At 51.8% G+C, this 141,453-nt stretch overlaps 3 protein-coding genes across 9 annotated transcripts; 1 reads left to right on the top strand and 2 right to left on the bottom strand.

The window, feature by feature from the left end:
* The first annotated feature begins 28,721 nt into the window (after positions 1-28,721).
* GAL (galanin and GMAP prepropeptide) lies at positions 28,722-34,783 on the top strand. The gene is made up of 6 exons (XM_025878281.2): positions 28,722-28,938; positions 29,196-29,276; positions 29,882-29,936; positions 32,742-32,828; positions 33,186-33,263; positions 34,522-34,783. The coding sequence occupies exons 2-6, from the start codon at positions 29,196-29,198 to the stop codon at positions 34,590-34,592; spliced, it is 372 nt and encodes a 123-aa protein (XP_025734066.1). The 5' UTR covers positions 28,722-28,938; the 3' UTR covers positions 34,593-34,783.
* A 6,251-nt stretch (positions 34,784-41,034) lies between these two features.
* On the bottom strand, positions 41,035-82,043 carry TESMIN (testis expressed metallothionein like protein). 4 transcript variants are annotated; one of them, XM_025878966.2, is made up of 11 exons: positions 81,990-82,043; positions 81,073-81,618; positions 78,230-78,385; positions 75,790-75,910; positions 73,447-73,523; positions 69,350-69,441; positions 65,257-65,328; positions 50,239-50,341; positions 46,239-46,376; positions 44,291-44,466; positions 41,037-42,761 (listed from the first exon to the last, which is right to left on the bottom strand). In XM_025878966.2, exons 2-11 carry the CDS (start codon positions 81,544-81,546, stop codon positions 42,569-42,571), a joined length of 1,602 nt encoding a protein of 533 aa, XP_025734751.1. In that variant the 5' UTR covers positions 81,547-81,618; positions 81,990-82,043; the 3' UTR covers positions 41,037-42,568. The 4 variants fall into 4 exon arrangements, with proteins under 4 accessions (XP_025734753.1, XP_073739455.1, XP_025734751.1 ...); XM_025878967.2 differs by lacking the exon at positions 65,257-65,328 and having other exon boundaries at positions 41,039-42,761; XM_025878968.2 differs by lacking the exons at positions 73,447-73,523; positions 75,790-75,910 and having other exon boundaries at positions 41,035-42,761.
* Positions 82,044-84,377: 2,334 nt separating this feature from the next.
* On the bottom strand, positions 84,378-133,900 carry CPT1A (carnitine palmitoyltransferase 1A). 4 transcript variants are annotated; one of them, XM_025879491.2, is made up of 19 exons: positions 133,774-133,900; positions 118,285-118,438; positions 116,191-116,330; positions 111,898-112,069; positions 110,263-110,364; positions 108,199-108,336; positions 107,706-107,783; positions 106,912-107,019; positions 106,092-106,179; positions 103,187-103,382; positions 100,796-100,984; positions 100,067-100,172; positions 96,745-96,861; positions 95,217-95,381; positions 88,491-88,625; positions 87,822-87,974; positions 87,112-87,225; positions 86,766-86,858; positions 84,378-85,812 (listed from the first exon to the last, which is right to left on the bottom strand). In XM_025879491.2, the coding sequence occupies exons 2-19, from the start codon at positions 118,423-118,425 to the stop codon at positions 85,726-85,728; spliced, it is 2,322 nt and encodes a 773-aa protein (XP_025735276.1). In that variant the 5' UTR covers positions 118,426-118,438; positions 133,774-133,900; the 3' UTR covers positions 84,378-85,725. The 4 variants fall into 4 exon arrangements, with proteins under 4 accessions (XP_025735276.1, XP_025735277.1, XP_073739472.1 ...); XM_025879492.2 differs by having other exon boundaries at positions 111,898-112,066; XM_073883371.1 differs by lacking the exon at positions 133,774-133,900 and adding an exon at positions 119,310-119,332.
* Positions 133,901-141,453: the final 7,553 nt, after the last annotated feature.

The following is a 141,453-nucleotide window of genomic DNA, read 5'->3' as shown; positions in this document are numbered from 1 at the left end:
TTCAATTGCATGCTACTTACAAGAGACACCCGGGGGGCACTGGATGCTATGGCGTTTTAGGTAGCTTTTAAAAAAATTATCTGAACACCTAGTCAAATTGACACAGTACATTTGACACAAGAAAAACTCAGTACCTTAGACACAGTTGAGACGTTGAAAACAAGACGCCGAAAAGGCAGTGCTGGACTCAGAAGGAAGGCAAACATCTCTGAGACCAGAAACAGAGCAGATGGGAATTGGAGAGAAGGGCAGTGGCCCCAGGATTTCCAGAGCTGCCATTGGCAGAGCTCCGTGCAGAGGGGAGACTGACGCCAGGGTTGGAGCGGGCTTACTCACTCATGAAACAGCAGAAGAAGGGACACCACCCTCTGCCTGGGGCTCCAGCTTTGACAGAGCAGTTGCCACCGGGGACCAGAAGGCACATGTTGGAGACCTGGAAGGAGACCTAACTGCTCCACACTTGGGGATGACATCCAGAATCTTCTAGGGTCGCCTAGACAGGGCAGGCACTAAGCACCATCACAGGAGACGGTTGGAGCCGGGGAGACAACCATAAAACCATCAGAACAGGGAACACAGAGGGAGGAAAAAAAAAAATCATGCCACTTACAAACCAAAATTTCAAAAGACCTGCAGAATTCTCATGTTAACACAAAGTTATCCAATTCAACATTTAGAACCCATTTCTGATGAAATTGATTTTGTAGAAAGACAGAAGTAAGTATGCTTAGGAGACTCAAGGACAGAAGTGAAGATACTCCTCCCCACCCAAAGAAACTGAATTACAAACAAAATGAGCAGACGAGGAGGCAGATAAGGAGCTAATTATAAATCTTGGAAGTGACAACTATGTTCTTTGACATTTTTATAAAAACCCTTGATAGGATAAACTGCAGACTTTAGGTAGGTGGAGCGCTGATGAATTGGAAGATGGTATCAAGAGATTCCGCCGGCGCCTTGTGTGAAGAGAGAAGTGCTGTGAGAGCTGCCGGGAGGCTCGGAGGATGGCCCCAGAGGCTGTAACGTGGCCTCAGGAGAGTTTTAGAAGGTTGTGGAGAAGTGGTACCTGAAGAAATTTGAGCAAACGTTAGCTGGCAATTTTCCAGGGTTAGAAAAGACATGATTGCTCAGATTGAACTTGTGTTTTGGATGCTACGCAGGATAAAGGACAATTCCACAGCCCTTGCTCAGCTGACTCAAAGGGATGTCTAGAGGATATCATTGAGACAAAATGGTATTTTCCAGAAAGTATACAAAATGTGGTCTCCTTAAAGGGAATATAAATGACCAAAAGAAAACATGTATGGGAAGATTGTATGACTGTGTGACCATGGGGGAAGCACAGAAGAATACACCATGTGATACACCATCTTAACAGAACGAAGGATAAAAGTCATATGATCATAGATGCAGAAAAAGCATTTGACAAAATTCAACATTTTTCATGATTAAAAAACTCTCAATAGGGGTGCCTGGGTGGCTTAGTCGGTTAAGCTCCAATTCTTGATCTTGGCTCAGGTCATGATCTCAGGGTTGTAAGATCGAGCCCTGCATTGGACTCCATGCTGGACGTGAAGCCTGCTTGAGGTTCTCCCTCTCCTTTTCCCTCTGCCCCTCCCCTTCCCCCATCTCTGTCTTTCTCTCTCTCTCAAAAAAACAAAAACAAAAACCCAAAACTCTCAATAAACTGGGTACATAGAAGGAATGTACCCCAACATAATAAGGGCCATATATGACAAGACAGTGTTTTCATTTCCTTTGGATAAATACCCAGAAGTGGGATTACTAGATCATATGGTAGTTTTATTTTTAATTTTTTGAGGCACCGCCATGCTGTTTTTTTTCTTTTTTTAGAGTGGCTGCACCAGTTTGCATTCCCACCAACAATGCAAGAGGGGTCCCCTCCCTCTACATGCTCGCCAACACTTATCTCTTGTCTGTTTGGTAATAGCCATCCTAAGAGGTGCGAGGTGGCATCTCACTGTGGATTTGGTTTGCATTTCCCTGGTGATGAGTGATGTTGAGCACTTTTTCGTGTCCTTTTTGGCCATTTGTACGTCTTTGGAAAAACGTCTATTCGGGTCCTTTGCCCACTATTTAAGTGGATTTTTGATTTTTTTAATTTTATTCTTGCTATTGAATTGTATGAGTTCCTTACACATGCTGGAGAGTAACCCCTTGTCAGATATCTGGTCTGCAGATATTTTCTCCCATTTGCCGGTTGTCTTTTCATTTTGTTGATTGCTTCTTTCTGTGCAGAAGTGTTTTAGTCCGATGTAGCCCCGTTGTTTATGTTTGCTTTTGTTGTTGATGCTTCTGGTGTCCCTTCAAAAAATTCTTGCCAAAACCAACGTCAAGGAGCTTTTTTTCTGTTTTCTTCTAAGAGTTTTACACTCGGGTCTGACATGTAAGTGTATATTTCTAGACGTGGCAGAAGCATTTAAGACCCTCTGAATATTCAGCGCTCTCTCCTGCATTTCTAGCCCTTTGGCAAGAGTTAAGGCCATTTAACTTGCATCTAAGTTTTCGTGTCCATTTCAAGTTAATTTTTGTGAGCAATGTGAGATAGGGATCCAACTCCACTGTTTTACATGTGAATATTCAGGTTTTCCAAAACCGTTTATTGAAGAGATCTTCCCCATTGCATGTTCTTGGCTCCCTTGTCAAGTATTCGTTGACTGTATATGCATGAATTTCCACCATTTATTTCAACCTATTTGTATCTTTGTGTTTCAAATACATCTTTTGTACGTAGAATACTGTTGCTTTTTAAAAAAATCTCATCTGGCAGTATCTGCCTTTCGATTAGAGCGTTTAGTCTGGGAGTTGGCTAATTTCCTGTATTGATTAACGTTTCAGGCTTGTTGGGCCAGTCTCTATCATAACTACTTAACGCTGCCATGTGGCATGAAATCAGCCATAGACAAAAATGAATAAATGTGTGTGGCCGTATTCCAACAACACTTTATTTATAAACATGGGCAGCGGGCATATCCGGCCTGCCAGCCACAGTTGGCTGGTCTTTGGTTTCGTCCATTTATGTCCAACGCAGTTACTGATATGATCAGATTTATTAACGTTATTCATTTTGTTTGTCTCTCCTGGTTTTTTGGGTTTTTTTTTTTAATCATTGTTCCTCTAATCCTCCTTCAAAGATTTGAGCAGAGGCTCACCCCCCTGCCACTCCCCCTTGTTGGGGAGGTCGATGCCTAATTTCCCGGCTGCTCTGCCAGTCCCCTATTCTATCTCCCGGCACCCCAAGCCGGTAAGGCTTCGGCCCTCTGCCACCCAGGCTGTGCATGCGTTGGGAGAATACACAGAGCCACAAGAGTAGAAAACCCACACATGCCCCCCAGTGCGGTTATGTCGTTCAAGCTCCTTCTCCTGTCTGCCTGCTTTTTTACTGAGTGCCCTCAGGCCTCTTGCTGTGCGTCTGCAGTTTGGTAGTCATCCAGGGATTTGGGCAGAGTTCCCACCCAGATTCTGGGCCTCACTCCCTCTGCAGCAATCCTGTTCATTTCCAGCTCCTCTGCGAGCCCTGGACTCTAGACTCTGCCCGCCCTGAGCCGGGAAGATCGCAGCTTTCCAGCACCACAGCTGTGGGGCTGGGGAGCGTCCCAGGTCCGGGGCCAGCCTTTTATGCCTCTATCAGTCTGTTTCCATCCGCTGAGGGCACTTCTCCAGAAAAGGGGCCGCACTGAGAGGTTAACCACCAGCATTCACAGCAGCCGGGGCCACCAGCCTGGGCGAGAGGATCCGGGCCAGGCACTAAGGGTAAGCTCCCACAGAGAGACGGCTTTCCACCTCCGCCTGGGAGGGCGCTTGGGGCCAATCTTCCAGGAATTAGATTCCTCCAAAGAACCCTTGCTATGCACGCCCCATCACCCTCCTTTCTGCTCATCTCCTGACAAATTCTTCTTAAACCCATGATTTCTCTCGGGAGACTCAGGTCCTGAGGCTGCAGGGACCACCCTGGAAAGCTTTTATTTCAGAGGCTCTGGCTTACCAGCCTCATCTGTCCCGGGCACTTTTACCAATGTCCTTTCTCATGAAGGAAATTAAGTACCAAGCTTTTGTTCCGCAGGACCCAGCCAGACCCTAGCCCTGTCCCCAGGCCTTCTCCCTGCGAGCGTGGGGCGAGAAAACAGCCCCGAGCGAGGCTTCCCGGAAGGGGATTTTAAAGACTTCCCTTTCGTAGAATTTCTGGTGGTAGAAAAATATATAATGATTGTCTTGCTTTCTTTAAAACACATATTAGAGAGGCGCCTGGGTGGCTTAGTCGGTTAAGCGTCTGCCTTCAGCTCAGGTCATGACCCCAGGGTCCTGGGATGGAGCCCCACATCGGACTCCTTGCTCAGGGGGGAGCCTGCTTCTCCCTCTGCCTCTGCTGCTCCCCCTGCTTGGGTTCTCTCTGTCAAATAAATAAAACTTTAAAAAAATATGTTAGATTTTAGGATCTTTTTCTATCATGATATTTCTTGGGGAAATCCTGCCTCTGAGCTCTGAGCATCTGGCTCACCCGTGATCTCAGAGTATGTCCATATTCATAACTGCCAAATCCTAGAACATGCTGATAACTTTGCAGCCAACACTCTTTATTTTAAAAACTAGCCACATGAAGTGTTCGGTCCCGACACTCTGTTCTCCACCTTTGAAAAGAGAACCCAGCTATTGACTACCAGGTAAATAGGGGATCCTTTTGAGAGGAAAGGACAGCCCAGAGTCCAAATCCTAAAAGCAGACAGAGACTGAAAAGAGCTGTAAAAACCGCCTTCATGGAGAAGATGATGGGTCCCAGTGACGCTATCAGACACCTGTGACTGATCGCGGCTCAGGTCTGCTGTTGTCAGCCTTATTAGCAGCCGCAGGGGCAGCACAGGGTGGCCTTGCCGTCCTGACCACAAGCCGCTGTGCGTTTGTGGAGGGGGGCGGAGTTTCCAAAAAGGTTACGCCATCCGGAAATGAATCCTAACCTACACTGTGGGAAATTTAGCAAAACGGGGCAAAAAACCATAAGCAAGTAGATAAAAACACAAGGGCGATGAAAGTTCACCATAATTTTTACTGTTATTTTTCTACTATTTTTTTTCCTCCACTAAGTCGGACAAAGACCATTGTATGCTTTTTTCCCCCTGAAATCTGTGAGTGGGAGGCGAGATTACTCACAGTAGAATTCAGCCAAGACATTAAGCCCATTAGGGAGGCAATGCAAAAGAGCCTCCAAAGGCTGAGCTGAATTCAGCTCTGCTCTGGGGCTCAGGAGAGGGGCGGGCCAGCCCGAGCTGCCCCAGGGTCCTGGGCCGGCTCTGGCTCTTCCCCGTGGATCTGCTCCCCGCCTGCACTCTCGGAGGCTCTGGGGCCCGTCCACAAGCCTCCAAGGTGTGGACGGGGGTCCCTGCTGGAGAGCTGGAGGGGAGCAGCATGGGCTCATGCACCCCCTGACCCTCCCCTGGAGCAGAGAGGGCGGAGAGCCGGGTCCCGCCCCCCCCCCCCATGGAGCTCTTAGGGGCCCAGTACCAGCTGCTGAACAGGACCGAAGCCCCGGCTCAGAGTGCCTACGGGACAGGGAAGCAGCACCTGCCCCTCCCTTCTCAGCTTGCTCTGCTGCCGCAAAGCTCAATCCTGAATCCTTCGTGCTCACTTGTGCCCCATTTCCTACCTCCCACCAGGGCCCATTATGGGCCATTTCCGGGCCCAAGACGCCGACCCTGCTCCCTTGCCATGTGTCAGCCCTCCGAGGCGGGTGCCCTACACCTGGATCCTGCATTTTCTGCGGGCACTTCTCTGGGGAGTGGCCTTGTGCATAAACAGGGGTGGGGGCCAGGCCACCTTTAACCTCACACCCAGCCGCGGTCTGGCTGGGCTCTTGCAGCAGGCCAGGCCCTGGGGACCCCGTAATCCCTGAGTCCCTGGAGATGACGCTCTGCAGGGGGTGATGGGTCTGAACACACGGAAGTCAACATCAAAACATGGTGGACTTTGTCATCCGCTTAGAACCACAGACTTAAAAGAAATATTTGCAGCATAAATTAGATATGATGAGGTTGTATTTTGTTAAGAACCCGTCCTACACTCTTGTACACCCACATGGCCACACCCAGAGCACCTCGGTTTCCCTTCCAGCCCACAGCCCTCCCAAGGGTACACTGACGCAGGGTAGATGGGAAGGGGTGCTCCCTTCTCACGGCCTCCTGCTCACTCACCATCCCCACGGTTGCATGTGGTCCTCGTTCATGGGTTTTCGGTGCCCTGCAGTACTCCTTGAACAAAGGACCACAGTTTACATGGCCTGTGATGGATATTTGTGTCGCAGAAACAAAGAATTGCCTGCTTTCATACAGACAGCATATTCAGCTGGCTCTAGGATGCTGTGGTCTGATGTGAGGGTCCCCTGAGGAAAACCCCCCTAATTTGAGAGCCCCCGAGTCACAGCCCACGGCCCCACCCTCACCCCCTGCTCAGCAGGTCTCTATGCCTCCCTCCTGCTCCCTGTTCGGGTCGCACGTCCCAGGCCGGCTGTTTGGGGCTGGGGCGGGGTGGGGGGGCGGCCGGCGCAAGGCTGCAGGGCACACTGACTTTATCCTGCAAGGTGACATTTTAGGCCCAGACACAATTTTTATCGAGCAAGTGTCATTGTGCTAGACGGGAATTTTGGGTCTCCTGCCACGTTGCTGCTGGGGACACCGAGTCCCAGAACAGCTCAGTCTGTTCCTTCTGCTGACGCATGTCGCGGACCATCTTCGGGGAGAGCCTACTCTGAAAACAAAGCTCAGTGGTGAGGCACTGCCTGGGCGACGGGGAGGGGCTTCGGTGGCAGTCGATGCCACTGCAGGCGGGGTGGACTCAGCGGGTCTGGGCGCTGTTAGTGGGGACACTGAACCAGAGCTGCCCAGGACCCCAGGAGCCCCGGTCACGGAGGGGCCTCTGCCCACCGACCTGTGCCCTCTGACCTGGACTGATGTGCGTGTCCCCGAAGGCAGGAGCGACTGACCCTGCCCCCTCTCCGGGGAGGAGGTCCCCAGGCCGGGCCCTGCGGGCAGCTGGTCCCTCATTCCTCCAGGAAGGATGGCGAGACCCCCAGGGCCTATGGTCTCTGTTGAGGGTGGGGAGCCGTGTGGCAGCCCCTCCTGTCTCCAGGGGCTAGCAGCAGGCTCAGTGCCCACCACACGTCCCACATCCCACGTCCCGGCAGGAGACCGGAGAGCCTGCGGTGTGAGCTCCAGTCCCGCTCGCTGGCTTCTGGCTTCACGCCCCCCCCCGCCCTGTTCCCCACGCACCCCCCACGCCTCCGGGGCTGGGGGCCATCACCCCCGACACGCCTCGGCCGGCTGTGGCCCCGGAGCTGCCCCGGCGTGGTGACGGCCATCGGCGCACAGACAGCCCGCCTAAGGACGCCTGGCCGTGTCTTCCACACAGAGAGGCTCAGGCCCCGCGGCCCCACGGAGCTGAGGCCTGCCCGCGGCTTGAGTGAGTGTGCGGCCGTGGCCCTTCACAGCTGAGCCCAGAATTTGATCGGGGTTAGCAAACCGTGGTCAGGGGGCCACAGTTTCATAAGGTTTTATCGGCACACAGCCGCACCCCTACATTTCACGCTGCGGCGTCAGGCTTGCGAGATTGTGACAGAGATCGGATGGCCCGCAAAGCCTAAAATATTCCCTATCCGGCCCTTGACAGACGGTTGGCTGGTGCTCGACTTGGATGTGGTCACCGCGCCTCCGAGTGCGCCCCCTTCCGGCCTCCTGGGGGATGGACGCCTGTGTCCCGTCAGTGCCCTGAGCCCGTCCCTGCATAAAATCCCGTCACAGACCAGCTCTCCTGCCGCTGTCCACCGCGAGCTGGCCCTCGCTCGGAAGGGTCAATTCTCTAGAATGTTCCCAGCTCAAGTTCTTAATTCTGGCAAATAGTCTTGAAATGTGTTTTTAATAGCTTCAGATGAAACTCAAATCTTGTTAGGTGACGTCAAAGCAAATTCAAATATAAATCTCCATTTGCCTTTAATGTTTTCAAATATTAAAGTTATCAACAGAGAGGCAAGTAAAGGAATAAAAATGCAAATGAACGGGGAGAGACTCGCCCCCAGGCGGTGGCCGGGGCCCTTCTCCAGAGTCTGGCCCGGCCTTCTGCCCCCCTCCCAGCAGCCTGTTCACTGGGTTTCTGGGGGGGGGTGGAGGAGGGGGAAGCGTCCAGGCTCTCCGCCCAGAAGGAGCTCATATCTCGGCTGTGAACACATTAAAGGAAGAAAAAACCAAAATATAACCACAGAAACAGCTACTCTAAAGAGCTCATCTTTATTCTGTGTTCAGGAAAAGAAGTCATCCGCCCATGAGCTTCAATGGCCCAAATTGCTGATAATTTCAGTATAAATTAGGCCATTATGTGCTGCCACAACTGTCCTTTTCCTTGATGAAAGTGAGGGCTGAGTCTTTTCTCCTCTCCAGGCATGAGTGGTGTGGGCTGGGGGAGGGGAGTGTCTCTGGCCAGGACCCCCGCTCCTTCTTTACTCACCGGCCACGACCCTGGGCAGCCACCCCCTGCGGGCCTGGAGCAGTGGTTCCAAGAGGGCTTCCAGGGACAACAGATCAGCTGGAGAGAGGCTCTGAGCCCTGACAGGATGTATGGAGCCCATGGCGGGGGCCCTGCCCTGTAAGGGCCTCTGGGGTCCGGGCATCCGACACACAGGTGAGGCATCTGCTTCTGGCTGTGTGGGCTTCTGGAAGCACGACACAGGGGCAGGGAAGGGCCGGGCTTGTAGCGGGGTGCCACGGGCCAAACCTGCGTGTCCCGCAACACATGTTGAAGCCTTAACCACCCCCCTCCAACATGACAGTGTTCGGAGGCGGGCCCCTGGGAGGGGGTCAGGGTCAGACAAGGTCACGGGGTCGAGGCTGGGCTGGGATCAGTGCCCTTGTGGGAAGAGACCCCGGAGAGCTGGCTGGCGTTCTCACCCTGAGCACGAGCCGGTCTCGGGAGCACACAGCGAGAGGAGAAGGCTCTGGATGGACCGGTCCCGCCGGCACCTTTCTCTTGGACTTCCAGCCGCGGGGACATGGAGACATGACTGTCTGTTGTTTAAGCTGCCCGGGCTGACATGGGCACCGAGCCTCATGCCAACCCCTGGAAGGGCATCTCCGAGAAGGAACAGCATGAGCAAAGGCACAGCAGGACCCGGGAAGGCCAGGTGGGAAGGAGCCCCCACCCCAGGGAAGGTGGGGATTGCGGAGACCCTGAAGGCCAGGCTAAGGGGCTCAGCTCTTATTCTGTGGGTGGTGGGCAGCACAGAGCCATTTTCGGAAGAAACGTGCAGGGATTCGAGGTGATTTAAGCAATGGATTCCAGCGCATCATGGATTCGCTCTCGTCACCTGCCTCTCCCCATGGCTGTTTCCCTCCCGCATCTGGCGTGTCAGGGGCAGGCACACCCCCCGAGCCCCACGGGCCTGCCGGGCAGGCTGCTCAGCCGCAGCCCCGTGGACGTGGGGGGCGCTTCTGTTTCCCCTTTGACCGAGATCAGCTCATCCTCTCCGCAAAGCCCTGGGAGGTGGGGATGCCGCTTGTCCCCGTCTGCAGCTGTGTTGGGTGAATGGGGTGAGGGCACCTGTTCGCCACACTGGGGAAGAGCCCAGAGCCTGAGGCCCACCTTGGCCACCAGGAGACAGAGGCTAGAGCGCCGGGTTGCCGAGCGGGCGGCAGCCGCCAACCGAAGACAGTCCTGAGAGCCCACCTGGCCAGGCGAGGGTCCCCAGGTGGCCAGACCAGGCTGGGCCTCCCGTGTGTGCCCTGTTGCCAGAGCCCGTGGCGAGCACCAGCTGTGGGCCGCCGCGAGGGGGCACCCGGCCGCGGGGCTGCCCCGTGATTCCTCATCGGACTTCCCTTCCCCTGCATGGACCCTGTTTGGAAAACTGGGGTTCAGGGTGGGCAGCTGGGAGGGAGCTTGGACCTTAGCTGATGGTGAGAGGTTCTCATTAGTGTCTCCCCTTCCTCGCTGGGGTGACCGTCACCAACCAGTGGCCCAGCCCGCCACCGGGGACAAGAAACGCCCCAGACACATCCGGCCTTGAGTCGGGGGTGAGCGGGGGCCACTCCTGCCAGGAAACCCAGCCCTTCGCAGTGCAGCGTGCCTCTAGCCAGAGAGAGTCCTGCCTGCTCTAAATGACCAAGACTGCGACGAGGCCAGGCCTTGGGGGTGGGAGGCAATCTTCTCTGCTGAGGAAGGGGCTTAGCCAGCAAGGACAGAAGACAGGCAGAAGGATCTCCCCACTTCACAACACTTCTTTGGGATTGGGTTGTTGTTTTAAAGAAAAGTTCATTTACTATATATTATTCAATTAGGAAACCTGCCAGGCGCGTTGATGTTTTTTAAAAGGGCAAAAATAACCTAATAAGTCAAATTCGATTGGCAAACTAGGTCTGTACGATTTCCAGAGTAGCTGAATGCCGACGTGGCTCAGACCAGGAGCGAGGGATGGAAAGGCGGGGAAGGGCGTCGTGATCGAAGGGCTGGAGCATGCGGGGTGAGGATGGGGGCGTGGGGGGGCGAGCAGGACTCCAGGCAAGGCAGGCAGGTGCCCCCAAGCCAGGCCCTCTCCCCTGGGCCGGGCAGGGACCGGAGAGGTGGGCAGTGTGCCACCGGCTGGGGAGAGAAAAGAGCCACTCAAGACACCAGCCCCATCCCTCCCTTGGCAGGTCCCTGCTCCGGGGCTGGAGCTCAGGAGGCAGACAGCCCTGGCCGGGGAGACCTGCTTTCCTTGACATGAGGACAGAAAGGGTCTGTCTCACCCAGGGGAAGCAGAGGGAAGCCCAGGAAGGGGAAGCAACCCTAACCCAGGGGTCAGGTCATCCTCAGAGATGCACACCCAGACAAGGGCACGCGCGCGCACACACACACACAGCGCTGCTCGAGCACTGCAGCGGGGAGGGAGGGCTGGGGCGGGGTGGGGTCACCCTGGCCCCTTCACCGGAGCCCAGCTGTCCTCGTGCTTGATAGCCCACCTCTGGAGCCCCGTGGACCCGGCTTCGATCCTGGCTCTGCCCCTTCTGGCTGGGGGACTTAGCTTCTCTGAGGCTCCGTTTCCCCACTGTTGAAAGAGGTTCATGATTTCCGCTCTCGGTTACTCGGGAGTTTTCGGTTAATGTAACAGAAATCAACTTGAGATAACTTAAGCTAAAAAGGAGAATCTATTCAGCGACAAGAGAGCAGCTGAGCCTCGGGGAGCCCTGGTGCGTGGGCCAGAAGACTCACTGCGCTTGCTTGCTCTGTCCCGGTCTCTGGCCTCCTGCCCTGCGGCTCCATTTCTGCTCTCTCCTCCCAGCCTCCTGAAGGGTAGGAAGTTACGTTCCTAGTAGGAAGCTTTCATTCTTCGGACTTGGGCCCTCAAGAGTACTCTTTCTTAGTCCCAAATTCTAAGGGAGGAGGTCTGACTGACCCAATCTGAATCAGGTGCCCAAGATGCCCCAGACTGGTCCCATAACTCCTGGGTGGGTGGAGACTTCATGGCACAAAAAAGCTGCCAGGCACCGGCCCAGGGAGATAAGCGGGGAGGATACGGGGGTCGCTGTGAGCTGATGGGTGGTTCACACAAATGATAAGATTCAGGACTTGAGCCCAGGTCTCAATAACTCTAAGCCCTTGGTTTTTAACTCCTGCCCTAGGTTGGGCTCCCTCCAGCAGAGTCTGAGACAGGATTGTTATGTAAGTGGATTATTGAGGGAGTGACTTCAGGAGAAGCCTTTAAGGAAGTGAGGGAAGCAGCACAGGGCAGGAGAAGAAGCCAGGCGGGGGCTAGCCTGGTCCTGCGGGAGCTCTGGGGTGCTAGCGGCCTCACAGGGTTGTCCCCTCTTGAGGGAAATCAAATCCTTTCAGTCATTCGTTAGGGGCTGTGCAGAGGGAGGGGAGCCTCCCAGGCATCGCTGAGCTGGGCAGGTCCCAGTGTCAGAGGGCAATCCTGCAGTACGGGTGCAGTGGTGAGCCCTGAGCACTTGGAAGGGCCCTGGGTGCCCGGGGGGCTTTGGGCACCGCGCAACGGCATCCACTCTGCTCCCTCTGCTCCCCAATCTGGGGGCTGCCGACAGTGGCTGATGGACAAGTGCCCGAGGATTGTCAGGGACTCGGTGACAGACGGGTCGGTGCCTGAGCAGAAAGGTGAGAAGGAAGGGGTCCCTCCCGCGCTCATGTCCGCCTGCCCCCCAATTCAACATGCTCCCCAAACCCCCAGGGAGAGCGATCCTGGGGAAATGGCTCGTAATCAAGCCCATGAGGGCGGACCACCCCCGGGAAACAAAGACCCACACCCCATGCTGTGGACTGTCCATATTCAGACGGATTTCTGGTGGATGAGAGGTATGCAAGGAACATTCAAATCTAAACTGCAATCTTCATTTACGAACCCTTCCATCACGATGACCCAGAAATGCGTCTCCCAGAAGTCGGGATAATGCCATCAAAAGGGTCATGCCGCCCTCATGGTTCTCTTGACAGGCACAAATTTATATAATAATGAGAAAGCATTTTCGACATTAAGGGGCCCAGCCGCCCAGCCGAGGACGCCCCGGATGGCCACAGCATTAGTCACTCCCCACCGGCCAGTCGCCTTGTCCGCGTCCAGCTTCCCCGGGAGCACAGCAGGGTCTGGAAGCTAGCTCGTGAACTTTGTAAAGGCGTTTTCCCAAATTACTCCTTCTGGGGGGAATTTGTAAAGAATTACATTACTCTGAGGATAATTATTCCCTCTGGCCATTTTTTTTTTCTCACATTTTAAAGATGGTGGTAAAACATACGTAATGTAACATTTACCATTTTCTACACTAAGTGTGCAAGTCATTGGCATTAAATATATTCTCAGTGTTGTGCAACCGTCACCACTAGTCATTTCTAGAAGTTTTTCCTCTTCCCAAACGGAAACTCCGTCCCCGTTAAACACTGACTCCCTATCTCGTCTCCCAGCCCCTGGTGGCGTCTGTTCTACTTTTTTGTCTCAATGGATCTGACTGTTCTAGGGACCTCATTTGAGTGGAATCACACAGTATGTCTTTTTGTGACTGGCTTCTTTCACTCAGCATCGTGTCCTCAAGGTTCACCCATGTGGGAGCCGGTGTCAGAACGTCCTTCCTTTTTAAGGCTGGAGCGTATTCCATGACATAGATAGGCCACCTTTGCTCATCCGTTCAAGCACTGATGGACACTTAGGTTGCTTCCACGTTTTGGCTGTTGTGAGTATTGCTACTGTGGACACAAGTGCGTACACCCGGTCATTTTGGCAGTAGAATGTACTAGAACAAAGTCAGGGAGGCCCCTGCTCCTACAATGGCTCAGCTCCATAAGCCTATGTCTCCAGGTGGAGCTCCAGGAAGAGGCTGGCTTCAAGGAGCTTTGCATCACGAGCTGAAATGGAGTTAAGAAATGAGTCACAGATTTCAAGAGTCTTAACAATATTCAGATTGTTTGATCAGTAATTCTGTTAGGAACTTATACAGGGGGAATCAGGATACACCCTGAGAGGTGGCTCGGGGCTTTATCACAAGCAGAGGTACTAGGGACATTAGTTAAGAGACAAAATAAAAAGAATTTCTTCTCTGCAAACCAAGCTGGGGGGTGAATTAAATTTGCTCCCCACCGTGTCTGTAATGATATGATTTAGATTTTTTCTAATGTGACCTCTGTAAATCGGGTAAGAGAAAGGCATCAGCTAAAACCGATAAGCCTGAGGGGAAGAGGGGAGCGTGAAAGCCACATGGGGAGGGAGGGAGCCCACCCTGTGCTGTGTCTCCCCCACCGCCCTCTCTCCCCGGGGTTGGGGGGGTGCGCCCCACAGCTGGGGCCACAACCCAACCATCTGCTCTGAACTCTGAGTCAAGACCACCTCCCCAGGGGCATAGCTTCATGCACCCCCACCTCCCAGCACCCCTCTCTCACCTGGAGGAGGCCTGCCCACCCTCCCCCCCCACCTGGAAGCCCTCTGTCCACTGAAAAGAAAAATTTCTCCAAAACACTACAAATGGGCAACACATTTTTGCAGTGGGATGAAACACTTCCTGCATTTCTTGAAGATCCGCATGCACACTTCCCCTGGGACTGGGAAGGCAGCCCTGACCCCGGGAAAGCTCCCAGCAAGGCCAGTAGGCTCGGAGCCTCGGAGTCCTGGGGGTGTGTGTGGGGGGGGTGCCCTGCCCCACTGGGCAGGGCAATCCAGCCCGGCCATGGGGAGGGGGGACTCAGAATCAGAAAGTGAGCCGCAGATGAAAGTCCCTGTAATGGATCCTGTCATGCTCCACGGAGGTGGCGAAAGGGAAATCAAACCAAAAAGTGACCAAAGGAACCAAATTACTGTATTTCAGACACAGAGCCAAGAAGCAGCCTCTAATGGGACTCAGGCAAGCGGCCCCGAGCGGGAAGTGGGTCAGCCCTTCCTACTTCAAGCACGACAGTGGCTTTCATCTGTCTCCTGGCTCAAATGTTCACCCCCGGAAACTGCTGCTTTCCTAAGGCGCTCCCTGCAGCCCCCCCCCCCCCCCCCGCCTGTCCCCACCTCCACAACTCCCCCGCCCCGCCCCCTCCCCCACCGGCCTCCCTGGATGTGACAAGACTCACCGTGGGTTCATTGTCACTCGTTCTGCTTTTAAGAACTTTCCTTTCTGGACATTTTATTCTTGGTGAAAGTACGTCTTTATTTCTCTACACAGTTCCTTGGGAAGGGAAAATTTTAAGACAATTTTGAAATACCTTCTCAGTTAACAGGCTGTAATGCAAACAGCCATTTTCCCGGTGGAACAATTTTCCAAAAGGAGAGGAAGAAGCTGTTTTCTCCCCTGTCACAGCGATGGGACTTTGTGACCATCTTTGTTATAAAAACGAATCACCGTCCTTACGACGTGTCCTCTCATTGATCAAAACTGCAATAGCAAAATGAGCATAAATATCCCCAGTCCCATGACTCTCGCCACATTTGGACCAGACGGGCCTGAAGACACAAGAGAAACCTCTTCTGTGACCGGGTGCGGGTGCTCTGGAGGCTTCCCGGGGCCCCACCCCCCCCAGGGGCCTGTCCTCACGGGCTGGACTGCGTGGTCCCTCCGGTTCCATTGTGTTTGGGGACTCGGGGCCCGGGCGTCAGGGAAGGTGCTCTCGCAGAGGGCAGTGGGCGGACTGCCCTGGAAACACTTGCTTCTCTCGCTCCCCCCCAGAGGCCCCGGCACGGGGTCGGCAGCCCCCACTGAAAGCCCACCTGGGACGCAGTCCCCCCCCCCGGCCAGGAAGACTCTCGCCAGCCCTTTCCAAGGGCTCTCCTTGCCCTCACCTGTGATCCTCAGGGGAAGGCCCCACGTGCCGGGGGCCAAGGGCCAGGGCCAGCCAGGAGGAAGGGCCTGTCTCTGGGTCCCCAGCCCCAGGCAGCCCTTCTGTCCCTTCTAGACACAAGGTGAAGGTGGAGGCTCTCCCTGCAGGTGGGTGGGGGGTGGGGGGAGAACAGGCCTGACCAGCCCAGACAGGCCCTCAAACAGGCCTCAGAGGGGCCTCTGCCCCCAGGCTCTGGGCACTGAGCAGGGAGGGTCTGTCCGCTGGGGAGGCTCTCGGGTGTGAGGAGCACATGGCGGGGGCACGAGCTAAAGGACACCAGGGAGAGAGCAGAAACACAGAGGCCCCTCCGCAAACCGGGCGAGGAAGGGCCGAGGGCACAGAGGAATCACAAGTGACTTCCAGATGGAGCACACCTCAGCACCCCCAGTGTGATTCCGACTCCCTGGAGGAAAGAGGAGCCACCAGGTTGAGACCCCTACCCAGGGCACGTGGGCACTTCATGACGGGCCCCGGAATGCTAGCTGCTCCTTTGAGTCTGGCTGGGGGCTGGCCAGGCCTCAATTTCCCTTCATCTTCAGAGAACCAGCTCATGAGCCCTGCCCTCGGGAAGATCCGCCCTGGAGCCCCAGCTCTTGGAGCCAGTCAGGGTTTCAACCCTCGAGGTCAGAATCAAACCCCTCTCTGAGCACCTCTGGACACCCAGGCTCCAGGGACCCCCCTGCAGACCCATGCCCCCCGTGGCTGCACCATGCTCCAGAGCCCCACATGCTGTACCCCATGGGCTCCCCAGCCTCATCTCTGCCCATCTCCACACCCCTCCACAGGGGCCCTTAGGCTTGACTGAGCACGTGGGATGCCTCTCAGTGGTCGTCTGATATTCTGTCCCCCCTAGAAAGAGCATCCTCATGTGATTTGGTTGGAATCATGGCCTGGACGACCTACAGTACATTTTGAACCTCAAGAGTTAGTGCTCAGTTGCCCTTGGACGGAGTGATAGCATTAAATACCTGGTCGCATGAGTTGGTGGGATCACAACCCCCCTGGAGGTCAGGCTGCCCCTCACACGTGCTGGAGTTCCCTGCGGTCATGGACACGAAACTGACCTAGGTCCGTTCACCTGTTGGCTGCAGCTTCAGAAGCATGGGCAGGTCTCTAACTTAGGCATCGGGTGTGAGTGTCACCTAAAAAGCCATCAAGAGTGGGACAGAGATGCAAGGCAGCCCCAAACTGCTGGCAACAAAGCCTGATGGAGTCCCTTGGTGGCCCTGATCTATGTGACTGCTGATACTGTCAGCTTTCACCCCACAGCAGGTGCTGAGCCTGAAGAGGTCACATGATGTGCTGGGGGGGGTGTCACCTTGCCAGGCATTTGGAGGAGTCCAGCAGCAACAGCCCGATGGGGAGCAGGGTCAAAGGGAGTTAGGAGCAGCCCTGGGCCCCCCTGCCAGTGTGTCTCCACGGCCTCAGCCCTGTGCGTGTGCGTCGGGGAGCTAGGGATGACAGGGGGTTTCACTGAATGTTCCCCATGTGACAGTCCAGATACACTCTCAATCTCTGGATGGTGCACAAGATGACCATGCGAAGAGACCCAGGGAAAAAACCACGGTGTTTCTACAGTTACAGGTAAGGGCATCTCATCTCCAGGCCACATGGCAAAGAATGATTCTGATGAAACAGATGAAAACAAAAGCAATCAACAACATAAAACAGAACAAAACCAAACGCCAAACAGTGAGAATCTTCAGCAAGGGGATGGGGCATTTATTAATGTGTAAAACCATAAATCTTCACGCCTTTAAACAACAACCAGATAGAAAAGTTAATGGGAAAAGACCCCATTTATAATGGGAGCAAATGAGATGAAACAATCAGGATTACATGAAGCAAGAAATGGGTAAAAACCGTGTGAGGAAAATGTGAAACTCCGCATGGAAGTTCCCGCCACGACCCGGTGTGGGAGGGTCCATGTCACGAAGATGTCCGCCATGCCCAAGTCAACTTATGTGTGTGGAAAATCTCTAAAATACCGAAAGGTTTTTTCCTAGAATTGGACAAGATAAGTTGAAAGTTTATATGAACAAATAAGCAATAAGAATAACTGTGAAAACTCTAAAAGGAGAGGAACAATGAGGAGAAATTAGGCCTTCTAGATATTTGGGCAATTTACAGAATACTTAATGTGGTATAATGTCACTGTGGCTATGTTCAAGAAAAGAGTCCTTGCCGGGGTGTCTGGGTGGCTTAGTCGGTTGCGTGTCCAACTCTTAATCTCAGCTCAGGTCTTGATCTCAGGTTCGTGAGTTCAAGCCCCACGTTGGGCTCTGTGCTGGGCATGGAGTCTACTTAAAAAAAAAAAAAAGTCCTTGCCTTATGGAGACTTATAGCATCTACAGAAGTTATAGGTAATATGACATGTCTGAAATTTTCTTCAAAACGTTCTTCAGCATCTCTTGGTGGGGAGGGAGGAGGGGCAGATTAGCCCAGGGTGAACAGTGATGGAAGTTGGGTGAGGGGGACCTAGGGGCTCATTAGACGGTTTTCTCTGTGGTGGCTGGGTAGAGTGGCCTCCAAAGATGCTCACGCCCTAATCTCCCAACCCAGGAATGTTCCATGTCGCCTGGCCAGAGGGACTTTGCAGATATGATGAAGTCATGGACCCTGAGGTGAGAGATGGTCCTGGCATGTCCAGGTGGGCCTGGTGTCAGCACAAGGGTCTTGTAAGACAGAGGCAAGAAGTGTGGCGATGGAGGCAGAGGTGCGAGCGATGGGCAGAAGGCACCGAGAGCCAAGGAGTATGGTGCCTCTAGGGGATGGAAAAGGCAAGCAACGAATCCTCCCCTAGGGTCTCCAGAAGGAACCAGCCCTGTGGACCGCTGGACTCCAGAACCCCGGCCTCCGGAGCCGTGGGACCACCCATCCGTGGTAAGCAGCTCGGTCTGCGGGGCGTGGACGGCAGCCACAGGAAACTCATGCACTGCGTTTTGCAATGTTTGGAAATTTTCCATAATATAAAAATTTTAAAACATATTATCAGCCTCAATAATAAGAGTGCAGTTACTGGTCCATTAGCAGCCAGCCAGCTCACAGCACAGAACTGAGAGTCTAGAAAAAAGCCCAAATACACACAGAGAATTAGTGTATGAGGCAGGTGGCATCTCAAATCATCGGGATAACCTGACCTTCTAAGAAATAGAGAGGCAACTGTTACTACAAACTATAAACTATAAAAAAATGAAATCACAAAATGTTTTTAGAAGAAAACACAGGAAAGTTTCCGTTACAACCTTGGGCTGAGAAAGGCCTTTCTAATGGATTCAGAATCCAAAAGCCATGAAAGATTGATAAATTCTACCACATTGAAGAAAAACAAATCTCTGCATGCAAAACAAACAAGGAAGCTTCCATCAGCAGAGTCAAAAGACAAATGGTAAACAGGAAATATTTGTCACTCACAGTACGGGCCAAAGACTTACCGTCCTCCTACAGAAAGAGTTCCCCAAGGGAGGAAAATACCAACATTAAAATAAGAGGGAAACAGATGGGCAAAGGACAGGAACTGAGGCTCTGCTGAGCAAAGTGCAAATGGCCCGCACACGTGAAAAAGATGCCCTTGCTCACTCATAATAAAGAAACGCACAGGGCGCCAAGCTGGCTCAGTTAGTGGGGTGTGAGACTCTTGATCTGGGATCATGAGTTCGAGCCCCACGTTGGGGGTGGAGATTACTTAAAAATAAAATGTTTAAAGGGGCGCCTGGGTGGCACAGTCGGTTAAGCGTCCGACTCTTGGTTTCGGCTCAGGTCATGATCTCGGGGTGGTGGGATCGAGTCCCTCGTGGGCTCCACGTCCAGTGGGGAGGCTGCTTGAGATTCTCTCCCTCTGGCCCTCCCCCTGCTTTCTCTCTCGCTCTCTCTAAAATAAATAAATAAATCTTTAAGAAAGAAAGAAAAGAAATGCACCCCAAGACTGTCCTGAGTCCCTGCTTCTCACCTGTCATTGGTTTGACCACACTCCCCTCCAGGGAAACCAGGCTGGAGCATGAGCAAAATGGTGCAGCCCTGAGGAGGGTATTTTGGCAAAATCTGTCAAAATGCCAAGTGCACGCACCCCTGGACCCTGCCACTCCACTTCTGAGGATCTTCTACAAATACCGCCGGGGTGTGTGGTGACCATGGTTTAGCCTCACTCTGACCAGAACCGAGACGAAAGCCATCCACTGGGGACCCTGCCTCTGGGAACTCAGCCGCCACACTGTAAGGGAGCCCAGGTAGCCGCGTGGAGGGGCTCCAGGCTCTAGCTGTGGATGCACCAGCCCTGGGGAAGCCGCTAGGCTGCTCACATCAGAAATGAGCTGTCCCTGCCAAATCCTGCCCGTATGGCAAGGCTGTGACCAGATACGTGTTTTAAAACCCAAGGTTTGGAGGCAGTTTGTTACATGGCCACGAATACCTGAAATGCTGGCCACGGGGAGGCTGGGATGGAGGACTTGGCAGGACTCCACGGATAGACACTTGGTGGGACTTGGCTGGGACCAGGGCAGCGGGCAGGAACAGCCTGGGGCAGGTCCTACGGCTCTTCCCAAGACTCGTTTCCTGCGCAGGTCACAGCCACCGCCTCCCCGCCCTCACCCCCAAGCCAACAGTCCGAGGTCTCCCCGGCAATGCTGCCGGCAGGCTGGGGGGCCAGCTGTCAGGCAGGGGCTGCTGTCTGGGCAGCTTGCAGGACAGCCGTGCTCCCCGGAAAAGGATGGCCCTGGCGATGGTAATTGGCAATGTCCTTCCTTCGGTAAGTCAGCCTGACTCTTCAAATATAATAACAGGGTTTGAGAATTTAATTTTTTCCCCTTGTTCACGATCTGTTCCATTTTCAGTGCATTACAGGGGAGGAAAGCTCTTCCCACAAAGGACCTGTCAACCTGATTTCCTCTTAATTACCGTTCATGTCCACTGTCCTACCCGATCTGTGTCTTCTTTTTAAAAAATATAGAACCCACACAGGCCTTTTCGTTTTTCTCAGAGCCGAACTTGACCCCAAAATACTTGTCAGTGGAAACGAGGGAGCCGTGAGTCTTGAGAAGCTCGTCTTGGTGACCGAGAGTCTCCGTTCTGGAGGACTAACCCCAACCACTGAGGGACGCCTGGTTAAGTTTGAACTTCAGACAACAGCAAGTAACTTTTTAGCATAACACGTCCCAAATGTTGCCTGGGACATGCTTACACTCAAAATATATTCGTTGTTCATCTAAACTTCAAATTCAACTGTGGGTCCTGCGTTTGTATTTGTTGGTCACACCTGAGTCAGCAAGGGGGCCAACCACAGAAGCCAGAGGGCTCTGTGTGGCGGGAACCACCCAGGGGGAGGCGTGACAGAAGACACATGGAGTCCTGGCCAGCTACACCAGATTTGCAAAGAGGGAGACGAAGCAGGTAGCAAAGAAATGGCGGGAATCGGGTGATTCCCAGGACTTCCCAGAAGCCCTTCAGGCTCATGCAAACTGGGATGGTTGTTTGCCCTCAGCACGAAGGACATTCTAGACCAAGGAAGCAGGACTTGCAAAATTATGGAGCTGGGTTTGCCTCCCATGAATGGCCTGACTCCGTTCACCCTTCCCCACCCCATCTGCCCCCACCCTGCAGGACCAGCGTGGGGACAAGCCAAGTGAGGCACTTGCCGTGGGTACAAAATGGCAGGGAAACCACTAATACAACGGTCGAGATAAATATTTCAACGCAATACTTAAACATCAAAGTCAGCGTAAAAATACCCATGACAAAACAAAATATCAAACATTCAAATAAAGTTCCTCAAAGAACTTCAGTATTGAATTACTGTATGATCCAACAATCAATTCCCAAGTGCGGGCCCAAAAGAACCGAAAACACGTATTCCAGACAAAAACTCGTGCACCAGCGTTCACAGCAGCATTGTTTGCAACCGCCAAAAAGGTGGGAACGGCCCGGTGTCCATCAACTGGCGAGGGGATAAAAACGTGGTCTAGCCTTAAGATGAGATAATACTCAGCCGTGAAAGGCACGAGACGTTGGCACCTGCTACCCCATGGGGGAAAACTTATAAAACATTCTGCTCAGTGAAAGAAGACAAACCAATAAGGTCATGCATCATGATTGCTTATGTGAAATGTCTAGACCAGGCAAACAGGACCGATCTCCCCCTCTCGGTCCTCAGAAGGAACCAGCCTGACCGACACCTTGACCTCGGACTGCCAGCCTCCAGGACCGAGAAAGTACATTTCTGCTGTGTGAGCCCCCAGCTTGCGGTGCTTTGTCCCAGCAGCCCCAGCAAACTAACGCGCTCCCCCTGGTCAGGCTGGCAAACGTTCTGAAAGTTTGGTAGCACCCAGCCAGGGCCTGGGGCAAAGAGTACTTCGACTCAGTGAAGGGCTGTAAATGGACACAGCCTTTCCAGAAGGCAACGTGGTGTTTCCAACAAACGCTGAGATGTGCCCACCTGCGTACACTGTCCCCCCGCCCCGCCGCCCGGCTGAGCCTCCAGCACGAGGAAGCTCATCGCATCGCAGGACCCTGGGAACCCAGTGAACGTCCATGACCCGGGGAAGGTCATCGGGGTAGGTGCACCCACGCCGTGGGGGTGCCCGACCACAGAAGGCTGGTCCTTAAACCAGAAAGTCCCGCGAGACTGACAAGTTTCCACTGACAAGTATTTTGGGGTCAACACGCGTTGCAGAAAAACAAACATCGCGGACTTCCATTTTGCTTTCTTTTTTTTTAATTGCGTGTATAACCGAAGTGTGGAAAACACACACGCCTCATTGCTGAGGTTCCCTCGAGGAGGGGGGAGGCACGACTTGTGTTTCTTATTTTAAAAACTTTTTAAAAAAGTGATAAGACGATTACGGGTGACTTCCGTGTTTTACATTTTCTGCCCGTTGCAGATATAACATGTTTGACAATAAGCATTTGAAGTAAAGTACCTGCAAACTCGGACGACGATGGAGGACACGCTGTGTCCTCAAGAGCAGGGCCCCGTCCAGCATCGCCCTCGGGGCTGCAGAACTGCCCAGTCTCGAATCCAGATCCTTCTAGATCTTCGGTCCATACCATTCATCAGAGTCCTGTGGCGGCTGACCCGTCTCTGCCACCACCCCACCGCCTTGTTTACTTTTCACAGTGACCCTGTGACGCCGGAAGTTCACAGGGAGCTCTCGTGAATGTTGAGACGGGATTTGAACCCGGCTACCACCGGTTCCTTTCCCTACCCTGACGGGTGATGGAAGTGTCTCCAGCAGCCCAGCCCCAAACCACGTAGGCCAGTGAGCGCCCCCAGCAGGGACTCTCCCTCGGGGAGGGGATCACCCATCCCTGAATGAGTGGATGAAGGCGGTGTGGGAGGTGACTCTTCCCGAAGGCCCTCTCTCCCGGGGACGTACATCGATAGTGACTCTCAGTGCCCAGTGCGTTTTAAGGGACTGATTGGACTCCTAGCCCCCCGTGAGCTGGCCACCGGCTGGACTCGGTCACCCCCTGACTGGCTCAGGGCAGTGGCAGGCTCACGCAGGTGCCCTCGGGGTCAGCAAAGCGCCTGGTTCGGGGTTTGCAGAGACGCGAAGCAACGCAGGGCAAGTTCCCACAGACGGATGGGGGGGCGGGGAGGAGGCAGACCCCAGGGAGTCCATTGTCTTCAAGCTTAATGCAGGCAAAGTGAGTCCCTGCTGCTAGAAATCCAGCGGCGGGGGCGGCGGGGGGGGGGCGCTGGGAGGGGTTGGCAGGTAGGGGCAGGAGGGGTGCGGGGCCCAGGGACCTGGGCTCGTCCCACCTCAGCTGGGGGCTGGTGATACTGTGTGTTTGGGCAAACACTCAGCCAGCTCAACGCTCATTTGTGCATCTTTTTGTAGGTGGATTATTGTTCAACTAACGGTTTTTTAAAATGTTTATCGTTTTGAAGTCCCGTAAAGTATTTTGGGTCCAAGGCTGCTTGTCCGCATAGCTCAGGCTCCTAGGTGGAAATGTCCCCTTGCTTCCGACGCGGTCCCTCCCTTTGCCCCCCCCAGCTGCCTGCCCTCTCCCTCAGCACCCCCATCCTGTGAGCCAGATGGACTCCCACATGGCCCTGGGGGTGCTGCCCATGGGCCGAAGGACCAGGAAACAGGTGCAGCTGCCCGGGGCCTGCAGCTGAGTCACCAGCCTCCAGCCCCCCGAGGGCAGAAAACCAGGTCTCCCCTTCCTCCAGGGAGAGCCACCAGAAAAACACCCAATGGGGTGAGTCACCCCGGGGCACAGGTGGATTCTCGGAGCCAAGCCTCTGACCAGCAGCTACGTCCAGGATGCCAGAAGCTTCTCAGGATGGGCAGGCCACAGGGACCGGGGAGGCATGGATGTGGACGAGGCCGGGCGGGTGCCCCCCCCCGGAGAGCGGGGAGCGGCCAGGGAAGCGGGGGGCCTCGAGCCCAGGGCAGGGGAAGAGCAGGCTGCGGGTGGGGAGGTGGAGGAAAGTTGCTGGGGGGTGGGTTAAGCGGACAGGAAGACCCCGCGTAAGGAGGCAAGGATGGCTCAGGCCAAAAAGCCCAGGACTTCAGCGAAGCGGGACCATCCAGAACAACGGCCCCCACTCCACCCACCCTGGCGTCTCACGGGCGAGTTTGCACGACAGCTGCCTCTGGCGTCAATGAGTGTGGGATGTGGTTGGTGTGTGGTTGTGGACTTAGTGGAGGTCTGATGGCCCCCAAGGCCCCCACGGAGGGTGTGAGCTGATCCTTCAAAGCTGCAGTCTGCATTCTGTCAGCACCCCCAGGCTCGGCTCAACCCCGTGCCCCTGGGGAGAGGGCAGCTTTCAGAGCTGCACCAGCAAGTCCGTAGGGCACGCTCGGCCACCTGGCTCGAAGCCAGTGGAGGGGGCCCTGTGGGCAGGGGTGTTCCTGGAAGCCATGCCTGCACCAGGACCGCCTGCAGCACCCCAAGTGCACACACTGTAATGTCCTCACCATGAACTCGACAGGGCCACCCCACCGAACCCCAAAGAAATGCATCCCCGATCCAGCCTGCCCTGAGAGAATCCGAAACTGCTGTCAGCCTCCCCAGCACCACTTTGTGTCAGCACAACCACAGCACGGGGAAGGTGATGTGGAAAGTTCTGGACTAACTGTGCCCTTAGCTCATTTCAAATTTTACAAATACATTCAATCATGCAAACATCTGTCTTGGACCCGCTCAAGGCAGAGCCTGCTAATCACTAACCCCTGCTCTCCTCCCTGCGGCCACAGAACCCTGCTTTCTGTGGGGCACCAGCACCACCCACGACAAGAGACCACGTCACTGTGTCTGTCACAGCTGGACGGCAGGATGTGCAGGGAAGTGGTGAGGTGGTGGTGGGATCGGTAGGCGGTGTCCCTGTGTCCCTTTGTCATCTTGTTTTCCAAGCCTGTCCTTTCCAGGAGCTCCCCTCACCAGTGTTCGCTCCCTACCAGCACTGGAGGTGGCACATCCCTTCGTTTGTTTGCATTCATTACTTCATTCATCAAACATCTATTGACTGCTTCGTGTAAGACACTGAATTAGTTAGGAGTCATTCTAGCTGCCTATAATAGAAAACCCCCAAATAACAGGAGAGAAGTTCCTTTCTTAATAGGAGAGAAGTTCACTTCTACCTGTTGTGAAATGGGCCTGAAGGGTGGCGTCCCCGGGGCCTGTGCTCCTCCAGTCTCACTGCCATTCAAAGTCATCACCTCGTGGCCCAGAATGGCTGCTCCACTCTAGCCCTCGCATCCACATTCCAGGCAGCAGGAAGGAGCAAGGGAAAAGGACCTGAATGCGGGCCGACCCCTGGGACCTCCTGCACCTGGAATGGGCTGGGCCCCACCTGGCCAATCCTGCTCACCTGTCAGGTCAGGCTCCTTCTTCTCATGATAACAAGGTGGTCATGTGTATGACTATTTTGTGCATGGGTCTCCGCTGGACTGTGATCTCCATGGGGGGCAGGCCGGGCCCCCAGGGCACGCAGCGTCCCTTCCTGGCGGTGCGTGCTGAGCTCCGTTGCGGGCCACGGTCGAGGTTTTCCCGGACCCTTACTCTTTTTGCTTGTCAGACTTGGGTTGGTTTTTGGGGGTGGTGGTGAACAGGGCTTCTGGGGGAAGATGAGCCAGTTCACAATGTGGGGGTAAAATTATGCTTTCTGCTTGATTTCCATTACTCTAATGGCGATCCATTTTGCCTGCCACACACTGGGCCGTCTTCAAGATGACAGGTTGACAATGACTCCCATTGGGTCACTGCTGAGCACACGGAGCCCATTACAATGCTGGCTGTGGGTTCCAGCACGGCCTGTGCCGGCAAGCAGGCGCCTGTCCTCCCAGGGGTGCTGTCTCTGTCTGAGCGCACCTGCCGGCCTCGGGAGGTCACAGCGTCTTCATGCTGCGGCCTTGCTCCGCCGGCAGCCTTCCTGGGCGCACCTAGGTCTCCCGGGCCAGGGTCGCCGGCCCCTTGCCAGGTTGGGGGCAGAATCCCCTCACGCGGGGATAAGGGAGGAGCAGTGACGGGGGTCGGAGGGGGTGTCCTCCCAAGGGCCGTCTGGTGAAAGTCCTGATAAACTTTGAGGAAGCACATTTGTCCTGAGCCCATGTCTCCAAACTAGCCAAAGTTCGTGAAGATTGCTTACGTTCGCTTAGGAGTTTTCCAAGAGATCTGGAAAAAGTGGCCAAAGGACAGATTTTGTTTGTTTTTGAATGTTCATGTTCTCAATCAATTATAGGGTCAATGCCCCCTTGGGTTGGGGCCCAGCATCCCCACCGCCTACACGGGCTGCCCCCGTGGCCATGCAGCCCCAGGCTTCTGCCTCCAGGAAGGTCTGGGGGCTCTTATGTGGATAAACAGTCTGACGCCGCCCCCCCCAGCACATCGCTTCACAAGGGTGACATGACCGTCCCACTTGCCTGCAGGGCTGCCTTCTCCCCACTTTGCGACCTCAGTGCGGGCTCCCTGGCCGGGGCGTTCTGGCCCCCAACCCGCCTGCGGCCACGTTTTCTTTAGGATCTGGGCAGACATATGAGAGTCTCATGCTGCGGAGAGGTGAGTCTCTCTACCTGCTCACTCTATACATTTGATTTGCGAGAATGATGCTTTAAAGGCAAAATGTCTTTTTAATAAAGACCTTCTTATCAGAAAAACTACTGTAAATTTCTCTTAAAGTAAAAAAAAAAAAAAAAGGAACAAAGAATACACCAACCCAATGAGAGCAGTGGGAAGCTGAACCAAACAGGCCTCACTTGCCAGCCATGTGAGGGATGATGAGCTTGGAGTCTCTCTTAATTAGTCCCACGGACTTCGGTTTACGATTTCGGCTTCTTCAGACAGACAAAGCAAATTGAGAGCAGAAGGGTTCTCACGCTCTCGTCGACGGAACACGCGGGAAAGCGGGGACTGGCCACGATGTACCATGCGCTGGGATGCGCTTCTTCTCGGGAGCAAAGCGAGCATTCCAGAATGAAAGCAATCTCTCCAGCAGTTGTCAGGAGGTGGTGGCACTTCTCAGGTAGCCGGGGACACCCGTGGCCCCGTGCCTGCACACCCCCAAAGCCCTCTACATCCGAGCGCACAGGGCGCAAGAGGGTGTCACAGAAAGCCGTTCGGCTGTCCCTCTGCCCCCACTGACCAAAGCGGCCAGGGCGACAGCCCCATCCCCCCTCCCCTCCCCCGGTCAGGCCTCCTGCCCCTTACTCTCCTCCCACCCCGGTCTGCCAAAACAGGAGCGACAGGAAGTCAAGTGTGCCCTTGAGACACCCCCGCCCCCATGACCCCCATCACAGCTAGGCGTCTGTCCAACTCGGGTCTCCCAGATAGCACCCCTCCTCGCCCTCCAGGAAGCCAGGGCAGGCGCTCAGCGCTTCAGGTTAGGGCCCTGCTCCTTCCTTCCCAGCCCACTGGCCTTGAGCCCAGTCCTCCAGCGCCCCTGCATCCTTCCCGGCCCAGCAGAGGCAGACGGCTCTCCCGCTGTGTGTAGGAAGGTTCATAAGACTATATGGAGGACACCCGCCGGGTGGCATCATCGTGACCGTCTGTCCTGTGTCTTGTTCATTCCAGGGTCCCCAGTGACGTCAACCAACCTAATGTCCAGCTTGGTGGGTGGTGCGAGGGTTGTGGCCTCCTGGTAAGTAACTGGGGCCTCCAGGCTCCTACAGGTGGGGGCCGCCTGGGCCGGCCACTGCCGAGGACTTCAGTGGTCAGTGACGTCCAGCCAGGTGGTAGGAGGGGCTCCGGCCAACTTTCAGCCATGTGCTCAGCCTTCCTTGGAAGCCTGGAGATGCCGTTCTCGTATGTATGTCCCTTGATGTCTGTGAGCAGGGGAAAGAACAGTCTGGGCCCGGCCCAAACTAAAGAAGGATTCACGGAGTACGCCAAGGAGGTCCTTGCTCCTGCGCGATCTCTTTGCCACCTGCCACAGGACAGCCTTTTCCTGCTGCTCTGCCCGCCTGCCCACCCCTTGGCTGCCTCTAGGAGCTGGGGCTTGTCTCACTCTGGGTTCCCCAGACCCCCAAGGGCTCCACCACTATCTGACCCTGCTCGAAACAGCTCTGTGTCCCGGACCAGGGAGCCACGGGGAACATCGCCAGGGACCCTTTCTGAGACAGCAGTGCCTGTGGGATGTTGGGGGGGACCCACAGCTCCCAGGCTGGAAGTCATTCAGCCCTCGGGAGATAGTCCAACGGCCCTGGCTGGTTTGCCCCTTTTTAGCAAAATAGGACAGGGGTCTGGGCACCCAAGGGCCACCGGGCACTGGAGGCAGTGAAGCTGGGCCTCCCGCCTTCCCCACCATGAATGGCTTCCCAGGCTGATCCCACACTCCAGCCAGGGCGCAAGTGTAAGGGGAGGGGGACCCTGCTCCATACTCCACCCCACCTCACCCCTGCCCCAGGACCACCCCACTGGACCAGTTTGGACTGAGGGCTCATCCTCCAGGGGGGTGTGGCAGGGGAGGACCCTGTCCCAGCTTTTGCAGCAAGAGAATGCAGTGTGTAGGTGGGGGCGTCTCTCCGCCGCTAGGACCTGGGTTGGGGGTGATGGGCGTGGGGCTCACTGGCGCAGCAATGACGTGGGCCGTAGGATATTGAGAGCTCTCCCCACAGCTTCCGGGGTTTCCCTGTGTGGGCTGATGGGGGCTCCCTATTCAGTGTATGGGGCCTCTCCCATGGCGCGATGGAGGCTATCTGCAGGGTGATAGGCGCTCTCTGCAGGGTGCTGGGGGGCTATCTGCAGGGGTGACGAGAACTCTCTGCAGGGGTGACGGGGGCTCCCCCGCGGAGCTTGGGGTCGCTCCACCGCCCCCGCACCTCCACCGGTGGGCAGGACCTCTGCGCTACGGTCACTCCCGCCCGCCTCGGGGCTCGGGGCTCCGCGGGGGCGCGGGAGGCGGGCCCTGAGCCCGGTGACGCGGCGCACGGCCCCGGGACGCACCGCATAAATGGCGGGCGGCAGCTCGGGGCCGCGGACACGTCGAGGGAGCCCAGCCGCCTCTCTTCCTCCCCGTGGTCCTGAGGGCCCCGTCATGTGCTGAGCGCCCCGGCCCGGCCAGACCCAACGGACCCGCCCGGACGCCCGGACCCGCCGCCACCTCGGGAGCCCCGCCGCCCCGGACGCGCCGCCACTCCGGGACCCCCGCCGCCCCGAGACCCGCCGCCGCTCAAGGTACGGCGCGCCTTGGGGGCCCCAGCGGGAGGCGGACCCCTTCCTCCCCCTGCTCCGCGCCACCCGCCGCTGGACGATCCCGGGGCCCCTCGCTCCCAGCCCCGGCTCGGCCGCGGGAGGCGTCGCACGGCACTCGGTCGGCGTCGCCTGGCCCCTGCAGCCGCCCTAGCCCCCGGCAGCGGCGTCCGAGGCTCCGCCCGACGTGCGCCCGGGGACCCGCCGGCCACCCCACGCCCGCTCCGCACCTTCCCTTGCAGATGCCCGGCGGCTGCGTCCTCCTCGTCGCCTGGCTGCTCCTCGCCACGGCCCTTTCGGCCACCCCGGGGCTCGGGTCACCGGTGAGTGCGGGGCGCGTGTGCCCCACTAAGGGGGGCAGCCGCACAGACGTGGACCGCCGGAGGGTGCGCGCAAACCAGCTCCTGGCTATAAACCAGGAGAATCTGGAGGCTCCTGTACTTAGCTCTCTAGATGAGTTACCCCGGGCGGGAGCCCTGCTACCCACAGGTGCCCTCAACGACGTGTGTCCTCAACATGACTTAGCAGCAAGCAGGTGCCCCATGTGTTTGAGGGTTGTGGCTCTAGAGTGAATTCTTTGGAAAAGCAAGCAGTTCTGTTTTCATGTCGAATATAGCTTATTTGGGGGCAAAGCTGGAATTTCTTGCAGCCCCAGAAGTGTATGCATTATTCAAATGCCCACGTCATGCCTGGAAAGCCTGGCAAGCTTCCTTTCCTGTCCATCTTGCTTTGAGGGTTTGCATCACTTGGCCTGTTATGGGACAGGGTAAAAAAAATAAAGTGCTTTTGTGATGTAAATTATGTGAGTATCTGAAGTGGGCTGCAGCTTCCCAGACCACCTTAGTGGGCTGTGCAAACAGAAGCTGCCTTTGAGGCGTCTTTGAGCCCCCGAGCCTGTACCCGGCATGACCCTTTTCTCCCATTTAAGGTGAAGGAAAAGAGAGGCTGGACCCTGAACAGTGCTGGCTACCTTCTTGGTCCACGTAAGTGACACGTCGGCCCCTCAGGGCAGACCCCGCTCTTGTAAGGCTGACTGGAGCATTTGTGTGAATCCTGCTCTTTCTGGCATTTGTGTGGCCAGTCCCTGTTCCAATACACGGATATTCCAGGTTCGGTCACATCAAGGGCAATGGGGGGCGCTTGAGGCAGGATGGGTTTCCACGGAGGTTAGGGATCAGTGGATTCAAATACTTGCCACATCGGTAGGTGGCGCCCTTTCCCGCGCCCTTTCTCCCTCACTTGCCGCAAATGGGCAAATTCCTGGGTCCCCTGACGCCCACCTGTCCCTCCTCCTCGCCTCGCTCTTCCTTGCTCAGGCACCTGTGCGGCACAGAGCAGGACTTAGATTATTACCGAATGACCCAAATGCCTAGGGTAGGAAGGGCCTGCAGCACGTGGGCTGGTGGGGTCAGGTGACGAACCTGTGACGGTCTCACTGGGCATGACCGAGTCTGGGGCCGGGGCTGCAGGCAGGGACTTGCATCTGACCCCATGGAGCAGCAGGAGGTGCCCACAGCCCTCACCAGGGGCCTTATGCGGACACGGGTCAGTTGATCCGAGTCCTGGGATGTTTCCAGAAGGGGCCTGCGGCCCGCAGTCGGCCTCATTACCACTTTCTCGGCTTCAGAAGTTCAAATCTGGGCGGCGTGGAATGGGAGGACACTTTTGCTGACTTGTAATAGTCCATCAGGGTTCCAGGCCACCCTGGGCCTTAACTCTGTGCCATGAATCTACCAGCTGGAACGTGTAGCCTGGTGGGGCCGGGGGCGTGTGCGCTTGCGTGCAGAACCGGAGTGTGTGGTTTCACCTGTAGCCATCAAGTCCCAGAACTTGCAGCCTGTGGGTGGTCTAATACTTGGTGCCCTGTCCTTGATTTGACACTGTCTGGACACAGTGTGACTTTAGTGCTTTCATGATGCAGAGAACCCAGTGGACCAAGAGATCCCCCGGGGCTGGCAGTGGCAGGCAGACCAGCTGTGGAATTTTTAGTAGGGGCAGGAGGCAGCAGGAAATGGGGAGACGGTGTGCAGACAGGTTATGCCTCCAGGTGACCCAGGCCCTGAAGGGGACAGCCCTGGGACCCCGCAGACTGTGTGCGTGGATGCCTCCCCCTCGCCGCTCCTTGCCCGCACTCTGCTTCCTGCTCGTCCTCTGTCTGTCTTGGCATCTTCAGATTTTAATTATCCTAAAGGAGGGGACAAGGGGAGACCTTTTACTTTCCCCACCAATCGCTTACACACTCATAGCTTTCAAATTTGCAGGCGTGGTTGGTTTGGGGACAGCCATCAACCTTAAAACAAAACAAAACAAAACCTCTCCTATTTATGTACTGCTTTCTGCACCAGGAAAGGAGTCAAACATGTAGGTCATATTCCATTCTCACCAGCGTAATCTGGGGGGAACGGTATTGTTCAGCCCAGGGACTATTCTTAATCCCACATTTGAGTACAGCCTTTTCTCCTGCTGCAGATGGTGGTCTATCTGATCACCTGGAGGGTGCTTTGAGAAACACAGGCAGAGAGAGAGATGACAAAGACAAGCCGGGGCCACAGGCAGGGCCTCTGGGTGCTCTGGTCTCAGGTCAAAGGCAAGGGCAGGCCCCCACACACTTCTGTCTGTCACTGGGAGTAGAGTGGTCTCGCCTGTCCCCAGGAGGGACAGATGGGCTCAAAGGGCACACGTTTTCCCGAGCCCTTTGTAACCCTGAGATCTATCACTCAGAAGGCATCTCATCTCTGTGCTTCTGGCCCAAAAGAAAGAAGGAACCCTTCAGCAAAGATACTTACTCATGTTACTTTGGAATAGTGAAGGTATATTCATCAAGAAGATAGGAATCTTGAGTCAGAAAACAAGCTCTTTTTTACTATCAGATTTCTGTCTCCGTCAAGCTGGATCTGCAGAGGCTGTCCATCTAGACGAGGTCGTCAGTGCGCTTTACCAGGCACCAGTGTTCGTCAGTGCGGGACACTGTCCAGCAGCCGCCGCGGACGGCGGGAGTGTGCCCGCACTCGAGCCGTGGGGCAAGGTTCTCGGGCCTTCTTGTCCTGAGTGCCGGGCCCCGAACTCCGGCTTGGGGAGAGGAGTCGGTGCTCTTTTGCCTAGCCTTGCAGATGCCGGCCCCCCACAGGCGAGCAGCCACAAGCCCCGAGCCACCCTGACCACGCCCTCGTGGCCAACACAGGCGTGAGCACACGCACACGCACACGCAGGTGCACACACAGCCACTTAACGCCCCCCCGCCCCTCCTCCGCCTGCCTCCCTTCCCCTCCCCCTCTCTCCCGCTGTCTCCGTCTGTCTCTGGCTGGCTGGCTCCAGTCCGCCTCCCACAGCTGCCAGAGAGGTCTTTGAAAAATAGGTCTGAACTTCCACTCTTCGGCAGCCCCCTGTTTTCAGGGACATAGGACCCCAAGCTCCTGTGGTCTCCCCGTGAGGCACCCAGCTCAGACGCCAGCGCCTCTGCGACCCCCGTGACGCCCGTACTCCCCGGGGCCTGGCCAGCTCTGCGGAGCGCCGTGCTCCCCTTCGCTCCCCTCCTGACTGCGGGGGGGGGGTTGGGGGTGCTCCTTCCTCTGGCAGAGTCCCAGCACCTGTGGGACTGGCCACTTCTCTGGCCCTGGCACGAGTCGTGGTTCCGCAGAGAATGTTCCCTACTGTGACTTGATTTTTACAGTCAGGTCGTGCGTGCTTTGATTAGCAGCAACCTGTGTGTCCTTCTTTGGGAGTGGGGAGGGTCTAACTATAGTAACAAGGCCGGTCAGGTGCTTTCCTCTCAATTCATTTGCAAACAGAAGCCATTGACAACCACAGATCATTTCAGGAGAAGCCTAGCCTCACGGGCAAGCGGGAACTCCCACCTGAAGACGAAGCAAGGCCAGGTGAGAGCACTAGGTCACTTCGCTGCCCATCGCCTCCTGGGCACACGTGGCGGTGGGGTGTCAGGCTCCTGCCCCGTCCCCCAACCTGAGCCTGGCCTGGGCCCCTCTGCCATCTGCCAGAAGTACAAGCCCAAGACCCAGCGTCGGGGCCCAGGGTGGCCACGGAGGCAGAGTCACTCAAGGCCTCAGAAGAGTTTGGCCTTGACCGGACACTCCCCCACACCCCGCTGTGCTAAGCGAGGCCCTGGGGAGGGGTCACGGCCAGTCCACTGGCTTCCAGATGCCCAGCCCTCCGCAGAGGGAGCTGTGAGATCCAGAGCCGCGCGGCAGGTGGTAGACGCCGATTCTGTTTTCTAGGGGGCTTTGCCAGGCCGCTGTCCGAGAAGGCTGCCCTGCGCATGATAATCGAGTTTCTGACTTTCTTGCATCTCAAAGGTACGTGAAATATTACCAATTTTAAATTCCACCTCTTTGAACTCTGCCCACATGAAAAGCCTGTCAAAAAGGATTCTGTAGAATTCTCCTGGGAAGTAACGAGCCATCCACTCCCATTCCTCAAGTCACCGCTGTTGGGTGGGAGAGCGGCCTAGGGGCCGGGGCTGCTGCTGGCCCCAACACTGGCCCTGGAAAGGGTCATCAGAGCCGCAGGGGAACCAGGGAGAGAGAGGGCCTCCGTCCCACTCCCTCGGCTTGGAGCCACACTTCCTGGCAGGGTAACAAGTGCCAGACATCCCAGGGCTACAGCTGCTCGTAGGCCGTCTTATGCCATGTCTTGTAAGCATGGTCAACTAACCCATATCTCAGATTCCAGTGTCTGCTTATGCAGCCTTCCTGCAGAGCAGGCTGCATGCCCGTCTCAACAGTCTCCATCCTAGAGCTGGTATCTTCCGTGGATACCAGAGAAGGTGAGGCCGCCCTGTGGGCCTGTTTCGGCCCAGCACCTCTGCTTGTCATCCGGGCAACAGAGGGCCATTTGGACAGAGGCCGCAGTGCCCTGGGAGCCAAGCACAGGGAGACCGGGACGGGCTGGGGGTGCTTGGATTCTCCAGGAGACACATCTGTTTGTCAAGTTTTGCACTTTACAATTTTGTTGTGAGTTTGGCGGAGTTGAGACTAATTCTTGGGGTCTGTTTTGATCCATGCACTTTGCTGGCTGGACCCGCTGCCTTGGTTGAAGGGCTCAGGAGGGTGTGGGAGGGACGAGGTCAAAGGCCTGTGGTTCTTCCTTGGAGCCACCCATGGGACGGGAGACTGTGGGGGAGGGCTTAGAAATCTCAAAGCCCATAAGCAAGTTTGCTCTGTTGGAGCCCCGCCGAGTCTGCAGCGAGCTCTCTGCCCGGGGAAATCTTGCTGGCGACTTTTCCTGCAAGGAGCAGATCGACTCTCCCAGGGACTTCTTGGTTTTTAGTTTGCTCTGTTTCGAATTTTGTAAGATGGAACTTCTTTCCCTCGGAGATACCAATTTTTATTACTCAAACAGGAATTCTACTTCTGATAGTTTCAAACACATGGTAAGTGGGAGGCTTGAATCATCAAGAGGTGAGACATAGAAAGTGTTGCACTCGATTTCGGGGCCGATCCTGGGACCCCCACCCCCCGGAGGATGCGCTCCGACGCTCTAACCTGCGTATTGGGCTGTCACTGTCCCTGGTACAGGCGTTAGGGCTCCGCTAAGTGCGCCTCTTCATTGCAGAGGCCGGGGCCCTGGAATACGTGCCTGAGCTGCCGGCCGCGGTCTCCACAGAGGACCAGGAGCAAGCCTGACCACGCTCTTGGGCTTGCTCCTCGGTGCCGTGTCGCCTACGGTCAAACTTGGACCCGATGGAAAATCTTGTGCCAACTTATGTAGAGTGACTAGTCCTGCCCCCTCGGCTCTAATGCTGTGTCATTAGGGTTTTGTTGTTAAGATTTTCCCCCCTTTTGTCATTCTTTTGAGCAGCAAAATAAAAAATAGCAATGGCTTTCGGTTGTCCTTTCCTTTTGTGTGTCTGTCTGTCACCACCCCCCCCCCCCACCGTGCGTGGTAACAGATAAAGACTGATTATAATCGTGTGCAGCAGACGAAAGTTTTAAAGCCACGTCCCACCCTGCAGAGCAGGTCTGAGACGCCGTCTGCGGCCGGTAACTCAGTCGTCAGTGAGTCAAACGCAACCACGCCGGGGAGTCCGTTACCGTTCCTGACACAAGCAAAACGGGATGGCGAGAAGCCCCGTGTGCAGGGGGGCTGGTACTTGAGAGGGATGAAAGCAGAAACCCTCAAGCAGCTCTCAACACAGTAGCCGGGGGAGCTAAGGGAGCTACGAGGTGCTTGTGAAGGTGAGAAGCGAGGGGGGAGGACCCAGCGGGCGGGCAGGCCCAGGGCCACGTGGGGGTTGACAGAGGCAGCCGTACAACCTGTGTGGCCGGGCAGAGAGCCGAGTGTCCCAGAATCTCAGCGATCCTGTAGGCCAGGAGAGGTGTGCTAAGTGGGTGCTGCCCGGGGGGACGGCACCACTGACTCGGCAGAGCAGAAACAAGATCACACCCGAAGATCCAGAGAGCAAACCGGCCAAGAGGCCAAGCCCTCCTGTTGCATCGAATGGAACTCGGGGCTCTTCAGCCTTTGCTGGAGCAGGTCCGAGGTGGAGGAGGGGCACCTTCCGGAGGCTGGCCCGCCAGCAGTGGTTCTGACCCCTGGTCCACATCAGCACCCCTGGGGGGCGGGGGGCGGCCCGGTGGCCCGCGGACCGCGGCACGCAGAGTCTGGAGGCCCACCGTGTCCTTCACGCTGCCCCGGGTGACTGCCCCAGGGTGCCGCCGAGCGGGAGAAGGGCCGCGGAAAGACGTGCTGCCCGGCCAGTTATCCAAGCCCCGATGGCAGGGACCAGAGCCCTGGCGGCCCTCCCCACTCTGTGTGAAGCCGGCCATTCCCCAGACGTGAAGCCATGCCGCCGGGCTCCGAGGCTCCTGCAGCTTCCATTTGGTTCCACGAGTCCATCGGCTCCTCCCTCCCCGCCCACGCCCTTCTCGGACTCAGGTTACCGTCTCCCAGCTCAGGGCGGGAGCGCAGCCACGGGGCCTCGGCCCGCCGCGCCACGCCGGACCCCCGGGCCCTCACCAGCCTCCTTTTCCCTCCTTCACACTGAATCCCCTTTAATTCTCTCCGACTTGGGCGGGCCTCGTCAGAACACGGCTCCCCAGCCCCTCTTCAGGGTGTCTGGTTCGGGAGAGCTGGGTGCCCAGGACTCGCGCTCCCAACAAGGGCCCACTGCGGCAGCTGGTCAGGGACCACACCTCGGCTCTTCCCCAGAGAAGGGACATGAGGGACTGAGAGAGGTCGTGGTGCCCGTGGTTGCCCAACATCCTGCTGGATGGACTGATGGTCCTCAGGGGGCCTCTAGGGAGGACACTTACTCCCTGGGGAGAAGGCGGTTGGAACTGGCTACAGCCATGCTGGGTCAATCAGTTGCCGACAAGGGCAGTATTTTCAAGAGAGAAAGTTGGCCAGCCACAAGGGGAAGTGAAGAACTTACAGACAGTCCTGACAAACACCCAGATGACCAGCTGAGGCGTAGAGGAAGGAGAATGTCGAGGTTATTTCCCTCCTTGAGGAGGCAGCTGTCTCCATGCCATGAATGCGTGGGCACAAAAGCTGACAGACATCAAAACCCTCCTTCTACAATCTCGGGCCGAGGACGGGGAGCCCCCCCCACCCACCGTGTCTGCCCAGAATCTAAGGGGGACAGAGTCTTGCCCTTGAGGCCCCTGGAGGAGGAAGGGGAGAGTTGTGGGGGGGCTAAGGAAGTCCTAGTGCAGGGGCAGTCTCAGAAAGACGCGAACGATCGAAGCTGATTACTCTAACGTGCAGCCTATGAACTTTTGTTTTTAATTCACTGCAAAACAAGTGGTTCTGTGCTCCATTTTTCTGGATTTTACCCTATTTTATCCATGAAACAAACTGGGATGGCTCTAGAAAGCAGAGAGCTTGACCACCTCTGATCCAACTTTTAAAGAAAAGGTTGCTGATTTCTGCTTTCAGGGAGACAGTGGATGTAATTCTCCCTGATCCTCGTGCTAAGTACAACCCTGGACATTTTGTATAAAGCAAGCGTAAGACTCTGAAAGGTCAAGAAGAGGGCAGACCTCGGGACCCAAGGATGATACAGTGGTGAGTTCTGGGTTTTCTTTTTGTCTTCTCAACAGAGTAAGGCGGCTGACTCTCTCCAACTCTGTATACGGATTAATGCAGTTCTTACCAAGGAAGAGGAAGAGGAAGAAAAGACAAGCTAAGCACTGGGAGAAAATTGCAAATCACATGTCCCATCAAGGGATATCCCACCAAGGATATGTTTCTCTGAAGCATATAAAGGACTCTCAAAACTCAACAGTCACTATCACTATCCGTCTCTCTCTCAAATAAATAAGTTAAAAAAAAATTTTAAAGATTTTATTTATTTATGTGACAGAGAGAGACACAGCAAGAGAGGGAACACAAGCAGGGGGAGTGATCATATCAGTAGATATAGAAAAAGCATTTGGCAAAATCTAACACCTATTTATGATAATTTTCAGCAAACTAGGAATAGAGGGGAGCTTCCTCAGCTTGACATAGAACATCTACCAAAAAACCCTACAGCTAACATCATACTTAATAATAAGAAACCAAAAGCTTTCCTGCTAAGACCAGGAACAAAGCAAGGATGTCCCCTCTCATTGTTGGGGACATTTTATTTGAAGTCCTCGCTAATGCAAGAAGACAAGGAACTAAAAAGGCATACAGATTGGGAAGGAAGAAATAAAAATCTTTGTCTGCAGATGACATGACTGTCTATGTAGGAAGCCAGAAAATCAACAATAATAACCCCTGGAACTAAAAAGCAATCATAGCAAGGTTGCAGGATACAAGGTTAATAAACAAAAATTAATTGGTTTTACAGGTGCCTGCGTGGTTCAGTCGGTTGGGTGATCGACTCTTGGTTTCAGTTCAGGTCATGACCTCAAGGTCGTGAGAGCAAGCCCCAAGTCGGGCTCCACACTCAGTGGGGAGTCTGCTTGAGATTCTCTCTCTCCCTTGGCTCCTCCCCCCTGCTCTCTCTCTAATAATAAATCTTAAAAAAAGAATTAATTGCTTCCTGTATAACACCAATGAACTGGTTTGAAATTAAAAATATACCATTTATGGTAGCACCCCAAAAATGAAATACATAGGTACAAATCTAACAAAATCTGTACAAGATCTATATGGGGAAAACTACAAACTCCGATGACAGAAATCAAAGAAGAGCTAAGTAATTGGAGAAATCTTCCATGTTAATGGATAAGAAGACTCAATATTTTCAAGATGTCCATTTTCAAGATGTCCAAACTTGATCTATAGAATCAATTCAATTCCAATTAAAATCTCTTAAAGTTATTTTGTGGGCATCCAAAAACAGATTCCAAAGTTTATATGGAGAGGCAAAAGACCTAGAATATCCAACACAATATTGAAGAAAAAGAACAAAGTTGAAGGACTGACAACTATCTGATTTTAAGACTTACCACAAAGCTATCATCAGGACAGTGTGGTATTGGCAAAAGAACAGACAAATAGGTCAGTGGAATGGAACAGAGAGCCTAGAAATAGACTCACATTAATACTATTATAACTGATCTTTGACAAAGGAGCAAAGACAACACACTGGAGCAAAAATAGTTTTTTCAAGAAATGCTGCTGAACGGCTGGACATACACATGCAAAAAAAAAAAAAAAAAAGAGGAATCCAGACACAGAGCTTACACACTTCACAAAAATCAACTCAAAGTAGACCATCTACACAAATATAAAATGCAACACTATAAAGCTCCTATAAGATAACATAGAAAATCTAGGTGACTTTGAACATGGCAGTGACTTTTTAGATAAAACACCAAAGTCATGATCCATAAAAGAACAACTGAATGAGCTGGACTTCATTAAAATTTAAGACTTCTGCTCTGCAAAAGCCACTATTGAGAGAATGAGAAGACAAGCCACTTGTAGAGAAAGTATTTGCAAAATACATATCTGATAAAGGACTGTTATCCAAAATATACAAAGGACTCTTAAAACTCAGCAGTAGGAAAATGAACAACCCAATTAAAAGATGGGCAAAAGACCTGGACAGACACTTCACCAAAAAAGATACCCAGAAGGCAAGCAAGCACATGAAAAGATGCTCCACATCATGGGTTATCAGGGAAGGGCCAAACTCCAGAACACCAACAGCGCGATGCTGGTGTCCCACTTCACCTCTGCCCACCTGCGCCCAGGGCCTTTGTAGGGAGAGCTCCCTTCCCCTCCGGTGGTTCTTCTTTTCCCCAAAGTGATTCCCTGGGCACCATCTTTATAAGAAACTTCCATCTTCCATTTGCTAAACCAGTGTTCTAGCCTAGCTCATACAGTAACTCGTCTATTGTGGTTTTACGCTGCAGCCCTACTGGAATTCGGTAGAACTTCAGGTAATTAATGTAGGGTTTTGTAAAGGGATGAAGAGCTTCTGAGCCAAGAGAAGGACTACAGACAGGTTCCTGCTGATGTTTTCCAGGCAACAGAATGTTTCATAGGTTCCCATGTTTTCTGTACTGTGTACAAGCTCATGGTTAACTGAGAAAATTTCAGCATGTGTAACCTAGAAATATGTATTTGGTCTGTGCACTTGTTCCTGACAGAGCTCCTAAAACCCTTGTAATTTCTTGGCTGGAGTGTCGTTTGTTCTAATGAGGTGACTCTGGGTGGGCTCCTGGTTGGGGGCTGGTCACCAGAAAGACCCAGCCACATGATCCAGGGAGCGGAGAGGGGCTGGAGATTGAGTTGATACTTGATTATGCCTATGACAGGACACCTCCATACAAATCCCAACAATACAGGGTTCAGAGTCTCTGGGTTGGTGACTGCCCCCTGCCAGGACGGTGGGGGCCCCCAGCTTCCCAGGGACAGAGTGCGCTCCCGAACCTTGCCCTGTGCACTTCTTCATCCGGCTGTTCCTATTATCCTTTAATATCCTTTATAATAAATTGGTAATAGTAAGTTAAATGTTTCCCTGAGTTCTGTGAGCAGTTATAGCAAATGCTCAGACCCGAAGTGGGGGTCCTGGGAACCTCCAGTTGCAGCCAAGTCAGACAGAAGTGTGTGGGTTCACCTGGGGACCCAGTACTTGCAACTGGCCTCTGAGGTTGAGGGCAGTCTGGTGGGGACTGAGCCCTTCACCTGGATAATCCGACACTAACTCCAGGCAGTTAGTGTCAGAATTGAATGGAGTACTAACAGGACACCCAGTTGTTGTCCAGAGAAATGGAGAATTGATTGGTGGAGGGGAAATGCCACACGTGTGGTGTCAAAGTGTTCAGAGGGGAGAAACAGCTTTCTTTCAGCATGTCATTTGCTATGACTTTTTCTCAGATTCTTGAAAAGGCAAGGTTTAAGCTAAGCTGCATTTGGGGAAAAACAAAACCAACCCCGCCACCGAAAACCCAACAGATAGTCTCGCAGTAAAGACATGCCATGTTTATTTTTATATAGTTTTAAAATGGCATTGGTTCTTTACCAGCAACAAAAGAGACAATTCTATATCTTTTTCGTCATCCTATGTAGCTGTCACCTCTGGGCATTACACTGGCTTGATACACAGCTCTACTTTGCTTTCACTTCTCACAATGAATTTTCTAAAAGCCTAAATTTTCTAAAAGTATGGGCTTACTAAATTCTCCCTGGCGAGAAACTCTCCAGGGGTCGTGCCCTTTCCCTAATGTTCAGGTTTCAGCTCAGTATCCCTGGCTGCAGCCCAAGTCTCTTGGCCCCACACCATAGGTCCCTTGCCCCACATGAACCTGGGCTCCAGGCAGCTCCTGGGTCAGGCCGGGTCCCCGACCCCAGGGCGGGTGCTCACCTTCCTCCTTCGCCAGGCCATTCTCCGGGCTCTGCAGGTGGGTCACACTGGTTTCAGGGCCTTTCGGGGCAGCTCCTGGCTCAGAATAGTTCTGGAGAACAGAGTTCCCTTTGCCCCCCTCCACACCTGTGCCCTGTGGCTCCTGAGCCCCTGCAACATGCCTGGTGTGTGTATGTGAGTGTAAAATGCACGCTGGATTCCAAAGATTTGGTACATACAAAAGAATGCGAAATATCTCATTTTTATTTTGATTACGTGTTGAAATCACAGTAGATAAAGGATAATTAAAATAAATTTCACCTACTCCTTTCGCTTTTTTTTTTTTTAAAGATTTTATTTAGTTATTCATGAGAGACAGAGGGAGAGAGAGAGAGAGAGAGAAGCAGAGGGAGAAGCAGGCTCCCCAGGAGCAGGGAGCCCGATGCAGGACTCGATCCCAGGACCCTGGGATCATGACCTGAGCTGAAGGCAGACGCTTAACCATCTGAGCCACCCAGGCGCCCTCCTTTCGCTTTTTTTAAAATGTGGCTCCTAGAAAATTTTAAGTTACCTGTGTGGTCTGCAGACCATTGGCAGCACTCAGGAGAGACGCAGAGGGAAGGCCGCCCCCCAGGAAGGGGTCATGAAGCCCTATTTCAGGACCCTCCCAGCCCCAAGGGTGATGTGGACGGGGCTCCTCCAGCAGATGCACATGGGACTGGAAGCGCCCCGGCAACGGGGCACCCAGCCTGGGCAGAGCCCCACCACCACCCAGTGCTGGTCTCTGCCTCCGGCTTGCCACCCCATATCTCTGTCCGAAGGAGCCAAAGGGGGATTAAAATGGTGAAGAATTCTTTTTCTCCCCCTCCATGGTTCCCCATCAGAACTTGCTGTTCCAAATACAGCTCTTGAGAAATGCCCGCGGCCGCTGGGCTCCATGCTGCTGTGCTCGCAAGTGAGCTTTCTAAACGGTCTCTAAGGGGCCAAGGCTATTCATAAACACAGAAACATGACGAATATGTTTTCAGTTACTAAGTTAATTACAACAATGGAAGACATTTAAAATTTTTAATCCTCTTTGCTTTTCCAATAGAACCAAAAGAGAGTCAACTTAATAACTAATCTTACCTGCTGGTTTCTGCAAACTAGTTATTTTAACCATATTTTAACAAACAATAATAATATTAGAACAATAATTAGGGAGAATTTAATTGGACAATAGAGCTTTTCCACATTCAAATGAAAACACATAAGAAACTAGATCATTTTCAGTCATAACCACGAGCTGGCTGCCTGTGTATCCCAGTGGCCCTAGGGGAGACGGAGAATTTGTGTGACTCTGGGAAAACGTTTACACTTGGGAATTCCTCCAGGTATTTGGTACTTCTCTGGAGATTTTAAGTTGTATGTTAGCAGCCATCTGGAGAATTTCTTTTAAAATCATTTTAGTGAAAAATCATTATGGCTTTTTAGGCAGAGGAGCCTCCAGAGGAAAATTTCCAAGACAGGGTGAAGTCAGTGGGGAGGGACTGTTATTCCTCCAGAGCCCGCTCACACCCTCCATCACTGTGCGTGTGTGCAGACGGTTCTCCCAGGGTCACAGGGCTCAACGCTCTCTCCCCAGGGCCAGACAGCAATGGTTAGTTGTGCCCTGCACTTCCTCAAAAAGGGGGGTTGTGATCGCCAAGACCCTCACCCGCTCTGAGTAAATCCCCCGGCACCCTGATGCAGAGGGAAAGCCCGACCTTAGGGACACAGCCGGTGACGCAGACCCGGCCTTGTGTTCCTCAAACAACCTTTCTAAACTACAGATTTCTTTCCCTCAGAATACTGAAACAAAATCTATGTGCATTCTGACTTCACTACACGGTAACTCTACTCAATTTTCAACCCTTTGGATTTAAACTCAATACGGAGAATCTGTGACAGGCACCTCCCGAATTCCTCCAAGATCACCTGCTCCGCCAAGCACTCCGAGCAGCGCTCCTTCTCGGCCTGTTCGCCCCGAGCCAGCAGGCAGGCGCATGTGGCCTCCACCACCTCCCAGGAGATGCACGAGGAAGAGCGCCTGGCAGAAACAGAGCAGTTACAGGCCACGGTCCTTGGCACCACATTTTAAATACCTTATGGATTTCGGGGGACGTCCTCATCAGGCTATTTTGAAGAATGTCCCCAGTAAAATCTAACTGTTATCTTCCTAATATTGGAAACCCTGACAATATGCAGCATTGCTTTTAGAGGCAACCCATCTGCTTCTTGACCCCCCTCTCATGGCAGATTCTAAAGAGTCTCCGAAGTAGATCCACCGTAACATTCAGAGGCACCGGGGCGACAGCGTCCAGCCCGGGGGCTGGGCAGGGGTAGAGGCAGGGATCTCAGATAAGGCGAGGCCCTAGAGATGCGCCATGTAGCCTGCTCCCAGCTCTGTGCACAATGCGTGCGCTCAGGGAAGCCCCACGTCCCCCAGGGGCACCTGAAGCTCCAGGATGCCAACGGCTCTGAGGACTCGCCCCCTTGGAGGAGCACTATCGGCACGGCCTCCCCTCCGAATGCCCGTTGGAGCCCTGGACGAGGTTTTGAAAGTCAGCAGTACCCTATCGTACAAGACCGGCCATACCCCCCTGAGCTCGAGGGGCAAGCTTTGCTAGACGGCCGCCCACACAGTGCTCAAACTGCAGAAATTTAGGAAAATTTCCTAAAGTACTGACAAGTGCTGGATGATGAAAACAGACATAGGAATTGGGATTGGTTAAAATCTCTCTGTGCAGACAACACACAATGACTTTTGTTGAAGATGAAGAAACAGGGCAGCCCTTAGGTCAGGAAGAGTCCTGACATTTTGAGGCCAGACTCCAACATGCAGAGCCTCCGTCACATACGGTGGGACACACCGTGTCCCGGAGCCGGGAGAGAACATCTTTGCTCAGCCTTTCACGGACCATGAAGCCGTGTTTGGTCAATTTTTACTGATAAAGACCTCGGCAGCTCACAGTGATGAGTACTTCTGATGTCTCTGACCAAATAAGCATGAACTTGGCTTTTCAAAAGTATGTGAATACATGATATCTGGTACTCTATCATGATATCACCCATGACATCGAATTGAAAGGCATTTTTTTTAAATGGATAAATCTAGTCCAATATAGAGTAAAATTATCACTCAACCTTTGAGATTATAACATGGCCTCAACGTAGTTCAATGGGATGATATCCACCTAGTGTGAGATCCACCACCCCTTTAAGAAGGAGCGCGCAGGGTAGGCGGGCTGCCACCTCACATGGTAAGCAGGGGGTCAGGTACCCGCGGTCTAGAGATCATGCCCTCGCTGCCTGTCGGCGGTCCCTGTGGGGCCGTCTGCTTGTACACAACGCGGGTAACTCTGTCCGTGAGGACAGACTGGACAGAGTGGTCTCGGCAGTGGGGGCCCCACGGAAGCACAGGGTGGGATCTCGGGCTGGTCCAGCAGGGGAGCCGTCACCCGCTCCCCATCCCTCACACCCCCTCATAGACGCACCCACTTTCTTTCCAGCGTATAGACTAACTCTCCTCAAATTAACCTGGTTCCCCTCTTCAGAGGGCTGGTTCACAGTACCTACCTATCTTGTCTGAATTTTGGTAGTCCTGAGAATTTAGTTGGTGACAAATGATGGTTGCCTTCAAACCCTCCAATTTCCATATAGTTGGGCATGTTCATTAGGGTTTTCCGTTCTGGGCTTTCTTCATAATTTTTGCAACCAATGCATTTGCAAATAGAAGAACACATAATTTTGGCCTGGTAACATAAAATGCTTCAATAAAATTAGACTGCCCTATAATTCATCAAAAAACAACACATTCTATTTGGACCTTATATAACTCTTTGCACACGTGTGTGTGTGTGTGTGTGTGTGATCTGCAATTTTCACACAAACCCGGGGAGGGGTTTGGGAGACTGGCGTGTGAGTGCGGGCGTGAGTCCCGAGCAGAAAGAGGGGGTCGGAGCGCTGCCCCTGACTAGATCGCAGGTCCTAGAGCCCCAGCCCACAGCTCTCAGCTCACCCTCCCCCCCACTGCGCTTCGCAGATACTGCGTTTTCGCACATGGGGGGTTTGTGGCCACTCTGCGTCCAACAAGCCTGTCGACACAGGTTTTCCAATGGCCTTTGCTCACTTTGTGTCTCTGTGTCTCATTTTGGTAATACTCTCAATATTTCAAACTTTTCAGGATCCTTATGTTTGCTCCGGTGAGCTGTGCCCCGTGATGGCGACTAAGAGCTCAGAGGAAGATCAGCATTTTTAACCAAGGTACGTGCGTTGTGTTTTAGACTTCACGCACTGCACCCCATCGTGCAGTGTAAGCATACCTGCACCGGACCGGCTTGAATGCGGTATTTGCTTTATGGGGGTGCTCTGGAACCGAGCCCGCAGCGCCTCCGAGGCCTGTGCCCTGCTGCCTCCACTGTTGCAGGGGACGTGCGGCTGTGGGGGGGGGTCTGAAACCCGCCGAGGGCCAGCCTTGCGTGGCTGTCCCAGGGGAGGCCCTTGCCGCCTGCTTGTGTGCGGACTTGACCTCTTGGCACAAGGCAGCATGCCTGGCGAGCCGGGGCGCACCCCGTCGCACACGCCGGCCGCGGGGCTGTCTGGAAGCTGGCCCTGCTGACAGCCATGGCTCCCTCTTTGTCTCAACTGCTAGGGGTGCCCCTCCTTTCTCTTCAGCTCAGAGATGCGCATCAAAGGGTATCTATTGTGTTTTACGCCCCACTGGGTGTTTTGAGCAAGAGGCTTTTCAGGATTTCTAGTCTACTCTGGAGACTACAGAACATCTGCACCTCACGTGGGCAGCTGCCTGGCAGAGGCTCAGCCTCTGGAAAGTGGGTGAAGAGCAGGCAGAGATGCTGTGAGAAACCGCTCCACTGGGGGTGGGGGGGGAAGGCACTCGCTGCTTGAATTCTGTCTCTCTGCACTAGTTTTGACCGCATTTTCAAAATCCTAGCTGGGGGATGGCTGGGCCTGCTTACTCAGAGCTTCCAACGTGTGTCCCCGAAATCACAAGGACTCTTCTCAAGCCTGACCATGTGGGGCAACCTTTTACAAATAAAATTCACAGGTACCCCCCAAAGACCGCAAGCAAACCAAAGGAGGGCCTTTCAAGTAAGGGTTTCCCCAGCTGCTTCACTGCTGGGGCCTGCGGGCTCTTTGCTCTCTCCCACCCTTTCCTGCAACACCAAGAGAGGAGCGGGAAGATGAGGGGAGAGAGCCAGAGCCCCTGCACTCGCTCCATGAGTCAGTCCGGGAGAAAGAGGCAGACACCGAGGCCCGGGACCTGCTGCGCCCCGCGGTGTGCTCTGCCCGGCAGCCAAGGCTCGCGGTCCGCTCTGGTCTCTGAGCACCAGCCTGGGGACAAGGCTCTGCACCCCTGGGAGCCCCCGACCTGCTGCCACAGAGAGGGCAGGGCCACGTGGCGGGAGCCTCTGCTGTGCGCTCACCGTGGGCTCACGGAGGACTCCCGAAGCGAAGGAGCCCCGGCTTCTCTCACTGAGCCCAGGGCCCCGGGGGGATGGCTCACCTCATAGCACTCACAGTAATTCTTGAGGCAGCCTGAGCGCCGGCAGTTACAGCCTTTGTTATGTCGAGGCTTCACATCTCCCAACTTTCCTTTCCCGATTTTTGGTTGGAAAGCTTCTGGGTTTCTCTCAAGACATGCCTAAGACAAAAAACACAAAACTCCATCAAAATGTACTTTATTATGTAAAAATAATGTTCTGTGAATGCTATCTCACTTGTGGGCCGTGTTAATCCATCTGTTACTTTAGGAAGAGCCACAGGACACAACGAAATATTACACAACCATCAAAAAGGATGACATCTTACCATCTGCAACGACATGAATGGAACTAAAGGGTCTTATGCTAAGAGAAATAAGTCAGTCGGAGAAAGACAATGATCATATGATCTCACTCATATGTGGATTTTAAGAAACAAAACAGAGGATCATAGAGGAAGGGAGGGAAAGATAAAATGAAATCGGAGAGGGAGACAAGCCATAAGAGACTCTTCACTCTAGGAATCACACTGAGGGCTGCTGGAGGGGGGCAAGTGGGGGGCTGGGGTAACTGGGTGACGGGCATTAAGGAGGGCAGGAGATGTACTGAGCACTGGGTGTTACACGCAAGTGATGAATCACTGAATTGTACCTCTGAAACCAATAATAAATTATATGGTAATTAATTGAATTTAAATAATAAAAAAGAAAGAGCCACACGAGGCAGTGTGTCCTTCCATAGTTAAGAAAGTGAGTCCCCTTCTTGTTTCAGTTTAATTCATTTACACCCTTAAAGGTATTGCTCTTTTTTTTCTGAGTTTCAAAGTCACACATATTTATTGTAAAATAACCGAATGTTAAAGATGCAAAGAAAATGATCGTGTCTGTGGGGCCCTATTTCCTTTCCAGCATTTCCGTGTGCTTTTTCCTGGGACAGCTGAGGTTGTGGTGCTCTGCTAACAGCTGGCCTGGGTTAAACACTGACCGTGCCCCACATGTGATCTAGGTGCACTCTCTCCCTCAAGCCTCACAGCAGCCTTGGGGGGTGAATACCATTGTTGTTTCTGTCTCACAGATGAAGAAACCGAGGCCAAGAGGTGAAGTAATAAATGGCCAGTGACGGATAGGACCCCCGGTCCCCATGCTCACGCCCAGCCCGGAGGCTCAAGCACCAGGTCACGTCTTGCTCACACAACATGCTCAGCTTTTTATCCTGGCTTGTTTAACTCTGTTTGCCTATCTTTCTACTATCTATCTAGAAAGACAGATGCGTATATATTTTTATTAACAAAGTGATTCGATGCAATTTGAGTGACATGAAAGTGACAGGAGCACCTGCGCTCTGCTCTCTCCACACAGGGAAACAGCTAGGGTCTGTGCCCAACGCCACGAGAACTCCCATCGCTGCAGAAGGTCCTTCGGACAGCAGCGGCCTGGAGCGAGCCTGCCCTGTTTGCATGTTCTTATTCTCATGGAGGGTGAGGGACAGGGAGGGCACCACCCACAGCGGGAGCGTGATGAATGGAGCATGTGTGTGCCCTGGGGGGGATTACACCCCCGTCAGGTTGGAGGGTAGTCCAGCCCCCAGAGGCTCCCCAGGACCCCTCCCCACCAACACACCCCAGTGGGAACCACCGTGCTGACTTGACTGCTCCCGCTGTTCTGGGCCCCTGCAGCATGCCCTGTGATGCCCGCTGCCTTCACCAGCACGGCGCCCGCAAGACTCAGCCGTGAGGAGCGCTTGGTGGCCATGCTTTCTTCTTCACCGGTGCGTAGTATTCCACCGTATGACAGACCTCTACCCCTGACAGGCACAGGGTTCTTTCCAGGCTGGGGCCGCTGTGTGCGTCTGCAGTGGACACGTACACTCATTTCTGTTGTTTCTGTTTTTAGGAATGAAACTGCTGGGTCACAGCACCTACAAAGGTTCAGCTTTAGAAACTATTGCCAGGGATGCCTGGCATCCCTGGTGGCTCAGTCAGTTAAGTGTCTGCCTTTGGCTCAGGTCATGATATCAGGGTCCTGGGATGGAGTCCCACATCGGGCTCCCTGCTCAGCGAGGAGCCTGCTTCTCCCTCTGCCTGCCACTCCCCCTGCTTGTGCTTTCTCTCTCTCCCTAATAAATAAATTAAAAAAAAAAAACTATTGCCAAACAATTTTCCCAAGTAGTTATACCAACTTATGTTCCTACCAGCAATGCTTGAAAATTCCAACACTTTTAAATGAAAACTTTATATGCTTGTAATTGTAGAAAATACCCTTTAATCCTAAAGAAAATCCCACACTACTAATGTTTAGAGGCATTAAAATTTTCTTTCGTCCCATGGCTCTGGCTGTATCAAAATGGGTAAGATATTTTCAAGTGATTTATCTATAATTCAAGAGGGGAATTAAATTACTGTAGAAACAAAACAGACCAACCCATGACACAGCCTGACAGTCTCAAGTTTATACATGTGAAGGCCCTTGGTTTCCTTTCGTAACCTGGGGGCACCAAATATGCCCCCAGAGCAGGCTAGCAGCCCCACACCTACCTGTCCTCCCTCCTCTGATGATGTTTCGCGCCTACAGGTAGGGGTGAAAAGTGCAAGCTCCTGCATGTAGCCTTTAGCAGGTACAGGGCTGCCCGAGCTGCCGCTGGCCCCTTGAGGAAAGTCCAGATTCTCCCCTCACCCGGAGGTTAGACACATGTCATGGCTCAGAGCCTCCGCCCCGTCCTCTGACCAGAGGACTTTCTACACCTCTCAGACGACACTCTACGAGCTCAGGATTATCTGCTACACGATGAGACCCAAATCTCTAAACCCCATGTCAAGACAAAGTGGATATTTGTACGTTCTTACATCAGAACCTTCCAACAGAGCTGCACCACTGAAGCCATCCCACGCGGCGGAGAATAAAGATCTTTCTCTGGCTGCCACACTCCTGACAGCTCTGGTCAAGGGTCAACACTCCACCTTCAGAAATAGAGTCCTATTCATCGTATACTCCTCAACACTTTGCGTTTTCCCAATATTGAAATTGGTTGGGAGTCTCTGGAGATAGTTTTGTGAATATCTGAAGTTTTTTTTTATTTTAAAGATTTATTTATTTTTAGAGAGAGAGAGAGAAATGGGAATGCAAGCTGGTGCAGCCATTCTGGAAAACAGTACAGAGTTTCCTCAAAAAGTTGAAAATAGAGCTACCCTACGACCTAGCAATTGCACTACTGGGTATTTACCCCAAAGATACAAATGTAGTGATCTGAAGGGGCATTTGCACCCCAATGTTATCAGCAGCAACGTCCACAATAGCCAAACTGTGGAAAGAGCCCAGATATCCATCAACAGATGACTGGATAAAGAAGATGTGGTCTATACGTACAATGGAATATTACTCAGCCATCAGAAAGGATGAAATCTTGCCATTTACAATGATGTGGATGGAACTAGAGGGTATTACGCTAAGCGAAATAAATCAATCAGAGAAAGACAATTATCATATGATCTCACTGATACGTGGAATTTGAGAAACAAGACAGAGGGTCATGGGGGAAGAGAGGAAAAAATGAAACAAAATGAAACCAGAGAGGGAGACAAACCATAAGAAACTCTTAATCTTAGGAAACAAACTGAGGGTTGCTGGAGTGGAGGCGGGTGGGGAGATGGGGTGGCTGGGTGATGGACACTGGGGAGGCCATGTGTTGTGGTGAGCGCTGGGTGTGGTGTAAGACTGATGAATCTCAGACCTGTACCCCTGAAACAAATAATTCATTATATGTTAATTTAAAAAAACAGAGGGAAAGCAAAAGAGAGAGAGAGAGAAAGCGTGAGCAGGGGGAGGGGCAGAGGGAGAGGGAGAACCTCAAGCAGACTCCCCGCTGAGTGCAGAGCCTGACACGGGGCTCAATCTCACGACCCTGAGGTCGTGAACTGAGCCGAAACCAAGAGTCAGATGCTTACCCGACTGAGCCCCCCAGGCGCCCCGTATCTCAAGCACTTTTAAACACTCTTAGAATGCATGTACTTAGTGAAAAAATTGTTACCTTAATGGCCTTGAACCGTTGGATTTCGTGATGTAGATTGTTACAACAATTATTACAATTGCAATTGTTGCAAAAGTCCCCACTGGCAAAGCAATCGCAGTACCTGTGAAGCATAACACAGCGTGTCAAAGGTGCGGGCGGCACAGTGAGCCGACGACAAGAGCACACGCGCAAGGAAGAGAGCCGGCCAGCATGCTGCAGTTCGGCACAACTTTTATTTAGATGATTCTGACTCCTTTTTTACGAAAACTAGAACACCTGGGATGATGCTCTCCAGTGACTAACAGAGGAGAAAGAGAAACCAGTTAAAATACTGTCCATTGCTCTCCATCACCTCCTGCCCCTCTGTGCCCACTGACACTCCCCCAGGAGCACCCCCAGTTGGCAGGCAGAAGCCATCCGCCATCACCGGTCCCAATCCACCCACACAACTGAAGCGGAGTTCTCTTCCTGGCCAGACCTTGACTACGAGTGAAAACGGATGGGGCCTGGAGGCTGAACTTGGTTTGGGTTTGCTCTTACTTCCACTCCCTGTCGACGTGTGGAGGAAGAGACGAATGGGGGAAGAAACACACGTACGAAATGACTGCTATCATACTCTCTTATAATAAAAGGGTTGTTTGTGAATTCGGATTCTACAGAACAGCTTTTAGCAGAATCTCTCCCCGAACGTGTCCACTGTGCCCTGGGATTCTGGAGGCCATAAAGCTATTACCTGGTGACAGAATGGGTTTTCCTTGAAGAACCGTCAGTGCTTATGGCTGTTAAGACACCTGCTCTTGGGCTGTACAGCAGAGGCATTTAGAGGCCTGTGGCTTACGTGCTTTCAGTATGGGCAGGGATAAGACACTGTCCTCAACTCACGTAAAAATTCAGTCTTGAGGCAAGGACTCCCAACATCTTCCCTATAACCTGCACCCCAGAGAGGTTTTGGGAGTTCATCAGCCACTCCACAGCTCCCATTTGGGACTGGAGAAGATGCTGTTCCCTCCTGAGAGCATGAGTCATTGAAGAGAGCTTCAAATCCAGGTTTGTGACATCAGCTCAGCCACCAGGCCCCCGGGCTACCTGATAGAGGCCATGTGTCAGTCAGCGTCTTGAGCTATAAAAAGGAAGTCGTGGCATCTAACCTACCAGTCACAAGGGGTCGCCCAGCGGAGCTAGGGACATCACATGGATATGTCTCCTACACAGTGCTGCGTGATGCCAGGAGGGCCCATGTCAGGCAACGTGGTAGACTGGATGTCTGCAGAAACCTTACTGCTAGAGAATTCCTAAACATTATTCTTTTTAGTATTTATTGTTTTAATTCTTTTAAATAATATTATAAAATGCACGTCGAGCCAAGAGGAAAGTAGAAGAGATTATCAGAGGTGAAATAAAGAAGAAACTGTGAACCCAGAGGGGAGAGTTCTGTAGCTGCCAAATGTCATCCTGGGGCATCTGCTGGTGCCCAGTGACCCCGAGCCTGCTCATGCAGGAGACAAAGTCTGGGCTACCAAAGGTGGGAGTTGCACCAGAGACATCACCCTTCCGCCTACATAGAGTATGGATCCTTGAAAGGCAACCTCCCCACAAATCTACTTCAGAGAAGAAGTGGAGATACATCCCTCTCTGAAGCCCAGGGGAAATATGAGCGTGTCTCCTAAGGCTTCCTGACCACTGGGGTGGACAGAAGTGGGAAGAGGTGACAGAGGTTCAGAGGCTGGAAAGCAGAGGGGAGAGAGTTCTGGATAGCAGACTGAAGAACCCTGAACCCCGGGCCGCAGAGAGCGAGGAAGCGGCCCTGAAGGCTTGGACTCAGCGGTCCCAGGCTGCTCCGGAGTGGAGGGCAGCAGGGTGGGATGAGAAGAGAGTTGGCTGAAATTCTAATTAGGAGGGAGTGGGCCCCCAGGCTCCTCCCCTTTCCAGCACCTCCTCTCCACCGACCACTGTGGCAAGAGCCTGAAATCACTCTCTGGGGCAAAGCAGTCGAGGGCGGGCTTATCACAATGAACCAAAGAAGGAAAGGTGATTGTTGAGCCCCACAGGTTTCTTCTACTTGGCCCCTAGAATCCTAGCACCACATTGGAAAAGCCTTCTGTGGGGACGCCGACCAGCTCAAGGGAGAATACGGAGATAAAGAGTCCCACAGTGAGGCTTCCCAGGAGATGGTTCGGTCATCACCACCAAGTCCCCAGGCAGCTTATGCCTCATTCTTAAATGTGAGTGGAGAGACAGCCAGAGATCCGCAGACAGTTCAGGAAACCTGACATGAAAGAGGCCTAAAGAAACCGACTGTCCAGGGTAAGGAAACTGGTGGGAGTAGGGGTACCAACAGCCTTGGACAGATTAAGAAACAAGAAAATGATACTTAAAAAAACACAGTATAAAAATGATGTTCTGGAAAATAAAAAAGTAATCACAGAGAGGATTCTCTTAACAGAAGATGTGAAAACTAGGACCCCTTGCCCCCCCCCAAAAAAAGGGAAAGAAAAACAATAGGAGAAAGAAAAACAGGATTCATTTTCTAAGTCCAAAATTTACATAATTAGAGGTTTAGAAAGATAGAATTTTGAGAACGAAGGACAGAAGATAATTTAAGAACATTTCTCAGAACTAATGGGCACTTGTTTGCAGAGTTAAAGGGCTGCCAAGAGGTGAGAGAGTCCCAAAGCAAGACTTCACTGTCCAGTTTCTGAGCCCAGGGAACAAAGAGAGGATCCTGTGAGGCTCCAGAAATAATAAAACAGGTTTCACACACGGAGCAAGAGCAAGAATAACGTCAAAATTTCGATAGCAGCACTGGACACCAGAAGAAAATGCAGAAAACCTTCACAATTCTGAAGAAAAATTCAACATTTGAAGTTGAACTGAGATTGGAAATCCAACTATCTGATCCAAAATAATCGTCTAGGTGTGAGGACAGACTCTGGCAGGTTTAGACCTGGGGGTTCTGGGAAGAAGATCTCCATGCACCCTCTCTCAGGATGCTCCTGGAGGATGTGCTGTACCAAATGATGCAGTGAGTCAGATGAAGGAGACAAACGGGATCCAGGAAGCAGGGAATCAAACTTGAGAAGGAAGCAAAGGAAGCCCTTGGTGTGGTCGCAGAGGGAGAGTCCAAGGTCAGAGAGGTCCATGGGCCTGGAAGCCACACCGTCCAGAGCGGGGCCGGCGAATGGCTGTGAGAAAGCCTTCCTCCAACCACACAGCCGAGTATGTAACAGGTCTGAGCATAATGGGAAGACAGCTATACACCCAGAGGGCAGTTTAGGGTTAAATTATTGTCCTGTACGTAGAAAGCTAAGTACCGACTATTAACTCAAGGGAAAAGATGAAGACGTGCAGGAAAGGAAATTAATCAAGGTCCAGCAGTGAGTAGTGTTTTCCTAGTTGTGAAATATAAACACTACTGATCTAACCACATATATCTGATGTCTGGGTGTGGGAAATATGTGTGTGTGTTATGTGTGTGTGTGTGTGTGTGTGTGTGTGTAAACAAAGCCAAATCCACATCTTCCATGGTACAAAAACAAGAGATTATGCCAAACTGAAAGCCAAGAAGTTCGCAAAACAGACATTTTTACATAGGTGGAGACAAATATTAAAAGTTTCTGTTTAAAGAGCTGAAAATTCCTGGAGATCAGAAAATAAGGGACAATTGTCAGGGAACTACCATTCTTTGTCACAAGTCTTATATAATTCCTTGGCTTTTAAAACTGTGTGTGTCGAGGTGCCTGGCTGGCTCAGTGGGTGGTGCACGTGACTCTTGACCTTGGGACTGTAAATTCGAGCCCCATGTTGGGTGTAGAGATTACTTAAAAATAAAATTAAAAAACTCTGTGTATTATCTGGCTAAGAATAAGTTAAAAGTGAGAAGGGATAAACTGAAAGATAAAGAAATTAGATCAAGGCACATCATAAAAAGACAAAGAGATTAAAAACACAGAAAAGAGGTTAAGAGGAACGGTGGGTAGTTAGAGGGGGTAGCACATGGCAGATCAGCATTACGGGACAGAAGAGAAAAAGCGAAGAGGCTGTGGAATGAGGACACCTGTGAGTGTTCCAGAACTGCTGAAAGTTGTGGATCCTCTGACTTCAGAAATTTAAGCACGCCCCAAAAAGATAAATACAAAGAAAAAAGAAAGAAGGAAATCTTAAAAGCCCCAGAGAGAAAAGACAGGTTATCTAGACTGACAGCTTACTTCTTGTTAGAAATGGTGGGAAATAGTAAAAATTGTATCTTCAAAGCTCTGAGAGGAAAACTGACAATCTAGAATTTTAGACCCAAACTATGCTTATTCACTGAGGTCCAGGCCGGGCACATTTCTTCTCTCGTTCCACATACTTTGCTGATTGGTTTGATTGATTAACTCTTGCCCCTCTGCTTTTTTAAATTTTATGTTGAAGATTTTTAAATCTCTGTCACCAAACCTACTCTGTCTCCTACCCTAAAATGCTCATTTGCTTCTTCCACCAACATCAAGGAAGGAGTATCCACATCTGCTGCTTATCCTTCCTCGTCACCCATTTGCCCTCTATCCTACTGCACTCCAACCTTCCTCTCTGCCCCACTGGCTCTCAAAGGCAGTCAACAACCTCCTTACTGGAGATGCAAGGACCTCTTCACTGCACGTTTGTCTCAGCAGCTGTGACACTCTTATGTTCCAGAACCACATTTCCAACTTCCGGTCGGACATTTCTACCTCCAACTCAGTGTGTCCGGCCTTAACCTGTGATCTTCTCCCACTCCTCTCTGCCTCCGTGGTGCCCCACCACTAACATAATCCCAAGTCCCTTTTGACAGTTACCTTTCTCTCTTTCCCCACGCCCAAGGAGTCTTCAAAGCTACTGATTCTGGCTCGAAATGTCTTTTTTTTTGTAATTTTATCTTTATACAAGTAAATCACATTTGTTGAAGAAAAGTTCTTAGAGGTAAATAAGCAAAAAGGAAAAAATTACAATCACTCAGAATTTCACTCCCTAGAAATGTTCATTTGGTGAACATATTTCAGATTTATTTCTCTAAAACTGTACATACTGAAATAAACATATGTTGTTTGATTACATATTATATACAAACAAAAACAAGATCATATTCTAAACATTGTTTCAGTATGTTTTTATTACTTATCAGCATCAGTAATCACTCTAACAACTTGTTTTTATTATCAATATTATGAGTGTTTCCCACATACATAGATTTATATACCATTTCAGTGACTGCAAGGTGTCCCCTTCTATAGCAGCAACATAATTCAGTTAATAATTCTCTTCACGTTGAACATTTAGATTATTTTATATATTTTGGAATGTAAACAATATTTCACCAGTGGCACTGACCTCCTTTCTGTTCCTAGAACCCTGACCGTCCCTCTCTTGCCACAGGGCCTTTTCATGTGCTGTTTCCTCTGCCTAGAACATTCTTAGCCACCCACTTTCAATCCACCTCCACCTGATTAACTCTCCTCATCCAAACACCCCTCCTTAGGGAAGCCTTCCCTGGCTTTCACACTTGGTCAACCCCCACCCCCCACACACACCCACTACAACTCTTTTGCCACATTTTCCACATTTCCACTCTGACCTTTATGTATACGGTTATTTTATTCATGTCCACCTCCCCCTTGGACCGTGAGCGCCAAGAAGGCAGCGACCATGACTATCTTGTTCATCTCAGTCTTTCTCATTCCTGAAATCACAGAAATTTAAAAATATTTGTGGAATGAATGAGTCAATGTGTATGTCTGAAATACCTCTTAGTCTCTGTTTCGTTCTTAATGGCCACCGTCCCTGCCTTAGTTCAGGTCTTCCTCACCTCTTGTGACAGCCTCCTAACTAATCTCACTTTCAACTTCCTCCACTTTGCCGTCGGTGCTAATTTCCTAAAACATGTATCAGGCAAAAAGAAGCAAAGAAAAAAACGATAATCAGAAAACACAAAATAAAGTGGCATTGTGCATTCCTGGTGAGAATGTAAAACGGTATTGCCACTGTGGAAAACGGTATGGCAGTTCCTCAGAAAGTTAAAACACAGACTTACTACATGATCCAGCAATTCCACTTCTGGGCATATCTACCCAAAAATCGAAAGCAGGGACTCAAAGAGATGCTTGTACACCAGTGTTCGTAGCAACATTATTCACAGGAGCCAAAAGGTGGAAACAACCCGTATGTCCATTGCCAGATGAAGGGCTAAACAAAATGTGGTCCACATGTACAGGGGCATATTACTTGGCCTTAAAAAGGGAGGCAGTTTTGATACATGCTACGGCACAGATAAACCACGGACGCTGGGTGAAAGATGCCGGACACGAAAGGACACATACTGTATGGTTTTACTTATATTAGGTCCCTAGAGTAGGCAAATTCAGAGATAGAAAGTAGGGCAGAGGTTGCCAGGGATTGGGGAGGGGGGCTAATAGTTACTGACGGGCTACGGAGTTTCTATCTGGGATGATGACAGAGTTCTGGAAATGGATGGTGGTGATGGGTGCACAGCCCGGTGGATGCAGTTAATGTCACTGAATTGTACACTTAAAAATGGTTACAATGGGGGGCACCTGGGTGGCTCCGTCATTGAGCATCTACCTCCGGCTCAGGTCATGATCCCAGGGTCCAGGGATCGAGTCCCGAATCAGGTTCCCTGCTCGGCGGGAAGCCTGCTTCTCCCTCTCCCACTCCCTCTGCTTGTGTTCCCTCTCTCGCTGTCTCTCTCTCTCTCTGTCAAATAAATAAATAAAATGTTTTTAAAAATTTGGTTACAATGGTAAGTTTTTTGTTATGCATATTTTACCACAAAAAAAAAAGCAAACAACAAAAACAAGCTCTACAAAGTATGTACGGAATGCTGCCATTTGACTGGAAAAAAAGGAACTTAAATTTTAAAACCTCAAAAAATAAGGTGGTACAAATAAGTCCACATACATCAGTAATGACAAAAAGAATGCAAATGGATGAAAGAAGCCTATTAAAAGATGTGGATTATTAGATTTGCTTTTTTTAAAATCCAATTCTAGTCAGATTACAGAGGACACACCTAAAATAAAACCACCACATAGAACGTGTGTGCAGAAAGGGAAGAGAGGGTGCAGGCCTGCTAACACCAACCAGAGAAACCATGGGGTCAACGTGAACTTAAAAAACATGGGGGCAAGGAAAGAACTTAAGGCAAAAAGCAACAGGATACACAGGTATATTTAACAGTTGATGGAAGCATTCACCAAAAAGATACAACAACTGTGGATTTGAATGCCCTTTACTACAGACCCAATGCATATCAACCAAAATGGAATTATAGGGAGAAAGTAGGCAAATCCACCAAGTGAGAGGTCTTAACATATTTTTATCGAAAACAGATAACTCACACAACATCTAATGAACATTTAGCAGATTTAAGCAACAAAATTAACAAGCCTGACCTAATGCATGGTAAATACATCCAACACATAGAGAATATACGTGTTTAAGTGAATATATTTTAATAAATCAATTGAACATTAAGTCATAAAGGAAGTCTTCATTCATTTCAAAGCATCGATACCAGGTAGACCACATTATCTAACACCACAGTGTAATCAAAGTAAAAAATTAACAATTAAAATGTAGTTTTAAACATATATCTACATACATATCTGGATACCGTCAAGGGTGCACCTGAACAACTCACGAGTGAAGAGAACATTACAATGGCAATTTAAAAATATTTCAAGTGAATGACAACAAAAGCACCTCCTACCAACTCTTGTAGTTGCATTAAAAGCATTGCAGGGGGCTACTCTAAAGTTTTAAAGGCATTTCCTAAAAAATAAAAAAGAAGCACTAGCAGAAAAAGCTAGCAAGACAAGAGAGTAAAACAAAACAGGTGTGCAGGAGAAATAGTAAAGAGCAAAACTTAATGTACCTCTGAAATAGGAGCCAGAAATCTAAGGAAGAAAATCCAGAAAATCAAAAGTCGATGCCCTGAAAAGACTGAGAAAAATAGACAAACTTCCCGCGGGAAAGATCGAGAAAAAGAAAAGGGACAAGCAACAACAGCAGAAACTTAAAAAATGTACAAGGCTGTAACTACAGAGACAGGGACAATTTTTAAAACAACTAAGAATATATAAACAGGAATATACAAGTTGATTTAAAAACTTAGAGAATTCAACGATTTTCAAGAAAAATGCAAAACATCAACATGGAGTCCAGAACAAATAAAAACTCAGAAAAAGCTATAGCAATGAGAGAAAGTGAGCGGGTAGCCCGTCCCCTTCTCCTACCCCAGCCCACAAAGACGCCCGGCCCTGATGGTTGTATGGGCAGAGGGCGATCACTCTTCAAAGAACAAACAAGGGCCGCCCTACACAGACCTTCTCAGAGGCTTCACAGAAGAGGCTGGGGAGAGGGGAGGGAAGCCTGATAGTGCACTGTATTAGGCAATACAAAACACTGGTTTTGATACCACAACCAAATTTTAGACGTGTGAGAAAGGGGAATTGTAGATCTACCCCACTCCAGAAAAGATGCAAAGTCCTAGGCAGAATATCAGAAAACCAGAACCAGATCTTGCAGTGTTTACAACAAGGTAAAATCCTGATCAATTTGGGTTCAATCCCTAGCGTACAAGGGCGGATTAACATTAGAAAATTTATTGTAATAGATCATAGTACAAGATTAAGAGAAGAAAACAGTGATCATTTCCATAAATGCAGGAAACAGACTTTGATAGAATTCACCACCATTTATAATAAGAATAAAACAGAATGCCAGTTTAGGAGTGGAAGGAAATGGAAGCAGAAGCAGCCCTTCGGCAGTAGCCACTTTCCCCCGACTCTACAGCAGGAGCAATTCCAGCTGAGCACGTGGGTGGCTCCACTTAGGACGCCCTTCCCCAGCTTCCCACCTAGCTTGGTCTGAGCACAGGGCGAGGTTCTGGCCGGCGGAGCGTGAGTGGCGGTGATTTGGGCAATTTCTGGTTATGCCTCAAAAGGTGAGAAGAGTGCCCGCACCCTCTGTTCTCTTCCTCGGTGGCTGGAATGAAGATGAGGGTGGGATCGGGGAGGCACCCCACCCCCACCCCCGGGGATGGCAGAGCTGCTGACAGGGAGGCTGACTCACTGAAGCTGAAGCCGAAGCCACCGCACAAGCCCTGGGATGACTGTAGTTCACGGTCTCTGTTCTACAGCATCTAAGCACAGAGTAGCTCTCAAAAACCTACAGCAAATATCTTATTTAGGGCAGGGCAAGGGAATGTTAGAAGTATTGCTAGGAAACCAGGAGCAAAAGAGCTTGTGGCGCACATGGTAGAGGCTGTGGAAGAGACCCTCATAACACGATCAGGCAAGAAAAAGGAAAAGAGAATAAAGATGGGCAAAGATATCAATGGTCCTTATTCGCAGACAGGTTGTTTAAGTACAAAAGTGAAGGAAGTCCACAGACGAATCACTGTAACTGAGAAGTGGAATCCGTGCATGGGGCAGGATCGAGAGCCCAGAACCAGACCCACACACAGACATCAAACTCTGACAGCCGACTGGAAAGGCACTGCACATCAATGGGACTATATTCATGTTTTGCAATAAACGGTGCCAGACAATTAGTTGTACGTATGGGGAAAAAAAATGAAATTAGGGCGCCTGGGTGGCTCAGTTGGTTAAGCGACTGCCTTCGGCTCAGGTCATGATCCTGGAGTCCTGGGATCGAGTCCCGCATCGGGCTCCCTGCTCGGCGGGGAGTCTGCTTCTCCCTCTGACCCTCTTCCCTCTCGTGCTTTCTATCTCTCATTCTCTCTCTCTCAAATAAATAAAATCTTTAAAAAAAAATGAAATTAGATCCCTACCTAATGCTATTCATAAAAATCAATTCCAGGTGCATTAAGGCTGCCAAGGAGAAAAGCAAACTTGAAAACTTTAGAACAAACTCTAACAGCACAACTATTTGGACTTGGGATTTGGCTGGATTTCTTGAACAAAGACAAGTGACAATTTTGACTACATTAAATTTAAAACTTCTGTCCACCAGAAGTCACTGCTCACTGTAAGCCGTGTGTGCTGAGCGCCCAGTAGATACCAGATCTTGTGCACAGTCCTCATCTGCACCAGAATTACAACCGTCCGTGCCCTTTGCTTGGGGTCAGAGTGCTGTCTGGGTTGAAAACGCATGTGTTGGGTCAGGACATACACGCTGGTCCCCCAGCGAACTCCCACTCCCTTTCTTACCACTTATGTGGACTTTCCCCTCTCTGCAAAATTGCTTTCCTCTCCGAAAAGGCCCAAACGGCTCTGTTCAAGGTGGCAGCTGCAAGAGAGCTCGCAAAGCACTGTCCTCTGTGGTCTCGGGCTCCTCCACTCGACAGACTCGGTGGAGACAGACCTCAGGGATCCAAGTCTCGAATGGCAGAAAGTCGACTTGCCGGCTGGCTGATGAATCAATGTGGATGGTGATCACTGAGAACACACTCCAAGTCCATGCTTTGTTACCACCACTGTACACAGTCCGTGTGTTCTTGCTCTAGGCATGTGTACTGTCCCCTTCCATTGGCTACTCCTACTGTTGCCTAGGAAACCACAGCCACCACGTGAGGTCTGGTGGCCTCTCTTTTGTCTGTGAAACACCCGAAGGAGCGTCACTCTGTTAAAGGTGCTGGCCTCGAGGTAGAGATTGCTTCAGTGCTGGCAACATCTCAACACTTTTGGGTAATCCTACTTTGCGACTTGACAAGAAGGTGAACATCCTGTCCAAGAATATACTCTGGACACAGACACACTGTATCCTAGAATTTTTAGAGTCTTAATGTGTTTGAAAAGACCGATGATGACATGTATTCTAAACTTATTAATTCACTGGCCATCCTGACAAATTCTTTAAAACACTTTAAAACACTGGTATTAAATATTTAAAACCTTTTTAGATGCATATTTGGGCCTGTAAAATATTTAAGGAAACCCCTCCAAGGCCAGCCAAAAAATAAAAGAGAAACAAAAATTCAAAGGAGTGAGCTAAAGCTGAAGCCCGCAGCTGTCTTCAGGCATCTGCTGATCCCAACAACCAGGGGCTTTGGTTGTAGCTGTTGCACGGAGGAGGCAGCGGGGCGGGCAGGAGGGCATAGGGATGGCAAACACATCTAAGAACATGTAGAGTAAGCCAGCCATTGCTCTAAGTGCTTACATATATCAACCCAAAGCCTAGGACATGCCCAGGCAGGGGGTCAGCTCCAGGAGCTATGCTTCAGGCTGAACAGTGGAACGTCTACACCCGATGAATGAGCGCTCTTGGAAAACACGTCCTGCAGAAGAAAAGGCAAGAAAATGCATCCACCTGGGCACTGGCTTGGGAGGAGGGGGCTCATTTGGGTTTGAGATATGAACTCATACTGTGTGTCCTAAAAAAATACCTTAGGAAAGCTTTTAAGTTGTCCAAATTGGAAGTGCCACCAAGGCCAAGCAGAAGCAAACACATCCTTTCTCTGTAGGAATGCACCCTCAGGTCAACCTCAGAATTCCCATATATAAAGTCCCAGCGATTATAATAAAAAATACATGAGATAACAAACCATAATGTGTGAAAAATAAAGAGAAGAAAACACCAGAATCAGACAAGCAAAGACTTTAAATATTAGAATTATGAGCTGTTGAATATGAATTAAGTATTTGATATTTTTATTTTTTTTTTTTTAAGATTTTTTTATTTATTTGCGAGAGAGAGAATGAGAGACAGAGAGCATGAGAGGGAGGAGGGTCAGAGGGAGAAGCAGACTCCCTGGTGAGCAGGGAGCCGGATGCGGGACTCAATCCCCGGACGCTGGGATCATGACCTGAGCCGAAGGCAGTCGCCCAACCAACTAAGCCACCCAGGTGCCCAAGTATTTAATATTTTTAAACATATAAGAAGGAATCTAAGGTACAAGTAAGAAACAAGAGACTATACAAAATGATCCGCCAGATTTGATCTTCTAGCCACAGGATTCTGCTTAATTAATTGTAATTAATTAACCTGTCGAATCAGAGACAAAAGGCCATTTGAAAAACCAGTATTAGAGACTGCCCAATCTGTGATTAAAATCTTGATTTAGATTTGATTAGGGTAAAAACAATGTGGATAATATAACTGCTCCCAACAAGTCCCACCCAGTACCTCAGCAAAAACTGAACTGGAATGGATATTTAAAAAACTTTGCTTGGATTTGCTGACAAACATATTTCAGAACTAATTAAAACCATCCCGGAAAACATCCACACTCGTAAAGCTGGTTCTTCCTCTAGGGAGTATGCTCATGACACAGGAAGAGACCTCTTTCCACTCCCTGAGAACACTCCTCCCTCCTCACTCTGTGAAGTTACTGCCCCGAGGTCTGGAATACCACACCTTATGTCACGGCCTATATAAAAAGAAATCCTGTTACAAAAGTGGCTTTCACAATCAATGTTTTTATAAACTAATTTTTTGAAGCAAATCATTGCTCACTGTATAAAAAAATGTTAAGAGAGTCCTACATAGCAGCAGTGGAAAGATAGAAGGGAACTACTTGAAAAATCTTAGAGACTTTTTAAATACTAAATTTTCAATAAAAAAATTACAAAACACTTATCTACCTTTTTATTAATTTACATCAATACCATTTTAATTATACAGACGAATATTATCATTTAAAAATAACTCCCAGCCTTTGCTGGCTAATGAAACCACAAGAAAAGGTTGAAGTCCACTACCTAAAGTTTCAAGGGTAACTGGGACAGGAACGAGCAAGGCTGGGGGAGCTGTGTCTGGAGGAGGGAGGGAGGGACACAGAGGCAGTGTGAGAACTCTCTCTAGCACAGCTACAAGGCGGTGGATGATCCCCCCCACCCCCGAAAGCCTGAAAACCGAAGTCAATACAACAGTTGCTTCTGGGGAGGAATCCAGAGGATGGGAAGAGATGGAGCAAGGTGTTATGGCTTCCCATTGTAATCTGCTATAGTCATTGATTTTTACGCATGTGCATGTATCACTGTGATTTTCAAAAAATACAAGAATGTGTTCCTCTCTTTGTTGATGGCCAATTAATAGTAGTCCCTCTTGACCTTTATCCTATCAATACTCTCAATACAGCAGGACAAATGTGCCCTAAGAAAACTATTACATCGCTTTAAGAGCACGACTTAGCTGTGGGGAGAAAGAGTAAGGACTACTGAAGGCTCTCGCTGGGGGCCACGGCACGTGCTCACGGGAGCAAGCGATGGACAGTCCACGGCACCCGCTCCCGCCGAGGCTCCCCAGCACAAGCCCCTGCGGCCCAGGCAGGGACACCAGCACAGTCTGCCACTGAGAGACCTCGCGGCTGGCTCTGCGTGGGTGGGTGACTTTACCCACCCCTTAGCCTTTCCGAAAACAATCTTCCCAGAGATCACTGGTTTCTCAGTGATTGACTGATGCCAACAAACCACGAGAGACTGATGGGGACGCCGCCTGTGAACTTCCGGCGGAAATCACATTCTCTTCCAGTGCTCACAGTGCTCCAGGGCCCAGCTTCCCAGCGCGGAGCTACCGAGGAAGCTAGATCGCTGGCCAGACGGCAACGTGCGGAGCATGAATCGGAGGTGCGGGGTCCTGAAGCATGACGTGATGGGGGAAGCCTCTTGTACACAGCACACAACACTTCTCTTGAGAAGGCGGTGCCCGTGTCCCTCAGAGACAGTGCCTCCTTTCTCGGGACAGCACGGGACACACTCTGCACCTCCTTTTCCTTTGTTCCAGTGCTGACCGAGCCCACCTGGGCAGCCAATTCTCTCTCTAGTGCGTCAGTCGCCCATTGGTCTGGAAAGCTGTTCTAGGCAGGAAGCTATTTCTTTGGCCTTCCACTGTGGGGTCATCAGTAAGTGAAACCCTTCTTGGCGCCCTACCTTACTTCCACGTCCTCAGGGGTTACCTCCCTCCATCCCCAGAGACTGTCTACCCCTCGTTCTAGGCTTCCCGGGTCATTTGGTCTCCCCAGTCCCCAAACAAGACTGCAGCTTGGCAGCCCCACTGCACAGGACCTGCTCCCCTCCTGGCTCTGTCCACTCTACACACCACCACCTTGCCCTCCACCGCATCGGACGTCTCCATCTGGGCGGGTCACACGGTCCAGGCTTTTCCCTCTGTTCTCCTTCCTCCTCACCCAGAGCCGTGGGTTAGTGGTCTCCTGGTGTGTCCAGCGTCCAGAGAGGTGTATGGCTCGCATTCACAGACTAAACCAGTGACAGCTCAAGTGTTTTCACACAGTCAACCCTAGATTTCAGCATTGCTTTTTTAAAAAAAATGGATTTGTCTTTTCAGTGAACCAAGTTTCTTGGACTTCTGGATTTGGACCCACTCGTGCACCCCCAAGCCCCTGTCCCTTCAGTGGGGCTCTCAGTGATTCAGCAGGAGCTCTGCAATGGAAAAACCATGTGAAGACAGTGTTAGCCATCAGGACGAGATGTGTGCCCCCTCCAGCGTGTCACTTTAAAGCCAGGCAGGCCTTCGGGGCAGACACTGGGCAAAGCTGAGAGCAGGGCAGACGACACGAATAATGTCCATGTGCGGCAGGGTGGGAGGGGACGCCAGGGCCACCTCCTGTGCCAGCCACGCTGTGTACCCCCGCCACCCCCCGACCGAGCCTCCTGTGAGCTGGCATCCCTGGGGGAGAATTTTTCTGAGAAAATTCACTATTGAGTGAACCAGTCCGCCAAACTTGTAAAAACTAGGATGTGGAAATGTCACAGTTAACACTCCGCAAGGGTGCCGCGCTTAGCACCCGTCCGAGGGGTGGAGATGCAAACCCAAACCCAAGAAAGTCACACCACGTGAGGTGCAGGCGGGGGCCTTTACTAAGCTAGTCGGTCAAGAGAATCCCAAGAGACGCGAACCAGGCTTGTGCGGAGGGCACGGCGTCTCACTGCTCTGGCTGGCGGGGAGCCCCGGACGCGGGTGGCAGGTCTCAGCGGCAGCCTGCGCGCGGCTAGCCGCTGACACTTGTCTGGACTGCGCCACTTACTTACTGACTTCTAAACAACCTTATTTCTATTTAATAATGAAGGATTTGTGATTACTTACAATTTCAGACACTGGGATTTGGTACAGTTACATGGCTTTTTAGACTTTGTGTCCCATGAACTAAGAGTTACTCTATAAAGATTAAAAAAGAAAATATTCAGATCGTTACTCTTTAAAAGGAGAATTAGCTAAGCATCTGGTGTTTCTGAACAAATACTGAAAATCTCAGCACCAGGTAGTTATAGGTATTATTTACCCGTGCCTGATCATGAAAGGGAAGTGGCGTGCCTATTACAATATGATGGAACGAGCCTGGGCCAATCCCAGCCTGTGTGCCCGCAGATCCCGCAGGGGGTGCAGAGCAGGACCCGGTGGCTGTCCCCTCCCCAGGAAGCCTTCTGGACGTTCTTCCCTTGATCCGTTTAAACCCCTGTTGTGTGGGGACCCTCACACCAAATAGCTCCTTTATTTCAACTTTTTTGTATTTTCCCAAATCTGAACACTAACGGATAGTATAACTTAAAAAATAGGCAAGTCATCATTTTATATTGTTAGAGCCATCCACACTGCAGAGCTACCAGCAATATAAAGCAAGTTTCCAGTGGAGACCTTCCTCCTAACTGCTCTTGGGGATTAGCCCAGAGCCATTGTGAGGGGCATCAGAGGAAGAGAGGCCAACGAGTCGTGGATGCTAAACATGAAGGGCAGCTATGGATTAAAACTCAGGGAAAGATCCCGAGCACTGCTTTCCAATGCTGCTCACAGAGGGAACCCTGAGCCCTGGTTCTGTGAGACGTTTACTACGCTACTGAAAGGAGGGGCAGGTGCACAAAGACCGCGCCGGTGGCAGGGCTCTGGTGGGTCGCAGGGACACCGCTTGGTCTGGGTCTTCCTACGGAAACCGCAGGGTACTTGGCCCACAGGTAAACTTGGCCAACAGTCTCCTGTCGCCACCCAGAGTGCAGAAGCACTCCGGCCACTCGTCCCATGGTTCTAACAGATACAAATGCCCTGAAGACCCTAGGCGAGCCCCTTGCCTGTACTCTGCGCACTCACACACTCTGCTACCTGGAGTCCGGACTGGGGGCATCGTAAGTCCTAGCTCAGCCCCTCGTTCTCTGTGCCCTGCCGTGGGTTCCTCCTGCGTGGGCAAGCTAGCCTCACCGTCTAGGCTTCTGTTTAGCGACACCCCTCCCTGCGCACACACACTCGGTACCCGACTCACGGACGAGCTGCTAACTCTTAACTTCGGGAGATTCTCCCGTTTTTAAGACAATGTCCTCAAACTATGTCACTGAATGCTGTATTAGTTTATGATTCATCCAGTTTACTTTTCTCCTTTGAACCTAGTGGAGTGACAGCTTTCTGTCCCCGCGGGTGCCCAGAGGTGGCAGATCTGGCCCGTGCACCTTGGAGCAGACGTGGGCTTTCAGAGCAGTGCATGTGGACACCTACTTCACTGCTCCTGTTCTCAGACTCTCAGATCTCCCCCCACAATGGGGCACAGGGTGGCCTGGCACTGACTGTCCAGAGGAACCAAAAACCTTTCCTTTAAAAAATGGGGTGGGGGCGCATGGAGACATTCCAGGGGTGACCTGCCACGATTGTGGGAGGACAGGGTACAGTTCAATGAATGTCCTGTATCAGGAAGATACCAATAGGCATTTCCTGAGAGATCATCAAGTGGTCAGGACCGTGATAAGAGCTTCAGGGGAAAACCAAAAAATATATGTGTAAAAATCTATAGTGCCAGTCCTGGAGGAATCCAGCAAATAATCTGGGACATGAGATATATGTATAGATATGATGGAAAAATTGGAGGATAGAAGATATTGTATAATCACAGCTGTCAAATTATTTGATACTGACTGGCAATGATATAAAATTCGGAAACGGTAGTCGAATATAGATGGAAGAAGTTCAACTACTTTCGAAGGAGCTATAACTCGACACCACCTGTTAGGGCTGCTGAGACTTGCTATCCGCCACAACGGGGTTTCAGCTGAGGTAGCGGCAGGAGCAAAAGTGCCGTAGGGGCAGGACCTAAACCTGCGAAAATCCCACAGCTCTGAGGACACCTGTCCGCCCTCACGCCAGGCTGAAAATTAAGGAGTCAGGAGAGAGCCACACAATTCCGCCTCAGAAAAGCATGAGAAATAAACTGCACCACACGAGGTATGGCCTCGTCTTTATGAAAAAAATTTTCAGAGAAGCAGACTCTTGAATGTTCTTTATTATAACGTTCATTATGTCACCAAAAGTAACAGGATCAACGATATATCAGAATTCACATTAACGCCTGACTGACGACAAGATGACGAAAGCCATGCAGAGTGACAGGACATGAATTTTTACTAAAAGGGCATTTTTATTAATATAATAAGCTAGTTAATAAGTTAGCCGGTTCACCACCCAACTGTGAAGAACGATGATGGGGTGAACGCACCCCTGAAGACTGCTGACCAGGAGGAGGTCCCAGCTGACCTGCTTCTACGTCACACGCTAGGTTAGAAACGTTCCAGCCATAACGGGCCGACATTTTCCTTTCTGATGTCTTCGGACCTAATCTGACCTTGTTATCTTGTGGAAGTCAAAAAGAAACCTAATGAGGCATCTAAAGAGCTGAGGAGGTATAGCAAACTAGTCGCAGTTGGGAGCTCATACAGGATGAAGCAACAGCAAACGGGTTTCTGCATGCTCCCTTACCACGAATCCTAAATTGGTAGAGATTCCCGTCTACCATTAGTACTGTGGATGTTGAGATAAAAATCATCAGGGCTGATTCAGAGGAGTGACATCAAATCAAGCAATTCTTTGCAGCAAAAAATCACAAACACAAAGCTCCCATTGTTCCTGGCACATCATTTATAAGAGAAAAATATTTTATGACCTGCACAGTTACATCAAAATAAAGAAAAATATGTGACTGAGAAAACCAAGTAGAGTCCGGGGACAAGCCGGGAAGCTCCCTCCTGCTGTCCCCCGCCCCGAGAACGTGGATCAGCCATGCCACAAAGAAGCCTCAGGCTGCACCGTGACTAGATCTAGAAGTGGCTTATGTGGCTTCTGTTCTGTCCAGAAGTGGCAAGAGCCATGATGATAGGACTGAGTATAGTACCAGTGACCACACACCCTCCCTGATCCATCCCCAAGAGAGTGAAGCAAGGAGGATGGCTTCACACAACCCGATCCCACTAAATGAACTGAAAGTGCCTGCCGAGGCACCGGGTGACAACCACCGACAGACAAATCACAGCACCAGAGAACCACGCAAGCCACTGACACGCTCCGATGGCAATGCAGAGAGGAAGGCATCGATCTCTGCCAAGGGGTTCGCTTGGCCTTTCTTGCGGCCCCCAGACAGCCCTCTTCCCACTCACCAACGCCACAACCAGCACTGCAGGGGCCCGGAGAGCACCAGAGCTCACAGTGGACAGTTCACAAACTGCCTGACCTGATGGGGATGTCTGACCACATTAGACTGTGTGCCCCACACTTACAGAGGCAGAAACGGACTGATCTCCGTAACCAACTCAAGGGCTCCACGAGCGGAAAGGGCTGCCCCGTCCACTGTTAGCACATGAATGTTAACTCAACGAGGAGTTCCAACCAGCTTGGTTAGTTTAATTAGTTACAATCATAGACATGACTGTCAAATGGCAAGACAAGGCCCCCGCTAAGTGCAGCCCATGTCCACGCGGAGACCGTGAGCCTTGGCACCTGCCTCCAACGACAGGCTGACCCAGCAGGGGTGCTGAGGCAGGCAGAGGCGGCCCAGAGAGGCACACTAAGACCGTCGTCAATGTTAAGTGCCTGCCGCACTGTTACTTATGTTGGTGACGAGAAAGAGATAGAGCATCTCAGTTTATCTCAGTTTAAACTGATGTGAGACCAAGACAGAGCTCTGGATGGCAGTGGGCCCCTGAAACACCGACACGGGACAGCAGACGAGGAAGCCTTTCCAGCAACAAACCAGACATGCACAGTGACACGGTGGCTGCCACTGCTTAATGTAAAATATAGCTTTTAGAGGTCACGAAGGTCTACAGGTCAAGCTGATTTTATAACTTAGCATAAAACCACCAAAGTATCCCCAAAGCCTCTTAAATGCTTCTATTAAAGTAAGTGACAGCTGATTGCTTCCAATCCTTACCCAGCCAAAGTTATTTTTGGTGGTCCTGGAAGAGCGGATCCCGAAGGGAAAGCAGACCCGTTGACTAGGGATGGGAAGGCTCCACTTTCAAGCTGTAGAAAGTCAAAGACAAGCATATTTTGAATTAGAACATGTTTCAAAAGTTCCATCCAGTCAACCCTTAGGTCCAGAAAAAAATGACTGGTTTTCTTCTGGAGGTTTAGGTCACAATGGCTTTACGTCAGGCCCCGCCACCATGACGGTCCTCCTCACCCTGGAGTGGGCTCCGGCCCAGGCTTCTCCGCAGCAGTGGGGGGGCTCAGCCCGTTGTGTCCCAGACCCGCACGGCCACGCGTGCCCGGGGGAGAGAGCCCTGCCTGTGTGGACTGGGGGCAGGAGGGTGAGGACGCAGGGCTCGGCCAGCCACACAGCTGTTGGGCGCTGGTCGCAGACCCTGGAACGGACAGCTTTTCCACTTTTATGACTACAAATTGTGAATTAAATTCATTCACAAACTTCTGTACTCTGAAACTGTTCTTTAATTATGATGACATTCTTGGTATAAGAGCCCTGGACATCTGAAGTCTCGTCAACCATTAGTGTCTCATCTCATCAAAAAAAAAAAAAAAAAAATCTGTAGTCAGTTTCAACAAATCCAAAAGCCATGTCACAATCTCTGCCCCGCCCCGTGTCCTTTGCTTTCCTGGCTCTTATTTATCTTTCTTTCTATTACTCGGTAGCATGGTTCACAGACGATATTCCCAGGAAAAGGAAAGGGTAGCAAAGTCAGCAATGACCTTATTTTCTCCTTATGCGAAACTTGGAGAAATGTAAAGTATTGCATAAATTTAGGTTTTGAGATGATTTGTATATACCACGCTTCAATACCCTATCCTTGCCCCTTCCTCCCCTGAACACTTGAAATTTAAAAGTAAGCTTGATACAGAAAGTACCGTCTTGGGGGATGCCTGGCCTGCTCAGTCGGAAGAGCATGTGACTCTTAATCTCAGGGTTGTGAGTTTGAGCCCCAGGTTGGGTGCAGAGATTTCTTAAATAAGTAAAACTTTTTTTAAAAAAAAGTACAAACATTTTATTCATTCTATTCATTTTCTCTCTTCTGCCTCTTATTAAATTGTGTGTCATCACTGCCTGTGGGGCTTGAAGACCCTAAGAAGCCACCCTGGGTCCACGTCCTTGAGCACAAAGCCCTGTCCCTCCAGGGAGCCTCACCCCAGGAGCCTCGCTCTTCTGTCTGGGGCTCTGCCCTCCTCACTCAATTTACAGGAGGGAAGTGTTCACAAGTTACTGAAACCGTCTCTTTCCTGTCACCCAGACACCTTGTCAGGCCCATGTCCTCAGTGGTGGTCCAAAGTTTGACATTCTTTGGGAGAAAGGATTTCACAGTTCTCAGAATTGAGGCAATCCTTCACATAAACCGGGGTACAATTTCTCCTTTCCCCTTTGCTTATTCAGCCCCAAAGTGAAGAGAGAAAAAGAGATGGCTTCAGTACGGCATAGGTAGTTAATCTAGAGCCACTTTATGCTGGAAGCCATGACGTTCTTCAGCAAAGGCTGACCACATAGGAGCAAAGATGTAAACTCTCAGGCAGTCTTTCTCAGTCACATCACCTGGGATCTTGCTAAAACGCAGACTCTGGATCAGTGAGTCTGGGGCAGGGCCTGAGGTCCTGCATTTCTGTCAAGTTCCCAGATGACGCCCAGGCTCCTAGTCCATGCACCACACTGTGAGTAGAAGAGTACTTAAAAAATATACAGAATTTGGGGGCGCCTGGCCGGCTCAGCCAGTGGAGCATGCGACTCTTGATCTCAAGGTTGTGAGTTCAAGTCCACGTTGGGTGTAGAGAATACTTAAAATCTCCCCTTTAAAAATACTTATACAGAATTGGGAGTTTGGCAAGGAAGCAGCGAGTGCATGGCTGAAGTGATTGCCTCAAGGTCCACACGGGATAAGAAGTCAGGGGCAGGGGCGCCTGGGTGGCTCAGTTGGTTGGGCAACTGCCTTTGGCTCAGGTCATGATCCTGGAGTCCCGGGATCGAGTCCCGCATCGGGCTCCCTGCTCAGCAGGGAGTTTGCTTTACCCTCTGACTCTCCCCCCTCTCGTGCTCTCTCTCTTCCATTCTCTCTCTCTCAAATAAATAAATAAAATCTTAAAAAAAAAAAAAAAGAAGTCAGGGGCAGCCAACTTGGGGATAAGATGAACACAGCCAAGAAAAAATGGGGAGGAGGCAGAGAGAAAGGAGGTGGTGGTCCAAAGGGGCACTTCTAGTGCACAGCCTTAGCAGTAGGAGAGCAAGTCCAACGTGTGCCTTCCCGGCTGGGGCTGACCCAGTGGGGAAAGGCCGGCCGGGGGAGCGGAGGCAGCCAGGAGGCCGGAGGCTTGTGTGCAGGATCCATGAGACCCAGCCCCAGGCGCTCCCAAGACCACCGCTCAGGATCTCCTGCGTGATCAGTAGTCTCTACACCTCCTGGCTAACAGATCATTTGAGAAATACTTATTTACTCACTCGACCAAACGTCTGTTTATACCCGCTGCCTCACCCATCTCCTCTGGTCTCAAGGCCTTAAATGCCGTCTACACCCTGGTGACTTCATCCCTCCAGCCCAGACCTTCCTCACAGCGACCTCTAGGCCCGCATACCCTCGTCACTCGGCTGTCTCAAACGACTAGCGAACTAACTCCTGGTCTCCCTCACAAAACGTGCACCACCCCAGCTCTCTTGAGGGAAACGCCATCTTTCCACTTGTTCTGGCCGAAAACCTTGGGGCATCCCACATGCAGCCTGTCGTAAGCCATGTCGTCAGCCTGCAGGGGATCCGGACAAGCCGTTTCTGCCCCGCCCGCCCCCCACGAGCCCTGCCTGGTCTGAGCCGCCATCTCTCCCCTGGCGCTATGGGTAGGTTCCCCAGCGCCCACCTGGCCCCCTCCTTCCCCAGCCCTGTGCTTCCTCATCTTGCATTTCCTTCTGCTACCTTCCGCTCGCTCACTCCGTCCCCTCCCTGCTGGCCTCCTTGCTGTCTCGATGGCAGGCTGACCCTGTGTTGTGCTGTTCTGCTTGCCTGCAATGTTCTTCCATGTGATAGTCACACAGCTCACCCTCTCAAGATTTGCCTAACTGTCACCTCCTCAATGGAGCCAACTGTGACTGGCATCCTGCCTTCCTCCCCACGGAACCTCTGTACCCTATGCCCATCCTCTGCTCTCCTAGCATACAATATAGTTTATCTACTAGACTTGCCTGTATTGTCTGTCTCCCACACTAAAATGCAAGCTGCAGGAGACAGAGTCACATGTTTCCTTCTGCTTTTGTTCGGGGGCATCACCGATGTGGTCCAAGTGCTCAGACCGGCGCCGGCCCTACTGAATGAAAGTCACTCTGCGTGACTGTCCTATATGTGCCAGGCTTCATTCCCGGTCTCAGTTTACAGAGACCAACTAGACCCACAAGATCTCTACTCCTGTGGACCTGGCATACCTGTGGGTAGACGCAGACAAACGAACAAACCAAAAGACGCAAGACCATGACAGTACTGGGCAGAGAATCAGACAGGTGCCGTGACGGTGACTGTCAACCCCAGGGAGTCACAAAAGGCTCTTCTGGGGCAGTAACATTTTATATCAAGACTTAGGGAAAAGAACACATTTGTCTTATATTTAGTATATGCATATTATGGTGCAATCATAACAGCATTTTAAACTCTAAAAAAGCATTCCCATTCCACCGAGGAAGGTGAGGAATGTTCTACACCAAATGAGTGGTGTGTCCTGGTGGATGGACAGCAGGGCCACAAAGGACAAGTTCAGCAAACGGGGCAGAAGGAGGGTCCGGAGGCTGTAGGAGAGGGCAAGCAAGACAGCCCCACAGGGCTGGCCCAGAACTGTGTCTTGAACCTATGCCATTCCCTCCCAAGCCCCAGGGTCTGACACAGCGGTGGAGGTACTGAATACTTATAAAGGTTTCACTGTTGATTTGAAAAAAAAAAAAAAAAAAAAAAGAGGATAAATTATGTTTCCTGAGTAATCCCAACTTCAACAATTGAAATTTTAAGAGAAAATAGTGCCCAATTGCATTTTTTTTTTATTAAAACAATGACTCACTTGTTGTGTAATGAGATTTAATTTTGCTGGTACTGGCAAAAATCTTCCTACTAAAGTAGTCATTGGTTTAGGGACATCTGTAAGGAAGACAATTAAAATTAATTGATAACATATATTGTTCCTTTTCTACTTGCACGTGGGCAAAGTACAAAAATGATCATGTATCATGGATTTATCATGTGCCAAATCATTTAAACTTATCTTGATCCTATTTGCTTTTTTATTCTGTAAAACCTTTTGAGTCAATGTATTGTTATTATTTTTTAATTATTATGCCCTTTTTCTTGGTCCTAAATCTGCCTAACTTAAGCTTCCAGGGATAGTCTACTATACTGTAAACAAAACAAAATGAGACAAAACTGTTGCTAGTGCCCAGGTTCCCAAGCTGTGGCTATGTGCCAAGGTGCCTTCAGGCGCCACAGCAAACTCACCAGGGAGTCTCTGGATATGTCGCACGTTCGAGGAAAGCACAGCGACATCTGTTGGACACCACATGAACTACTTTCAATTTATGTGTATTCTTTTTTCCAAATAGTTACTAACTTGCTAGGATTCAAATACTTATTAGGCTGTTTGGGCCAAACTATTTAACTACTGGAATTGACCGGTATTTCTTTGGTCTAAGGGTGCTGTGGAAAACATTCCTGAGACACCAGAGGCCCTGCAAACCTCAGTGATCATAAGTAAAGGCAGAGGGAGAAATGTGTCTTAGTGTCTTGAATCTCCGACCAGCTAAACACATTCCCTGCCCCGGGTTTACGCATCCTTTGAGTGATGTTACCTTGAGTCTTTGGTAACAGGATGCATTCTCTTAGGCTGGTATTTCACATGTACATGGTGAGGGGGTTATGAATATATGACAAGGAAGTAGATTTGGAGAACATTATATAAACCCTTTCCTTTCGTGGACCTAAAGGCATTAGGATTTTGTCATGTTCCAGAAGGAAGGGAATTAGGAAAGAAGCCCTCTTTCCTAATTCCTAATGCTGTGCAGAGGATCAGATACCGCTCTGACTTACAGGAAATGGAGCCAGATGATCCGTGGTGGGTATGGACAAAGGGCTTCTGGAAGACAGAACTCCAGCCCCAATTCCGTATCACAGAAAAGCAAATGTCTTAAAGGCATTTTATCTGTTCCTAAATAAAGAAACTATCAGGATGGATACAATATTTACGATATTTCTTTTAGCCCTGAACTCTGAAGTACCACTGAAATGACATCTGTATTTAATACTGATTTAAATTACTGGCAATAATAATATTGTATCAACTTTGTGTAGCAACAGATGGTAACTAGACTTACTATGTTGATCAGTTCCCAATGTATACAAACCTCAAATCACTGTTGTACAAATGAAACTAATATAATGTGGTAGATTAATTATACTTCAACAACAAAAAAATAAAACAAAATAAATCAATCATTGGCAAGTTCAGCAAAACATGATAATTAAAATATTCTGATTAACTCAAGATTCAGAATAACATGATTATGTATATAATCCACATAGAGATGTCTAGTTTTTAAGAATTAGGGTCTAGGGCGCCTGGGTGGCTCAGTTGGTTAAGCGACTGCCTTCGGCTCAGGTCATGATCCTGGAGTTTGAGTCCCGGGATCGAGTCCCGCATCCGGCTCCCTGCTCACCGGGGAGTCTGCTTCTCCCTCTGACCCTCCCCCCTCTCATGCTCTCTCTCTCTCTCTCATTCTCTTTCTCAAATAAATAAATAAATAAAATCTTTAAAGAAAAAAAAGAATTAGGGTCTAACTTTTGTAAACTCAATCCTAAAACTATGTCATTATTCTATCTTTAATCATTTGTAAGTAATTTGAGGATAATTAAGGACTTATAGGTCATTTATTATTATTATGCCAGTCTAAAGATGTTTCTGGGAGAATGGAAGAGAAAAATCAGCATTTGATATATTTCAAAACTCATGCTGAGTAAAGCATAGTCATGGTTCTCACTGATTACATGAAAATGCTTCCGTTAAAATGTATATAGTCTAAACCACACCTGAACCGTCAACCCCCTACCCAATCCGGGAAAGGCTGATGTTTCAACCCAGCCCCCTCTCGGCACACCCACTTGCTGGTTAACAGCAATGGCCTGTTCGGATCACAAGCTCTCTGCAGCTAGCCCAAGTAGAGGATAAATATCCAAAAATACAATGTACGTAAGTTAGTCTATGAAGATTTTTGTTTCTATTCTTAGTTCACTCATAAGGGCTAAGAGGCTTGCCAAATTGCCTATTCAATAACCTAACTCTATATACAAAGCCAAACATATTCACTTACCAACTTACATATATGACATAATTTTTTTTTATTATTGTACTCTGTACCTGACTGTAGATAATTATTTTGGTCTTGATACTGAGGAACCAAATGAAGTGCTTTTAGTTCTCTTGTGCCAGAATTGTCTATACACAGCATTTGTGTACCCCCTTTCAACTGACATATCACCTAAAATGAAAAATAATGATCAGGTTTCATTTTTAAAAGATATCCAGTAATATGAACCTAAATCAACTTAAATCTGAGAAAGTAACTTTAATCCAGATTTTAAGTTTTAATGGAAAATGGCAAGCTAAAGATCTGTTCTTGATTTCTTACGCTACAATAACATGCTCTCTGGAGGTACCACAGGGCAAAAATCCCTCAGTGTTTTGTGAGACATGTTCAGTGTGTGAATGTGAGTTCCTGCTCATGCCTTCCTCTACAGTGTCTGCCCATGGAGGTTTAGGGTAAGGATCAGGTGACTGTGCACCGAGCTTCCTTCCCCACCCTCACACTCCACTGTCTGCATGAATGAAGAGTGCGGTGATCTGCCCAAGCCCAGCCCCATTAGATCCAGGTAACTGTAAGGAAGACTTCATCCCCGACTTCATCTCTGGAGCTGATCACATACTTAGAATCATCTTATATTTTATGAGTTATCCTATCCTGCTACACACACATACTATTATTTTACATGTGGGTTTTTTTTTTAAATGTCCATTTATTTTATTTCCTACAAGTACAGTTCAGAAAGGTTAATCCAAGAACTAGAAGGTTCTAAGAAGCCATGTCAGTCTCCTTGGGCCTGACTGGCAATCTCCGATCACCTTGTTCATTCTGACCATAAATGAGTCCTCAGTGAGCCAGGTGAGTCTGTCGGTCAAAGACACAAGTCAGGCAAGGCACAGATGGACGGAGCCCCTCACTGGCTGCAGTCCCATCCAAGGCAGTGCAGCGTGAATATAAAGGCAAGAAAAATCATGGTTTCTGCCCACACATAGCTTTTAATTCCGATGGTAAAACCACAGATACCCAAAGAAGCTGTGGTTTCTGACTTTAGGTTGCCTTTGGGTTTCCCAGACAGGAAACCCCAAATAAGCACAAAGGATTGATGTTAGCAGAGTAACACCTGTAGAGCCTATGTTAACAAAGTGCTGATCACTGGATCAAACCTTTACATCAGCCCGACATTGGATAAGAGGCCAGTATTCATGTTTGGTTGGAATTTTATTTGTATTCAGAGGACAAAGTTATAGCCACACACACACACACACACAGGTGCACAAAATGGATAAAGAGTGGGTTCTCCTGGGCTCTGCCGTGCCTCCCCCACCCCCCACCAGGACCTCGTGTATGCTACTCAGTAGTCTGGCGTAACTAGAAGAGTTCCTACCCTGCTCACCTGGTCCAGGCATCCTGGACAAGCTCTGCTCTCAGAACCCACAGCCCTGAGCAGAACCACAGACAGACAGGCAGGTACTGATATATGCCATAGCTAAGCCAGAGTTCGTGATGAGCTCATTTTCAAGTTATTTCCTAGTTAAAGTATGTGCCTTAGAGCTTAGGCCACCTTTCTCGGAATAAAGAGCTGCCAGGGAAAAGGCAGTCTCTGGCTCTTTGGACTATTTGCTGGAAGAACAGTTGGGGCCCGATGGTTCTCTGGCTCTTCTCCTTCTCAGTCCTCACCACACTCAGACCTGGAGGCCCAGATGCACAACTTACAAGCAGGCCATGCAACAGCTCTCTTTTCTCATGCATGAAATGTAGATAAAAATATGTCTAGCCTACAGCACTGACAGGAGGATTAAATGAAAGTACGAACATGTCAAATTATCACAAGAACCACACGTTACGGACTATGTCATGCAAGTGTCACTTGGTATTATTAGGAATTTGGAAGTATTAGGTATTTGAATTTGGTATTACTAGGAAAGGGAAAGAGCCAGAGAAGCAGAGCTCCCTGTACCCGCCCCACCTGCCAAACCACACAGCTCTGCAGGCTGCGCCAGCCCTGGGCCCACCTTGGGTCTGCACTGCCCAAGGGGACTTGTGCTCACCCTCCTCAGCAAGGACAGCAATGTCCTGATCTTTGTTTGGTTTGCTAAGCCCCAGGAAATGGTAATCTCAGAGCGTTAGAGAGGTTCTCACTACGTCCCTCTTTTGATAGACGAGGCAACCAAAAATGTGGATTCAACAAGTAAGAAGAGAGGGGTGCCTGGGTGGCTCAGTCGTTGGGCGTCTGCCTTCGGCTCAGGTCATGATCCCAGGGTCCTGGGATCGAGCCCCGCAACGGGCTCCCTGCTCAGTGGGAGGCCTGCTTCTCCCTCTCTCACCCCCCCTGCTTCTGTTCCCTCTCTCGCTGTGTCTCTCTCTCTGTCAAATAAATAAAATCTTTAAAAAAAACAAGAATGAAAAACAGTGACTGAAATCAACGATTCCTATCGAATTAGCAATGATCAGAATCATTTAAGATAATGTCAGACACATTTCCTTTGGCATCATTACCATTGGGTTAGAGTCCTTTTTGTGAGAGTGGTCAGCGTCCTCTGCTTCTTGTGATGAGGGGAACTTGCAACAGGATTCTGGACCAAGAGGGTTCCGAAAAGTTGCTTCCTCCGGATTGTTACTTATAATTGTACCACCTGCCTCCTTTATTTCCACCTAAAAAAAGCAATTGTTATTTTAGAAACCACACTGTGGACACTGGGTTTCACAGTTGCATTCTATAGAAAATTCTCTGTAGAAGTTATGTTTTAAGTAAAGAGCACCCTTACCTTTACTTCTCTCCCACACTATCATTTTCCCTATGGGGGGCAACAAGGAGGGGTGATAAGTCCTCTGATCAGCCTCGCTGGGGAGGAAGGACCCTGAGGACCAAAACCATCTGCCCACAAAGTATGGAGGTATGATTTCAATGTGGTGCTCATGCTGTTTCAAACACACAGCATAAGGAACTAAGAAGATGCTCCACTGGCCCGGTGCCCCTCGAGGGGCTCAACAGCCCCCCCTCCACTCTACAGGGGCTGGCAGCCTTGGGGGGGCCTTCCTTAAAATGGCCTCAGATACTGACCCTTTCTCACCGTTCTTAGAGCATGCTCATTAAGTTGTATGAAATATTCCAGTTGATTTCGATGTTTCTCAAGAAGGCTCCAATCCTTGCTGACGTATCAGATGTAATATTGACCATGTATTTACGACAAAACTCATAATTACATAATAGCACTCTCCTGACTGCGTGGCAGGACGGTAAGCAAGGGCACAGGGAGTGGCCAGTGTCATCTCTAAGCCATCTTCTGCAACATCTGCCATCTCAGGGACACACAGCAAGATCACCAGAGACAGGGCGAAATGCCAACGGTACTACTGAAAACCAACGGAATTTAAAAACTAAAAAGACTCAATGGTTAATAAAAATTACCATCAGATTCAAGAGTTCCAAAATCGTGAGGATCCTTTCTAAAATTTGCTAATGTGAGGAGGGGATTGGGATGGCATCGGCCGCGCCCTCCTGAACTGTCACCTGTCCACAGTGCCCATTGCAGAGTACAGGGGAGCCTCCCCAAAGGCCAGGAGGTAGGTCCTAGAGTCTTTCCAAGAAGACAGTGATTCTAGGGTAACATTCCGAAGACCTCATAGAAAATCGCAGCACAGATAACAATCTTTCTAGGTGTGGCTGTGGATGCAAACTTGGAGATGTCGAATGGTGAAATCAGTGACCCACACAGATAAAAATTACTGGCAGGTTCCTTAGCACGGCAGACTGGCGTAAAGGTATAAATCTTTAAAAAGAGGAAGGTTTAGCTGTATTTCAAGTTATGGCTTTATTTCGATAATTCACATTTTATAGAAAGAGAAAATTTTAAATTTTCTTCTGCTTTCTGCTTTGAGGAACTTGCCAGGCAGGTGCCATCAGAGTTTAGATTTAATTTACCACCTTGTAATTAACAAGTGCTTTATACAGTAAATGTATCAACTCCTCAGCCGCATGCAACTATGATCTGAACTACTTATACTCAGTAAAGTCCCATTTTTACAGAAGAGATATAAACAAAGGTCAATGTGGGAATGAATTTCTAGAAAAGGGAAATTAGCAATTCATCCTCAATATTTACTAAAAAATAATCCCATTCTGTTTAAATGATAAACATGTTCACGCTGTATCTTTTTCATTTTACTAGTTAACTAGGAAATAGGCAATAAATTTTTTTTAAAAAGCAAAGAAATATCATCCAAATAGCCTCTCCTTTATTTTGTCAAACCTACATTTTGTTAAAATTGGATTACATTAAAAGGGAATTTATGATTTTGACATGAGCTAGTTCCATTCCTGTTCTGGTGAATTCTCACTGAGTCCACTTTGTACAGGAAGGTAGCCGGACTAGAGGCCTCATAGGCAAAAGGTGCCAGGAACCCAAGTTTGGTCTGGAAGCAAAATGGAGTGGCTGACATTTCAAGCCATCTGAAAAAGATTCAAGGAAGACCTCTACCGTGGGTGAAGGCTTGTAGGACTTGGGTGAGCTCTAGGGTTCCTCTATGTAAGCTGAGAGGGTGGTGGAGGCCCAGCCTCTCCTCCCCATCTTTCCTTAACACTAAGGAGCAGTGACTGCACTGAAGGAAAACCAGAAAGGCAGAAATCCAAGCCCCTGCAGCTATGGCTCAGAATACATGCAGTCAGGCTACAGCCATCCCAACACCAACTCCCGAGTGCTCCACAGAGGCTTCCCTTGTAACTTACTACAGTGATTTAATGGCTGAGGAATCTAGTTTTTCCAAACTAGATGCTCTTAGGGGGCCAGTATCCATTTCTTCAGGATCCTTTGTTTCCTTTAAAAATTGATTTGTTTCGTTTTGGCAAGAACAAAGCAGAAAATCACCAGTGGTGACAGCAAAAGAGGGTAGTTAGCAGAGAATTAGCAGGAATTAATGTAGACTGATTTATACTTCATATGCTTGAGGAACGATCCCTAACAATTAGCAGAGAGAAGCTCTCACATCTTGATTTCATGATTACACGAAAACAATCACGCTGCATTTTCTCCCCAGAGGCTAGTGCCTCTAACTTAAAGGGGCTTCTTTCCTAAAGCCAGTGAGTGATAGCAGGAGGGGCCGCACCCCTCCCCACTCTTTCCCTCTTCTGCTGTAAGCTCTCTGCAGCCTTAGGCCACTTTGAACCAGCCCCCAGGGGGCTTACAGAGGGAGATGCTCAGTTGGACCCAGTGAATCCAACCGGGGATGCTACTGACCCCGGGAAAATGCTTGTGGGGAAAGCCTTGGCCCGGGCCAGTGGTCCCACTTATTTCCGAGGGGGGTGGCGGAGGTCCCGCGCCCGTTCCCCACATGGATCTTACTGGAATCACCCGGACACCGGGGTGGGCGGCTCCTTCCCTGGCCCAGGCGCCCAGGTGCACGACAGCAGGACTCCTGTGCGGGGCCAGCAGGGAGGACAGGAAGTGCACGTTGTAGGCCTGCGGCTGCGGGACCACGGACAGCGCGGCGTCCTCCAGGGGGCTGAGCTCGGGGAGACTCGGGTACTCCGGGAGCATCTCATCCTCGTTGTCGTCCACCACGAGCTCCACTTTGACTTGACGCTCACAGTCCACGTGAAGCGGGGTGCTGAACGCGTGCAGCAGGGGCTCCTTGGGGTCCGCGGAGCTCAGATACGCGTCTTTAAACACGTGGAACTCGTCCTCCTCGTGCTTCACCACCACCGGGGCTTTCAGGGTAAGGTTTTCAGAAACAAACGGACTCTCTGCACTGAAAAGGTCTGTCACGATCTCCTCCTCGGGACTGGACAACCCGCCAAGCAGAGGGACCTCTTCCATAGCCACTGAGGGGACCTCGGGCCGGGCATCGCCACGCACCCCTCGCTACTCGGATTCCGGCCGGGAGCCCACCTGCAATGACGTGGCCAGGTGAGGCGGGCACGGCCCCGCCCCGCCCGGGCTCCCCAGCCTCCGCGCCCGAGGGGCCGACCGGGGCGGGGGTCCCTCCGCGCCCGAGGGGATGACCGGGGCGGGGGTCCCTCCGCGCCCGAGGGGCCGACCGGGGCGGGGGTCCCTCCGCGCCCGAGGGGATGACCGGGGCGGGGGTCCCTCCGCGCCCGTGGGGATGACCCCGTCTGGGGTCCCGCCGCCCCCGAGGGGCCGACCGGGGGACCCACGGTCCCCCTCCCCGCCTGCAGACCCCTAGGCCGGGCCGAGGGACCGCGGGCAGACCCGACGGCGGCCGGAGGGGCGCGGGGTCAGGCCTCCTCCGGGGGACACACCTGGGGCCGCCGCGGCTGCCGCTGCCGGAGCGCCGAGCGAGGATGTCGGGCTGGGCGACCGGACCCTCACGTGCCGGCGGCCGTTGGCGTTTAGGGGCGGAGCTCACGTGGGCGGGGCACCGATGGGCGGGGCCGAGCTGGGGGAGGGGGCGTGGGCGGGGCTCGCGGAGAGAAAGGTGGCCCGGGAGGGGGCGAGGAGCGGGCTGCTGTGGGGAGGAAGGCCAGGAAGGACGCTCTCAGGGTCCTCAGCTCCAGGCTCACATGGGGAAACTGAGGCCCCCAGACCAGTCTGACTTCTCTGATCAAAACTAGGATAGATTCTTTTTTTCATTGGATAATAAACCCTATACTGAAATACTTAAACATTACAGATAGAGCCGAAGTTCCCTTAAGGACCATGCCATCCCCAGTCGTGCTGCCTGCCAAAGGGGACATTTAAGTCAGCTGCGTGTCCTTCCAGCCCTTTCCAGGGCCTCACATACAGATGCATATGCGTAGATGGGCTTCCTCTGAGTTTATGGCTGAAACATAATCACATCACAGTTGAAGTCGGTTGAGTTCAGGGCAGGGCTGAGAATGCAGTTGATATAAACTGAAGAGCCCTCATTAAAAAAAAATCTGGGGCGCCTGGGTGGCTCAGTTGGTTAAGCGACTGCCTTCGGCTCAGGTCATGATCCTGGAGTCCCAGGATGGAGTCCCGCATCGGGCTCCCTGCTCAGCGGGGAGTCTGCTTCTCCCTCTGACCCTCCCCCCTCTCATGTGCTCTCTCTCTCTCTCATTCTCACTCTCTCAAATCAATAAATAAAAAAAATTAAAAAAAATAAAATCTGACTAGCTTGAGTAGCCTGAGCAAGCACACCAACCCGCAAGACCGTACCACTCACACCTTTTTACAGAGCTGCTCCCATGCATCAGATGCGCACAGCCACCTGAGTGATTCACAGAACTAGCCAGACTCGAAGGCCCAGGACCTCTGCAACACTCCTAGATGCTCTCCCAGCCCTGCTGGATCAGCCAAAGCCAGCTGCCTCTGCCCTGTGACTCAGGCCTCCTCTCAAATCGGCCGCCTTTCTCAGCCAGCTACCTCTGCCCACGCGTGATCCTCTCCTCTGCCTTGGACACTTGAGGACCCTTCAAATGGTTGTCCTGGCTCTGTCCTCCTCCCACTGGATTTGATCTCCACCACCGCCAGAGCCTGATGCTGTCCCCGCTGTACCAAGCAGAGCTTAGCACACAGTAGGCACTCAATAGAGACTATGGAGAAAACTGAATTCATGCATTTGCTTAACAGAGACTTCATTTGTACCTACTCTGTGTCAGACACTGTTCCAGGCACAGGAGCAGGGAGAGAATGCATAAACATAGAGTGGAAACCCATAGCCCAACTCAGCAGCTGCCCTTCTCAGCCAGGTCGGTGAATCTTGTCCATGTCTACTCTGTCCAGGCCGGGCCATCTGTGCAAGCCTCCTGCAGTCTCTCTCCTTTGTCTCCAGAGCCTGGGCTTCATCCCTGACTTCTAACCTCCTTATTCATATAACAAAAGAGTCAAAAACAAAGGCTGGGATTAATGTTTTATTAATAACATTCATACTACAGTTCCCAGATTTACATCCAAAAGAGCATCTTGTATTTACATGCAATGGACAGCCCAAGATAACAAATTCAAACCACAGCTCTTTTAAGACTATGGCTTATTCCAAATTAAATTAAATACATAATACTCTTCCCTCCTCCTTTCAACATGTACAATAAAAACCCACTCTTCCTTCTTTTAGGAAACATAAAATTGCATTGATAACTGCACTGGTTAACAATTAATTACATTTGAAGTATTTAAACCTGAGAGACGAGCCCAAACGTGTTTGAGTGCTACACGAGTGCGACATTGGAATTCACATGGGAACGCTAAGGTCAGTGGTCGAGATAGTGCAGGGTTGGGGTGGCTCTGATAGTGACTGATGCCTGCTCTGACTGGAAGCCACGCCAGCCCGGGACAGAGTGGGCCATTTCCCCCACACCTCCTTGACTATGAACCACGGATGAATGGGGGGCGGGGGTTGTTACTGTACTTGTTGGTTTTCATTTTAGTTTTTTGTTTTTTTTTTTTTGTCTGTTTTCATCTCTTCTTGCTTTTAAGAGAAAAAAAAATCTTTGGCCCGTTTAGGTGGGATTTTTACATTATCACATATACATACATAAAATATGCAGGTGTGCTGCAGCAAGTGCCCATCTCCTCCAACAGCCCGGTCTGGTTATTGCTAGAGTGCACAACTCTTACAGAGGCAAGCCCCACCAGAACAAAGTGGTCAGAAAAATAAATACACAGTTTTTAAAAATGGACAGCTAAGCTGGTCATTATGGCCCGGAGGCAGTGGGTCTTTCTCGATCCGTGATCCTTTATTTTTACATTAAATACTGAAGACGATTCAGTGCATAATTGCTTTTTGGTCGGTCAGACGCTTTCAGATAAAGGCACACCCATCTGAAGGGCAGGCTGTGTTAAACCTAGCACCTGTCACCTGCGACATTTTCGTCCGTCACCAAGATGACGTGGCCTGCCGTTTCCATCTCCCTCCAGCTCCTCTGGAAAGGAAAGTGGTTCTCTCTCGCCAGGCGGGACTCGAAAGCACTCTTGGAGCTGACTGGCGCTGCACTCTCCTGACCATTTTGAGGCTATTCTTCCTGTTTCTCAAGCTTTACTCGTCAGCGGTAAATGTCATGCCCTCCCTTGCTGTCAGCTTGGGTAAGTGGTGCTCCGGAGCCACGGCTTATACTTTCTTCTTCAGTGACTGCTCCAGACACCTCACACTTGACCATGACATCCCTTGCTCCCCATTTCTCTCTCTCACACACACACACACACCCTTTCTTTTGTTGCTTAATGACACAAGGAAAGCAGTCTGATGAGGCGGGAATCCAGCCCAGCTGCCCTCAGGAGGGAACTTTCTAGGGGCAGGGAAACCACAGGAAACACTTATTTAAGGGTTACCCATTCGGTAAATTGAGAAGGGGAGTAAGACACAATTCCACCTGAAGACCTGACACAGGAAATCTTTCCCACGGTCTCCCTTTCGCTTAGGGCCTTCCGCTTTTAAGGCACTGGGTTTCGAAGACTTGCACGGTCAGTAAAACTAAAGATGGGGTGGACTACACGCTTCCAACATGGGGAGGCAAATACAGGCTACCAAACCGGCTGATGACACAGTTTCCCACAGTGACAAAAACTGTTTCCAGAAGCACAGTGTCTCCGTTAGTGTGTTACACATGCATCAGCTACGAACAGTTAACCTCTCCAAAACTCGACCGCTTTCCTCTCTGAACAAAACAAGCTCTGGTAAAAGGAAATGCCCCTAAGTACCAGGTCTTGGGTCACTCCCCGAGGAAACGTGCCACTTGCGTTTCCAACGTGTGAAGTCACAACCCCACTAATCCCTTCAAGAGCTCAACGATATTCTCGTCCCTCAGTCAACACAGGCAGATGCAAAAACTTTCGGGGCGGGGGGAGCGCTTTATCAAAACATTCCCAAAGTCAGGACCTGCCAGGAAGTAGTTACACTTCTCGTGGTGGAGACCTGCTGTTCTATAAAAAGAAAAACACCAAACCCTCGATGGAAGGAAAACTTCTGAGTTTTGTAGAGCAAATTTGCATCCTGAACTACAATCAGGATCGACAGCTAATTTTCATTTGGTTTTTCATTGGAAGAGCTCGTTTTCCTTCATGGCGGCTCTAGTGGAATTACTTTCTGGAGTTGGCGCTGGACCCAAACAAGCTGATGATGTCAGTCATTGCTTGTTTCAGGTACTTCCCAAAGCGATGCGAGTCCTTTCGTGTGAAGACAAAAAACAAAAACACACGTTACGACATGGAAACCCCCACGCCTCAAGTCTTTACACTTGGAACCTGACTCAAAGAACAAAAGTTCCTTTTTTGCCGGTTCTCTGGGCTCTGGCCGAATGGCTTAATCACTAAGTTACCCGTTCTGGAGAAACGCTGTGGGTTCAAAGAAATAACAGTTTCTAAGTTCATGTGGCTGTGGTCTTGATGCAAGGCTTCCCCTAACATCAACGCATTACATAAAGCACAGTAAATAAGTGAATTCCAATCCTCTCTGCTAACGGTGAACTTGGCCATGCTTTCAGGGGACCCACAACGTGGAAAGGCAGAATAGAAACAAGGATTCAGGGTGCCATGCTAGGAAGGAAGTCGTGTTTTCCACTCCCACAGAACACTGCAGGCCCTGCATCATCTTATATGCGTTCTTCTTAGCATGTGCGTGCTGACCTCCATCTACCCTCCAATATCAGAATCTGAGAATTATACAAGCACTCCTATGTGAAGATTTAAGACCATCGCTAAAGGCAAAGACAAACGTTTGCAAACAAATAAGATCATTTCTTTAAAATTAGGTTAAAGAGGGGCGCCTAGGTGGCTCAGTCGGTTAAGCATCTATCTTCGGCTCGGGTCATGATCTTAGGGTCCTGGGATCGAGTCCCACGTCGGGCTCCCTGCTCCGCGGGGAGTCTGCTTCTCCCTCTGCCCCTCTCTGTCCCCCTGTTCATGCTCGCTTTCTCTCTCTCAAATAATAAAATCTTAAAAAAAAAAAATTAGGTGAAAGAATTTAAAAACTCATTTATCTGAAAATGTCCAGACTGAGTAAAAGCATATAGTTGAACTTCTATTTTCTGTCAAATTAAGAAAGAACAAGTCTGTCAAATGAAAAAGAAAACAGTAAAAATACTCTGTCTTTAGGAAAGGGGGCTTCATTTTGTACTTACGGTCTCAGGGCTGGAGAACTTGGAAGATATATGGAAACTGATGAGGTTCTCTCCCACGAGGATGTACGACACGCCATAACCATCGTCGGCGACCTAGAGAACCAGGTAAGATTAAGCTTAACGTCGGGGAATGAGATGATGTGGAAAGGGGACTCTCTCACATTTTACAGACAAGACAGCGTAAACACCTGCATTAATCATCTGCAGAATTCCTCGGAGTAGGTGGGGGTTAACCAACAAGGTAACGAGGGCTGCTCAGAGCCTAGGAAGCCCCGCAGTGGAGGCGGACGGGCACGTCCGGTCCCCAGATATGCAGCTCCGTGTATATCTACACTCAGACACTTACTGGCCCGAAGCCCCCTCCGCTGGACACATATTCCGGATTCCTCTCCAAATCAAACAGCTCCACCTGCTGCTGAGGAGTCTGGCTGGTCGATAATCTCCATGGCTCAGATAAAACCTATTGAGGAGAACAAGGAGATTCTCTGATGACATTTTTCCCACTGCTGTCCTCTTCTGTAAAGGCTCGCTGGGTCTCTGGGCTGTCTCAGACGCCGGAGGTCTGGGTCCCCGAAGGCCTCGCTGGCTCGGGGCCAGTACGTGCACAGAGAGGGTACCTGGACCGGAGGGGCCAACACCAGCAGAAAAAAGGGGGCAGATACACGAACTAAGATTCAGAAAGGGGGCCGTGCTCCGCTGGAGCTAATTTTTAGGAATTTTTCAAGCTGCTTGTTCAACACAGCATTATTTAAAGTTAAATTCCATACCTTAAAATTAAATAAACTGTATTAAAAACAAGAGTGATAAACACTTAAGGGCTCATCACTTCCTAATTACTCGAGTACACCTTACTATGATCCAAGCTTGAGGTCACTTGCGTCGAGGAGGTCAGGAGGGGGAACTGAAGGCACACAGCACTAAAAGCACAGCTCAGATTTGATACCGTGATGACAGCTGAGCCCAAAAACCCACTTCCCACTGGCGAGGCTGCCCTGACTTACTCTCAGCTTAACCAACAAACCTGGGTGAGCTGCTGCTATAGCAGCGGGGACTTACTTCCTTCAGGAAAGGGGAATCCACGGCCAGGTATTTGGACACCACATAAAGACAGAAGAGATGGCGGTCGATCCCAGAGCCAGTCATTGCGAGGCGGTACAGATGCTGATGCTTCTCGGATGCGATCTTGAACAACTTGAGCCTCTGCTCAACCTGAGTAACAAAGGGTGGGAGAGTCATGTCGTGCGGGATGGACCACATAGGCCTTCTCTGCAGTGGCCTGACGGCACCATTGAAGCAGGCGACTGGGGGGGGAGGTCTCCGGGAGAGACATGCCAGAGCGGAAGCCCCACTGAGCAGCTGCCCCCTCCCTAGATCATGCTGCCGACGGGGCAACCCGAGGGAAAACCCGAGCCCCGAGCCTGTGGGGGGAGCTTGGGTGTGGGCAGTGGGCTCTGCTGACCCCGAGTAGAAGGTTCCATGGCATGGTTCCAGGCTCCTCACCCACACACCAACGCTCATGCCTTCCCATGCCATGTGAGATTCGAGTGTAGACTCCTAGGGAGTCCAAGCTGAATCGTAGACATTACAGAACTGACACAAGCGTTAACCTCTCTGTGTGTGTCCCGACCACGTTTAGCTCCCTTGAAAAGAGACGGGGAGAGAAGCTGAATTCGGCGCCCCTGGAGGAGGTGTGCACGGGACATCCTCAGCCTGGCACCACCTTACCGTCTGGGTGGGGTCCACCATGGCGAGCACAAAGTTGCATGACTCAGTGGTACAGGAACGCACGGTCTCCGTTCTCCCCTCTCGGAAGAGCCGGGTCATAGAGGCCTCGTACGTGAGGCAAAATTTGCCCATGTCCTGGGAGAGGAAAAGTATTTTAATACAAGGCAGGGCCCACTGATGGACTCCAACGCACAAGAAGGGATGGGTTACAGTCAGCTTTAGTTTTAGTCCTCATCAGTCTTCACACGGGGTTGTGCAGCAGGCAGACGGAGACGTCATTAGCTTTGGAAAGGCCTGGGGGTGGCGGGGAGGGGTCAGTTTCTGGGTAGCCCAGGTCCTATTTCCAGATGCAGCTGATGCCATGGCACAATTTCCTGAGCTTCACACACCTACCCGAGTGCAGACACACTTATGGAAGGGATACATGACAAGATGGGCATGCAACAGTTGGAAGTTATTCAAAGACACAAGGTGTTGGCAGGAAATAGTCCATCATGTTTGGATGACAATGCGGATGACCCAGGAGAGAAGGGACAGGTGAGGAGCAACGTCCCCCAGCAGGAGGGCAGGTGGCCAGCAGGAGGGGAAACGAAGCAGAGGGGGCGGCCGTGGGGAAGGGTGGGGGCAGCGGTCAGGAGGTCTCTTTGGAACACTCTCGTTTTCTCTGTGAACCAAGAAGAAGGCTTGGCCTGCTGAGGCTGGGGAAGCAGGGAGGGGCCGGGAGTCGGAGCGAAGGCGTGGGGAATCGGCACGGAGGGGCATAGAGGGGGCTGCCCGGGGGCCCGCCAGAGTCAGCACTCAGTAACTGGAAGTGGAAGAGGCAGCCCCTTGGGGTTTGTCTCTAGACATGCCAGCCTCTTGGGTGCAGGGCCGAGAAGCCCGTGCCCAGTGTGGGGGAAAGGAGAGGAGAAGACGGGCGGAGTGCCCGTTCCGGGGACTGGCAGGGGGACAGGCTGATGGAAGAGGCAGCACCTGAGGCTGAGCCCCTGGAGGTGACAGGAGGACAGCTCAGCAGGGGCTCCAGGGAGAAGCAGCAGGTGGTGCGGAGGACAGGGTCCGAGGAGCACACAGCGTCCCGCCACATGTGCTATGGGAGGAAACCACCTGCCAACTGACCCCGGCCGCCGGGCCAGCTCCAAGACGCCCAGGTTCCCAGCCTGGACGGGAAAGTGGCCCACAGCAGTTTGTGGACCCCAATTCTTCCTGACCGGACAACGCCTCTTGCTGTCCGGGCCCTGATGACCCCAAGGGCACAGAGGACACCCTGCCACCAGCCGACACGGTGAAGCCAAACCCAGTGCCAGAGTCAAGGCTGAAGTTCCCGGCGAGCGGGCCATGCCTGGGAGTGGCCTTCGGGGCTCTGTCCCTCCCCCAGTCCTGCCTGTGAAGTGACGAGGCGAGCAGGCCACGGGGTGAGGAACACAGGCCCGGAGGTCTGTGACGAGCCGCCGCTGACTGCCGTCCCCGCGCGGCACCCCCCCGCCCGCCACGGAAACCTTCCACGCTGCCCCGACGCCCGGCACAAGGAGCCACCAACTCACCACACTTCTTCCACACACCAGTCATTACTTTTCCCTTGGGTGGGCTCCAAGAGGGGCTCTAACTCCTCATTCTATTCTATGTAGAGTGAGAATAAGAATAGAACAGGTAAGCAGGGGGGTCCAGGTTATTCGTCAAATATGCCTTTCAGAGAACTTCCTACCAGCTGTCGCCGGCGGGCAGGTTCAAAGGGGTGCATGACAAGGCAGTGGGAGGGAGGGGGGGCGGGAAGAGAAGGAGCTATAAGAGAAAAGTAGAAATCTGGCATTTTAGGCATTCAATAAACGTTAGCTTGGGATATATAATGCACTGATTTATGCGAGGTCCACTTTCCAACACCAAACTTTAATTGTGTCAGTGGTCAGCATAGTCATGCATTGATACCCACAATTTTGCAAATGATCATCTAAAAACCTCTCGGCTAATGCACTGTGTGTTAGTGTGCTCAGCCCCGCCCCGCTCCCCCCCCGAGAGCCAAGCCGGGTTACACCTAGAGCACCACTTCACCTGCCGCAACCAGCCGCCATCGGGAAAACACCTCCGGTTTCTAACGAGCCAGATCAAAAGACATGGTTGATGGAGATACGGACAGGAAAAGGTGTGAGAATATAAACCAGTCACACCCTGGGATTGCGGCCCCGGGGCTCAGGGTTCAAGGGGGTGGCACGTGGGGGAATTTTTCACCTCTAGTTCCTAAATGAAAAGTAAGCATGGCCCCAAAGCTGGAAGCGAATAGCTGTAGACTAAAATTATGACCGCCGCCAAGTGTCTTCATTCAATCAGTCACGACTTATTTACAGATGCCTATTCCTCTGTGGCTAGCATGTTCCTGGCACTGGGGGGCCGATCACGTCCCTGCCCCTTGTTCTAATGGGAGAAATGGGGTTATAGAATATTACACAGTGACAGGTGCACCGAACAGAAACAAGGCAAGGTGACAGAAGAGTGAGGGGGTGGGAGCAATTTTAAATAGGAGACAGGGGCACTTGAGCAGAGACCTGAGCAACCACACCTCAATCTGGGAAACAGCAACCACCAATGGAGAGCAAGTGCAAAGGCCCTGAGGTAGGAATGAGCCTGACATATCTGAGCACAGCAAAAAGGCCAGGGTGGCAAAAGCTGAGTGAATGAGACCGGATGTGTTATGAGAGAAGGTTGGAAGGGCAGACAGGGATCAGACCAATGGTCACTAACCTTTGGAACATGTTAACTTGGAAGGGAAAAATAGACATATTTTAATGTCTACTAACCTCAAGCTCAAATACAGCATTTAGAGGCACAGTCAACAAACCACAGTTACTGCCAACAGTGCAGTGACTCTGAAGAGAAAATCATAGCTATTTGCACAACAAATTATGGTTGTTGCAGATGTCCCAAAATACCATCTACACTTATCATGACTTCACAATTACAGTAGTTATTAGCTCTGCCACCCCAAATTTAGTACATAATTACACTCACTGTGCCACTCATTTACATTTAATATTTTGACGTGCATTTTTACTAACTGATTACCTCTGTAATACCTATGTATTTCCTTTAATGCTTTACAAATGTTATTCTGAGATGGGCTCCCCGAGATTTTCCCAAACTGCCTATAGGGTCCAGGGCACAGAGAAGGGTCAGAAGCCTGGAACAGGCCCCCAGGACATGCAGGACATCTGGATTTATGCAGAGCCAAGGGGAGGTCCTGCAGCTCTGAGCTGAGCAGAGAAGGGTCGAAGCCACAATTCCACAAAGAGCCACGTCCCTAACGCAGCTGGTGCTCAACCGAGCCTGCACGCAAGAACTTCTGACTGGAAAGATCTGCCTCATATTTTTAATAATAGGTCATCTGAAAACACTGACCCTTAATAGGTTGAGTGCTCCGTGAACTGACATGGGTGGGGGGAGGAAGCAGGGTGGAGAATAAAATTCCGATTATTTCCAGCCTGAGGGTAAAAGAACAGCTGTAAGTACTGACATAAATGATCTTTAACTTTGAAAAAGTAACTTAGTTTCTTAAAAAGCAATCGTAATGCACGCTTGTGCAAAAAATGTGAACAAAGAACAGTGTAGGGGCGCCTGGGTGGCTCAGTTGTTAGGCGTCTGCCTTCGGCTCAGGTCGGATCGAGCCCTGCATCGGGCTCCCTGCTCGGTGGGAAGCCTGCTTCTCCCTCTCCCACTCCCCCTGCTTGTGTTCCCTCTCTCGCTGTGTCTCTCTCTGTCAAATAAATGGATAAAACCTTAAAAAAAAAAAAAAGAACAGTGTAAGAAAATAAAGATCAACCTCCACAGCCCCTTGCTGTATTCTTCATCCACTCCTTCTAGATTTTGCACAGGATAAAGCAAGAAGCTAGGATACGTGTTCCATAACGTAACAGGCAGGTAGCAAATATTAGTTTTGCGGGCCAGGTAGGGCGGTCTCCATGGCACCTGCTCAGTCCACTCAAAACACCTGTGGGCAGGCCATCCACACCGAGTGTGACTGAATGCTAACAACACGTCCTCTGTGAATGCTGAACTTACATTTGATATTCACATGTCACAAAATAGCATTCTTCTTTTTTTGTTTTTTTTTTCCAATATTAAAAACGCAATTACCATTCTAAGCTCAAGGGCCACGTGAAAACAGGTGAAGGGCGAGATGTGGCCCGTGGACCAGTTTGTAGATCACCGTAGTAAAGACTCAAAACTTTCACATGGTGTCTGATGGCCAAGTGTTTTCACACTACAGACACATTTAACCGTCACACACAGTCTGTTGTGCGAAAATACACTTTAACACGTTTCATGCTGATAACCTTTTCGACTGATTCAAACTTTTACCGAGAGGTATGTTTCAGCTCATCTTTGTGAACCTGTCCATAAAGGATACAATTCTCAAGGAAGAATCTGCCTGGGAAATGGGTATACTTTCAGGACACACACTTCCCGCTGTATGAGCCCAGCGGCCGCACACACACTTCCCTAAGTTCCCCTGTACAAACACAGAATTGAAAGAAGACCTTTGCAAATCACAGAGGCAAAAATGCAGTCTGTCTTACATTGCATTTATCGGATTCCTAGCAAGATTAAATTTTCCATGTACATTTCCTGACAATTTGTAATTTTCTGCTCTCGTGAATCACTGTCTGCTCTGACTCCGTTTTCTTACTGGGCTGTTTATTTGCTTCCCAAAAGGAACCACTTAGCCAATTTTTCCAACCCCATTCACTAATCGACTCATCCTCTCCCACTAACGTTAAATCCCGCCTTTATCCCAGAGAACGGCCCAGTGCTGCACCGTGCTCATTAGTAGACTCTTCCAATTTCTACATTTTAGGCTTTGGAAGAACAAGTGCCCACGTCGTTACTTTTATTTTTCAGAATGTTACTGGTTATTCTCAAACGCCACCTCTTGCAAATGAACTTGAGCATCAGTTGCTTGAGCTCCCTTCCCAAAATCATCTCCGGACCTCAGACTGTGTCCACACTGGACACGTGCACTGGGCACGTTCACCTCTGTGGGGTCGAGACTTTCTACCCAAAACCAAAGCCTTGTCTCCCTGTTGGAGACCGTCTCTACCTCCCTCCCCAAAAGTCCCACCTGCTTTATAAACGTATGCCTGGATCCCAGGCTCCTGTCTCTGGTTCCCATTCCGCTTGCCCTACCGTACTTTCTACTTGGCCAAGTGCTGGACAAGGGAGATACTGGTCTTTGTAGAATTCTGCTCCGGGCTCCTTCCTGAGCAGCCTCCTTAATCATAAAAGCTTTTCTGCCATCTCCATCTCCTGAGAAGACATACTGACCCTCCTTCTGCCCAGTTATCCCATCAGCTGATACATGATGCTATTTACCACGTCAAGGAAATAGCTCCTGTTACCTAGAGGGGTTATCGGGAATGCATGCCAAGTTTTTTAATGTCTTTCTAGTATCTGTCGAGATGACTCTCCTTTTTCTTCCTGATCTAATAATATAATTTCATCTGTTACCGGATCTACGAATACCAAACCATCCCCTTGTTGCTGGCACCACAAGCTGTTGCTGGTGATTACACGTTTCCTACACCGCCGGATTCTATTTGCTAATATTTTATTTAAGTTTTTTGCATGTACATTCATGAGCAAAACTGGTCTACGGCTCTTTCGCACCATCCCTCCAATTAAGACACGGGTTCTAGAACCAGCCTGCCTAGATCCAAGCTGAGCCATGCCACTGTGAGTTGTGGGTCTCAGGCAAGGGAGCTCACCTCCTTGTGCGTGAGGCAGAGATGAAAAGGCCCCCTCGCTCATCCTCAGAGCTCCTGCAAGGCACTCCGTACCACTGGGGTGGCTCTATGCAGCTCCCGATCACACCCAAAATGAAGCTGGCTCTGGGCGTCAACCGGGCAGCCCCTCACTTTCGGAAGCCTCTGGAACCCTACACTCATCCAAGCAACGAAGCTGCTTCTAAGCAGGTTCATGTTGGCGGGCGCCGCTCTAACTTCTGACTTTCATCATGGGGATTGACCTCCTCCTGGCTTCTTACTCGTCTCGGGTCAGCTTTGCTAACTTCTGTCGCTGCAGAAAATAATCGTTTTGAGATCTGCAAATGTATTACCACGGAACCTGGTGTTCTTTTACGAAAATCTTCTCTGTATCTGAGATGGCACCTCCTTCTGTTGGCCGAACACTGCGTATTTACGTGCCAAGTCTGCTCAGCAATTTTTAATCTCAAGCTTAGTAATTCTAAGACCCAATTCCTCGATCTAGTTACTGTATTTGTCAGTCCCCTATCTCTGTCGGACAAAGAGCTCCTACGATGGCCGCTCTTCTGTCCAATGGCTCCGCGTGTGTGCACTCCAGTGAGTATGTTACATGGGAAAAGAAAGCTTCGTGATTTGATCATCTTTGTTAAGAACTACCGTAGAGGCACCTGGAAGTACGATTTGGGCCTACCCATCTCGGTTTCTCTGACTTTAACATCACCTCTTTTGCTGTCCTGCATCTGTGTCTTTTCTTGACTCGCCCCACCCCCGCCAAGAGGGGTTCTGCTCAGCACATGTCCCACCCCGCCTGTGGCAGAAGGCCTGGACCACGGCAGGACTATGAGCAGGGCTATGAGCAGGCTGTGTCTCAGCCGCTGCCCGCCGGGACAGGCGTCCGGCCTTCCCCACCCCCGGGGCAAGTGGCTCCGGGCACATGCTCAGAACCCCGAGGGCTCGTGACAAAACCCCGGGCTCGTACCTGGTAATGTGCCAGCTGGAGAGCAAGCTGGACGAAGGCATCCGGGCTCGTCCGGCACTTCTTGATCAGCCCTTTACCAAAGGTGTGGAACGGGAAAGAGTGGAAATCCACGTCATTTGCCAGAATGTTGGCACTGTTCAGGGAAGTCTCTATCACCTCTTGACACTGGAGGAAAAAGGGAAAAGAGGTGTCACTGGCCGGTGACATACCCTGAAGAGGCGAGATTTCCGTGCCGCTGACAGAGCTGTTGCTTGGAAACACACACATCCCGTCTTCTTCCCGGTTCTTCCCAGAGCCACAGTCCGGGAGCAACAGGGCCCCCCACTTGCCCAGGAGTGCTGCGGTGACCTGAGCAGGAGGAAGGCTTGGTCTGAGCGTGACCCCACAGGGCATTCCGCACAGTACGCTTTGTTTAGTATTGTGAAATCCACTGTGGCGACCCAGGACCCAATTTTAAAAAACAAGCGGGCTGTGGTACGACCACGCCATGGAGAGGAGTTCCCAGGCCACGAGAGAACGTGGAGGAACCTGAAATGCACGCGACTAAGGGAAACAAGCCGGTCTGAAGAGGCCACGTTCAACAGGATTCCGAGAATGGGACATTCTGGACGAGGTAAACTGTGGTGACCCTGAGAAGATCCCTGGGTGCTGGGGCATGGGGGGCAGGGAGGGACAGGCAGCGCCCAGATCTGGGGCAGTGAAACTGTTCTGTGTGAGGCTGTACATGGATACAGGTCACCGTACGGCCGTCCAAATGCCAAGAACGCGCAATGCTAACTAACGCTGAACCCCACGTCAGCGGTGGGAACGTGTGTGTGCTGGGTGGGGGGAGGCGGGTAGGAGGGGTCTCTCTGGACTTCCTGCCCAATTGTGCTGGGCAACCACAACTGCTCGAAAAGTTAAATCTATAGAAAAATTTGGAATCCATGGTGACCGACTTGGTCAGGTACAGGGACCCTCAGCCCACGTGCCTTGGCAGTGGCAACACCTCTGAGCTGTGCACACTGGTCCCCTGGGGATGCAGGACAGAAGGCCTGGCTGACACGGTAGCCCCAAGCGTGGCATTTTCTACTTCGAGAATCACTCCTCGGGCCTCAGGAGTGACTGCTTGGATCAGATATGCAGGAATGTGGTATTTCCAACCCTAAACTTCCTTCCTCAAAACGCTTCCTTTTACTGAACGGCCTGTGTATGAAAATCGTTAAGAGAGACAGAAATGATAAGTTAGTGATCTCAGAGTATTTCCACTCTAAAGGAAGTGACTTTGTTTTTCCACTTTTTCACTGTGATGTCCAGCCAAATCTGAGCTGGAAATCTCGCCGACAATCTTCGCCAAAACTTGAAGCAGAACCGTTTCCTGGGGCCCCTGAGACAGCAGGAACTGTAGCAAGCAGCTCCGCGGCCCCTGTGCGGACACAGGTCAGTGTCCGTGCCTCCCGCTGAGCCGGTGCACGCGCAGCAAGTACGCGGGGGCAATCGGGCTGTGACCGTTCACGCTCATCCCCCACGCAAGGTTGTTTGGACTCACTTCCTCCGGGATGTCCCATTGCAGCCGTGTGGGGTACGGAATATTCGGGTTGGGGTCGCCCTTGCAGTGCCCATCCTCTGCGTAGCCCAGCTGAAATGAGTCCGTGGCCAGGACATACTGTCGCAAACAAAAAGACACACGCGTCAGGTCAGAGAAGACGATGGTCAACAGTGCTACCTCAAGCATCTTTGACACAACCTCCAGAGGAGACAGATCCTTGCTCCTCGCGGAGGTGTAATGAAGACTTAGCAGGAGCGACTCCCGGGGCCTGCTAGTAGTGTGCTTCTTCGCACCTGACACCCTCTGCATAGTCACCTAACGTGAAAGTTCTTATTTCCATTTTAGAGGGGAGAAAACCGGATGTGGGGAGGCTGCCCGGCTTGTGGGCTGGTGAGCAGCTCAGCCAAGACTCCAGCACATGCGGAGCCTGCTTCCAGGTCCCGGGGGCCCGCTGGGTGTCACCCGCCCCCCAAGTCTGGAAGGCAGGCCCCGTTATTCCCACTGTGTAAATGAGGGGGCCGAGCCGGGGGGGGGGAAGCCGTGCCCCCAGTTCCCACTCCCCGTGAGCCAGGCCCCGGGCACAGCTGTGACATTCTTTTGCACCCCCCCACGAGGACACCCACACCAACGTATTCAGCTGTATTTACTGAGCAGCTACTATGAGCCAGCACCCCTCTGAGCACCGGTGAGAGAACAGTGAACAAAGCAGACCAGAATTTCTGCCTTTCCTCAAGACGTTAAACGTGGCCACCTGACCCACTCAGTCCGCTCCAGGGTACACACTCGCGAGAGATGAAAACATGCACTCACATAAGACCTGTGCACGAGTGCTTCCCAGGGGCAGTGTTTAGGGTCGTCAGAATGTGGAACAACCCATGCACTAGCCAGAACCCAGTCAGAGAGACAGAAAGTAGATGTGTGGTTGCCCCGGGGGTGTGGGGGGTATGAAAATGCCCTAAAATTAGATGCTGGTGATGGTGATATGACCGACCACCTAGTAAATACCCCAAACCCAGCAAATTGTGTACTTTAAAATGAATTTTATGGTATGTCATTTATCAATTATATCTCTGTAAATAATAATAAAAAGCTTTTTTAAAAAAAAGGAATCCCCGCACTCAGGGAGCTTATATCCCAGTGGCGGAGGCCAAAAAAAAAAACCCCACAAAAAAACAAAACCACACCCAAGTCCGGGTGGTGGTCCTGCCGGATGGTAAGGGGTCGGGGGCTCCAGCGTGGGGGCGCGTGGAGGCGGCCACGTGTGCGCGTGTGGTCAGCGTCCATGAGATCTAAGCAAGCGAAGGAGCCAGCCTATTTGTGTCTGAGCCGCTCTGCATCAAAGCCCCCAGAGAGTCCAACACACTGAAGCTTCAGAAATACGTCGGCAGCAAACAGGATCCAGCTCTGACCAGATTTATTCCTGACTGGCTCGCCATGAACAGACCAGCTCCCGTTTTAATTTGGCCCGGGGCTCTGTGACAGAGAGCAGGTCAGTTCCCATCCCTCTGGGGAGCTCCTGGGCCCGCGTCCCTGGAGCCTCAGGCCATTCTGCCAGCTGCCAGGAACAGGAGTGATCACCTTGGGCTCACAACGCAATCCCTTCACCCTTATCTCCTCCAGCGCACTTAAAATAGAAGCCTGGCCTTGTCAATGTGCAGATTTCTCCACCTGGTAAGTCACCCTGTGTCGTCCCGACTGCCTGTGGCTCGGGTTCTGTCTCCTTCACCTAGAAAAGCTGTCACTCAGGACAACCTTGGAACAGGGGCAGCAAGCCTGGACGACTCCGCTGTGTAGACAGACCCCGTGTCTAGCTGCTCTGTCCAGGGGCCGAAGGTGGCTGGATCTTCACCGCATCAGCAGACGGGCGGTGGCGAAGACCCTTCTGAGACTTGACTGCTTTTATCATATGGTCGCATCTTGGGACCATACCGCTATCTTAAAGACTCTTAAGCAATGCTTTGTTTTCCCTGTTTATGCTTTTTCCCCACATTGAAGACCTCACTTGGCTGAAGGAACAGCAGGTTAGCTTTTGCCAAAGCCCCAACCAGGTTTAAGACGGTCAAGAGAAGTCTTGGAGTGGGTATCAGGCGCTCCTAACCCAGGACTGGGAGAAGGCAGAGGAGGGGCCTGGAGGGAGTGTGGTCAAGCTGAGGCCTGACGGGGCCCGTGGCCAGGAAAAGGGTGTTCTGGGCAGAGGAGGGGGTGTGTGCCAAGGCCCTGCAAGAGACAGCAGGACATGCTCTAGGATTTGTGTGACTCTAGGGCAAAAATGGATAGAATATTTTAAAAATAAACATTGAGATTCAAAGCCTTCACAGAAATTTAAAAAGAGAGAGAGAGAGAGAGAGAGAGAGAGAGAGAGAAAAGAAAAAAAACCGAGGTCAGGCGTTAAGATGTCTTTACAAGTTCACTACGATTTCATCATTTCAGGTCCTCGACCGAGCTCCACACCCTGTGAAGGACAGTGGGGTCCTCAGCCTGCGGGCCCAGGGATGTGGCTCCCACAGATGCAACAAATTTAGGTCACGTTATTCACTCCATTTACTAGAGCAGCAGAAGACTGCAAAGTACAGGCTGAGCATTCAGGGTGAAATTTCAAAGGGCCTTGTTGCTTTCACAGAAAGTTACCCTTGAGTTTCATCAAATCAAGATAATACAGAAATTTCTGGATCAGGTCCACTGTTGACAATCCCGGAGTTTAGAAATTTCTTCAAACAAGAACCGTGGCGGATGAGTTCAGAAAGCCCAACCTTCCTTCACTTGTTCGTGCCAAACACAAAGACAGTTCCAACAGCTCAGGGAGAAATGGATTTTTTAAAATTTAAAAAAGTGGCAGGGTCGATCCAACATTGCATTTTAACAAGCTGGGTAGAGGGACCGGATGATAGGGGTTTGGCGGTTTTTAAATAACTTGGTAATTTTGAGAATTAAATGATGTGGTTGCATTTTTATCAACCAGGATTTTAATATGCTTGCTTCTAGTGCCTAACACTTGGCACATGGGAAAAATCTCGAAAACACAGCAAAGAAGAAATGGTTTTGCTTTAGCTCTGCCCTGGAGTCCTCGCACGAGAGCCCACTGCCATTCCATTACTTCGGTTCGACCTGGAGATGGCATTAAATGTGTTTCTATTTATGGAAACTATGTTGTAGGAAATGAAGACACAAAGGCCTTTCGTTCAACTAATTAATGTTACATGAAGTGCCGCCGTGCGGTAAGAAACCTTCTATGATCAGACGGGTATCACACAGTGAAACGTAGTCTGGGGTCTGGATTTGCAACAGCAATTCCCACACTCACGTCAAAGCTGCCACCACTCACCTCCCACAGGTGTGCGACAATGGGCGCATCGGCCCAGGAGTGCTCAGCGTTCATGCCTATCTTCCCGTTTTTGAAGACAATGAACGTGAAAGACTTATCGAACCACCTACATGGAAAAGAAACGTTCACGGGACTTAAGTGTTTAAAAAGACCAAGTCAAACGAAAACCACGTACTTGTCTTACTCAGGATGGGCTCCTCTGTCCCCACTCCCCAAACAGCGGGCCGACACTCATAAATCTCCGCAGAGTGATAATAAGAGCACACAGAGAACTTAGATTAGTCACTTCTCCGTTATCAGACACAAAGATAAGCAGAACAGAGTGTGTTATTCTAACATGAAGGGACCCACAAGGCAAGCGCAGGGAGCCGGGAGGCCATGCGTCCACACACCCCCACCCTGGGCCGAGCCTCACCCCCACCTGCCGGGCAGGCAGGACCGCTCCGCAGACCAGGGAAGGGAGGCTCCGGGTCAGTCACGAGCTCAGGGAGTAAGCCAGAGCCGATACCCAGCTCAGCCCCGTCCACCACCTTCTCCTGCCTGGATTCCAGGCGCCGGCTGCCACTCCTCTGACCAGCGCCTCCGATCGGAGGTGGTCGGGCACGGAGAGGGAAAAATCTCAAGTCTGCTGCTTGAGGGGTGTGTGTGCGCACGCGCGCAGAAAAGAGAACCAAAGTTATGTTTCTCTGTGAGCCTTATTCCTTCAGGGTAGAGACACAGCCGTGTTACCTGTCAAAACACCTGCCGTGTAGGAGAGACTTGGCATAGCTGTCCATGGACGCATCCGGGTCTTCCTTCCTGTACCCTTGCTCTGTTTCATCGAGCGTCACGAAGAACGCTGCCTTTTCCACGGCATCGAGGGACTGCTTGTTTTTCCCACGCCCAAAATAGGCTTGGCGACACTTGGCCCAGGGTACTCTGAAACAAGGTTAGAGTCAAACCTACAGGAATGTGGGGACATCTTATATATGATGTTCAAAATGATGACGTCTTTCACAGTTTTGTAGGAATTTAAGGGAAACTGCGTATTTAGGACTCTGTCTGTCTGCAGCGGGTCAGCACCATCCGTCGGCAGGCGCTCCAGAGCAGAGCACAGGGACGGCGTGTACCTCTGGTCGCTCAACGCTGGATGGGCCACAGGAATGCACACTTTGAGCGCAGCGACCTGGGGGCGGTGGCCCCGAGACGGGGCTCCCCACACCCGTGCCAGGGTCCATCCTGAAGATGTTCTGGCCAGTGCATGTGAGCACATTCCCTCCTGCCCGGCTCTGCTCCAGCCCTTGCCCACGTGCCAGCTCACTGACCAACACTACCACTCCCGTCTTTCAGAGGGAGAAACTGAGGCACAGAAATGTGGTCACGGCTACTTTGTGGCAGGGAGAGCTTCAAACCCAAGCTGTCCCGACCAGGTCCACGCTACTAACGACCACAGGACGTCCGGGGGATAAGGGGAAGCCCTGGGAGTCCAACTAAGCGGATTCTCTTTGCCCCACCTTCCGTGGGATACAAGGAGCTGACGTGACACCCACTTCCTGAGAGCTGTCCCAGCCGTGGCTCCTTTGATTGCGCCGGGACCCTGCACTCGGGCCCTCCTCTGGTCCTTCGCCCCACCCACCCTTCCAGATCAGGGCCATCTCGCCTGTCTCCTGTTCTCTCCCTGAGCACTCTGCCGAGGCAGCCCGTGGTGCCAACGCCCCCGTCAACACCGCGGCCCCCACACACACACCTAGCCGGGACCTCTGTCTTCACTGTCTGCCAGGAGCCACAGGGACAAGGGTGGCTACTACGCAGCTGGTGCTGCGTGAGGGGACAGGAAGGTGACAGGCCAGCACATACACTCGGCGTCTCCGAGAAGTGCTCGGAGCGGGGGGAGACGCCCATGTATACACTCGGCGTCTACGAGAATTGCTCAGGGAGGAGGGAGACGCCCATGTATACACTCGGCGTCTGCGAGAAGTGCTCGGGGGGATGAGACGCCCATGTATACACTTGGCGTCTATGAGAAGGGCTCCAGGCGGTGAGACAGGGGAGCATCAGGGCCAGGTGCCCAGAGCCCTGTCCTGTGGGGCAGGTGGTCCCAGACAAGCTCACTCCTCCCCGGCACTTCGTGCCCACCCACCACTGATGCTCATGAGCACACGGGGAGGGAGCTCGCTCCCCAGGATGCATTGCCCTCCGCGGTTCCTTCCAGCCCCGGTGAAGCCCCAGCGATGGCCCGATATTCCTGGGCTTCTGGGACCGAGCCTCCCCTCCAGCTCACACTGCCCGTTCCAGCCCTCACTGCCTGAGAAGCCCCCGGAGCAGAATAATCTCGTAAATCTGCTCGGGGCCTTCGGGTAGCCCCTTTAATGCCCGAATCAAGCCCCAACGTAGTCGGGCCCACGGGACCCTCTCTGCATTCTGGCGGCCCTGACCCACTCTGCCGTTCCCAGCCTGGAGTGTGCGGTCTGCTCCCCAGACGCCCCTGCCACCCTCTGTGGGCCCGGACCTTCTCCTCTCCTCTGAGAGGGCCCTCACCACCTTGCTCCTAAGCTGCCCTAACAGATGCCACACTGCGGTAACTCGGGTGCCGAACCGGGGACGATACTGCCCCCCCGCGACAGTGGGCAACGTCTGGACAATTCTGTTGGTCACAATGGGGTGGCTGTCAACGGCGGCCAGGGATGCTGCTCAGCATCCTCCCGAGCCCCCGACAACACCCCGCCAGAACAAAGGTTTACGTGGCCCAGTGCACACAGAGCCGAGGCGGAGAAGCCAGCTCTGGCCTTACCAGCTAATTCCTCACGGAAACAAAAGCCTCTGAATGATCTTGAAACGTGGCAAGAAATTCATCCCTGACACAGAGGCCTTGGTTTCAACTTGTTCTGTGCCCTAAAGTAAATGGGCCCAGAGCCCCGTGACAGAGCCTAACTCCCGTCTGTCATGAGCTCTGGTACCCAGCCGACACAGGCCTGCCTCGCACACAGCCAAGGTGGCCCATCAGCGGGGGCGGGGCTTAGACCCCAGGCTCCAGTCCCCCCCCCCCACGCCCATCCTCCAGCTGGGTCCCTGGGTAGGGAAGAGAAGCACAGGCCCCCAGAGCCCCCGGGGCATGACCCATGTCACCGAGGAGCCGCACACCTTTCTCCCGCGGTGAGGGCCGCCAGCTTTGCCTCCCCAGGCTGAGGCTCCGACGGGTCGTCCAGAATCCTCTGCATCTGCTGCTCGATCTCCCGGGGCGTCAACAGCCTGCCATCGTGGTAGAGCCAGACCTTGAAGAAGCGCCCCTTGTGGAACACGGCGATGTGCTTGCTGTCCCGTATGTGCTGGATGGTGTCTGCGGCAGGACAGAGAATCCAGAGGCGGGACGTTAGGGGAGGCTGAGAACGTACCCCCTGGCCCAACTGTCCAGTGGTCCCAACCCCTCCCCCCGCGCCCCTCCACGCAGCTCGTCCGTCCACTTCTCAAGAGTCTGTAGAGGACTCGGTACAGATCAGAGTTGAGAGGTTTGACTTTGTCTCAGCTCCACTCAGCCACTCACTGGACGCATCATCTTGGGCCAATGACTTAAGCCTGCTCAAGGGTTTCTACCAGAAAACTAAGCAAACGCGCCCTTCAAGCCTTCACTTCAAAGTCAGAAATAAGATGCACACTACAACCACTTCCGTTCCACGCCACACCAGGTCCTGGCCAGCTCGGTACACTAAGAAACAAGAATCAACAAGATACTGGGATTGGGAACACGGGCCTCTCACGGAGCCACGATTAACCCCAGAAAATCCAACCGACCCCACCAACCACCAGCTGTTTTACATTACTGAGAACACAGCTGGGTAGACACTCAGGGTCTAAAATCATTTGCGTTCCTCTCCCCTTGAGTTCTGGGCCAAACTGAGCCCCTCCCACTCAGATGCTGAGGACCTACCCTCAGATGTGACTATATTTGGAGGCAGGGCCTTTAAACAGGTAATTAGGTTAACACATGGTGATTAAGATGGACCTCAATCCCACATGACAGGGGTACTTATAGGAAAAGATGAGGGCACAGACTCACACGGAGGGACGGCCCCATGAGGACCCAGGGAGAGCACGGCCGTCCACACATGAGGACAGAGGCTTCACGGGGACCCCGCCCTGCCCGCGCCTGCATCTCGGGCTTTGGCCTCCAGGACTGGGGACAGTGAGTGTCCGTTTCAGCCATGCAGGCTGTGGTGTTTTGTTACAATGGCCCTAGAAACTAATATAGTCAGTAGCCAACAACTCAAAAATACACTTAAAACAACAAAAACAATAAAGGACTTAGGAATAACTCTAACAGATGATGCACAAGACCCCGGCAGAGAAAGTACAGCAGCCCCCGATCCCAGGGGGACGTGTTCCAAAACCCCCACGGATGCCCGAGGCCGTGGAGCGTACCAAACCCCAGACATACTAATGTTTTTTCTAGTCTACGTACGTACGATAGAGTTTAATTTATAAACTACGTATAGAATAACGACAATAAAAAATAAGTAGAACAATTATAATAACGCATGCTAATAAAGGTTACGTGGACGTGGTTTCTCTCAAAATACCTCATCCTGGCCCTTCTTTTCGTGATGATGTGAGATGAGTCATGTAGGTGTGACACAGGGTGAGGCTGATGTTATGGGGGATCATCAGCTTCCACACCGTGGCTGGTTGGTTGTGGGTAACTGAGACCACGGAACGCAAAACCACAGATAAGAGAAACTGTATGACACTTTATTAAAATCACTTTTAAAAGCGCTATCACTGGGGCACCTGGGTGGCTCAATCATTTGAGCATCTGACTCTTGGTTTCGGCTTAGGTCATGATCTCAGGGTTGAGCCCCGTGTCGGGCTCCATGCTCAGCGGGGAGTCTGCTTTAGATTTTCTCAGCCCCTCTGCTCCTCCCACCCTGCTCGCTCGCTCTCTCTCTCTCTCTCTCTCTCTCTCAAATAAATAAATAAATCTTTTACAAAATAAAAACAAAAATTTTAAGAATGCTATTACTGTCCCAACTGTCCCAAAACTGCTTTTTGTCAACTCATCCATTTTCACAAAAATCTGGCCACAGATCACTGGACTCCAGAGTGTAAGAGAGACAAAGGTTGGCTTTCAAGCCAGAAACACTCCACACGGTGGAAGTACTGAGTGCATTGCTGGAGTCTTCAGAAAGCCTCTAGGTCCCAGAACGGAAAAAGGCTTGAATCCGCTTACGGAAGCCCACCCAGAGGCCAGCTTTTGTGTCCGAGGACCCCCATGCCTACCACCACAGGACAAGTTCCTGCCCGGGGCTCATAGTCTAGAGGTACCCAGCTATAACGACACCCCCCAAAAGCCAGATCAGCTTGGGACTCTGTATACAATCAGCTTCGAAAGCAGCAGTGGGTTAAAACAAACAAACAAACAAACCAACCGGCAGTGGGTTCATTTTAACAGCCCACCATGAGGTCTCAGATGGGGTCCAGTTTCTCAGTTGCAAGTGGCCAGTATTTGCTACCTGCACGGCCATCCGGAGGCTCATGGGTGGCCCAGTCTGAGCCCTGGCTGGCCTGGGACAGTCCCAGGTGATGGCATGTCTCTCCCTTTCATTCTCGAGGGTGTCCTGGCTCCGATTACATGGCTGCCCGGCATTCTGCGAGGGTCGGGGCTGGGGATCAGCTGTCCCAGGTCAGGCTGCTCCAAGTGAGCTGCTAGATCACAAGCTCAGCCTCCTGAGCACAAGCCAGCATGCATCACACAGGAACCCTGCATGTGAGCCAGAGCAAAACTCCCTAGAAAGCCAGATGAAGAAAAGGAATATTCCTAACCAGACCTGGGAAAAACACCCTGGGAGACAGCCTTTGACCAAAGAGAAACTGAAGTCTGAAGATAAGTCACATGCCCTAAGAAAGACCAAGGAAACTTAACAGAAGGAATATTCCTGAGCCTAAAATCTCACACTCTCAGGAGGGGTCAGCATAAATACGTGTGCTGCCCGTCCGCCACATCCATCCGCGGCGCGTAAGGAGCAAAAATGCTTCCCAAAGGAGCCCCACTCACCCGTCTCCTCTCCTGGGATCCGCGAAGTATTAAACATTCGCTCCCACTGAGCAGAGCAGAGCGGAACTGTGGATCCCAACAGAAAAATCTGCAACAAAAAAACGTTTCAAACAAAAAATTCCTAGGGGGGGTGGGGAAGGGGTAAGGAGCAAACGAAACACTGGATTTGTTTTCTGTGCACACAGTGCTTGATTTCATCTCTTCCAAACTGTGGAGAGCAGCTCTTCCCTGGGCCGCCGACCTTACGGCAATACTCGCCGAGCCGGACCTGGGCTCAGCGCCCCGCACCCTTCCTGCCCAAGTAACGCCTTCTCATTGATCATTTCTCAATGGACATTTACACCACAGACCGTTTACAAACTGACACTTCAACCAAAGGGATATCTAAGAAAGAAATGTCTTGTTCTTCTTGAATAATTCACCAGCTCAACTGTTTTCCTTCAAAAGTAAACAAGAGCTTCTTCCGGCAGGGATTACGGGATGAAGTACAAGAGATGTATATCCCTTTAGAATACACAGGGAGAATGAAATCTCAAAGTAATTATGCAGAGTGAAAGAAGCTAGACCAGAGAGAGAGAGAGAGAACCTACTGTATGATTTCATTTGCACAAAGCTTTGGAAAGTACAAGTGATCCAGAGGGACAGAAGGCACAAGCAAACTTCTGGGGGTGACAGATGTGTTCACTCCCTGGACTGCAGTGATGGTTTCAGGGGTACGTAAGACAAATATCACAGGACCTATCAAACTGTGCCTCAGCCGCGTCCACTAAGCCAACGAAGCCATTTAAAAAGAACTGTTCACAGAGCAGTGTTTGTATACCGGCTTGATCTCCTCCCGGTCCAGCCTTCGTCTGTAGAGCAGGATGGCGTGGATAGCGTTGCCCGCTCTCGCTGCTTGGATCTGGGTCGGCAGGATGTACAGCAAATCCTGAAAAGGTAAACACGTGTCGGCAGACAGAACGTCCGTGGGAAAAGCCACGCGAACTGAAATACACGGGAGGGCACTGCCGCACGGTTAAAATACTTCCATCTGTGTTAAATCACACCTGCTCTGATAGAAAAGAAATTAAAACTGCATTTCCTACACTTGGGCAGCTTTGTGTCTTATGAGGAAATAAAAGTGAAGAACAGAAAGAAAATGGACAAAGACTGAGACCGGCCATTTATTAAATACCGGTTACCAGAACCCAAACTGTGGCGTTTCTAACAAAACAACGGGAAATGCCCTCCCAGGCCATCGATGCCTCGAAAGACAAGAACCACCTGGCGTCCTAGGGCAGCGGGGAGCCGCGGCCGCCTGTCGCCAAGCTCTGGGGGTGGCAGGGACACGGGCCCGCACGCCACCGCGGCATCACAACACAGTGCCCAGCTGTAATGACAGGGAGAGGGGCCCTGCAGCGAGGGGCCACCGACAGCCTCGAGAGTATTTTGGCGGTCCTAATTTCTCCAAGCGGCTCGCGGCAAACACAAAAGGACGGCCACGCAGCTTTCAGGCCTGGCAAGCAGGTCCTGGGCCCCGGCAGGACGCCTGGGTCAGCGGGAGCAGGGGCAGGAGCTTCCCGGGCGGCCGGCGGACCCATGGTGACGCCCGCTGAGCCCGCCCAGGGCACTCACCATGGCATAGTAGTTGCTGTTCACCATCAGCGGCCCTCGCCCTCGAAGGTAGATGTACTCCTCCCACCAGTCGCTCACCTGCAGGGTGCCGAAAGGACAGAGCGCTGGTGAGCTTAGCGGGAGCCACACGGGCTGGCGGGGCCTCAAGGGGAAGAGTGACTGCTCTGTGGCACGCGTGTGTAAGTGTCACACACGCCACGGCACGTGTGGGAGCCTAAGTGCTAGTGTGAGTTCAACACACCCGTGCAGCCGGCGCCTGATTTAAACACAACGCACCTGCCCGCCCCGCAACCACGCCCACTGCCAGCCCCAGCTTCTGGTTCCGTCTGGTCACGCTGAATACCTCCCTCTTTCACACCCCAGTTCGTTATCACCCGCCAAGTGGCTCCTCTCACCCCCCACACACGGGAAGGCCCGGCTGGCTGGTGGCACAGACTAGTATGTGCACGTGAATGCATTTCCGCCAAGACAGATGGTGAGTATGTATACTTACATAGTTAGTAGCCCACCAGGATTTTAACTTCAGATACCACTGCAATTTGGGTCCAAGGCTGACCGCAAAATCTTCTGCCAGAACCGTCATCCGTTTAAAGTCGGATTCCTTCATTAGAGGCTTCACCGATTCTAGATACTAGGGTCAACACAAAGCACACACGCCAAGTTAAAACACACAGGCCCCTCATCTGCGCCTTAGAAAAGATATAAACCTATTTCAAAGATTTAAAAATCTTCCCCAAGTAGGGATGCCTGGCCGGCTCAGTCTGAGGAGTGTGCAACTCTTGATCTTGGGGTCAAGAGTTCGAGCCCCACGTTGGGCAAGGAGAGTACTTAAAAATAAAAATCTTTTTTTTTAAAGGTTGATTTATTTATTTTAGAGAGAGAGGGCGAACAAGTCGGGGGGGCGGGGTGAGGGGGACAGAGAATCCCAAGCAGGCTCCACACTCAGCAGAGAGCATGATGTGGGGCTTGATCTCACAACTCTGAGCCGGAACCAAGAGTCAGTCGCTTAACTGACTGAGCCACCCAGGCTCCCCTTAAAAATAAAATCTTAAAAAAAAAAAGAACAACTCCCCCAAGCTGGTTTTGCGGGTCCTCACACGAGTTAGCCGCATGGCTTTCCCTCAGCAGCAGTGACACCATCACACTCCTTCGTCCCTCTACTGGCCTTCTAGTTCTCCAGACAAGCGTCACTACGAGCTCACCGGAGCGACTTCCGGAGCGACAGGATCACGGTTCGGCCGACAAGGACATCTCATGTCTTTATCCATCATTCGGCCCTTAATGAAAGCCCTAGTCCCACCCACTCGACAGGGACTCAGGACAGTGCCGGGAACATGCTGGGGACGAGGTCGGGACACTGGGTAGCAGGAAGCAGGAGCCAGAACGATGGGACGGGGAAGGCCAAGCCCGGGGTCAAGGCCAGGTCTCCAGGTACAGGGTTGTAGGGGCCCCCTGACTTTGAGCAGCCCCAACCTGAAGTGAGAGCACCCAGGTGGCCGGTCACAGATGTGATGGGGTTTCGAGACCATCAGCAGCAGCTGTCGCTATATACATGAGCAAACTTCTAGAAAGTAAGGCCCTCGGTTTATTAGGAAGCGTGTCCATCCGCCAAGTTCTGTCTGCCGTGAAAACAGCTTTGGGGCCCCAGGGAGATCTCTAGGACCCCTCCTTGAATGTTTACAGGGAGGGTGCCACTCCTGAAACCGAACAGCTGTTCAAGTTTTCAAGTTTACTCAAAGTGAGACGCGCATGAGTGGAATGTGACCACTCTGAGGCAGCTTGAGTCGGGCACCGGGCACCAGCAGGCGGGCCCCACTCACGGACCCAGAGCCGCAGGTGGCGTGGCCACGCTCCCGCGGGGCGGGGCTCCTGTCTGCCATGCCGCAGGTGAGGGAGGGCTCGAGACAGCAGAGAGGGAACTTGAAAAGGCCAAGGGGGACGAAATAACTAGGCCGGGATTCAAAAGCCAAGGTTCTAAAATGGGTCCACGGGACAGGCAGAAACTGAAGCCCTCGCTGGCTTCGGTGGGAACGCCTGTGCTGTGCGATCCAGCCCAGCTGTTCCTCCACAGGTGAAGCAGAGGCCGGCCCCACCAGCAGACGTGTGTGGGGTTTGGGTGATGGAAAGTTCTGGAACTAGACCGTGGCGGAGGCCGCGCAATAAGACCGTACTCAGTGCCACACAACTGCATGGCTTAAAGGTTAAAGCGGTCATTTTCATGTTATATACATATACACCGCAATTTAAAACGACCAGGCAAGTAACGTAGTAACGTACCAAAGACGGTTGAATTGGACGCTTTGAGGGAACTGTACGGTATGTGAATTATATCACAACAAAGCTCTTTAAAAAGAATTTGCAAAGCTATCAAACGTGATGCCTTTGAAAAAAACACCTCGTACGTACTGATAAGGACCTTACGTACGTAAGGAAGAGATCTCGGACAATAGCCGGACGAGCACACGGCTGAGACCTAATCCAGCCAACCGCCAGCCCTAACCCCCGGACGCCCGGCAGCTCAGAGGGGTTGTCCCAGGGAGCTCGAGGCCACACCTACCCTGTTCACGGTGTCCTTGACAGCCGGGACCGGCAGGCGTGGCAGTGATGTCTGGAAGCTGTACAACATGGGTTTTCGGCCCGAAAAGATCTTGACCACACTCTTAAGGAAAAAAAAAAAAAAAAAAAAGGTGCGGTTTAAAACGGGGGACCATGTTAAAGATGGGAAGCCAGTTCTCGACCTGCCGACTCTTTACTGCTTTTCTGGGCTTCGCATCGTCTCCGGTGTTTTCTGCCCCGATACCTCACAGGCCTTTGCCAACAAACAGGTGACCCCAACCAAAAACCAGCCCAAGTCTGACGGATGCTTCAAGATGCCCCGGCCAAGGTGGGCACCCTGAGGTTGCCGGCTGACTGCGCATCTGCATGGGGGCCAAGATCCACTCGGCTACCTCTGCGAGGCTCTGGGCTTTGGGACGGGCTCCAAGCCCTGGCAAGGGGCAGGGCGGGGGCTGAACTGGGAAGCCTGGACCTGGAGCCAACCCCAGGACGCAGCAACACCGCGGCCCCTCACGCCTAGCAGAGGGCACACATTTGCCTCCTCTCAGCCCTTGCTTTCATCCGGAAGGATCCAAACTTGGTGTTAACAACGGGTCATCTCTTGCTGACCAGACCTCCGAGGAATTCCTCGGGCTCACGTGGGGCAGCTGGGACTCAGCCGGACGGGAGCCAGGAATATGCCATCCTAGGGAACACCGTTTAGCTTATTCCATACAGGGCAGGCGCCCCCTCGGAACTCTCTGCTGGGGGCTAGATTCTGCTTCTCTGGAAATCAGCCATCTTCCAGCCAGGTGAGCGCAGGAAGTCGGTCTGGGAGGAGTGAGGCCTGCGGGCGTCGGGGTGCCTCTCATGAGCAGCCCCCGGGGGACACTGGGGCAAGCCTCCACACACGTGGCAACCAAGGGACACCAGGCTGCAGCCGAGGAGAGCTAGCCGAATGGCCTGAAGCACGGGGCGACCCGGGGAGACCTGGTCGGACCAGTCGGCGAGGAAAACCACCGAGCGCCCGCCTTCGAGCTGGTCACAAAAGCTCCAAAGTGGACGGGCGTCAGTTTTCTTTGAAGGAGAACCTGGATGGCAAACCCAGCAGACTCTAATATACCACATTCAGAACTCTCCAACACCATTAAAGGAAAATACTCTTCCGCCCACACTTGTGAGTCACGGTGAATCAGCCCCTGCAGCTCCCAGGTCAACCAACCACGTGTGGAAGGGGAAAGGTCCCCGAGGAAACCCCTTTCAAGGTAAAAGCCACTCACGTGAGACCCTGTGAACGTAAGACGAGCCAGACGCGGAAGGGACGAATATTGTGGTGAGGGAGGTGGCGGCTGCGCGGGGCATGGGGCCCCTGACAGCGCCACCCCTGCACACCTAAGCCTTTGCTAAGAGGGCAGATCTTACTTACGCGCTCTTACCACGAAGGCAAAGTGGGGTGGAACGTGAGGACGCTCTGGGGGGTGGGGAGCTAAGCTGGTGGCACCGATGATGACCACGGTTTCACAGGTGCATACTTACCTCTACGTGCACACTGCTAAACAGTGAGGAGGCCTGCTGCACGTCAAGCGCACCCCCAAATAAAGCGGTCAGAAAAAAATCCACACCAGTTCGGCACCAAGAGTGAAGTGGGGGTCATTACCATCCAGATCTTGGTGGCGCGGCTCATCTTGCCGTGCTGGGCGAACATCCAGCCGTGGTAGGATAGCAGCACCTTGAGGGAGTAGCGCATGGTGACGATGAGGGCCACCCACAGGCCCGTGCCGAAGAGGATGCCGCTGACCACGTTCTTCGTCTGGCTGGACATGCAGCTGCTAGGGAGAGGACACAAGCCGAGCACACGTTAGCGGGGATGCCACGCACTGCCAGCCGGAGCGGCCATCCCTCGACACAAGCCGTGAGGCGCCCCGAATCCAAGAGGGGACGCCAGGTTCCCTTAGCGCCAGCCCAACTCTCAAAGGTTCAGGCATCACTCTCCCGTCCTCAGGACAAACCAAGCCTCCTGTGTCCTCGGGGAAAACGCGCAACTTCCTCCAGGGTCTAGGAACGGGGACGGGGGAAGTGTGAGGTGGTGGCCTGCCCGCGACGAAACCCACGCCCTGGGTCCACCCACACCTCCTCAGCTGGGTGCTCACAGCAAATCTGGGCTGTTCCCTCCCTGAACCTTCTTCTTCCTCAAACATCACTTTGGATTTCGCCATTACTCATGAGACGCTCAGATCATTTGGGAAAACTATTAAAGCTGTTTATATCAAAGGAGCTTGTTTTTGATCTAGGCAGGAATACTTGTGGAGAAACTGATGTTATAAAATCATTTATTTATTTTTTTTTTAAGATTTTGATTTACTTAGCGTGAGCAGGGGTTGGGGGAGAGGGAGAAAGAGAATCTCAAGCAGACTCCGCACTGAATGCAGAGCCCCCGATGGAGCTCGATCCCAGGACCCTGAGATCATGACCTGAGCCGAAATCAAGAGTTGGACACCCAACCGACTGAGCTACCCGAGTGCCCCATAAAATGGTCATTTAAATGATAAACTTAAAGAGAGAAAATATTTTCATTTGCTAAGAAAAGAGATACATCGTATGGTAAAGATGGGACTGTAAAAAATCTTGGTGGTTTTGTTTTTAGTTCTAGCTGTTTTGGAAACCACAAGCTAGTTATAAAATAAAAAGGACTTAAATAACAAATGTTGGCAAAGACACAGAAAATACGGAACCTTCGGGCACTGTTGGTGCAGCCGCTGTGGAGAACAGGATGGAGCTTCCTCAAAAAAACTAAAAATAGAACTACCCTATGATCCAGCAATTCCACTTCTGAGTATTTATCGGAAGGACGTGAAATCCCTCTCTCGAAGAGATATCCGCACCCCCATGTACATTTCAGCATCATCCACAACAGCCGGGACATGAAAACCACCTACGTGCCCACCGACAGGTGAATGGATGAAGGTGTGCTACATAAATACCACAGGATGTTATTCAGCCATAAAAAGGAAGGAAATCCTGCCATTTGTGACAACCATGGACCTTGGGGGCATTATGCCAAGCAAAATACGTCAGACAGAGAAAGGCAGCTACTACTGTAGGATCTCACTTATACGTGGAATCTGAAACAAAAATCTAAATTCCTAGATACAAAGAGTGGACTGGTGGTTGCCCGAGGCAGGGGATGGGCAAAAGGAGGGACAGTGGTCCAAAGGTACAAACTCCCAGGGGCGCTTGGTGGCCTCAGTTGGTAGGGTGTGTAACTCTTGATCTCAGGGTTGTGAGTTCCAGCCCCAGGTTGGGTGTGGGATTTTACTTAAAAATAAAATCTTAAAAAAAAAATAAAAAAAGGTACAAACTTCCAGTTATAAGATAAAAAAGTCTTAGGGATCATGGTAACTATAGTTAACAATACCATATTGTATATTTAAAAATTGCTAGGAAAGTAGATCTTAAAAGTTCTCATCACAAGAAAAAAAGCTCTGTACCTATATGTGGAGATGAATGTTAGTTAACTAGACTTGTAATCAGTTTGAGCTACATACATCTACCAAATCACTATGTTATACACCTAAAACTAATAAAACGTTATGTCAATTATGTCTCGTTTTTAAAATTATTTCAATGTGCTTCAAATTATTATTATTTTTAAGATTTTATTTATTTATTTGACAGAGAGAGACACAGCGAGAGAGGGAACACAAGCAGGGGGAGTGGGAGGGGGGGAAGCAGGCTTCTCTCCGAGCAGGGAGCCCCATGCGGGGCTCGATCCCAGGACCCGGGGATCATGACCTGAGCCGAAGGCAGACGCCCAACGACTGAGCCACCCAGGCGCCCCAGTGTGCTTCAAATTATTAAAACCACCAATGTACTCATAACCTAAAGATACCTCCAGTATTTAAAACCCACCAAGTTAACGCCTTCTGATATTTAAGTAACACTGAAACAAATTATCTTCAAGGTAAAATACTTTTGCTCCAAAACTTGTGTCCATATAACTTGTCAAATCTTGTGTTGTGATTTTTTTTTCTATAATATACACACGGGCGCTTCAATGAAAAGCATTAGCAAAAAAAAAAAAGCTTTCTTCTAAAGAGCACCGTCCTTCCGAGGTGGCAGGAGCTGGATGGACACAGAGCAAACCCAGCCTAGTACGTCTGCGTTTGTGAAAATAGCCACCTCAGACATTCGGAGGTGCTCTCCGGAAAGATGATTCCAGAACGACCTTCGAGCCTGGGAAGACGTTGACCCTTAACCTGGTCTTTCTAAATGTGGGCCAAGGATGGCCCAGTTCACCGCAATTGGTTTAGAGGGACAAAGAAACAAATCGTATAAAGACCCAGATTATAAAGGGCTTTAAATAGCCAACACTTCTAAATATAATCCAGTGTTAAGAGCCCACAGTGGAGAGTACATTAAAACTCCACGTTAAACCCACAAGAGTCTGAAAAGTACGCAGAAACAGCATGACCCAGTGTGCAGAGGACCAGCTGTCTGCAGGGGTCGCAAGGACAGAGGAGCAAGGTTTCCCCGGAGTGTGGGGAATGTCAGGGTCCCTGCCTCGGCGTCCCTGGGCACCAGGCAGAGCAGGGAATCTGGCAGGGGTCCAGCCCAGGCACGCTTCCCCTGAAATGATGGAATTTTTATTCGAAGTCTTGCAGACGCTTATAAAGGCACGGGCCAGCATTCTTGAGGCAGCTTGGAGGCCATGAGCGACTCGGCTGGACTCTGGGCTTTGAACAAGAAGGAAGAGGGAGGAAGGGGCACCCACTCCAGGAGATACAAGTTCACGCCTTTAAGCGAAAACAGCTGTCTTACTTCTTTAGAGTAATCAGAATTGAATTCACTCATGAGCTGGGGGTTTCCACCTGAAGTCCTACCCTGCCAGTTTAGTCCTTCCTGAAGGGACAATATGAAAGCCATACAACCAGCAAGGCACTATTTTATCAAAAGGCCCGTAGTTCATCTGCTTAGCTTAGGCCAGCTGCCGACACCACAAACACAACCCGGGAAAGTCAGGGGGCCCTAGCCTCCCCATGCAACCCCCGGACCAAAACCAAAGCCCACCTATGGGCTGAGGACTTCGGGACCATGATTTCTGTAGTAAGAGACCAGGGTAAACAAGGAACTGAGAAACAGGATCGAAGGTCTGGCACAGAACCGCCACGGTGGTTTTGGAGGTACTGGGGGATCCTTTCCAATCAGAAAATAAAAACAAGTATTCTAGAGCAAGGGCCAAACACAGAGTAACGGAGACCCTCGTAAGCGAGGTCACCGCCGTGCGGGGTCCGACCACCAGGGGACCCTGCACGGGTGTTAGGGCCATCCCTGGGACTGGAGGGAAGAAAGGACGTCAGAGGGGTTCCATAAATGCGTTCGAGGGCATGCCCACATTCCACGTGGGACCCCAGGCACCACGCCCACCTTTCCAGGAAAATACCAGCCCAGAGGCTCCTCTAGGCCAAAAATCATGGTAGAAAGAGAGCCTATTTTCAAGCTCCTAGAAAAGCCAGAAACTCTCAAGAGTGCTGGGGTTCCCACCGGGGTTCTGAGCCACTCGGACAAGGAGCTAAGGGGCTGACTGCCCAGAGCAGTCAGTTCTCAGGGTCACAGACCCCAGTGCAAAGAGCTGACCGTGCCCAGGACCAGCTCCTGGAGCAGAAATTCCTTTTGAGGACCCTGCAGCCAGGCTAAGCACACTGACCACAACCTTGGGCCCTGACATGAAGTCCCAGCGCAACGCAGGACCAAGGCCGTCTTCAGAGAAAGGGCCATGAGGGACTCCAAACTCCCTGTGGACCTTAATACAGAAGAAAGCCTACAGGAGAATAGCCAAGCTTCAAATGGAATCAGAACAGTGATGGCCATTATATTTGAAAAGACATAAAAATGTCAGCAACAAAAGTCGCTAACTTCCTAGACAATTTGAGATTTGAAAAAGAGTACTTACGTCGTGTCCAGGGTTCGATTGATTTTTGCAATTATCCCCAGCGAGGGGTCGATCTTGGCATACATGGTTGACATCACACCCACCACCACGATGAGCCAACTGGAGGGGCTCGCCGGGTACACACCAGTGATGATGCCATTCTAGAAACAGAACATGCACCATGAGTACTGTCCTGCCCACAAAGTCCACAGCTCCTGGTGATGGGGGCACTGGAATGACAGCAGGGGGGAGGAGGCCTTTGTAGTTCATGGTGGCTAAGTGACCACTATAGAAAATCTTCCCCAGAGCCTCCGGCCCCTTCTCTTCCTCTATTTCTGAGCCAAATCCCTCCCTGAAGCAGATACCCCGAGAGTGACCCCAGGACATTTGAATCACCCGAGGCACGAGTTTAACATTGATTCCCGAGCTCCACCCAGACTGACTCTCGACACCCTCGAGTTAAGGACGTCACTGAGCCAACCATGATGTCCTCTCCCCAGTCTGCTACACCTGGGATGCCCCAAGACCCCCAGCTCCAAAACCACCCCTCCTACCACTCCTGAATCAAGAGGCTGCTCAATCCCCAAGTATTTTCAGGAGACCTGACTGCACGTTGAGAATTTGCTGTACGATCCCTCAGCCAAACCCCTGTACTTCCCCACCCTAAAAACCCCAAAAAAGTAGCAGGAGCAGAAGACAGATATGAAACAAAATTCTGGAACCCAGGCGAGCCTTGTGGCTCCTTATTCTTTTTATTTCTGTGTTTGTTTCAACATTTCTAATTAAAAAATATATATATATATCTTACTAAAGCCATCTTAACAAGAGATTGATTTGAGCAAGACAATGGATTTAAGAAAACTCTCAAAGCTTATCTGAATTCTTTTAGGAGCTCTTTGCATCCCTACATGCCATTCCCACTGGGTTTCCGACTGTCTAGAAGCGTAAGAGAAAGAGATTTTATTTATTTATTTATTTATTTTTGAGAAAAAGATTTTAAACAAAGTGGGGGTTCTCCTGGTGTTCTCAGATAGATACGTACATGTACTACATTACATGACATTACAGCGGAGGCAGGAAGGGCCCAGATTAAAAGGTCTCCCGCTCACCCCAGCCTCCCCCTGCAGCCCGTCCAGCTGCCAGCCACGCGGTCCTGTGTAACCTCTTGAAAACCAGAGAACATTTCCACTGGCTTGCAGTGACTGACGGCCCCAGCTCTGCACCCAAGCCTCTCTGTTCCCGGATCTGAGCGCGCGCGGGGCGGGGGGCTGCTCCCGGCAAGGTCAGGGGACAACGTGCGCTTCCCCCTGTAGGTGGCGCCTCCTCCCCAGAGCCACATTCTGGACAGTGTGGTCAGTGGGCTTAGCCTGTCCTGCCAGGCCTGTTCCCAGGGGCCCGGCCCCCTTCTCTGACTGACCGCTTTCACCCTACTCTGGCTCCTGGGCCTTCTCAACTGCCCTTCTCTGAGCTACACCCTCAGAAAAGGAAATTGGAAAACAAATAGTTAGGAGTTTTTCCTCATTCCCCGGGCAGGTAACCTGATGAAAGGTCATCCCGTTTGAATTCTTTCCAAACACGCATCTTATCCCTTCCGTGATTTTCGAAATAAATTAAATTACGAATAAGTTAAAAGAACAAGACTCGTGCTTGATTAAAACCAGTGAATACATTTCCAGGCTTTCAGGTAAACAGAATTGAGAACATAGGAAGTTAACGCTGCTTGAATTTACACATGTATTTCAACATTGGACTATTTTATCAGGGAGGCATCTGTTAGATAAATTCACTGCCGTGCGCACAGCTGGGAAACAATCCTTTTTCTACAAGGTGTAAAGAGTGCTGGACTCAGAGACATGGGTTCTAGTCTTTCCTCTGCTTCTCTGAGCAGGTCACTCACCCTCTCTGAGCCCCCACGCCCCTGCCTAGAGGGAGCCACCGCCCCCGTCCGCCTCAGAGAAGTCAGTGAGCTGGTGTGTACACGGAAGCGTTTCCTAAGTACCGAGGGAGTATCGGGCATGCCGATCAGCACTCAAACACTCCCGCCGCACCAGTGCCTACACATGTTCTCGGATGCTGAAGTGAACACTGTACAGATTTAAACAAGGATTGGCCAACCTTGAATCTGATGAACTTCTTTTTCCAGGAATGCAGTCCAGACAGATAGATTTGCTTGAGGGCTTCGTGGCTCAGCCGCAGGTCGATCCCGTCCGGGGTGACCGTGAACTGGAAGGCCACGGCTTGGTGAGCTTCTGCCATCTTCGGCAATCTCCTAGGAGGATGTGGAGGAGGGCAGAGTGTGACGCAGCCAGCATGTCACTGGACATTAGGAAACCCCTCACCCATCATGCACAAACAATGAATCATGGAACACTACATTAAAAACTAATGATGTAATGTATGGTGATTAACATAACAATAAACATTTTTAAAAAAACAAAAAAACAAAAAAGAAAACCCCTCACCCAGACCTGGGATTCGTTCTGCATGAAGTCTTTCCCAGCCGTCTCACAAACTTAATATTCCATTCACAGACCCCCCCCCCCGCAGCGCCCGCTCCCCCGCCTGCGCAGCACTGCACAGCCCACTGTCGCCTCTGCTGGGAGGCCCGGGGTGGCCAGTGGAGTCCAGGAGTGGCACCCCCCACCACCACCTCCATCCCCGAGCCTCCAGTGTCCAGACCCACGGAAACCCCTACCCCCGGCCCCCGGCCCTGGCCATCCCACTGAACCATCCCTCCAGGCCAGCAGCCCAGGCCACACCCAGCTGACCCAGGAAGCTGGTGGCCATTTAACCACCTGCCAATCTCATCCCCACCCACCAGCTGCCTGGAGGCTGGCACAGAAGAAACCCAGAGGGTCCACAGATGAGTCCGTGATGGCCCTGAACCCCTTATCTCTGGACTCTGGGATGCAATGTGGCTGTTGGCTTGAGAGACCATCTCAGGCAGCACAAAAGACTCCATGAGAAGGAGGCACACAGAATCCTCAGGAGTGGGTGTTTATGCGTGTCTACGGACGGAGCCAGGTCTCCCTCCTCCTCCTCGGAGGCTGTGACTGACTTGGGTCAACAACCCAAGGGGTGGAACATTAACTAGGGGGGAATTTACCCTCCTGCAAGCAGGCTGGTTCTGGGCTACCTACCCTGCCCCAACGAATGAAAGCGTGTCTCCTTTCAACGGCTTCAGAGCCAGGTCTCTTCTGGTTCCCTTCCCCCTGGCTCCTGTCTTCTTCCTTGGGGACTCTGGAGCACCTCCCGGCCTTCCTCCAGCAGAGCCGGCCCCTCTGCCACCTTCTGGAGCCGTGGGACCAAGCCATCTCTTCCTAAACTCTGCCAGAGCGCCCCACGATCGAAAGGAAACTAACGGGGGGCGGGGGGGAAGCTACCAAGAACCGTAACAAAAATCCAAAATCATGTGTGTGTTTTCTTATCACCAACTATTTCTCCTGTTTTTACCTGCTGAAGCCCACCGAGTGCGGGTGGAGGACCAACCGAAATCAACAGGTATCCTGCTTTCAAAGATGCCCAGTTACAAAAGCCAAACTAGCTTAGTTTTCAGCTAATTGGAACAAACGCCCCACGAGAGGCCCCGAGAGGCACGCAGCCTGCATTCACTGGCTCCTTCGGCAAGCGTGTGTTGATTGCCTCCCACATGCCAGCCACAGGGAGGATCCAGATGTTGGCAGAAAAGTCCTCCTGCCCTCCACCAGCTCAGACAGGGAGGCCAAAAGAAGAGGGGGTGTCAGAGGGGACCTCCCCGGTGACACGGAAGCCCAGAAGGATCGGCGGAGGGCAAACCTTTCAGGCCCAAAGGTAAAACAGGACTGTAGGTAGAGGTCAAGAGCAGGTCAAGGACAGGGTGGCTGGGGTCAACGGCAGGCAGCTAACTTTGGAGAGGAAGGCCCAGAGGCAGTCAGGGGAGGCAGCTGGGTTTTATGCGAAGGGTGAAGGAAAACCATCCAAGGGCCTTAAGTTACCATTTCTGTTCTCAAGAAGACCACTCTGGGGGCACCCAGGTGGTTCAGTCGGTGAAGCGTCCAACTCTTGGTTTCGGCTCAGGTCACGATCTCGGGGTCGTGAGATCAAGCTCCACGTGGGGCTCCACAGTCAGCAGGGAGTCTGCTTGAGATTCTCTCTCTCCCTTTCCCTCTGCCCCTCCTGCTCATGCTCGCTCGCTCTCAAATAAATGAATCTTTTAAAGAAGAAGGAGGAGGAGGAGGGGAGGACCCACCACATGTGACGTCGTTGGGGGCAGAGGGAGAGGCCGGGGTGAGCATCCCCTGGGAAGTGTCCGCACATGAACCTACGACTCCACTTTGATTATGAAGGAAAAGAGCAAGTCGGAAAGACTGCAATCCCCTGGGAATAACCTTAGCTTAAAGTGATCTGCAAAGTGTTCACGATGATCTATGTGTTATTTAGCAGGCATGGAGCCAACCTCCCTAGCCTGGCCAATTTTGAAGGAAAAGATCCCACGTGTGAAAGCAGCAAGATCTCCAAGCAAATGCCTCCTGCAGATAATTCAGGATGTGGAAGAGGGTGTCCCAACAGCTCTGAATCCTTTTCTCAAAAAGCTATCCAAGTGGCTTGAGGATCCTGCCGGCGCCTCAAGGTTAACTCTTAACCCCTCTTCAAGAAGGCTTCAAACCCCCCATTCGGCGGGAGGTGGGTGTCACAGAAATAATTCTGCAGAGCCAGAAGCAGGGCAAACAAAGTTACAGACTGGCCACCCTTTCGATGATTTGTAAGATCTTTCAAGGGCTTTATAAGGACACGAGGGATTATTAATGGCAGTAGATGGAACCTAAACATAGCGTTTGTAGCCGATTCTATCCGAAGGTATGGGTCTGGTGTTCGCTCGGGGATCTAACCTCTGCCGAGGAGAGAGAGGGAGGCGAGACAGAGGACCTGCAGTCTCCCTGCCAGGAGTCAATGGCCTTGTCAGAACCCTGACTTTAAGGATTTGCTCATTTGGATTGGTTCAAACTAAAAACCAAAGATAAGAGTCCTAAATGAGCAATCTTTTTCTAGTTTTGCAGTAGGCAAGGCGCTGCCCTGGGCTGACCTCCCACTTCGAGCCATCGCAGTAATTAGTGAACCGGCAGGCAAAGGTCTGGAACGCTCCCGTGCAAATCCAGTAAAGGGAAAATCCCACCCTCTATCCTGGCATCCACAGCCTCACGTTTAAAAATACTGACAATTACAGGGGCACCCGGGGGGCTCAGTCGGTTAAGCGTCCGACTCTTGATCTCAGCTCAGGTCTCGATCTCAGGGTCGTGAGTTTAAGCCCCACGCCAGGCTCCATGCTGGGCACAGAGCCTCCTTTAAAAAAAAAAAAAGAAGAAGAAACAATTTACACTTATAATGCCACCTCCTGTAGACGTCAGGGAAACGCAAATCAAAACCGAGGCCAAATGCCATGGCCCGCCCACCAGGACGGCTAGAACCTGCAAGATCAAGGGTAACAGGTACCGGCAAGGCCACAGAGAATCCAGAAGCCCCACGCGCTGTGAGTGGGGACGCGCGATGGGGCGGCCACACTGGAGATCAGTCTGGCGGTTTCTCAAAAGGTTAAACATGGCCTGAGCACACGGCCCCCAGCTTCCACTCCCAGCTGCCTGCCCAGGAGGACTGAACACGAGTCCACTCAAAATCCTGCACGCACAGGTTCGTAAAACACCATTAGGCACAATAACCAAAAAACGGAAGCAGCACCAATGTCCTTCCCCTGATGAGCGGGTAGATAAAATGGGGTCTAGCCATCCAACAGAGCGTTCTTTGTTAAAAAGGAACAGAGCACTGTCACACTGATGAACCTCAAGAACCTCCTACTACAGGAAAGCAGCAGACACAAAAGGCCACGCACTGCACACTTCCATGTACGCAAAGTGTCCAGAATAGGGGGGGCTGGGGTACACGGCAAGGGGACGGAGAGGGGTAGACGGCTGAGGGGAGGGATGGTTTCTTTCTGGGGTGAGGAAAACATTCGAAATCTGGACTGTGGTGCTGGGTGCACCTGTCTGCGAAGGGACTCACAACCACAGAAGCGTGCACTTTGGATGGGCGTAGGGGACAGTGCGCTAAGTCATACCTCAATAAAGCGGTTATTTAAAAAAAGCCGCCTCATGAAACTGAAGTGTCGTCTATTCAACATTAATGCACCTAAACCTTCTCTCCTCCAATCTGTAACGCAGGTGGACGGGGCCGCCGGTGTCCCACTCACTCCTCCAAGCAACGGTCAGCTCACTGCATCGAGGAATTAACAGTTAAATATTTTTAGGGGGCGTAGGATACTGTGGTTATTCTTTAAAAGAGCTGCCTTTTGGGGCGCCTGGGTGGCTCACTCGGTTGGGGGTCTGCCTTCGGCTCAGGTCATGATCCTGGAGTCCGGGGACTGGGCTCCCTGCTCGGCGGGGAGTCTGCTTCTCCCTCTCCCTCTGCTTCTCCCCTGCTCATGCTCTCTCTCACTCGCTCACTCACTCTCTCAAATAATAAAATCTTTAAAAATAAAAGAGCTGCTGTCTTTTAGCAATGCATACTGAAATACGTATCAGTGCAATTTCGTCCTCTGTCAAGTGCAGGGTCTGCTTCAAAATCACTGGGGGTGGAGGGGACGGAGGTATGAACTGGCCACGTGTGGGAACTGGTGAAGTCGGGCAGTGGCCGCATGGAGGGGTCTGTTATGCTGGTCTCTTTTCTTCTGTAGTTTTGTGATCCTCTCTTAATCATTTCTTAAAATATGTTTAACGAAATAAAACGCCTGTCCGCTGTAGCTCGGTGCTACATTGGACAATCAGACACTAACTTTCAAAGCTCCCAGCCTCTTCCAGTGCTTGTCAGTGGCCACCTTTCTGGACACATCTCCCCGGCGAGCCCCACGAGCCACAAGCCAGCCTCCGCAGAGCAAGGTGAGGCCCCATACCCTGTGCACCGAGACCAAGTCAAATCAGAAGGAGGGGTCCGTTGCCAGGGCTGCTGCCCTCCCACAGCAAGCCTGCCCTTGCATTCCTGGGCATTCACAACATGGGATTATCTACCCGACCCACCCACACCCAATGACACCTAGAATAACAACAACAAAGGCTCTCTGTCAGATCACAGCACCCCTGACCTACCACACCCTTAGCAGGAACTGCTATCTCGGTTCCGGACGCAGGGCCCACCCTCACCTTTCACCCAGGTGGGTGCGGGTGAACCTGCCTGCCTGCCCCGCCTCCCCCACCTCCGAGTCTCCCCAAAAGGACAGCCAGAGTAACTGATGAAGACACACAGCGACCATCGCCACTGCCCAAAGTCTGACCACACGGGAGGCTGGGGGAGGGGAGAGGCAACCTCCTGCGGGGGCGGGGGCGGGGGCGGGAAGGCCAGCCAGTCATTCATTCATGGACAACCAGGAATGAGGAGGGCCTCGAAAGAGCCCCAGGGAATTTTACTGTGCTACACGGCAGGACTGTTTTCTGTCCTACAAGTTTTAAATCTTAAGACGTCATGCACAGGGGCACCTGGGTGGCTCAGTCGTTAAGCGTCTGCCTTCGGCTCAGGTCATGATCCCAGGGTCCTGGGATGGAGCCCCGCATCGGGGTCCCTGCTCGGCGGGGAGCCTGCTTCTCCCTCTCCCACTCCCCCTGCTTGTGTTCCCTCTCTCGCTGTGTCTCTCTGTGTCAAATAAATAAAATCTTAAAAAAAAAAAAAAAAAAGACGTCATGCACACAGGTAACTACAGAATACCTATGAACCAGCCAGATCGCCCCGACATCGCCTGGTCTCCAACTCTCCGTTCCTGGGTCGGCCTCTGTGGAGGCCCTGGCCAGGCACGGCTGCCCTGTCACTCTGTCAGTGCAGCTGGGAACCCCAACACCCTGAGGAGGAAGAGGAAGGGCCCTGGGCCAGTTGGCAGGCCGGGCCTGCGTCTGGATGCAGGCCACGTGGGGCAGCCTCTTCTCTGTATCCCTACAACCTTCCAGGGCCGCAGCGAAGGCCACGGCACAGCAGGGCCCCGGGGGACCTGGTGAGCAGGCAGCACCCCCTCCCTGCCTCCTGGGGCTGCCAGGGGGCTCTGCCACGGCCCACAGGTGATACACAACTAAATTGTTAGCCTCTGTTAGTCTCTGGGCGCTGGCCTCCTTCAATGTCCTCCTCTTCCTGGAGAAGGCGACCAGGCACGTAGACTCTCGCAGTTTCTCGGCTCCAGCCGCTTGCCCCTCTCAGGGATCCTCAGGATTCTGAGCTGGGGGTCAGTGGTTCTTCTTCCAGCCCCTCTGCACCCCAGGAGTCAGCCTCCCACAGGTTACTGCCTGGGGCTTTAACTTGCACCTGCACACACGACTCTGCGTCTCATGCACACCTCCGCTCGACACTAAAGCGAATCGACCGCAGCAGAATCCCTCATCTTTCACACACCCTCACACGGTTTCTGCTACTGTAACACTGGCTGCCAGGCCCGGACACACACAGGCTGGAGTGTCCTCTCTCCGTGCCTCCACCCTGTGCTGGGTGCAAGCAGCAGAGCCTGATCATCTGGAAAGGTCCCCTGTCCCTGCACTGCTCCCCGCTGAGCACCCATCTACCTGGGTGTAAAGAGGTGGCTTCTCCGGGGACAAAGTATACACGGCATGACCGCTGGGATCCACCTTCTTGGCAGGATGCACACCTGCGCACCGAGTTCTCATGAGGACGTGGGCGAGAGAAGCAGAGAGGACAGGAGCCGGCGGGGGGTGGGGGAGCAGTTTGCAAAGAAAACACGGACACATGAAAAGAGAGCTGAACTCCCCTTTCGGTCACTCATTTGTTCCCTGGAATCATCACCAAGCAACTCTCAGAGGCCTTCAGACCAGAAATCTGAGTGGGAGGGAACAGCGTGATCGCAGAAGCACCTTCCGGGAGCACAAGCTGGCTGCCCCTCCCCCAGGTCTGGCTGGGCCCCCCAGGGAAGGCCCCTTGGGGACTATTCTTGATGTAAGGCCACCTCTCCCTCTGCACCTGCCATACCAGCTCAGGGGTAAACTGGAAGTGACCACGTGAGGCAGCAGCCCCCAGCTGCGTGGAGACGTGAAGAAATTTATCCGATGTGCCGAAGACAGAAAGCCCTCTCCGTCTATATGGTCTGGCAGGCTGCGGGGCTGAGGACCTGTTTGTTTTCCCGGGCACTGCAGACAACCCCTCGGGCAGCGTCAGGTGCAGAGCCCACCTGGGAGCCCCATCCCATGGGAGCTTGCACGAACCTCCTTGCCTGGAACATACCTGGGGGCCCCACCCCCAGGCTGAGCATGGCCACCATGTGATGATGTGACGTTAGAGATCATGAAGGCCACTCCAGGAGAGAGATCCTCCAAGGTCTGTGCCAGAGCGCTTAAGCATCTTACTCTAATCCGCTCTTGGAAAGACACCAAGATCCAGAGTAAGGCGCTCTGGTTGAGAGCAACGACCTATTTACCACAATTTTTATAAATTCACATCGCTGGTCTATTATGTGGCTGTTCCTACGGCTTCCCAAGCCCATTCCCCTGGTCCCCCACCTGGGCCAGGCCCCCCTGACCATGACCTGGGGGCCTGCTAACTCCAACTCACAGCTGGGGTGCCTTCTGCTCTTTTTCCATTCCCATGTCCCGGCTTCACACCTAGCTTCAAACTCCCCTGCTATAGGGCGGCCTTTGAGCCCACATGCCCAGAGAACAGATTTCTACCAGTTTCATTTGGTGATTCTCCTGACACTGGCTGGCAGGTGACTCTTCATTTAATCAATCCCAACGAAGGTGGGGGGGTGTCTCCAGGACACAAGTCCTTGTTCAACCCTGACTCCACTGAGGGCCACAGACAGCTCTCCAACACGGAATGCCAGGTGAACGATCTGGGAGGCGGGATGTTACACCACCTGGTTCAATTTCAGTCAGATTACTTTAATTCTGATAACTCTGACCAATGCCACTCACTAAAGCTTTGGCCAATAAAACTGGTCTGTTTTTCAGATGTGCCTACTTTGTCCTTCCATCCTCCGCCTCCTCAATCAACTCTTTTTCACCATAACTCTTCAACTACAAGGTCAGTGGCCAGCCAATCATAACACCAGCCATCCCTAAGCTGGGTCCCCTTCCCCTCCAGGAGAAGACTGGCCCAGCACCATCCCCACCCCTAGGATTCTGGGACAGGCAGTGGGCTAAGGAAAGGAGGTGAAAGGTCAGCACAATGCAAACTGCTTAACCAGCTTCTACAACAGGCCCGGGGGAAATTCAGATGTGGAAATCACCTCCGTAATAAACAAACAATAAAACCTGCTATGTGACATCCAACCAAAATATGCAATTATGTGCTGTCCGAGGTCTTTGAACCAACAGATAAGGAGAGGAAGGTAACTAGGCAGACAGACTGATAACGGCATACAGATTGGTCTCTGTGCTTTTAACAACGAAGGTACAAAATATTCCTTCTACCAAACTGTTTGGCATAGTCTGGACAAGGTGATACGCATCTCACCCGCGTGACCCATTTCATTCCCACTAGAGATGGGCACTCATTTACCAAGGTGCAGACCAACGTGAGGGTGTCAAGACACCTGTCCAAGGTCACAGCCAGCAACCAGCAGAGCTGGGGATCAGACTCACGTCCAGCTCCAAACCCCACGTGCTCACCTGCCAAGTTAAGTGGTAGGCACTCCATTAAAAGTTCCACGCAAGAGTCCTAAAGCTACACAAATATAAAATTAGGTCACTCCGTTGTAACCGAAACGATGTGACTGCAGTCAGCAATAAAACTACAGTAACTACAAACACGACGGGTGCCAACGCTAAAATTATTCGCAGGCACCAGTCTCTCCACGAGAGTTGCACAATTTACTCACACACAGGAGCAGTGGGCCCTGCCTGCTATTAAAGTCCGGCAAAGAGCGGCCCCCTCCCCTCTAGCGGTCAGCAGCTGCTGCACTGGGACTCCTCAGAGGAAAGGTTACCCACAGGAAGCAACGGCTTAGCGTTGCATGAACACCAGGCAGGGTCTCCAGGAGCACAGCCTGGACCCCTCACCAGAGAGGAAGCTGGGGGCCTGGATGACACTCGGGCCACCCCCCTGGAAAAACTCTCGAGAGGAGACACCGCGGGCAGAGTCTGCAGCCTGGTCTCTCCTGGAGGACAGAGCAGTGGTCTATTCTTCCGAGGTCCAGCGACCAGGGCCTGGGAGGGTTCTGCTCGGCTACACAAAGCTGGTTCCGTCTCCAGGGTGGCTAACGTTCCTGCCAAGTAGGGCTACCAAGGTGGCACCCAGGCCAGCCTCAGTGTTGTTCCCCGCGGCACTTCAAGGAAAATACCCGGAAGGCTCTGGAAAGCTATCATGGAGCCCAGGGGGTTTCCCCAGACCTGCATGTGGAGCAGGGCTCACGACTTTGCTCAGGTTCCTTCTTGCTCCTTCGGTACTTAGTATTCCCGCTATCGTGTTCACAATTAGGGTGAGAAGTTAGGGCAGGCAAAAATTAGCAATAAAGGGAAGATCCACAGAAAGGGCCCCTCTCCACCTGTGTGTAGGCGTATACACTCTCTGAGCCACTTCCAGACAGGATTCTCCATAATTGCATCTTGTGTTTTCTCAGTAAGTGTTACACAAATACAGATCATTTCCCTAACCTGACAGAGGCATCTTAGAAGCAAGAATGGGAGACTCAAAACTCACTTGACGTCTCTGGGAAGGCTTCATGTACAAGAAAGGTGCAAGAACTATCATTAATGAAATGTTGTCTCTTGAATTCATAACAGGGCATTCCACATTTGCACTAATTAACTGGCCATACAATTAATGTATTGCGGTGAAGTATATCATAACACACCATTCACATTTATGGGCTAAATATGCAGAGTCAAGGCAGATTATAGAGGGAATTCTGAATCATTATACTTTGTTTTACGGCTCCAGAAAAACACAGGTTCTGCCCACTGAGCTACTGTTAAAATAAAGCAAGTTCAAATTTATACCTGATATTGCCCCACTTCAGTAAGTAATAAACTAATCAGATAAATATAGAGAAATATGATCTGAGCAAGAGCAAAGAATTCAGGAAATGTCACTGGGGGTCACTTGTTTTAAAAAAGACTTTATTTATTTGAGAGAGAGAGAAAACGCAAGCGGGGGGAGGGGCAGAGGAAGAGGAAGAAGCAGACTCCCCCACTGAGCCTTGAGGTGAGGCTGAACCTAGGACCCTGAGATCAGGATCCGAGATAAAGGCAGATGCTCAACGGACTGAGCCACCCAGGAGCCCCACCAAAGGCACATTTTTATAAAGAAAATACAGAATGTCTAGGCAGGCCCCAATTACCCGCTCTATCCGTTCAGGTATTTTTCTCCAGATGCATACCCATAAGCACCTGCCTCCAGCCACACCAACAGCGGTCCTGCTGCTGGAAGAGACCCCTGAACCTCTCCTCATACCAGGACATTGCTCCCACAAATCTTCCTAAAACCAGGGGCAGGGTGGATTTCCCATGCATGTTCTCCACCTTTACACCCAGAAGCGCAACTGAACTCGTCAAGCCCCAGTCCCAGTCCAGGGACTGGAGAGCTCAGTCGTATCCATAAAAACCTGCCTGCGGCCATGGTATTATCTGCTAGAACCCGTGCCCATTTTGCACCCTTGAAACTATGTTCACATCTGGCCTCTTACTGGATCCCCTCCTATGAGACAGAGCGACAGGTGTCAGAGGCACCATTCGACAGATGAGGAACTGGAAACCCAGAAACACACGCGGCTGATTCAGTGTCACATCCAGCGGGCGGGGGGGGGGGGGGGAACCTCTAACACCCAGGCCCTCGGCCTGCACAGGGGTCTGGGAAGCAGCCTGTTATAAGGACAGAGCACAAGCTTTGGAGAACACAGATCTGGACTTGAATTCCAGCTCTGCCACGTACTCAGCCTGTGTGTGTGTGTGTATGGGAGAGAGAGAAAGAGAGACAGAGACAAAGAGAGACAGAGACCTTGAGCAAATGTCATCGCCTTATCATAAGATTGTTTCCTGGTACATAAAGCATGCAGAATATCCACTCCTCACATCAAGTGATGGACCCAACACCACATTACGCCTTTAATGCAGGAACACAGTGTACCTTCCCAACCGCAGTCCCACGCTCCAGGAACGTGGGTTTCCATGTGGATCTGCCTCCTCCTTCTTAACACTAGACCCCTTCCCACTCACTCTCCCCTCGCGCTCCCACACGCTGCCACATCTGATACCTCCCAGACCATCTAACTTCGGCATTCAGCTTGTAGCAGGGCTCCTGGTTCATTTCTAGGATACCTTATTGTACCTCCCGCTGTGCAACAGGGCGTGTTTGAAAAAACAGAAAGAACCCAAAACTCTTCACGTTGTCTTTTTAAGGGCAGCAGAGGAGCTGACATTTAGGAAAATTAGTGACAGATGCATTATCTCATAAATGAGGAAGGCTTTCATAAGAAATAAAGTCTGAGTTCTAGCCTAAGACAATTTCTTAAAGGCAAGGTTATTTTGTGTTTGCTTTTAATATAAACATGTATTACTTTTTAGTGGGGCAGTGGGAGGAGATGGGAGGGGCTTCTAAATTGAAGGAATTAACCCCTAGCTTGACTCCTCAGAAACCTGACATCCCCGGTCCTCATGAGGCCGATTTCCCACCAAGGCATCATCAACAACAGAGGTGCGTGCAATGGGAATCAAGAGCCCCAAGGCCCCGGCGGAAGCCAGTATACTGGTGGGAGGAGGGGGTCACTAGTCCCTTGATGTGGGAAGTAACAAGCTTGCAGGTCTCCCACCCAGAAATCCCTGACCATGGTAACAAGGCAAAGCAAGGGCACGGAGTGGAAGAATCCAACAGCTTCCTTCCTCTGCTCCTCGCTTCCCTCGCCCGTATGTCCCTGCCCGAGGACCCCCCACCCCCGCCCCGGCATCAGAAGGCTGCAGCAATCCAGCCGAGAAAGGGTCTCAAGCATTCTTCCAGCTGATAAATATCTGAATTCCCACTATGGCTCACAGGAATGAGGAGGAAGGCGAGTTTAAGAACCATATGGGAAGCAAAGGTAGCAGGTGGAACTTAGGGACACTCAGGTTCCTGGGATGGGTGGGTCAACCACCACCCTCGAGGTATGGAGTCCTCTCTTTTTTACCTAAATAACCTGGTGTCCAACAAGTAGTGGATAATCTTTCCCAAGGACAGCAGCGGCCACCGTATGTCCCAACCCTCCACGGTGGCAAATATCACACTGTACACCCAGAGACGAAAGCCTACCTCAGCCGCAATATTTCTCTCAATTATTAACTTCCAAAAACATTCCTAGGCAGAAAAACAACCCACACAACATTAAAGGTGGACATTCCGGAGCACTGAGGGTCCAAATCACCTTAACCCAAAAAGGTCAGGTGGCTTCAGCCCAGGGTCTGCTGGGAACCCAAGGTCCACCCAGTATTTGCATGGGGTAAAAGGTGAAGTTCACAAGAGAGAACAGAGTGTCAGAAATCAACAGGCAGAACATATTCCTTACTTGCGTTAAGAGACTTAAAAAAAAAAAAACAAACAAACACGACCTGTACAGCCTAGACTATTTCTACAGGCATCAAAAAGACCGTTAGGGTGGTTGTCTCTGGAGCGGGGACCCAGGTGCGGAGGCCAACTCTGCGCTTTGTTCCCATATGCACCGCCTTCATTTTGGACCGTGTGCTTGTATTACTTATCTTTAAAACAGCAAAGTCCCCGCAGGAGAAGCTCAGGAGTGGCTCAAACCATTTGGGGAAAAAGAAGCCTCGTTAAAGTAAGGGACGGAGAATCTCCGAAACACACTCTAAACATGCCGATTTTATTTTAACCTTAAAAAGCACCAATTCTTCCGGAAGTGAAGCTGAGGCTTCCAGCAGCAGAACTCCGGCCTGCCAGCAATAACCACGCAGAATGACTAAACCTCTTCTCCAACAAAGGAAAAACTGCTCCGAATCAAAGTGCAGAACCAGCCCCGGGCCTGAGCGGGCGCGCGTTTCCGCCTCCCACCTTCCCACCGCCCTCGAAGCTCAGGCTTGCGTCTTTAATTGCTCGCCTGGAACGCGTCCTCGAGGGCACGGCCGGCAGCTGCGGCTGGCGCGCCCCGCCCCGCCCCCCACCGCGAGCGTCACGTGACGGCTGCGAAAAGTAGGGGAAAGGTTAACACGAGCCCCGCCCCCGGCCAGGCGCGTCCCAGGCGCTCAGATCCTGTTCCACCCGCCCGGCTCGGAGAGACCTTCCGGAGCGAGCTGGCGCGCGTCGCCGGCGCTGCCATCCTCCTCCCCCGGCGACACGCAGCGCCTCTCCCTGGGAAGGACGAGCCCTGCGGGGCCAACCCTGGGGACAGTTAAGGGCTTAGTGCGCCCGATGCCATCCCCCAGCGGCACCGCGCCCCGGCGCGCCCAAAGCGCGTCCGGAAGGGACTCGCTGCGAAGCCCAAGGAAAAATGAACAGTGTTTCTATGAATGGGCACGAGGGACCAGGGTTGCATAAGCGCGGGCCCTCCCCCGGGACTCCCCGGAGGCCCAGGCTTGACCGCTGGGTTACCACTGGTCCGGGGTCGGGCCAAGGACGGCAGCAGCAGGGACACCAGGTTTATTCCCTTGGTCTCTGGGTTAGGCCCCTTGTTTTCAGTACAAACTCAAAAGGTTATTTTGGCCTGTGCATGATGCCAATTTCTGCCACTCTGATACGAAGCATGTGCACTCCCAAAGATGGCCCTTTTCTCTGATTCATTCCAGCAGATGGGAGTTCAGCGTGCGAGGTCAGGTCTAGCAACGCCTCACCGGAAGGAAACCGGTCCTCTATAGGCGAAAGGAGCACCCCCCACCCCCCGGCGCACAGAGGCAGAACCACCCAAAACCCGCGCTCTGAGGGCTGCATCCAGTTCGTATCAGACACGGTGGCCCCAGAGGACTTAGAACCGGACACCGCCTCGCCTCAACGATCAGCACGCTCATCAGCATTAACGTCCTCCTCTGTCCGCCACGCTTATCTCGAGTCACCTTAAATACTTTAGAAAGGCGGGGGGGGGGGCAGAGGGGGTGATGTTTGCTGGCACAAATAGAAGACCAGTGAGTTCGGCCATGTTTTAATCACTTGGTTTGAGGTTCAGAAGAAAATAAACAACCCTGAATATCTGGAATGACCAGAAACCGGACGCCGGTGCAAGAAGATGGTGTAACAAAATACACGTTTCAAAAAGGTTAAACAGATTTTCATTTTATTCGGTAACTTACAAAGTTACCAGTTTCCCACAACAATCGGTCCTTAAAATATTTTAACAACACGGGGAGCACAAGAGGAACCGAAAGCCTTGTTCTGAGTAGGGAGTACTGAGTCTGTTCTGTACTGAACCTGGTTAATTACTCGGGATTTTTAACTCCTTAAAAAAGGCAAGGTTGGGCCTCACCTTCGTTCCCTTCAGCTGGAACGAAAGCCAACCACCAATTTACATTACAAAGACGCTGACCCACGGCCTTGCTGAACAAAACGAAAGGAACCGGTCTGGCGGTAGGCTCGCCGAGGGAGCTGAGGGTAGGGGATGCGTCCGTCGGGGCCCGGGTCGCTCCGCCGCCCTGACCGCGCCGTCCGGGCTCCCGGGCCAACGGAGCCTAGGCCCGGTCACGTGACGCCCCTCCCCCACCCCCGCGCGGCGGCTCGGGGGCCCGGCGCGACCTTGGGCAGACTCTCCGCGCCCACCTGCCCTGCGCCCAGCGCCTCACCAGGGGGTGGGGGGCGCTCGCAAGCGGGGACCCCGGCCGAGCGCCCCTATCTCGATCCCGACTGGCTCTCGGATCGCGCCGGGAGCCCCGCGTCAAGGGCGTGTCCCGACGGCTGCAATGCGGGGGCAGACGCGGGGAAGAGGGTGGACGGCGCACTGGGGAGTCCTGAGGCCCCAGAGTCCCTCTAGCTCCCACTTGGGACCGGCCCGCGACCCCAGGACGGTCCCCCAGACCCAATCCACCCCCGGAGGAGGAAGGGATGCGGCGGGATCGAAAGGGGGGTTGGTGGCGCCCCGCCAAGTCCAGAAGGCCAAGCATCCCTCCTGCAGCCTCAGCGACCCTCGGACGGACCCCCAGACCCAATCCATTCCTAAGAGAGGGGTGGGATGAGAGGAAAAGGGAGCCGGCGTCCTTCGTGGCCCCAGGCCCGAGGCATCCTGCCAAATCCAGAGACCCAAGCATCCCTCCAGCTCCTGCACTGTACTGGCGGGCCGACCAACCCTCGGGCGTACCCCCAGACCCAATCCACTCCTGGGAAATGGGAAGTCCAGAGCCTGGCGCATCCTGCCAAGTCCGGAGGGTTGAGCATCCCTCCCGCTGCCGCACCAAACCCGCACGGGAGGACCCCGCGCAGATCGGCCCCCGGGCGGACGCCCCCGACCCAATCAATCCACGGCGGGAGGTGGGGAGTCCCTGCCGCGCTCCCATTTTGGGCTCCTGACGAACTCCGCCGTCCGGGGGGGGGATGCTGGGGGTTCCCCTCCGCGCCGCCGTCCCCGCCCCCGCCTGGGTCCCGGCCCTGGCAGTCCCCGCGCGCCCCACCCTGGAGCCCGCCGCAGCCCGCAGGCCCGCGCCCGCTCGCCCGCCCGCCGTCCCCGCGCGCGCAGCCTCGGCCCAGCCTTACCAAGTCAGCGAACGGGGGCGCGGTGGCGGCGGAGGCGGCGGCGGAGGCGGCAGCGCACTGAGAGCCACAGAGCGAGAGCCAGAGGCTGGAGGGCCGCGGGCGAGGCCGAGTGCACCCGACGCCGGCCGCCGCCGATTGGCTGAAGCGTGCGGGGCTGCGGTGCGGGCGGGGCTGAGGCTCCCCGCGCGGGGCGGGCGGGGGGGGCGGGACCTGGACGGGGCGGGGCCTTGGCGGCTCCTAGGGGAGCCTGTCAGGTGAGGAAACTGAGGCTGCTGGGGGGCACGCCGCCTCCGCCTCTGCCAGCATGGGGCCCAGGGCGAGATTCCTCACCCTGGAGACTCTGTTTTCTCATCTGAAAAATGGGCCAACTCATTTGGGCCAAGCCCATAAAAGCGCTTAGCATGGTGCCTGGCTCAGGCTAGCCCTTTACAGCCATTGCCGCCTATAATCCTCAAAGCACCCCCTATAAATAGCTGATCCCAGCCGGGGCTGCGGAAGGATCACTAACTTGCGCAAAGAAAATGGATCCGACGTTGGGGCCAGGTCTGACTCCAGAGCCCAAGCCCCAAATCGGACCTTAGCCCCGGAGTGACAGCTGAGGCGATCCGGAGGCAGCGTGGCTCGCGGAGCCAACACGCGCTACTGCGAATTCCCGCGACCGTTCTGAGCCTCCTCATCTAACTGGGAGAAAAATACCTCCCTCGGGGGCTTTGATAAGATTTGGCAAATTAATGGCGCCTTAAGCACTGTAGGTGCCAGGAAAGACGTGCCTGGAGGTGGGGACAGAGTGACCGAGAGACCCTTGTGTGGGTCACTGAACTCAGGAGAGGGGCCAGGAGTGGACACTGCTCACTGGCAGATCCCAGGAGTCTAGGCCCAAGGCGGGGGACAGGGCGCTCAGGAAAGACGGGGCAGTGTCTCCCCCCACCCCCACCCCCGCCCCTTCCCTCTCTTCATCTGCAATGCTCCCAGGTCCTAGCTGGTGGTCCTGCATACAGCAGGTGCACCATAAGTGCATGAATGCAGTTTTATGAACAGAGACCCGGCTTTCCTAAAGGTCGATGACCTTCTGGCTATCAAAAATCCACGCTTGCCGCCATCTTTCGCTCTGTATTATTTGGTGATTACCACCGCAAAGTTCAGAAGAGAAAATGAAAGTTCCCTCTTGTTCCCGCCCCCCACTGCCACTGCTATGGTTAACTATTGGTACACAGTCTCTGGGCTGTTTTAAATGAAGTCATAGGCTAGGTACGGTTTCTAACACTCTTGTTTTCCCTTGGCTTATGTCGTGGACGGAGTTCCCTGTGGAGACGGAGATGACCTCCTCTTTCGCGGTGTTCCACGCGCCCCGTGGACACTTAGACCCCCTTTTCACCATTGCAGGAATAAAGAAACCTGCCCCAGCTTGTCGGCGTGCCTCTTTGAGCTCTGGTTTCTCTTTATAGGAGCAACCAAGTCAGAGAGCAGGCACCTGTGACATTTTGGTGACATATTGGTGTCACTTGCTGAGCCACCCGCAAAAAAGCTTACTAACGAAGATCTGTTCCCACCGAGGCGTGGCAACTGAGCCGTCCCCAGGAGCTCATCAGCGCTGTCCGTCACTATCCGTTCTTTTCATCTTTGCCCATCTTTAAAGGAGAGGGTGTAGATAACGCTCCTTATTTTAATTTGCATTTCTTTGAAGTTAGAAATTGGAGATTTCCTGCCGCTGCTGGCTCCTGTCTGGCCCCGGAGGGGTCCCAGGCTGCGACCCCCTCCCCGCCCTCCAATATTTCGGGGCCCAAGAAAGCAGGTGGGCTGGGCCAGGGCCCACCTGCACAGAGCGTGCGGCTGCCCGGCACCTGCGTCCTCTGCTCCACAATCATAGCACACAGGCCTTCCTGGCTTGTGCCTTGGACTCTCACCCTGTGTTTAGGTCCCGGCCCAAGGTCACTTTCTTCTTCACTCGAGTCCCGCCGTGCACCCCCCCCCCGGGATTAGTCCCGCACCCCATATGTTCCCAGGGCTCTGCGGCCTTGACTGCGCACCCCTCCCCGCGCGCCGCCTCGGTGCCACCTGCAGGCCAGGCGAAGCAGGGCCAAGGGTAGGACCGCGGTCCGCGGGGCCACTGGGTCACCACAATCCCCTGTGCCCCGGTGACTGGGCTCTCGGGCTGCCCTAAGCGAGCCCAGGCCCACCAGCAAGCAGTTCCAGCCAGAGCGTAGAGACTTCATTCCCCTCCCCGGGGCTCCGCTCCCCGGGACTGCAGCTCCCCAGGGCGGCTTGGTAGCCGCTATTAACAAAAAGCCCAGGAACGAGGCCCCCGGGGAGCTCTAGGCCTGTCTGATCCTGTGTTCCCTTTGGGCCAAAAATATCTCAGAGTTGGCCTCAGAAACTGGAGTAATCTTTCTCAAGCTCTGTTTGTTTGTTTGTTTGTTTTGTTTTTGTTTTGTTTTTTCAATTTTTTCCCCGGTTTGAATGGAACATACTGTAGCCGCTGCCTATTGTGGCTATAAGGAAACCTTTTTTTTTTTTTTTTTTAATGCACCGACTCTACTATCTTTATTATCACTAAGAAATCCCCCTCTTTGTTTTACTCTAAAAATACCTTTTTATGGAAAACTTCAAGCATATAAAAATTAGCGAGATCAGTATCATAAAGTCCTGGATAACCAAACAAAACAGGTTCAACAATTACTAAGCAAGGGCCAAACTTGTTTGTCTCTACCCCAGCCACTACCTCTGGATTTCTTTAAAGCAAATCCAGAAATCCTACTGTTCTGTCCACACATTCTTGAGTGCAGATCTCTAAAAGATAAAGGTTCTTTAAAAAAAAAAAAATCCCCCCACACACAAAATATACCCTCAATACCATTGTCCAACCTAAAATAGCAGAACAATTCTGATACAAAACTTGTAAGGCCCTCTCGGGCTGCCAAGAGTACAGCTGAGTTCCACTCTCCTGCCAGCCCGGCTACTTGTTGGCAGCTCCCAGCAGAGAGATTCTGATCCCAAAGCATGTGAGTCTTCTTGGAACTCAGCTCTCGCTTCCCATAGGAAACAATTTTGTAATCCCAGAGTTCTGTGCTTCTCGCTCCTCTCCAGAGCTTGGAACCCCTTTGAACTTGACCCTTGAGCCGCTGTAGGTAGTGGGCAAATAGCAGTGGTCCCAGGTCAGGTGGCAATAATGTTTGCTCAGCCAGCATCACTGGGGTTTGGTGAGGACAACATGAGGTAATGCAGATGCAAGCAAACTGGACCGAAGCAGCTCGACCGTGTGCCAGTGATAGGAACTCCTAGCAGCTACCAAAGGTATTCTTAATTAAATAGGCTTGCTCTCTGACCCAGTAATCCTGCTGCTGTGTATCCACTGGGAAGAAATGAGAGCACATGTCCATGCAATGACCCCTGGTGTAGGAATGTTTACAGAAGATTCACTTGGGCGCCTGGGTGGCTCAGTTGGTTAAGCGGCTGCCTTCGGCTCAGGCCATGATCCTGGAGTCCCGGGCTCGAGTCCCGCATCGGGCTCCCTGCTCGGCGGGGAGTCTGCTTCTCCCTCTGACCCTGGCCCCTCTCATGTGCTCTCTCTCTCTCATTCTCTCTCTCTCAAATAAATAAATAAAATTTAAAAAAAAGAAGATTCACTTAAAGGGACAAAAATCCAGAAACAACCCAAATGGCCATCAACATAAAATGGATAAATACATTGTGTTTTCCATAGAGTGGAATATAAGCAGCAAGAAAAAAGAAGAAACCGTTAACATCCGCGCACACGGGGACGAATCCTACAGATCTTACGTTGCGCGAAAGAAAGCCAAACACACATAATATTTCTATGCTGTATGATTTCTACAACAAGTGGTGTATATTAACTGCAGTGATGGGTATTGACTGAGAAACACAGGAAGGAGCCCACAGGGGAGCTCAGTGGGGTAATGTGAAAATTCAAGGCTCTGTATGCCTAGGATGATGCACTTGCTCCTTGCTACCTGCGTGTTAGGCCTCAATTTTAAAAATTAAAAAAATCAAGGGGCTCCTGGGTGGCTCAGTTGGTTAAGCGTCTGCCTTCAGTTCAGGTCATGATCCCAGGGTCCTGGGATGGAGCCCCGCATTGGGCTCCCTGCTCAGCGGGAAGCCTGCTTCTCCCTCTCCCTCTGCCCCCCCCTACCCCCCCCCCCCCCCGCTCCTGCTCTCTCTCTCTCTCTCTCTCTCTCTCTCTCTCAAATAAATAAAATCTTAAAAAAAATTAAAAATTACAAAGTTGGATCACCTGGGGAGACAGCAGTGTCAGAGGGGAGAGGAGGAGAGGCCGCTCTTGCTGGTGCAGGGAGAGCAGCAGGGACAGTGTCCAGAGCCTGGGAGGTGGCGAAGCTGTGGGCAGGAGTGGCAAAGGAGGCCTGCACACCCCATCCCCTCACCTTCCTCCCCACTCGCCCTCCCTGTCCTGCTGCCCACGCCTCCCCTCCAAGGCTAAGACTCCTCTCTGTTTCCTCTGCACTTGGAAGGAGCCAGCGCCCCGATGGGCCCATTGTAGGCACAAGGAAGGGCGGCCAAAGTTCGCCTTCCTGGGGAGGCATCACAATAAAGAAGAGCCGTGGCCGGGGAGTGGGCACGCCTGGCCACCAGCCTGGGTCGGCCGCTGGCTGGCTGCGTGGGCATCTCGGTCCCCTGTCTGGGCCTCAGTTCCCTCACCTACACAGATGAGGACGCGGTGCTCACTCGGCACTAAGCACAACCTTCTCACCGCTGCTTCTTCTTTCCAGAAGCAGTAATTCTAGCGGCTTAACAGTGTGAAATCCAGAACCAGACGGCCTGGGTTAAAACCCTGACTCTCCCACTCGCCCCACTGAGTGATCCTAAGCTCTCTGGGTCCTCATCCATAAAATGGGGAGAGTAATCGAAGCAGTCTTGGAGAGTCTGAATGAAAATGACATGAGTAACTGATGGGATGTGCTTAAATGTCCCCAGGACACAGTAGGTGCCATGTAAGCGTTAGCTATGAATAGTAGTTTCCCTCCGTGGAGCCTCTATTTTAAAAGTTCTTGTTTGTAAACAGTAAAATGTGATCAATGAATAACTCATTTCCTGATTTATTAATCAGAAATGCAGATACGATCGCAAGCCAAAGCTCACGATGAACGTGAGGTCCAGTCACGCTTTCAACAGATGTTTATACCAAAGTCCAGATTGCCAAGATCTGACGCATTGCCGGGCACGGACAAAAAAAAAAAAAAGTTGGGCCTTTTGAACCACACGGTTTCATTTCAAATAAACGTGGACCCTCTTTAAGCCTTTTTATAAAGGTCAGAATAGTTCAAGGGCCACCATTGTGACTTCGGCTCCCAGTCATCTCCCAGGTCCCCGCTACCCCAGCCTGCCTGGAGAGTGTGCACTGGGGCCGAACCTGAGCTTCTTAGGTGTGACCAGAGCAGCGTGCTGGCCATGAAGCTGGTGACAGCTCAGTGGGTGCTCCTGGAAGTCGGCAGCTCGACTGGTGCCCAGCTGGAGGCGGAACAGCCTGGACCCTGGGACCTCAAAGATGGGGAAGAGGTGACCCTCCTGTAGTGCCTGTTAGCAGGTGCCTGAATATCCAACTGGGGGCATTGGCAGAAGACTTCTGTGTCAAGAAGCAAATTCCCCCCCTTTGGAGGGAGAAGGAGATGGGCAGCTAGTACCTTGGGTCAATAGCTTTTATGCCTGTGGGGAGGGTCACCAACGAACATCTGCTCCCAGCTACAACACTTTGCCCAGAAGAATGCATGCACACCAACAGTGGGAAATAATTTCAGTCTTGGACCTTCCCAAGCCCATTGACAAACTCCCAGCTCAGACAGGTGAAGAAAACTCATCTGAAACTCAGAAATAAAGCAAAAGGATATTTGACTTCTTTCACGGCTCATCGTCTAACAGGATTCCCTTCCTCTCCTGGAAGCGTATCTTGACCAGGCCCCAGACTATACTAAGTAACATGTTAACCGGTAGATTTTCATCCAAGAGAAATGCAAGGGATTTCTGTTGGTAGGGGAAAAAAAAATGTATTCCCCAAAGTTATGGTTTCATCGCCCTATAGGATGTTAAGCAGTTTTGGACCTATTTAGGAAAAACTCGGATTTTTGTCCACCTGCCTGTGTAGGGAAAATGCAGTTCTCCCGGCTGTGTATCTCTTCTCTGTGCATCTCCTTTACTCCCAGAGCTCTTTGCTTCTGACACTTCCGGGCACCAGACCACCGCTGCCCGGAGAGCATCAGATCCCACAGGTTAAGGGCTCAATCCCACAAGATGCCCCCTGTCCCCACCACTTCAGATGACAAGGTGACATGGCACCCGTGTTCTGACCAAACCGTTATGGAGGTTCCAAAGACCCTTCCTCGGGCCCGATTACTGTGCTAGAGCGGCTCGCAGAGCTCAGGGAAACACTTACTTAGCTTTACTGGTGTATTAGAGGGCATTACAAAGATGCTGATGAACAGCCTGATGAGGAGGCACATGGGGCAAGATCTGGAGCTTCTGTCTCCTTGGCTTCGGGGTGCGTCACCCTCCAAGTGTGGGTGTGTCCACCAGCCCGTGCTATTGGGATTGTGTGGCGGCTTCCTCCACTTCCAGCCCCTCTGTGTTCTCTGAAGGATGGGGCTGGGCGGGTGGGGGAAGGGGAGGCGAAAATTCCAGGCTTCTCATCATGGCTTGGTCTTTCTGCTGAGCTGCCAGCCCCCATCCAGAGGCGCCTCACAGATAGTCCTCGTCATCTTCTTGCTTAGGAGTTTGCAAGGATTTCAGGAGATCTGCAGGGACGGGGTGGCGCGGTGGGGGGCAGAAACCCACATACGTGCTTTCTGCTATCTCACAGAACCGAACTGGTTTCCTAGCTGTCGTCTTCCAGCTTTCTCCTCTGTCAGAGCTTCTGGACTCAGCCCCTAGAATCCTCCCCCTTTGAACTGCTTTGCCATCCTGCTGGGTCCCTCACTGATAAATTTAAATCTTTGACATTCGCTCACTTTGTATTTGAGAGTTGCGTTTTTGACTTACTGGAAATCCTATCTGACACACATTACTGTGCCTGAGAGCCCGATGCCTTTCTGAGAGCTGACACTTGGTGCCGAGCATCTCAGGGAATGAACGGGGTGGGGGGGGGCTCAAATGTTCTTGGGACTCTGGGGTCTCTGGTAGTAGATGGGCTCACTTCTCAGGCCACCTGAGATCAAACCTCTCCGAGGTCGGAGGCACTGAGACAGCTGCTGGGGGCGGGGGGGCGCTCTTTTTGCCCATAGCATCCTCCTGCAACAGTGCAACCCTAGGGGAGACCTTGCTGGGAAAGAGTTGGGGGCACCCATATCTATGAGCCCCCCCCCGGACCAGCAGAGGCCACCTGGCAAGCCGTGGGACCGTGTGTACAAGACCCACACTTTGTACAGGGCCATTCCACTCACACGTGCTGCTGTCCTCACGTTTCCACTGTATTTTCCTTTAAAAAGCCCAAGGATGACTAGAAATATCAGGGCCCGAGGAAAGCACTGGTTCTACCCTGCCTGGCGACACCTTTCTTTGGTCCACATCTCAAGCAGGAAATACTTCCAGATTCTGGGTTTAAGACAGAGCATATATATCTGCTTCCCATGCTCCACAGATCAACTGGTCTCCAAGTACTGGCCTGCCCCGATTTCTGCCCCGGGCTAGTCCCTTCCTATTCTGAGCAGGCCCTCCTTG

The sequence above is a fragment of the Callorhinus ursinus genome, unplaced genomic scaffold, assembly GCF_003265705.2.
Source record: "Callorhinus ursinus isolate GAN/ISIS: 27379988/994484 unplaced genomic scaffold, GSC_fseal_2.0 scaffold51, whole genome shotgun sequence".
NCBI classification, from domain to species: Eukaryota; Metazoa; Chordata; class Mammalia; order Carnivora; family Otariidae; genus Callorhinus; species Callorhinus ursinus.
The sequence above is the reverse complement of the archived record's forward strand: the minus strand, read 5'-3'. Positions and strand labels throughout refer to the sequence as shown.

Coding starts and splice junctions, on each gene's coding strand:
- GAL (XM_025878281.2), top strand. CDS start 29,196: ATGCCCGGCGGCTGCGTCCTCCTCGTCGCCTGGCTGCTCCTCGCCACG. Junction 29,937..32,741: donor TGGCTACCTTCTTGGTCCAC/GTAAGTGACACG, acceptor ATTTGCAAACAG/AAGCCATTGACAACCACAGA. Junction 32,829..33,185: donor TGAAGACGAAGCAAGGCCAG/GTGAGAGCACTA, acceptor TCTGTTTTCTAG/GGGGCTTTGCCAGGCCGCTG.
- TESMIN (XM_025878966.2), bottom strand. CDS start 81,546: ATGGAAGAGGTCCCTCTGCTTGGCGGGTTGTCCAGTCCCGAGGAGGAG. Junction 73,524..75,789: donor AAATAATTATCTACAGTCAG/GTACAGAGTACA, acceptor TCTTCCTTACAG/ATGTCCCTAAACCAATGACT. Junction 69,442..73,446: donor TAAATCTCATTACACAACAA/GTGAGTCATTGT, acceptor GACTTTCTACAG/CTTGAAAGTGGAGCCTTCCC.
- CPT1A (XM_025879491.2), bottom strand. CDS start 118,425: ATGGCAGAAGCTCACCAAGCCGTGGCCTTCCAGTTCACGGTCACCCCG. Junction 107,784..108,198: donor CCTGGTGGGCTACTAACTAT/GTAAGTATACAT, acceptor GGCACCCTGCAG/GTGAGCGACTGGTGGGAGGA. Junction 100,985..103,186: donor GCCCTCACCGCGGGAGAAAG/GTGTGCGGCTCC, acceptor ACCTTGTTTCAG/AGTACCCTGGGCCAAGTGTC.